The sequence below is a fragment of the Telmatherina bonti genome (assembly GCF_933228915.1).
Source record: "Telmatherina bonti genome assembly, chromosome: 6".
In the NCBI taxonomy this organism is placed as follows: domain Eukaryota; kingdom Metazoa; phylum Chordata; class Actinopteri; order Atheriniformes; family Telmatherinidae; genus Telmatherina; species Telmatherina bonti.
Genome location: NC_136624.1, coordinates 30,959,629 through 31,081,524, shown reverse-complemented (window position 1 = coordinate 31,081,524; position 121,896 = coordinate 30,959,629). Strand labels below are relative to the sequence as shown.

General features: G+C 39.8%; 5 protein-coding genes across 6 annotated transcripts; 3 read left to right on the top strand and 2 right to left on the bottom strand.

Moving 5' to 3' along the window:
- Positions 1 to 624: 624 nt before the first annotated feature.
- Positions 625 to 64,245, bottom strand: celsr2 (cadherin, EGF LAG seven-pass G-type receptor 2; the record flags this gene model as incomplete). Its single annotated transcript, XM_079242110.1, has 34 exons — positions 625 to 735; positions 1,957 to 2,179; positions 2,785 to 2,848; positions 3,118 to 3,335; positions 3,426 to 3,511; positions 3,790 to 3,920; positions 4,144 to 4,254; positions 4,331 to 4,457; positions 5,057 to 5,139; positions 5,700 to 5,812; positions 6,254 to 6,428; positions 6,511 to 6,711; positions 6,797 to 6,920; positions 7,221 to 7,388; positions 7,586 to 7,904; positions 8,457 to 8,640; positions 8,915 to 9,124; positions 9,278 to 9,372; positions 9,503 to 9,604; positions 10,143 to 10,326; positions 12,100 to 12,220; positions 12,318 to 12,459; positions 12,573 to 12,729; positions 12,937 to 13,050; positions 13,145 to 13,324; positions 13,634 to 13,803; positions 15,570 to 15,695; positions 15,975 to 16,138; positions 16,501 to 16,658; positions 23,482 to 23,570; positions 23,683 to 23,798; positions 29,848 to 30,070; positions 40,471 to 41,166; positions 60,711 to 64,245. 34 exons carry the CDS (start codon positions 64,243 to 64,245, stop codon positions 714 to 716), a joined length of 8,931 nt encoding a protein of 2,976 aa, XP_079098236.1. The 3' UTR covers positions 625 to 713.
- A 5,926-nt stretch (positions 64,246 to 70,171) lies between these two features.
- On the bottom strand, positions 70,172 to 86,559 carry capzb (capping actin protein of muscle Z-line subunit beta). 2 transcript variants are annotated; one of them, XM_079241800.1, is made up of 10 exons: positions 86,318 to 86,559; positions 80,233 to 80,322; positions 78,709 to 78,830; positions 75,285 to 75,398; positions 75,068 to 75,209; positions 74,271 to 74,387; positions 74,107 to 74,172; positions 73,377 to 73,453; positions 72,928 to 73,029; positions 70,172 to 71,213 (listed from the first exon to the last, which is right to left on the bottom strand). In XM_079241800.1, the coding sequence occupies exons 1-9, from the start codon at positions 86,318 to 86,320 to the stop codon at positions 72,936 to 72,938; spliced, it is 825 nt and encodes a 274-aa protein (XP_079097926.1). In that variant the 5' UTR covers positions 86,321 to 86,559; the 3' UTR covers positions 70,172 to 71,213; positions 72,928 to 72,935. The 2 variants fall into 2 exon arrangements, with proteins under 2 accessions (XP_079097926.1, XP_079097927.1); XM_079241801.1 differs by having other exon boundaries at positions 72,935 to 73,029.
- A 1,709-nt stretch (positions 86,560 to 88,268) lies between these two features.
- Positions 88,269 to 92,707, top strand: LOC306756893 (MICOS complex subunit Mic10-like). The gene is made up of 4 exons (XM_079241805.1): positions 88,269 to 88,342; positions 92,210 to 92,257; positions 92,349 to 92,458; positions 92,548 to 92,707. The coding sequence occupies exons 1-4, from the start codon at positions 88,282 to 88,284 to the stop codon at positions 92,554 to 92,556; spliced, it is 228 nt and encodes a 75-aa protein (XP_079097931.1). The 5' UTR covers positions 88,269 to 88,281; the 3' UTR covers positions 92,557 to 92,707.
- Positions 92,708 to 95,777: 3,070 nt separating this feature from the next.
- On the top strand, positions 95,778 to 103,350 carry nbl1 (NBL1, DAN family BMP antagonist). The gene is made up of 4 exons (XM_079241802.1): positions 95,778 to 96,109; positions 98,233 to 98,413; positions 101,506 to 101,617; positions 102,636 to 103,350. The coding sequence occupies exons 1-4, from the start codon at positions 96,097 to 96,099 to the stop codon at positions 102,918 to 102,920; spliced, it is 591 nt and encodes a 196-aa protein (XP_079097928.1). The 5' UTR covers positions 95,778 to 96,096; the 3' UTR covers positions 102,921 to 103,350.
- A 5,230-nt stretch (positions 103,351 to 108,580) lies between these two features.
- On the top strand, positions 108,581 to 114,604 carry tmem88bl (transmembrane protein 88b-like; the record flags this gene model as incomplete). Its single annotated transcript, XM_079241804.1, has 2 exons — positions 108,581 to 108,874; positions 114,377 to 114,604. 2 exons carry the CDS (start codon positions 108,581 to 108,583, stop codon positions 114,602 to 114,604), a joined length of 522 nt encoding a protein of 173 aa, XP_079097930.1.
- Between the last annotated feature and the right edge of the window lie 7,292 nt (positions 114,605 to 121,896).

The window sequence follows — 121,896 nt, the reverse complement described above, 5'->3', positions numbered from 1 at the left end:
TTTTTTTTATTATCATTTCTGCTGTTTTCAAGTTCAGTTCAGCGGCCATGAATACACAAAGATCCCCGGCGTCTGTTGACGGCCTGCAGTCAACCATCCTGTGCCTCTTTGACATTTCAGCCATGTGACATAACTCAATAACCTGAGCGTGACCTCCTCCAACTGGCACAGGCGGCAGCAGCTCACACAGCAACCAGACGTCATAAAAAAAAGGTACGTATGAAAAAAAGGATATTTCCCTGAATGTTCGCAAGTCTACATCTAAATGACCCACCCCAAATACATGACATCTTTATTGTCCATTAATATAATTATAATGGAGTCAAGGCAAACAAAAAAGATTTAAAAAAAAAAAAAAACTGACACAAAAAGCTGACCACCAAAAAATCTGGGCAGTAAATTAAAAAAAAAAAAGTGCATTGCTTCAAGTATGTAAACAAAACAATTTTGTTAAAGGGAAACTTTTTCTGATCATGTGGCGTCTGAAGTTTGGCACACACGTGTAAATTCACACACCCATTCATTCAGTAGACAGCAATGTGCACACACTCCTTCAGAGGATTGCAATGGTCAGGGAGGGAGGGCGTTCCTCCTTTATCCAATTTTTTTTTTTTTTTTTTTTCCCACGGGGAAGTCTGCCGCTCCTGGTTTGCAGTCACTGTTGAGGAAGGAGGCTCTATGACCTGCAAAGACACACCCCTCCATCAGCGAGGTCACATGGAGGTGTTGCAGTGGCTGCTGGGAAAACGGGATGGTGCGAGGAGATGGTGGAGGCGAGTGAAGTCAAGATGGATGGAGCACGTTGGAGATGAATGCAGCACGACAGAAGGAAAAATACAAAAATAAATCAAAATAAATAAGCGACATGATGAAACGCTTACACACACATGCAGACAAACACACACGCAGACACAGACGGAGGCTGGTGATTGGTGCTAAATGATGCACTAATTTGAAGTCAGTGATCCTGATTTTTTTTTTCCCCAAATGAGGATCAGAGCTTCATGGGATAAAATTAAAAAATAAAAATCTATGATTTTTTTTGGGAAGAGAAAAGGGGCAAAAAAGGTTCATTAGTAACTATGATTTATATGTTTACTGTTAGTATAACCTACCACATCGCAGGGACTTTACATTCTGACACATGTAATTAGGAGACATAAATATATGAGTATGTGTCCATGACAACAAACGGGCTCATTTTCAACAATAAAAACTGCAGCTGAAATTTTTTTATATTGAGCAATTATTTATAGTTTCTGTGTGTGATTCAACAGCTTTCCACCAAAATATCAAGAGCAGGAAAATTACGAGGAACCAGGGAACTCTGAAGAAGAAAACTCCTCATGGCTAGATTTAAATATGTAAAATAGAGATACATAGAAAACCTGCAGGATTGTGGCCCTCGAGGACCAGAGCTGGGCACCCCTGCTGTATAATATCTGGACTTTGCTTAATAAAGCTCTTTTTGGCGACTGTATTTTCAAGCTGCATGTGGATAACTGATTTGTTTCAAGTTGGCTCTCGAAGTGCTACAAAGCCAAGGCAGCCGAGGCTGCCTGACTGTAAAACTAGAATAACTGTATTCTACATCAACATTAAAGACAAAGCAGACAAATTGTGAACTGTTCCTATAAGGATTGAAGGCGCTCGGCAGATGATACAGTAATAAGTCTAACATATTTAGACTGTTCATGGATGGGGGTGTCCTCATGTGGCTTCACATTAAGATTATCATGTGAAAATGAGACAGACTACGAGCAATGCTAACAACAATCACAGAGGACACACAAACTGTTATTTGAGAGACAGCTGGACGACACACTGAATGAGACAACAGCATTACAACAGTGGAGACACTGAGGCAGCAACCAACATTTAAGTTTTAGCTGGGTTTTTTGGTGATGTTCTTGTCTGAATCTTGTGGTTTGGGTCAAAGCTTGTGCTGATACTCACTCTGATCCTGATGAGTCACCATCCACTGTACCCGCCTTGATGCTCAGGGCGACGCCGTTCAGCTGCTCAGGCAGGCTGGGTTTAGCTGGGCCAGCCCGATTATCGCTGGAAGAGGATCCCTGTGGAGATGCTGACCCCGGAGTGCTTTCACACAGTTCACTGTGGAGGCGATGTGGACCGTTCCTCTCCACGATAGGAGAAAGCTGCTTCTTCTTAAGAATGCCTGGAAAGGACAAAATCAAGATTTCTCTGTGCAAACCCCAATGCAAGGCCTCATTTACTTTGGTTGAACATATTTGTTCTTAGCATTCACTAATAATTAAACCCTGCTTACTGTTCAGTTGCTGACTTTGAGCTGAGCTTTACCTTTATGAGGGTGGATGCTGAGAATCGGCAGGTTAGAGAGCAGCATGGAGTCCTGCGACCTGTCGTCTGATAACGTCCGTAAACTACGGCCGAGGATTGGCTCTGAAACATCCATCTTCATTCTGTCTCCGCCTGCAAGCTCGCCATCACCCACTACTGCTGCGTAGTCTTCAGGCCAGTACATCTTACTCAAACTGGTGTCTGTAAAATACAAAGTGGAATAAATATGCTTGTCTTTGCTGTAAATATTCTTCTTTTTCAGAACAGAAACTGAATCAAGGCGTCTAAGTGGGATCTTCTTCCTCTCAGTTGTCCTTTTTCGCTGATGTTTGCAATTTCTCCCAGATTCAACTTGTTCTTGATCAGCTCTATCCGCTCAAGTCCAGTATACACGTTTTTCTTCAGCCATTTGAGCGATCATCTCTATCATCTTTCCTTCAATTGACTTCTCGTAAAACCTACCTGCTTCCATCTGCACCTCCCTCTGAAGCCAGAGGTTGATCCAGTGAGTCTGCCTTTCTATCAGCTATAATGATGGTGTTACACCACATCAGAAAAAACTGAAAAATAATTCTGTTTCAATGCTATATGACTAAAATATCGACATATGCTGGCACATACAGAGAAGAAAAGCTCTGTGGGAGTTCTGTGATTCCAAGCGGTCATGAAAACTGTAGCTTTGCATATAGTTTAAATTTGAGAGAAGCGTGAAATAAAACCCATTTATTGCAGAAAAGGCAAAGCGGAGTCTCAAAGTCCCTTGATGACCAGCATTCACGCTGCGGCTGAGCCCACGTACTTCACATACATGACTGTAGTGCAGTGAAACAAGGGATGATCGTCTTTACCGTGAGGCTGGGGTCTCTTGGCACCATTGGACGCAAGGTTTTCCCAGCATTCGTCTGGGGGGAGAGGACCCTCCTCGTCTTCGCTGTCAGAGGAGTGTGTGGAAGCGTAGGAGCCGCTCTGGTCGTCCTCCAGAGACAGGTCACTGTCGGAGTCACTGTCATGTTCTATGGATCGGATAGAAGGAGGAAAAGGTGAGTCCAGCGACATCATTTAGTCATGTGATGTGAAGCATATCTAATACAAAACAGCCCTACCATCCAAGTGCTTCTTCTTTTCATGGAAGAGCGACGTGTGGTCATTTAGAGCGATGTGCGCCTGGCTGTTACTTAACCCATCGTCCCTGAATGGGAGGGATGAATTATTTTATATGTTTCTCCTGTTGCTCAGTCTGAACTCACATCACATTCATCTTATTCTATAAACCAGGGATTATCAATCCTGGTCCTTGAGGACCGGTGTCCTGCAGGTTTTCCAGGTGTCCCAGCTGAAACACACACGATTCAAATCTATGTGGATTCATCAGTCAGGTGTGTTCCAGTAGGAACACTTGGAAAACCTGCAGGACACCGGTCCTTGAGGACCAGGGTTGGGGATCCCTGCTATAAATGACTTCCTTACCGGAGGACAAATGGCACATAGCTCTGCTGGCTCTTGCCGCTCTGCATGGTGCCATTCAGAGACACACTGGAGTCGCCAAAAGGGAGGTGGTACAACTTGCCGTCCATGTAGTTTGTGTTGGATTTATAGCTCTGGAGGCACAAAGGAGAGTATGAGCAGTGTTAGGCTGCTGCAAACAGCAGCAGGTTAGCGTCTCTGTCTCTCTGACATCCATCCTGACTGTGACCCTTACATAAAGAATTAAATGAAATGTAAAACATTTAACGAATGTGCATAAGGAATAACATCAATCAGAGGTTTTAGTGGCAATCAAAACACAGTGGAGCTCTACATGAACTGAAAGTATGTCCTCACAGAAGCCTTGGATTTGATCATGTGATCTGGGCGTTTGCGGCTGCAGCAGTACTTCATCGCATCCCTTGCCTCCTTGTTGAAGACGATGCGGAAGAAAAACACAAAAGGACCCTGAGAGACAAAAATGAGGAAGGTCAATAGATCAATCAGCCTTGCAAGGTGTACCGGTGTGAAGTAGATGGCTCACCTGTACGCAGTTGAAGCCTGCGAACAGATAGTGGAAGATGATCATGTCGCTGTTGACTGAGAGGAGAGCCAGAAAACATGTGGCTGAAACCAAGAAGAGGACGCCGCCAGCAGTTTTCAGGCCTGAGCTGAAGGAAGGGAATCATGTAAAGGTAAGAAACAAAAGCTTTATAAACATCCAGAGATATAAATATGGATTGTACTAGATTTAATCTATTTCATCCCAGAAGAGCGCATGCAGCATGCAAAGCTAAAATCATTACAAACATTTACTGAAAATAACATTTAGACCAAACCTGTTATTCTTTTGTTATAATAAATTTTCTCAGTGAAGATGAAGATAGAATGTATTTTTTCTAAATAATTATATGTATTTATTTAATATTAATCACGTTTCTTATAAAGGACATCAATGCTGTGATGTTTCAGGAGAGGATGCAACACACAAATGTAGCTGTCCTCGTAAATTCACCTCTTTTTGTTGTTGTCAAGCAGGGACACAACATTGAGCTATTTTTAGAGCATAAAAGGCAATTCCTTCAGTTATTATTTACAGACAGAAATCCCATCTATCCGCCATTTCTTTATGGATTGAATTGTCTACTCTGAACACATGTTTAGAAGAGAAAACCTTTTACATGACAGTGAATTAATGTTCGTGCCAACAATGCTAATCAGGCAGGCAGCGTGTAAACATTGTTGACTGCAGGGGGGGTGTGACACTCACACACGAGGCTCCTTCTTCTCAATGCTGTGATGTCTCAGAGAGCAGGAGGCTCTGGATGACAGGATGTACAGGAAGATGTTCATCTGTGGATGCAACGTCAGACTACATCACTACTTACAACATGGTGGGAGTTTGTGACAGAATAAAACACTAAATAATGTATTAAAACAGTGAAACAGCAATCCTAAGATCATGTTTTGTATCAAGTATTTTTTTTAACTGTCACAGAAACATATATGAAAGCTTAAAGGTGGAGTATGTAAGATTTTCAATATTTTCAAAATAAACTAACTAAAAAAAATAACTACAATCATAATTAGATAGTTTCTTTTAACATGTAGGTTCCAGTCTGTCCATATTTGATGCGTTATTAAATTACAAGTTCAATTAATGACAAAGACCCTTCTTAAATGTTTGCCTACCAGTAAAAAAAAAAAAGTGATTTTTGTCAATTGTCATTAATTAAACTTGTAATTTGATAACGCATCAAATATGGAGAGACTGGAACCTACATGTTAAAAAACTATCTAATTATGATTGTAGTTATTTTATTAGTTAATTTATTTTGAAAATATTGAAAATCTTACATACTCCATCTTTAAAAACCAAAATAACTGAGCAGTTGTACATGGCTGTTACTCACCGATACCACCATGGCGATTGGTCCGGCAAAGCTCCAGATCAGGGTGTCGTACATCGACAGCCAGCAGAAGTCGGGGTTCCCGTAGCCTTCTGGGTCCAGTCCCACTGCTAAACCTGAGCACAAAGACACAAAAACCAGACAGTGTAACCAGACTTGCTCTCCATTTTGTCAGCTTTAATCTTGATTTACTGTTAACGTCTGCTCCACCCACCCTTCATCCAGATGAAGCACCAGCATCATGTAGAAAACAGCTGCTTCAGATGTTGAACTATTATTTAAACGTTTTCTTTTCCACATTTCCCACACTTTCATATGTTTCTTTATGTCAGAGCAGGAAAGTCTGTTTACAGTATTATTTGCTAAATTGTGACAACTGGAGATGTTTTTGTTGCAGTGACAATAAAAATTTTACATGAGAAAAATTATCATTGCTGTAATAAAAACTGCATTTAACTGACTTTTTAAAAACAAACCAAAAGGATGAGAGCTTGTTTGAGTACAGGTATGATGGCAGACACACATTTTAGTTTTTAGTGATATAATAGGGGTCCAACCTGTGATGAAGGCAGGAACTCCCCAGCCAATCAGGTAGTAGAATCTCATGGGTCCGTAGTTAATGTCTCGGACTTCGCAGATCATGCGGTACACATGCAGTCCCTCCAGGAAAAGCCAGGAGAAAGAGCAAAGGTAGAAGAAGTGCAGCAAGATGGCGATGACTGTGCAGAGAAACTGTCGGAGAGAGGAAAGGTCACAACGTTTAGCGCCATTAAGTCCTCTGGAGAAACAACAGCAAAGCACACTGAGGGGTTACCGGGTTGTCGGCCTGGTTGATGCCCAAGATGAAGATGAGCTCGGAGAAGAAGAGTGCCATGGCTCCGTTGTTGATTATACTTGTTTTGTTGCACTGCATTGCTCTCAGGCACAGAAGGAAGATTGTGGTGAGGAAGAGGAAGCCCAGCGTCACACCAGCTGTGCTCCATGTCAGGATTTTGATGGGCAGGATCTCTCCATTCTGATACAAACATCATATTCAGCTGATCAGTCACATGACAGAGTGGTTACATCTGCACTTGTAGTGAAGTCCTGCAGCGGCTCACCTCCCTCCGGGAGATATCCATCAGCACAGCAAAGCTGGTCATGTGATAACACTGACAGCTGATGTGGGTGCTGTTTCTGAAAACCACCTCGCAGCCTTTCGCCGACCAGCCACCACTTCCAGCTCTGAGGTAAGACAGTGATTACCAAACAATGTTTGATTGATTGATATTTCTTTATTTCGGACAAAAAACTAATAATAATAATAATAATAATAATAACAACACAATTTAATCAACAGGTTAGACAACTGTAACAATTTTTTTCTTTTTTTTTTGTCTGAAAAGGAGCAGAATGAAGCAATGCTTATTTATTCATGACCCCTTTTGCAATCATATTTTCTTCCCTGCAGTTCCTAAATGTGAGGTCAGCTCAACTTCATATAACTCCTAGTGTGTGTGTTTGTGTGTGTGGCCTTGGACTCACAGTATGGTGTGATTCCAGAAGACACAGATGGGTTTGGAGCGCTCCTCGGTGGTGATCAAGCGGAACTGCACATTGATCGGTTTGTCCAGTGTGTGCTGCAGCAGCTCGTCATTGTCGTGCACCGTGATGCTGACCACCGGCGTGTTGATGACCGGACGCTTCGGTACTCTGCGTGAAAACAAAACAAAAGAGGCATCAGAAATGACAGTTAATGTTTTTTTTCATTACTGAAGGAGAAAGAAGCTTTTAACTTTCGACCAAACCGAAGCGCACCTCAGTGTACAAAATCTGGATTCACCATGAGCGTTGACTGATTTCACATTGTGTGTCACATGAAAATGCTTAATTTGAATGAGTCTTCTCACCGCAGACTTCTCTTGTCTGGATCGTAGCTCTCTGGTAACAGCAAGGCGAGGCTGTGGAAGATGATCACGCTGGCGATGGCGTCCTGCTGCTCTTCATCCGGGTGCCGTTTCTTCCTGGTGGCCGAGCGGTTTTTCAGCGAGGTCTCAGGGAAGACATCCATGTGTCTGTGGCCCTTGTTGTCCACCGGTGGTTGGAAGACTGAATCAGGGAGGGTGACGGCTGTCTCCTGGTCTGCAGGACGCGGGCCCCTCAGGGACTGGTACCGTGGGAGTTTGGCTCCAGCAAAATTCATCTTTTTCAGACGGTCCACAGAGATGACTGCAGAAAACAAACACACAGGTCAGAGAGTCAGCCGGGAAGCTCCTTTGCAGCTGAGACTAAAAATACTCCAGATTTTTTAAAAAATTATTGTTGAAACTTTTTTATTATTACATTTTTATAAAATAAGATCATTAAGAAAAAATAAAATTTCTGCTTCAGGAAGAGTTTTTTATAGTTAAAACTGACATACAAGTACTATAAGTGCAAGATTTTGTTAGGATTTTCTAGTATTAATTAGTTCTGTGATTAATATTACAGTAACTCCCTGTTAAAAGGGAGTTCTTTCCTTCCCACTGTCGCCTCGTGCATGCTCAGGATGGGAGATTGGATTGAAGTCACGATTCGATGCAATCAGTTGGTTTCTACTATAGACTTTGAATGAATTGGCTTGAAATGATGCGTATGTAAAGTGCCCTGTGACGACATTGATGTTAAGTGGCACTATACAAATAAAGCTGAATTGAATTGAATTAAATTATTGGCAGCTGCTGACCTGTGCGATATAATCCATGTCTGATTTAGAAAACTTGATTGTGATCAAACTCTCACCTATGTTTGGGGTGACAATGGTGAAGGGACTCAGGTACGTCTTCCTCATGTTCTGTGCCAGCGCGTTCGCGTATTCTTCGAAGTGGCGCAGGAGCGCCGCCGTGCCACCCTCCGAGCGTTGGATGAGCTCCCAGTGTGGCTGTGTGTCTGCAGACAGGATGGCGCTGCCCACGCGGACCAGATTCTGTCAGGGAGCAGTGAGAGTTCACGGTGACAGGATGTCACAGAAGCAAGAGAAACTAAGTGTGATGTATTCCCTGCAGATACTACATGAAAGGCTGTGACGTCCAACCAGGCAGAAATTCTGTTTACTGCAAGCAGCACAATGATGCCCTGTTCCTGCTTTGTTTCATGCTCTAGTTTACAGAATGTGTGTCTGTGTGTGTGTGTGTGTGTGTGTGTGTGTGTGTGTGTGTGTGTGTGTGTGTGTGTGTGTGAGCTGTCATGTGGTTATTCACCTCAGTGAAGTGGACGTCCTGTGTAGCTGTGAGGTTGAAGCCCTGCTGGCTGCCCTCGTGCAGCAGCAGACTCTGTGTGAGCCGGTACGCCACTTTCACGTCACTGCCGTAGAACTGCTCAGTGTGCAAGGTGGCATTGGCCAACAAGGCGGCTGTCTGCTGCACATTTCCAGAGTGCAGGAGCGATACGTTGCGGTGAAAGCTTTCAGACTGGAGAAGGAAAATTCAAACACAACAATTTAAGAACTTATTGACGTTTGTTTCTTTGGGAATATTTGTAAGCAGCAGAAATCATTTTATTTCTCCACACCGTAAGGAATTAATATAAGTTTATTCTCAAACTGACAGAGAGAAGTTACACACCAGGGCTTTCAGCTTGATGAAAGTAGAAGAGGTACAGTTGAAGAGATTGGGAGGCAGCCAGCCCTTGTGCTCGTCACAGTGTCGGATGGCCGTGCCTAGAAAGGAGAAGACAGTGTGTACATTAGAGGTGAGAAGCAGCATGCAGCCAAGAGCCGGCTTGAGGCAAGTTTCATATACTGAGGTTATTTTATGGTAATTTGATATGCTGCCAAAAAACCATCATACCAAGAGTCCCTTTGGGACAGGAAACAGCAGCAGGGAGACCAAACTTAGTCCTGGGCCACCATATTCCAGCCTCAATGGCCTGAGGGCAGCTGTCATAGATTACTGAAAGAGAAGGCCAGCAATGATGAGGAGAAGAAAATTGAAGATTCTCTAATATTCTTTATATTTAAAAAAAAGTATATGTATGTATATATATATATATATATATATATATATATATATATATACATATATATATATATATATATATATATATATATATATATATATATATATATATATATATATATATATATACACACAAATATATATGTATATGTATATATATACATATATATATATATATATGTATATGTATATATACATATACATATATATATATATATGTATATGTATATATACATATACATATATATATATATATATATATATATATATATATATATATATATATATATATATATATACATATATATATATATATATATATATATATATATATATATATATATATATATATATATATATATATATATATATATATATATATATATATATGTGTGTGTGTGTGTGTATATATTAAAAAAACCAGGAATATAATATGAGGCCATTTTAGTGACTGTAAGTTATGCATTCTGACCTTCGCAGCCGTTAAGCGACACCTCAGCAAACGGGTTGTCACAGCGATCGCACTGCCTTCCGATGACGCCGGGTTTACACTGACACTGGCCCGTTTCTCTGTCACAAGCTCTGGAAAAAGAGCCGACTGGGTAGCAGTCACACAGCAGACACGTGTCGCTGCCATCAAGACGATAGTGGTTGTCCTGGAAACAAGACGTGACAGACAGGTTTACAGGGTCAGCCTTCCTCATTTTTACACATCTGCCAAATTCTCCACCTGACAAACATCTCATGCTCCAACTGTGTGTTAATAAAAAAAAAAGCCTAGATTTTTTTCTTTAAGCAAGAGCTGCGCTTGGGTGCCAGATTACGTGTAGGATGAAGCACCAGAACAATTTCTATGTATGTTATATTGTTCTTCTGCATATCAATGCAACACAAAGCATATTCATGGTATTCTGACTTAAAGTGATTAAAATCAGAAATATGAAAGCCAAATAAAATCTATGAAAATAATTAATTTAACTTATTTTTCTGTTAATATGAACTGTTGCAGGTAATGTAAAATTGAGCAAAATCAATGGGAATTTAGCAAATGACTCATAAGTTTATTTGGAAGATGGTTAATCATAATATCTAATCTGTTAGATGAAATATGTTTTCCTTATGACACTAAATTTCTTTGATTCTATCTTGGGGTTTTGGTTCATATATTCTGTTAAATTATGTTCAGGAATAAGTCAAATTAGATATTTTCTCAGGGCTGAAGTTAAGATTAACTAAGTAAGTAAATGTTTATTTATAGAGCCACTCCTAAGATAAAAATCACAAAGTGCTTCACAATGAAACACAAAACAAAACAACAGAGACCATGAAGGCAAATAAAACTAAGTAAAAGCAAGTTTGAAAAGATGCCACAGATCTCAGGCTGAGAGGAAGGGAGCTCCAGGGGAAAGGAGCAACTGCTGCAAAGGCTCTGTCTCCATTAGTTTTCAGTCGTGTTTGCTTCACAACCAGTAGACCCTGATCATGTGATCCCAGGGACCTGCTGGGAACGCAGGACTGAAGAAGGTCTCTGACATAGTCAGGTGCTTGGTTATGTAGGGCTCTAAAACTTGAATTTTTAGTGCCAGAGCAGTTGGATTGGCATTGAAGTGAAGTGAAATAATAAAGATAAAGCAAAAATAATAACAAAATGATAACAATAATAATAAATCATAATAAAAAAATAATAAAGATAAAGTTCAGAAGTGAAGAGTGACTTTGGAGGATTTGGTTAATCAGCCTTGCAGCATCGTTCTGGACAACCTGGAGACGATCAGCAGGTTTTTTGCATGAGCATGTCAAAGTGGAACGACAATAATCAAGTCTAGGTGAGATGAAGGTATTGGACAATAATATCCATCTCACTTGTTGAAACAACTGTACTCAGCTTAGCAACGATGTTCAGACGATAAAAACATGGAAGGAACAAACGATTTAACATGAGCATCTAAAGACAGCGCGGGTCAAGAATTACCCAAAGGTTCCTGAGCGAGGGCTTAATGAATGAGGCAAGTGGACCAAATCTGTCAGGTTAGAGTCTACACTGTTATTATCAAACCACATTTTTGCAAAGCTGTCTTTTTGGGTTGCTGTGGCAACCATATAAGTGCCAGAAGCAATGTAGAAATGCTGGTGCGACAATGTTAAAATGTCAAGATGCTCTCTTTAACACCAGCTGTGTGTGCTGTGCTGTGAAGCAGAAGAAACTACATTTTTAACATCTGAAAAATCAGATTTCATATTTATATTTTTGGTATTTACATTCTATTTCATCATATATATATATATATATATATATATATATATATATATATATATATATATACACATATATATATATTTGGGAAAGAATAATTTAAAGTGTGCAGAAACTTTATTTAATTTCCAAAAATTGGATTTCATGTGTCCTGGCTTTCTAGAACCAGTCTCACCTTGCAGCGGCACTCTCCACTTGTCTTGTTGCAGTCAGAGTCAAAGCCTTTGTCTGTTGGGCAGTTACAGGGGCCACAGGTTTTGTGACCCCACCAACCTCTTGGACATGGCAAGTCAGTCCTGTAGAAAGACCCAGAATCAGTTTAGTTTGTCTGCACGGAGAGGAAACACGCATTACGGCACATGTACTGTTTGACAAGAATGTGGATAACTGTACTTTTTCTCGCAGTATTTTCCGAAGTAGTTTCTGCGGCAGTCGCAGGTATATCCGCGAGAGGAGCTCGGCTTCCTGGTGCATGTCGACTCGTGCTCACACGGGTTCAGTGAGCACACATCAGTGCAGTTGGCGCCATAGTAACCTGAAGGGTAACAAAGCAATGAAAAAAAGCTCTCAAATTAGCCTGACACGATGATTCTGCAAGTGCTGGGATTGGAACATTTTATTAGTATGTGAATATTTTTGCAGACTAACCGCTGAGGCAGGTGCAGGAGTAGCTGTCCCAGTCGTCGCTGCAGTAACTGTTGGCAGGACAAGGGCTGGAGCTGCAGGGATCTGGCATGCTACAACCCTGCTCCAAATTCACTTTCCTCGCCTGAGACAGACTCAGAGCCCCACCGACACGCAGACCCTGCAGGGATACGATTGCACATAAAGCATCCTGATGTGAACTAAGTGCACAAAAGATGCTTGGAAAAAGCAGACAAACGCGTAAAAGGTTATATTTTACTGCGTTTACCCTGTTTTTCTTGACAAACATAAACATAAAAATCTTTATAACGACCAGATATTTGTTTACATATCTCTGGCATGCAAGAGGTTTATAAATGGAACAAACCTGAATGCAGCCGCGGAAGCCGTGCTGAACTTTCCCATCAGGCCTTGCTAAACCACCAATGCAAACCATCTTCAGCTTGGAGTCCCGCAGCTTTCCATCCACCTCCATAGTGGCCTAAAGAGAAACATGAGAGTGAATTTAAAGTGGAACACCTAAAAAAAAAAATCCATTTGAGGTCATTTGCAGTCACAAGAATTCAAAATCTCACCAGGTAAAGGCCGTGGTCTAAAGACAACACCGCCTTGTAGTGGCTCGCCGCTCCTCCCAGACTGCTGATATCCAGTTGCAGGTGATGCCAGTCTCCATCGTTCACTAGCACTTCCTCTACACGGGAGAGAGTGGAGTCCTCCCCCCTGTGAAGCCCCATCAACACGCTTCCCCCTCGCAGCTGGATGGAGGAGATGGAGGAGACAGCAGGAGGGAGATGGACAGAGGTGGATAAAAAAAAATAAAGTTCAGATTCATACAGTTTACAGAAACAGACGGTTCTTTTGGTTCCAGTTTAAAAGTTCAAACCTTGAACTCTGCAAGTTGTGCAGAGAACTGGCTGTTTAAGAGCAATGCAACATCAAACAAGTTTCACTTTAGATAAGCTCAGCGTTGCAGAACACAGATGATGCAATTTTCTCTTTTACAGAGAGAAAATTTAAAACTTTTTTTTTAATTCTGTGTGCATTTAACCCAACGACAGTCTTACCTGTAGCGTGAGATTATGCTTCAGGCCGGAGGAGATGTGAAGCAGCGTCGCTGTGGATTGACGGGTGCGGAACATGAGCTCTATGTGCCAGAGGACTGAGGCTGCCACTGCCTCCAGGTTGTTCCACTGCAACAGGCTGTTACCCTGGAAACGCAGCGGGTTGGCCATGACTACGGAAAATGGACAGAATTAAAAGGATTATTAAAAAACACATAAAATACTTTGAATGAAAAAGTAAAAGTAGGAAGAAGCAATGAAGAAAAATGAGGACAGAGAGTTTCTCAGGAGCTGACATGAGATGATGAGTCAGTTCTGGCAACCAGCAAGTCCACCATGTTCTCACATCTCATCCAAGTTGTCAAAGCTAAAACTCTCACTTTCTGAAGGCACAGAAAGACACCTCCATATGAAGAAAATGATTGAAGCACTGGTACTTTGAGGGTGATTGCGATAAAGAAACACTATGAATGGGGTTATTTTCCACCGCTTTCCCTGCATTTTTGTGGCGTCCATCTCTTAACAAAATGTCTTCAGAATATCTAAAATCAGGAAAAACATTTCTATTTGTCTGCACTTTGCATTCTGAAAGAAAAGCTTTCTGTCTATCTCTCATGTTAAGAAAGCAACACAAAGGACACTCCTCCAGCATGATGTGCAGCAGTTTCCTCCTCATTAAGCTGTCTCTGTGTGGAGATCAAAATCAATGACTAGTGATGACAAATCAACTCGATGCCCCGCAGATCTGGGCTGCAGACAGATGCAAATGAGGAACAGCAATTAACTGTAGTTTCTCTTTCTAATTTCCACAAAAAGACTCAATTGAAAAATCAGTTGTTACACTCTTAACCCTTCGTAAACATCTATAAATTGTTCTTTGTGAGAAGGTTAACACACAACTCCTGTATATTTTATGATAAGTCAGACACAGGTTGAGAGGTATTACAGTATAGTGACAGTAACAAGCGATTTTTATTATTGATGACTTTGTTTTTTAAATGGCAGTAAAAAAAAAAGGAAAGTAAAAGAAGAAAATCTAACACTCTTTTATACTTCACACCCACAGCATGTCTGTTTTGTCTCCCCCTACTGGACATAAAAGTAATTACACAAACACAGTTTATGCATATTGTGTCCTCCTAAAAGACTCTTTCCTTCTGTTTATTTTTACGTCCAACTTTTTTAACTGAATGTTTTAATACTGTGGTTAATTGTGGGTGCGAGATGTAAAACACAAAAAAATCATACGAGTAAAAACAAAAAAAAAGAAAAAAAAGTGTTTCTAATTTAAAAGTTGAGTAGACTAAACATTGTTAAAACAGTTTCCTCAGTGGTTTCATTTCAACGCTCTTCTTTTGCTTCATATTTAGATTCTTAGAAATTTTTCTGTGTTTTTTACCCCAGTATTTGGACTTCTTCTTGCCCCGTCACACTCGTGTATTTTCTGTAACCGACCTGACATCATTTGAACACAAGACTCAGGAAGTTGTTACTTGACTTGATCTACAGTAAAAATAGCCGTCGATAAATCATTTTCTGTATACTTCACACTGAAAAGAGAGCTGCTCCTTTTTTGCTACAGTCTCTTCCATGTCTCATTTCTCTTCCTTTGTCACATCTCAAGTTTCTTAACATCATAAATCAGGTGTAACAGCAGCTGCAGCGGTTCAGGTGGAACAAAAGCAGACGTAGGAGGAGAACAGAACACATACAAGAGCTGCGTCTTCAAAAGTTTGAAAGCATTTAGTCCTAGACTAACTCAACATCCTATAAACAAGCGAGACACAACTTCAGCACAGATTTGACATATACTAGTCACAGAACTGCACACATCCCCCAGTCTGATAGTTTCCAGCTCCTTACTCAATGACATGTTGAGTCTCCAGTTAAAGAGGGTCATGTCTATGTACACAACATTATGCTGCACATTTTAGCTCACCTCTTTCACAGTTCTGTCCTCCAAATCCAAGCGGGCAGTCGCAGCTGAAGGATCCCCACAGGTTCACACAGGTGCCTCCGTTCAGACATGGATTATTGTTGCAGAAATGTCTCTTGGCTGAGCATCCTGGGAGGGTAGGAAAGTAAAAAGACTCACCTGTTTGATCTATCCAGCCTCATTATTTCAGCACAAAAGCAAAGAGTTAGAAGGTAATCAACTATTCATAGCAGGTAGAGCAATCATTTCCCACTGACTCTTCCTTCCAGCTGTGCTCATTTAAAGTCAGTGTTGTTTCCTCTGCTGCCTTTTTCTCACTTGGCTGCTCTAACGGTAAACACTGCTTCGCCGCAAAGAGATGAAGCGAAGCACAATACAGAAATAACCGATCTGCAAAACGCAGCGTACCAGGCAGGGTGCCGTTGTTCGCGATGAAGCTGGCCATGTCTATGTGCTGGTTGTCTATGCGCAGGTTCTTCATACATCCTACAAACTGATGGTTGCGAACAGGAAAATCTTCGGGGAGTTTGGGGACTCCTCCGAGAAGCAAGGGGCCGGTCAAGTCCAGAGATCTGACAACACAGAGGAATCCGTTTACTAGCCCAGAGTCATGCTCTGCCCCAATCAAAGTACATTATCAACACAGACAGAGAAGAAACATGCATGAAAAATGCATCACGGTCTTTTCAGTGTTATATTTCTCCCATGAGACAAATGGATAAACATGGCATTAAGGAATAAAACTTTCCTGGAGATGAAAAACTTTTTAAAACAAGTTTATTTCTTTTATTAATGAGGTAGCTGCAAAAAAAAAAACTCTAAGATAATTTCAGTAGTCAACATTAAAGTGAAGATTGAAATAAAACAAAGGAATTTTGGAAACTTTTGTTGCTATAATTAGACATGAATCTTAATTCTGTTGATATGGACTTACTTTTTGGATCCTGACTGGCTTCCCTGAGCAGAGCAGGTGTATTTTCCAATCATGTGACCAAACCTCAGCGCCACAGAGGTGTCGCAGTTATCCACCGTCACTACGACGACTTTCTGATCCGAGGGGCCTTGTGGCAGACCGGCCTGGTTTAAGATCGGCTGGCGAAGAGACAGAGTCATGAATATCTAGATAAATAATAGAGCATGTTTCTTGCGTTTCAGCCAGAAGAGTGATAAATCGAGGAGAACTCGAATGTTTCCAGCGTCTTGTGAAGTTCAGCACAGTACAAAATTGAGATGATCAATAAAAAAAAAAAAAAAAAGATGTATAAGCATAAAGATCATAAAAAACAGAGAGAAGACAAAAACAGCAATGCCATGCTGCTGTTTTTAGGAGTCGGAGGTATTTTTGGCCTCCTATAAATAAGACCCAGAAATGAGCGACTTAAAGATTCTCGTTATTCTGCTGTTTAAAAACAGATTAATAAAACTTTCTGTAGATCTCAGCTTGTCCCAAATTGTGTTCAGATTGAACATTCAAACTTTCAGAGTGCAAAACAGCAGCTAAATAAATGATCCTTCGCATTAAACTCAGTTCAAATCACACACATACACACACACAGCAGAGGGTGTGCTCTCTGTAGGACTCCACCCCTGTCGACAAAGCATCTTCTTCATTGTCTGAGAAATCAATAGTGGGGAGTCACTAAAGGAGGAGGGAGCTGTGGGGGAGAGAATGATGATCCTGTCAATAAAAGGTTGTGACCTTTCTACACGCAGGCCAGCTTCTCAGGGGTCACACAGGACTCATATTAACCCAGAGTGTGGGTTCAAGCTGGTGTCACGAGCTGGGCACTCGCACATACAGCTGACCGACTCAGGCCGAGCCAGGCCACTGAGCTGCTCAGACGGGACTTAGACAGAATTAACTCCTCTTATACGCAGAGATAACAATAAGTGACATTACAGCGTTTTAAGGCCAAGATATTTAGCATCCTATGAAGTTAAATTAAAATAGATCCCTTTCAATCCAACTGAACGAGACAGAGGAATTATAAATTTCCTGATTGCTCTGCGGTTGTGATTCCCATTGTTTTTGCTGACTGATCTCTTAATTTAAGCGACACCCAGCTTAAGATAAACCGTTGAGATACCGTTGGCTGATGCAACGTATTTAGCAGCTCTGTCAAAGCAGGTTTATTAAAACTAAACACTCGCTATCAGCGACGGATGTAATTTTAGCTTGAGGCACCGCTGCAATTGAACTTCTATCACATGATTTTCACATTGAGCAGATTAGATTAATGCTCCATGAGCCTCCAGTAATGCATGTCTGTAACTGAGAGGCTCCAGTTGGTTAAATTCCTGCAGTCTTGTGATCGTAATGTGCCCAGTGTTAGTGATACGGACGCGACAGGGCCAATAATAGAAACCTAAACCTCGCGGCAGAATAATGTCATCTCACCTTAAACACTTCAAAACAAGAAGCAGGGAAACATGTTTTGGTTTCACGTTGAGCTGTAGAAAACACTAAAAATGGCATCTTGGCCTTTCAACGGGGGGGAAGCATCACATGAACATGTGACATACAGAAGTAAAAGAGATGCAGTAGAGAAGTACTTCAGTGCTCGTCCTCTACACACATGTTCCAGCGTTTAGCTAACTGCTGGGTATTTAGCAGATAATGATTTTAAATTGGGCAAAAACAATGCATTGATCTAATTAAATGCTAAATTAGATTTGCTGGAAGAAATTCAATGTAATATTTATGAATATGTTTTCACTGGTTAAAAAATTATGTCAGGAAAATGAGCCGTTGTGCTTCTCATTACTGTCAAAAGAGCTTTTTATATCCAGGAGCTGGTGCGTGAATTTAATTTCTGCTGGGTTTCAAAGAAGTGATCTTTCATAATCTGTCTCTGATTGGCTGACGCTCATCCTGAACATCACCAAGCTATTCCTCAACCAATCATTGAAGTTTCCTGCCCACCCTGCATACATTTTTATTCTCAAACTTCTAGGATAACGACAGCCTGCAATGATATAACTTCTTCTGGTGCTGCAGTTATTTTTCCTGTGCACTGCATATAAGAGGTAAAAGCAGGAGCTGCAAGTCAGCTGGCAGTGGTCTGCAATTTTGTCACTGAATGTCACTTAATTCAACAAACTTCTTCTTTCACAGTGAGGTTTCCCAGAGAAATGCCCTGAGCAAACGAAGGAAGTCATTTCAATATGTTTTGTTTTTTGAGTGTGTGTATGTGTGTGTCTTTGTGTGTGTGTGTGTGTGTGTCTGTGAGAGAGAAAACATATAGGAATACGTAAAATCACCACCAACACATAAATTCTGACAAAAACACAATTTCAAAGCACATTTGATAAAAAAAGAGCCTTTATGCAATGTAGTTGATCAACATGTTACCTCAGCCACCTTTCTAACCCGTTATATTTAAGATGTGTCGGATTACCCACATTTTTAAAAATGATTTTAGCTGTTTTGGAAAATGATAAAGATCACACAATACTACAGACAACAATAACAACAAATAACACCTCACTGAGAGTTTAAACGTTATATTACTTCTGTAAAATAATGTGGGTCACATCCCGTTTTCCTCAGAACCAACACGTTTTAAACAAAACATGTCCTGAAACCATCAAAACTGCTGTGGAAATAAGAAAGAACATTCACTGAAGAGGCAAAGGGAAACTGGCATCATTTAATGGATGGTAGTGACTCAGTAAGAACTAATTAGGCAGACATGCAAATGTTTCTGGGAAATGTAGTATAGTCAGAGCCAAAAGGACTCAGATATGCAGGGATAATAATAATAATAATAATAATAATAATAATAATAATAATAATAATAATAATAATAACAATAATAATAATAATAATAACAATAATAATAATAATGATAATGATGATGGTAATAATAATAATAATAATTATAATATTAATAATAATGATAATGATTATGATATTATTATTATTATTATTAATATTAATAATAATAATAATAATAATAATAATAATAATAATAATAATAATAATAATAATAATAATAATAATAATAATAATAAAGTTGTAGGGACTGCGCAACATATAAGAATAAGATACGATAACATAAGTTTAAGGTTTCACACACTTATTTGACTTTTACTTTTCATAAATGTCGGACAATCTTTGCTGCTTTTGTATTTGCACATTTATTTATTTATCTTTTTTTTGTCCAGCATTTAAGCAAGCAGACTGATGTTCTGGATGCTGTGTTCTGCTGAGCAAATTTATTTTGCCAAGGGGAACTTTTATAGATGTAATGATCCCCTTGTATTTCTTGATTCTTATTTTATTTTTCTATTTGTTTTGGATAATTGTTTGCATTACAGAGTTTATGCTGCTGGACCGGACCAGAAAGGATAGAAAAGGGACAGAAAGAGAACAGAAAAGAAAACAGAAAACAAGAGAAAGTCACATTTACTAAAGTCAATAATCTCAGCAGCTCTTCCACAGCAGAGGCGGCCACCTCCGGTCCTCGGGATCCGAAATCCTGCAAGTGTTTGGAGCGTTCAGAGTTTCCCTGCTGCAACACACCTGACACACACATCAGACTGAATTAGCAGACTGGTGCAGAGCTTGACATCAAACTGCACCAGTCTGCTATTGATTTGATTTGAGTCAGGTCTGTTGCAGCAGGGAAACTCTTGACATGTGTGGGACGATGGATCTTGATGATCCAAGTTGGCCACCTCTGTTCTACTTATAAGTAGAAAAGTATCAAGTAGAGCACAGTGGTAAACAACTCACACAGAATACGTAGTATGATGGATAAACCAGTTAAACCAAACATAAAATGGAGTAGAGTTGGATCTAAAGGAAAAATCTGGCTTCATAAAGAAGTACGGATGAAGCAGTATAAATGCTGAGAACTGTCAGTGAGGAAACTCAGAGTAGATGTCTGGTCCTGAAGGTAAACAGCCCACTCACTGGGAGCTTCCCAACTATTCTGCTGGCCAATGCGCAGCCAGCTTTTTCCAGATAGACAGACTGATTTACTTTAAAAAGGTGCATGGTAAAATATGTGGATCCAGCCATTGTATGTGCTTCTGGAGAATATAGTTAATATATTTATAGGAGCTTAATTGATGGAAGAGAACAGCGCAGGTCGTGTTACAAAGCACCTTTCCCACAGGAAGCCACAATGTGCTGTGAAACTCTTCATCACTCAGTGCTGAAACGTTACTAAAGCAGATTCAGAGGCTTTTGCTTTGCGGCTTATACTCTTCAAGGCCAATTTGTTACAAATTTGTTGATGATGAAACAAGCAAACATGTTGTGTGAACTGCCAAAGGTGAAATCATCTGACATGCTCTTTTCCACGGTTTTTCTCTTCGCTGTGAAAGCTCTGAAGCAGGCAGTGATCCAGCTTGGACGCGCCTTTCACTGACCTCTGCTGTCATCAGTCACGGCTATTGACTCTCCAATAATGACTGTCTGTCAGGACGTCTCTCCGCCGCACAAAACATCGTCCCATCAGAGCCCATTGGAAAGCACATATTTGCTCTTCAGCACATTAAACACTGCTCTCACTCGCTGCTACAGGGGATTATGGGAATATGAGTTCCCTGTCACGCGGGGTGACAGGAGTGTCGGCGCAGGAGGAGCATGGCAGCCAGCAGTATAAATATGGGATCTAAGATTGACTAGAAAAACCATAGCAACAAGAGGGGTCGGCCCTGAAGCGCGGCGTCCCTGCTCAAAGCTGGAGTCAATACTTCTCTCGGCTTTTCTTTACCCTTCTTTCGCTCCTCTCCTGCTTGGCTTTTCTGTCCTCACTGAAGAAGAGAGAGAGGCAGCGAGAGGGGCACCTTCCCTGGGGCCGCATCATTCACTGCCCATGGTCCCAAAGGAAGCAGAGACAAACACAAAGGCAGCGGTCATTGCCATTCTCCACAGTCCCCCACCATCCTGAAAGCCACATTTCAATCTAAAATCCCGCCCCCCCCTTCCCCGACTCACCCTGCCCCACCCCCTGCGGACAGGGACGGGTCAGAGTGGGCCACCATGGGACACCTCCAGAGGGAGGAGCCATGTTTCTACCTCAGCAGCTCGCAGGATGTGGAACACGAGAGGATTAGTTCAGCTAGAGATGGAGGAAACTCCGGACATTTCTGGGACGTCTTGAGTTGAAAACATGCTGCATCTCTACAACATTTAACACACATCAGAGAGCTTTAACTGTGCCGTATCTTAATTAATACTTATTTACACAGGTTAGGAAGGGTAAATCACAAAAACACCAAAATGCAAAGCCGTTAGCGGGAAACTCACACAGCATCCTCCGAAGGAAGCTGAAGGGAAATCTCATAACATGATCAAACGTTTGGATACATTTAATGGAAAATATATCATTAAATTATGTTTTTAACCATGAATAACTTACTGACTTGAATACTTTAAAACCTCAACTGATGTGCCACCAAGACAGCTGGAAACAGGTTTCATAAAGAGGAGCATCCGAACTCCGAGCAGTACCTGTTCTCATGAATATCTGAAACTATTTTTATCACGCTGGCAGCCTGATGTGGCACGCTTGCAGTAAAACTGGCAGGTTAAGGAAGCCACAAAAGCATCAGCAAACCATTAGACCGGGGGCTTTTTGTACCAACGTAATTAATGAGACTTTAATGTCTGCAGGCAAAGAGTCAACAAATTTTAATCCAACACTGAACAAGATTCTCCCCTTCATCACTTCTGCTGGCTCAAATCTGACATGGTCATGTCATCATACACACTGCATAGAAAATGTGCACTGCAGGAGGGTTGCCTGGCAACATCTTTATGATGCAAAGTGACTTCCTCAATAGACAAAAATGTGACATCCTGCGTGTGTGTGTGTGTGTGTGTGTGTGTGTGTGTGTGTGTGTGTGGGTCCTGGGTGGGAAAGTAGCAAGAGGGCACAACAACAGCCCCAAACATTCCTGCACTGATTGAGCTGTTGAGATTATTCTTTTAGAGAAATGTACCAGTTAAACATATTTAGACCAATCAGAGCATGTCTGGAAAAACAATGTCTTCCCATTCTGACCCCCCTGCTTCTGTCTTGTCTGAGTCTCTTCCTCTGTCAGAGTCTATTTGGCACGTTGGCTGTCTTCCAGATCATCAGCCTGTCAGCAGTGATTTTTTTTAGTCTTATAGAGCTGCAGCACTAAAGAGTCAGAACAACTAAGTTCCCTGTCTGCACTCGGGTGTACACACACTAAAGTCACTTCTCTAAATATGCTTAAGACCACAGTGAATGATCGGCAGCTGCCAGTTATCTCTGCAAACAAAACCAGTTACAGTCCTTCATCTGCAGAGGATGAAAACTGCCACAACACGTCAACATAAGCTTGTTCTAACTCTTAATTATATCTGTATAATATTTTTACAAAAAAAAAAGTCAAACAAAATATTTATTTTTCACTGTTTCTGTTTATCTAATAAATTATTTGTACTTAAGTGGCAGTTTTATATCTTGGAAACACACTAAACCCAATTAAAACAGCGTATTATTGCATTATTATTAGACCTGAATGAATAAAGGTGTATGAACTATTGCATAATGATAAAAAAGAATTTGAGAAATTTCAAAGACAAGGCTCCTCTCCATCACACAGACATGTGAGGATAAAAAAAAGGACTTGTGAGTCATTCAACTTTTAGGTCAATATAGTAAACTGCATCTAGCGTCAGTCTTCAGCCAAAACCACAACTTAATCTGTTTATTCCATCCAAGCTGGTTATCATTTCTGGATGTCCTGATTTTAGACGTTTTTCTGGACTCGCATTGTCAGTTTTAGCCAAAGAAAAGCTTTCTTATCGTCATGACAACCGTACGGTGACACTGATTTTATTGGCCAACCTTTGAAAATGTGATTTTTCTCAGATGAGGAATTATTCATTCAACACATCATGAATAGAAATGTTTTAGCTTCCACTCACCTTGTTGTAGTAGTGAACCTCCACAACATGCCACTGGCCATCACTTACACCTCCCAGGATGAACGGGGAAACTGTGGTCTTGGTTTCTCCTGGGAAACCATTAATAAAATAAATCACAGAATGCAGAATTTAAAGGATGCATGTAGTAAAATTAAACCAAGAAGGGAAAATAAAGACAAATGAAAAAGAAAAATGATCAACCTGCAGAGAAAGTGAGCTGTATCTGCTCATTGATGATTTCCATGGCGATGAAGTCGTGCTTCTCGTTGAAGCGGCCATTGTAGAGCAACAAACCATTAGACTCTTTGGTGGCAAATCTGGAAAAAGATAAGTTTAAAGTAAATTTTTGTTCGCCGCCTTAGAAAAGATCCCAACATGTGGCTTCCCTCTCTGAGCATGAACACATTTAACTCGTGAAATAGATGTTAGGTCTGATTTATCTATATCTACAATTATTGTTGAAAATCACAGATGTTGCATTCTTGAGGCTAAAGAGGAGCCATCTGACTTGTTGTCAGCACACATTTGTGCACATGCTATAGGCAAGATGAAGATGCTTGAAGACACAAGTAATGCCAACATTAATCCTGACAAACATATATGTTGAAATGTTTAGGTCTCGAAGCAACATATGCTGCCATCCAGGTGTCTTGTCCCCAAAATATCTTAATTATCTTGACAAAACAAATCACATTCTACATCTGAAATAACAGAATGGGTTCATACACGGAGCACAGGTGCTAAACTGGCCTGCATGCAGTCTAAATCAGTCACTCATTAAAAATGGACCCAAAAAAAAATGTCTTTATATGTTAAGCAACTGAAATCCTATCAAGCATGAACAATTAGATCTTTTTAGTTTGGAACACTTCATGGTCTTTATAATGGTAAACATGAAATTTTTAGTGCGATCTCACTCACAGTCCTGCTGCTGGTAAAAAAAAAAACAAAAAAAAACTGTCGGCATTATTAATATGCAATGAAAAAAGTTTTTACTGCATTTCTCATGAACCTCCTCTCAAGACTGCTACTATTATTTTACAGAAATATGCGTTCAGTCTGCATGAATCAAGGCTCGCTTGGGATTTGTTGACAGTCATAAAAATAGAATAAAGCCAAGCTTTAATGATAACAAATAGCATGACAACCAAGAGAAAGTGTTAAATAAGCGTATGATAGCAGCCATGCGAGAAAAGAAAAAACAGTGGCCTGATTTGACCTATTTAACAACATCTGTACTTTTCCCTCACTTTTACCTTGCAGGAGCAAACCTATGACACACATGAGTTAATATCACAGAGATGAGCTGAAGATTGAACGGATTTGGGGTTGATGAAAAATCACCAAGGACATAATGAGGTTTATCAGCAGCACAAGCTTTGGGGGGTAAAAAAGGAATTTCCAGCACAGACAAGCAGGGGATATGTGTGCCATGAAAAGATGCAGAGCCACATTAAATGACACACTACTTACGAGAACAAAAACTAGGCCAAAGTCAAAGCGGCAGGGTGGGGGACGCAGTACTAGAAGCAAGGAAGGAGCGATCAGTGCGATAGTTCAGAGTAATGACGACGACAGCGGCTTCAAAATATGTTTTCCACATGGAAGCCAGTGCAGGCAGCTGCCGGTGCTCTAACCACAGCCTTAGTGTCAGATTTCTGCTTGAGTCTTGATGGTGCAACCGGAGTGCCTGGAGCTGTTGTGATGAATGTTCCTCGCATATTAATGCACATTTCAGCACATCTGAACACACTTTAAAATGTTGGAGCAGAGAGTCGACAGTGCTTCGCTCCTTCTGTGTGCAATCAAAGTGAACGGTGAACACGTGGGGTAAAAATATCATGCCATACCTGTCAGGTGTGGTCTGCATCTGATCCTGTGGAAATGGGTCACTGGGTTGTTATAGTAAAAAAGAATTTGTACTAACTACCACATTTATTCCCCTGACGGGGGACCAACAATCAGTGTCTTGTGCACATCTGCCAACTGAGAGGCATGTGTGATTTCTGGCCCCTGAATTTTCTGGCCAGTTACTCCACTAAAATGCTGCTTCCTCAGAAGAGCTAATTAATTTCTCTTTCACAAAGGTCACTCTCTGACTGGCTCCATAATTATTATGACTCTTTTTTTCTCTGGTCTAATGGAGCTGCAGCCTTCCTCTAAGCCATTTTGTCCAAAGAAAGAAGCCACTCATACATCCAACTATCTATACATGCTATAAGACAATGTGAGCAACTGCATCTTGGCCATCTCTTCCAGTAGTCATGGTTTGAGGGGATATTGCACATGATGCTGTTAGTGCTATATTCTTGGGAGGAAGAGCAGCCAGAGGGCATGGCAACACTGACCTGCTTACCGAGAAAAACGATAATCATGACCTCAGAGAAAAATAGGAAGCCAGTGCTCCAGCGGATAATAATGATGGAGACAAACAGGGCAGTCAGACTACGTCAACAAATGCAGCGAAAGGCACAGAACGCCAAGGAGACTAATCTACAGTCTCCTCGGCTGCCCTGCAGTCTTTGATGTATCGATTTAAAAGGATGCTCCACATTGCCCCCCTCGAGCCCTCTGAACTATGAGGGTAATCAGCCAGAACTAAATGGTGACTTTACTGGCATCAATGCGTGTCACATTAGGCACCCATCAGTAAAAATAACAACCAGTCTGGCCTTATGTAGGGGACCATGTCACGCTATGCTAACATGCTGAAATGCTTAGGATGTGTGCAGTGAAGTGGAAAGACAATCCTTCATAAGTGAGAAATGACACAAATTTACCGCTGGACAGGTGAAATACCTTCAACTGACTCCATGAAAAACAAAGATGGCCTTCTTCATACGTTTCACAGATGTGACATGTTTAAGTTTGTCTGTCTTTAAAGTTAAACATTTATGGTTAGACTGAATTATTGCTAAAACTGTTGGACAGGTTTCAGTGAAAATGAGCATTAATCCTACTGATTCATCCTAAAGCATCACCAGCAGGATGAATGACTTCAGCTGTCAGTGTGGCTCTGTTATCTGGTGTCCTTATTAATAAAATTACAGCCGCAAAAAAACAACCCCTAAATTATTATAAATCAATATGCTCATTACTTTTTCTGCTTAATGTCTACTATATGGTTTTAAAAAGAAAAATGAAAGAAAAGAGTGAGTTGTTTCTGGTGTTTTATTTAATTTAAATGTTTTTACATAAAAAGACAAACAAAAATATCATAACTAAGAACAGAATGACCAATCTGAGTTTTATGTGACTGATTTTGCCAAGGAGGTTGAAATAAAAAAGAGACAGGTGCGGAAAAGTTATTACTTGTAAAGGAGCCATAATGATCCTGTCGGGTAATGCTTTTTTGTTTATTAAAGAGAACCTGTAACAATGTAGGAGGGGGGGAAAAAAAGAGTATTTTTAACATCAAGAAAAAAAGAAAAGAACATAAAGAGTAAACAAGATCCACACTCTGAGCCGTTTGTCATAACAGATGCTGTTTCTAGAAGAAACCAGATCAGTGTGAGCTCAGGTAACGCAAGCTGACCTCACCTGCCTCAAGCCGTCAGTATCTGCACCTTTTACAGAGCAGCTACTTCACAGCTTCTCTGACCTGCCGGTGAAACGTAGGTGCCTTTCAAAACTGGTCGGAGCAGTTCCTCATCAAAAAAGACTGTCATCCGAGCCCAGTTTAAAGAGGCCTGAGTCCACCAAGCTCGCAGGGGGATTTTATTTCAACCGGCAGCCACTGCAGAGCGCGCGTTCTAAGGTGACAGGAATCACAATAAGTTACGCAAAATGTCGCGGCACATTCCCAGAGAGGTAATACTTGTTGATGCTTGTTGTGACAGGTATCAAACAGAACAGACAGCTTTTATGTCTGATTTAATTTCATCCCACACATGGAAGTTACTGCTGTCTTTGCATGTGTTCAGTGTCCAAAGCTCCTCTCCCCCTGTCTTTCAGCAACTCCCTCTCCTTCTCTTCAAAAGCCACCCAAAATGAGCAGGCACACATATTCAAAGCTTCACTTCTTAATTCTTACTTGGCAATTATCGTGTAGATAATTAACTGCTCCCTGGGCACCATGATACGGCAACTTGCTGCTCTCCAGTGTAACTAAAGATGGGTAAAAAGTGCAGGCCAGTTTCCAAACTGGGATCAGTAAAGTAGTGCCACAGATATCACCTCCTGCCTTCAGAGAAAGAGTTTGGACTTTCTTAAAAAATGTTGTTTAAAAGTATAAATTAATTTTACTTTAATGATAGTTCATTGTGAAGCTACAGCTAACAGCTAGTTAGCTTAGCATAAAAGCAAGAACCAAGAGGAAACATGTAGCCTAGCTGTAAATGATTTATGGGTTTGTGATGCTTGCCTCTGTTTTAGTTTGACTTTGTCCATTTTAATATTTAAATTTTCATTTTCGATTTTCTTTCTGTTTTATGTTGCATTAGTTTTATTTTTTGTCCATTTTTTTGTTTGTTGTCCTTGTTTTTCACCAGGATTCATCAACTCATTTTCCTCAGCATATCCATGTTTTCTTTGATTAGGGCCAGACATCCATCTTTGTTTTCAGTTTCAGCCTGTCTGTCTCTACTCTAAGGTTTGTACATCCATTTTTAGACTGCCACTGCCACTGCAGCACTCTTGTGTGTGTTTTTAAAAAAGTGTTTAGTATTTATTTATTTGTTTTCTTCACTTGCCAGCCTCCCTTCAGTTTGTCTGCATTAGCATCTTAAGCAGAACACACCACTGACACAACTTTTTCTAAACAAAATCTGGACATGTCACCAGGATCGCCAAGAACCATTCATAACTTTCATTCATTCATTATCCTGACCACTTAATCCAATGAAGGGTCGCGGGGAAGCTGGAGCCTATCCCAGCAGTCTATGGACGAAAGGCAGGGTACACCCTGGACAGCTCGCCTGTCCATCGCAGGGCCTCACAGAGACAAACAACCACTCACGCTCACAATCATTCCTAAGGGAAATTTAGTTTAACTAATTAACCTAACATGCCTGTCTTTGAACGGTGGGAGAAAGCCGGAATACCCGGAGAGAACCCACGCAAACACAGGGAGAACTACATAGCCGAGCCTCACCCCAGCCAAGGATCGAACCAGCAACCTTCTACTATCTAAATCTGATGCATTTAGAGGTTCTTAGTATGCACCTCTGTGCTAAACTAAGCTAAGCTAAACTAAGCTAAGATAAGATAAGATAAGATAAGCTAAGCTAAGCTAAGCTAAAGTGTTGAACTTGAAAGTCCTCTGAAGAACCCAACCCAACAATAAGACATCATCTAAAATTATAAGGGAAAAGCTGTTTTTCTAGCACTTTCTGTGTTTAACACACTAACATGATTCAAGGAAGACCTGTTATGTAAGAAATAACCAGAACACACAAAACATACACTGCTATTTTCTCTTGTTTAAAACTTATGTCCCCACTGATGGTTGGAAGTCATGTAGTGTGTTTAAGTGCCTTTGCGTTTGCCCAAAAACAGACAAGACAAAGAGACATGGAGTGGGCTTATCTGTCACTGACTCTCCATGTAAGTGTATAAGAGCCCTAAGGACAATTAAACCACTTGTAAACATTTGTGTAATACTGATACAGCGCTGTTATATTAACTCACTGGCTGCCAAAGACATCTGCTATAACAATGGCTGGCAGCCAATGAGTTGCTGTGACTGGACCACATCTACATCATTGCCAAGAATTGCTTCTTTATGAAATACAAGACTTCTGCTCTTCAGGTGTCAACAGAGACAAAAGAAGGATTACAAAAAAAACAAAACTTGGGACAAATGTTGGGACAAAAACTCTACTTTCACAACACTAAAAATAAACCTAAAACTGTAATGATGAAGAAAAGTTCAAACTCTAAAAATAACCACTGTCATGCTGTTGCATACAGAGATAAAAGAGCTTTTCTTCATCTCAGGGAGGAAGACTGTGCAAAATAGACCGAGCAAAGTACCTACTGACACTGAGACTGTAATGAGATCCGACTCTATGAGATTAACATCCTCATGTTGTGCAATCCTGTCCTCAAATGCATCTCCTTCAGCTCGCCTCCTGTCTAACACTCGCTTCAGACTCTGCACCTTCCTAAGAAGATCTAACATCTGTCCCTCAGTAATTCTTTATCCACACTCCCAGTCCTTTCACTCTGATTCTGAAGTGGTTCTGCTATTGGTTGTGGTTGAGTGATTCCATTATCACTACATGTATCAAGCACCAATATCGTTACATAAATGTGAGAAACCCACAGTGAAGGTGAGAGCGAAACGAGGTTTGGCGTGTGGGTAGATGAAGACTGACTCACTGAAGGGAGCAGCACAGGTTATCCATGTTACAGGGGGGCACTTACGTGAGTGAGAGGGTGAAGTGAAAGCGCTGACGGAGACCCTTGAAGGTCAAGAAGGAGTTTGGAGGGAAGTTGCGCGTGGTCATCTCACAGTAGGGCCTCTCAAAGCCGCCTGCAGGACACTCGCACTTAAATCCACCAACAAGCAGGTTGATGCAGGTTCCTCCGTTTTTGCAAACTCCAGCAGCACAACGGCCCGAGCGGGACGACAGCTCGCAGCGCTCCCCTGGAAGATGGGTGGAGAGAAATGAGGATTAATACTGTTCATGACAAGTAGTATCACCGCATTCAAACCATCTGGGACACTGAGAAATGTTTTCTTCCCCTGATTGTGGCTCTGCGGTTGAGCCATTTGAGCCGTTACAGAAGCCTAACATCCTCCTTCTCATATGAAGAAAAAGAAACTGCTTCAAACATTTAGCACTGTGATAAATAAGTCAAGAACTTGTTGACAGAGTAGGAAGTCCAATTTTAAATTATGAACAGCATTTTCTCTTGTTTGCAGTTTGGAAATGCTTCTTTGTGTCACATCCAGCATGACTCTCTCCCATCCCTCTGGGAAAAAAGGTTGCAGTTTGTGCTCAATTCATATTCAGTGGAACAACTTGATGGCTTAAAAGCAGTGAGCTGGAAGCGTTTATGTATTCAGACAGTGAAGACCAAATGATTGCAGTTTCTGTAGACGGCGGCAGCTCACAGTGATTACGCTTGGCTTATATACATTTTATCGCAACTTGATGAATTCACCATGTCGTCGTGAGAAATAAAAAGAAATAAGTGCCTTTTAATGTGAAACACAGAAAGCGTCAGAGGTTCATAAAAAGAAAGAAAGATGTTATGTAGATCAAATGCTCAGTAAACATTTCTTAGATCACAAGGTGTATTTAAATCAATCCCGAACTGGTTTGCTTAATAAATAAATGTTAAATCACATGTTTTGTCAGCAAAGGATAAAAATATAAACTGACACTGACTTATTTTTGGCATCGTTTTCTCACCAAAGTCAAATGCAACACTGCTCATTTCAGAAAGGTTTTTCGGTATAAGGATTTTTTTCTGAACACAATAAAACACTTGCCAGAGAATCACACTGAGATGATAAAATAAGGTGAGATTCACCCTCATAATGCAAATTAACACACACTATCAGACCAACTCGTCAAGCTGGGAAACAAAATTTATCAGCAGTGACACTGATGCTTAAATAATGCAAAAATAACACTCACTTCTAATAGCATGTGTCAAAAATAAGATAAGATTTTTGTGTTTCTTTTTATATTGTTAATCAACAATCAGCCTGATTATTTGCCGGTCTGAAAAAAGCCGACGGTGTGTCTGTATGGTCAGGTGGCAAGTGGAAAAAACCATGCACAGTAAACAGTCTGGTCGTTGAGGCGTTTGAAAAATGATGTTTTTTTATTTACTTTTAGACATTAAGTTGAGACATGAAGAATAATTTTACTTTAGCAAAAAGTGGTTAACACAGATGCAGAGGTTTTTCTGTAATTTGGTTCCATTTTATAACGTTTTAGTTCATCGATGCAGAAGGAGGAAAAAAGCTTTGTGAATAACTGTCGAAACCCCATACAGGTCGACTTTTTGTTTTCTTTGCTGACAAACATAGCAAACAAAAAACCTCTAAGGAGCCTTTAGAGTCAAATGATTAATTGATTCTGAATAATCATGAACTAATGAATGATTATGCTGTTGCTGCCGGCCCGAACCGGAACTGAGAAGCTGATTGGGACGGACAACTACGGGTCACGTCTGGCTAGCAAAGCTAGAATCAAAGTGATCAATAAGAAGTTCATGACAGCCGTATATAATAACCCCTGTAAATGACCCCTCATCCTCCTCCTCGCCCCTCTGTCTCACATGTGTCAGTCGCCGGGACGGGAAGTTGCAGCAGTTGCTGAGGCAAGGCTGCTCACTCTCCCCATGCGTGAGCAGACATTTGTGTCAAAGCCACTCAGTCAGCAATGTGGAAGACTTCCGTAGCACTACTGTAACACACACACACACCCACACACACACCCCCACACACACACACACACAACCTACATCTTCATCCAGCAGTGATACACAGGCCTTTTATTTACTCTGACTATTAATCACTGCATTCAGTCTGCAGAGAAAAAGCTTCTTTGTTGCATGGCTGTTGTTGGGGAGCATCTATTCAGTCAAAGTCAACTGAAGAGCTGCTTGTGGAAATGTTGTGATGATGCCTCCAAATGTGCCATGAGGGATCTTGTTTAATTAAAGGATGAGCGTTTTTTTTTTTTACTTTGCAGTTTGATGAACCTGTTGCAGACTCTAGACTAGCTGGTTCGCAGTCAATCCCCATGTTCTTTTGTTGTTGTTCTTGTTTTTTTCCATTTTATAAATCTTAATTTGGGAGTTTCCTTACTTATTACTTATTACTGACTCTACTAAAAATAATTTACTTATGAAGAGTGCTTTTGCTTTATTGTTTATTTTAAATGCTTTCCAAAAACACAATATTTGCGCTGCCTTATAGTTATAATTCATATATTAAACAAATATGTTAAAATACTTTACAACCTATAATAGGTTCTGCATTTCAAGTTCAGCTTATAACACTGATTTTGTACTACAGAAGCTTTCCACTGATATTTCTGATATCAATACATCAATCTAATATTAATATTGGTGGATTTAATCGTGCAATAAATAGTGTAGTCAGGTGGTTTCTAAACTGGAGCTGGACTCATCATAAGAAATGATTAGTGGAGGAAAGAAAAGAAAGGAAACTAATTGCTGATACAACCAGTTTGATGATGATGGAAGATGCTAAAGTGACAAATTAATTAGCTGCACAATTCATTGTGTCATTTCTGCCACTGAGAGGTAAAGGATTATAAATAATATGAAACTGGCTTCATCCAGTGTGTTGCCTCACATCTTAAAAAAAACTCAGTTTTTTGTTGCTGAATGATGCCTTCAAATGCACATATTACAGTGCTCGCAACTGTTTTGCTTTGCATCCCACCATCAACAGTGTTTGCAGCACTTAACACTACATTAAAGGTTAAAATCGCCAAAAAATACATTCAGCATCTGCAGGAAATGCTGCTGAGAAGTGAAAGCTTAATATGAATAAGTAAAAAGCAGTTAGAATAAATATAATGGCGTAAAAGATGCAATATCTGCCTCTGAAACACGGTAAGGCAGAACTGCTGTTAACTTGACAACTTGAAGGACGCCCACCTCCATCAAGGTGTGTAGTTGATGTGTTCAAACTTTTGACCTGAAGAAGATTAAAGCTGGTTAAAAACACTGTCAATAAATAATCACCAAGGAAAGAGGGTGTACGCTCGCAGGGATTTCTTTCATTTTTCCTTTGCTTTGCTGTGACCCTGCACTTATGCACTTTTTTTTTTTTTTGTGATACAACTTCCTCATGTTTCTACATAATACATCAGTGTGCCATTTTCAGCCGCTCCCCTTCGAAAGTCTGTAACTATTAGCTGTTCTTACCAATGCTTCCTGATAACAAACCGTTTCAGCTGCGAGGCCAGCAGTAAAATAAAAGCCCTTCTGTTGCAGCCAGCCTGGTTATTAATTCAACAACTTGCTGGAGGCAATAACGCGCTTGTTCTTCTTTAAGTAGCTGAGGTGGACCGCAGCGGTAGGCGGAGGAGCTCCACGTCAACTCACAGCGACTGAGAAATGATTCACAAAGGAAAGCGATAACTAGCAGGATGTGTTTATTGATTTTCCTTGCTGATATCTGGTAAATGCCTCTCTGTGGTCAGTGGTTTACTGAGTGACACCACCCACCACAGGTGCACCTAATGGCAGCCAGGTGAGCAGCACATCAAGAAGGGGATTGGCTTTTGCTCACAATTCCAGAATGAATCGATCAATAATTCAAACACGTCTCGTCTGTTCTATTTACGCTCCTCTATAGGTCTGGCTGAGTACACACTCTGTTTGCTGCCAGCATGAATCATTAAGCAGCAAATTGCACAGACACCTCCTGGTTCTATTTAGTCATGAGGAAACAGAAATTTTAAAAATTCTGGGATTAGTAACTTGATTATACACGAACTTTATATAGTCTGCACTTTTAAAAGAACATTTTTTATTAATAATAAAACAGAAAAGATGGAAAAATCTGAATGAGTAACAAGTAAATATCACTTAGACGTTAAACTGCAGAGCGTGACAACAGTAAAAGCACCTGAGGGCATTAAAGCGAATGACATCACGGAATATAAATGGAGATATTTACACCTCTGCTTATTCATTTAACAAAATTAAAGTTGTTTATCTGTGTAATTTATCTGCAAAATGCATTTATGGAATGTTATTTATCTACCAAATGATCGTAAACTGATTTCTGAGGATCTTTAAACTGAGACACACAAACAAAACAAAATGCAACCACTTAAATTAAACATGACAAATAACTGTGATAATTACTGGCTGTCTAAATAAACAACATCCTGAGATTTAAGCCTCCCACTGCGGCAGATATTTATTTAAAAAAAAAGGGTGTAAAACCATTTAAAGCCGTACATCAAAAACAGCTCTCATCTAACTGAGCCAAAAACAAAAAGGATAATGCCTCAAACCAAATGTCATCTTGAGTTCAAATAAAACGCTGTAAATACATTAAAGAAGCTTCGCACTGCTTCCTAAACAGGAGCTGATCCCAGAAACAGAGTGGGCAGTTACCTGAGGCCGGTGGGCAGGGAGGCATACAGCTTCAGCTGAAGGTGAACGACGAGATAAAATAATCAATAACGCAGCAGATACATAACCTCCAGCTGTATCTAACATTCAGTCACTGCCTTACAGGTCATCTGGAGCCCCAGGACCAAACACAATCACACCTCTCCCACACAGTCCCATCGGTGAAGAAATTGTCACAGCAAAAACTGTTGCCTCACATCTTGATTGGACAAAGTCAAAATGAATTTTTTTTTTTTGTAATATCAATTTTTCTGATGAAGAAAAAACAGCTTTAGACGCCAACATGAAAGAAATTTGGTTCACAAAAAAAAAAAAAGAAACTAAAAGAAAACTAGAAAAGCATTTGGAGAGAGGGATCTGGATCACCACCAAGATGAAGTCAGTTCTTCCTTCTCACGTTTCCAAAAACTCCTGAAAATTTCATGAAAATCCATCCATAACTTTTTGAACATAAAAAAAAAACACAAACAGATAAACGCTGGTAAAAACATAACGTCCTTGGCAGAGATAAACAGCTGTCATAGCACAAATGTCAACTATGACGTACTAAAATTTAGCATATACCTTCATAAATGATCATACAAAAAAGGTTTTGTACATAAATTATCTATATTAATCGGCCAAATCTCTGTAGATTATTTAGTTTTGTTTCATTTGATCTAGCTTCAGCCAGTTTTCATTTGGCTACAGTCCCTTTCCCAACAGATATGGCTCAAACAGCGTATTAATATGAGATTCAGTGTCGGTCGATGCTCTGAGACGTCCACTGCCAGGAGAGAAAAACGGGACTTCGTTGAATTTCCACAGAACAACAACATTCAAATGCTTTGGTTTTAAAAACACTGGCAGACTTGCAGCCATCTCTCAGCAGCAAATTATAAGAGCTTCCTGTGTTTGGCAGCTGTTCATGTCACACTGTGAGGGGGCTTAAAAACAAGAATGTGATCATTCTTTATCTTTTGTTCCAAACTGTGCATCTATATTAAAGTCTTACAAATGTGCTCTCAACGCAAAAGAAAAAGACAAGTTCTCCTCACAGGAACATGGAGCTAAGCTGTTAGCTAATGAGTAATCATCACACACATCAATACATGAAGAAGTCACCTTCAGACAGACAGTGTTCAAAAAGATGAGCAGCTCTCCTGCTCTGAGTATGAAGAGAAATATGTTGGAGAATTAAAGCAAGACATCTTGTTGTGACTCAGTCGAACCAAACCATTTACTCCCTTCCTTTTGCATTTTCCCTCCTGCTACCATCTGGCAACGCCCACAGTTTGTCAGCACACACACACACACACACACACACACACACGCATGCAACATTAACACACAGGCTTTCTGCAATTTATCCATCCACCTTCCTCACACACATAATTGCAGCTATTCTGCACTTAGCCACCCACCTGAAAATGCATGGAGTGAGCATTTTATCCATCGCACACTGACCTCCGCACACAGCAGACACCGACAAACTCAATGCTTATGGAAAACAAACAGTGGGACTTGTGGATCACAGGAACACACATCAGAAAAAAACCTGCCTGAAAGACCTCATTTGATCAGAAAGTCTCACAGCTTGAATTCAACATCTTAAATCACCAAGCATGTTCATCTAACTCTGCAAGACCTCCACACCGGATCCCACAGCCTAAACCTCACCTTCTCATTGAAATTCATTTTGCAAACTGCAGATGAAAGTACGCCCACTGCACCCACTCACATGTTCCCTCTCCCTTGCTGCTGATTCACGTTAAAAGCACCTGCAGTCCGGCTCCATCACCCACAACCGTGCAGGAATATGTAAGTGCCACTCCACCTGGACTCTGAGCTAGTGAGCCCACACATTCAAAAGCTGACACCATTTGAAGCTTTATAAATAGCTGCAAACACTTGTAGAGGAAAAAAAAGTGTTTGATGAGGGATAATGGAAACAATCTCAGCAGCACAAAGAGAAAAGTGATTTTCAGCGGTTTTGACACTTAAACTTGAAGCATTTTTCAGCAGCACATCTGATGAGTAGTTTAAGTCATCATATGTTATGATGAGAAAATCTGTTTTAACAGCTGTTTCTCTTAACTTGGTTGTTTCTGTCATGTTATGTGAGCAAGTTACTGAGTGTGAAGCTGTAGAACACATGAATTTTTTTCAGTTTCTTTTGTGAGAGAGATAAACCCTGGTGTCTATCGGTTTTAAAACATCTTGATACGACTCCTTTGCTCTGAAAAATCCTCATTTAATTTAAAAAAAAAAAAAAAAAAAAGGGTCTCTGGACAAAATAACAATCCAAAAAAGTGAAAGTGGATGTTCGTGCAGTGGTTTTGGCTATATGTACACTGCATGTGAACAACAATCTGCCAGGAAGACAGTCAGAAGCCACACAATGCCTTGTGTTTTCTCAGACAGTCCACAGTCTCCTTCAGATGCTCAATAAGGATGACACTTTACAAAGCTGTAGAGACGGGGAGAGAGGTTTTTCTGCTGCAGGGCAGAGACCTCACTTATGCCGAGTTAGCAGCACTGGCAAGTTGCAGTCTTCTCATTATAAGGTGTGTGTGTGTGTGTTTTGGTTTTTTTTGGCTTTTTTTTACCTCATGACAAAAGAGTGTGAGAGCATGTAAAAAATATTAATTTAAAATTGGGATCATCAATGACAAACATTTATCAAATGTTGTACTTATCTATATCATCATTATCTGGATCAAAAACAAAGCATTGGACACAAATACTAGTCATCTTGAGTTCATTTACTTTATATGACTTAGAAAAAATGTGGGTTTCAGACAAGCCTTATAAATATAAATAAACCTAATTATAAAATGAAAGCTCCCAAAACCAGACTAAAACACGCAGCTGATGTGGTTGGATCAAATCAGTCCTGCACGTTGTTTTAACCCGTCCTGTCCAGAATGATGACCTGGCTGCCCAACAAACAGGCGCTGAACAAATTTACATTCTCAAGAAGAGTTTTTTTTTATGTGTCTTTGCTTGGTACTTCATCCATCCATTTTCTTAACAGCTTACTCTAATTCAGGGTGACGGGAAACTGGGGCCTATCCCAGCGATCACTGGAAAAGAGGCAGGTACACCTGGACAGTTTGCCAGTTCATCACAGCCCTTGATACTTAAATGTTATTTATTTATTTTTATTATTATATTATTTATATAATTTCAAACATATAATTCTACTCATAACGGCAGAATCAGACAGGCCAAACAGCAGAAGGAACGCAGAAGGATGCAGCTATGTACCATAAAAAACCTTAAATTACACTTTAAAAACTTGCTCTTTTTTTAAGGAAACAATAATAGAAAAGTTAAAAAGTAAAATAATATCGCCAAATTCCCAACAAAGCTGCTCTCTTTCACATATTTGTCCAAAGCATTTTGTCCGCTGTATAAAAGTGTCAGAAAGGTGACAGAAAAGTAGCCCATTAAGAAAACGTGTCAACTCGTGGCCAAATTTGCAAACTGCTGCTTTGCTTCAATAAAATTATGATTTTATAACCACAGTGTCATCCGACAAAAATCACCCCATGCAAGTAACTTGAAGAATAGGGAGATATAATGAGAAACATGCAGCTGACGGACATCAGATAAACTTCAGTCAATAATTTCCATAACTCTGCAGTGCATGTGTGCCGGAACGGGTGCAGGGATCTAAGTAAGTTTCCATGTGTGCATGTAGTTCCACTAATATAGCAAACAGACAAATGTCAAAGTTGTTGAATATCAGCATGGCCATCCTAAATATTACTTATAGACATTTTTCAGTATTTTAGAGTCAGTTAATTTTATTTTTTATAAAAATGGCCCCTAATGAAACATATAGCAAATGTGGCTAAAAGTAGATCAGCAGTGTTTAGAAACTGTTATATGGAAAAGATTCGTAGACTTTGGTAAAATCTTGTGATTGATTTGCAAGCGTTAGGACTGAGTGTGTGTTGCTGTGTTACTTTTGCTTCAATGCAACTTGAACAAACCCACAATGGCTCTGAAATTTTGAATTTTTGTATGGCGCACAAAGTGGCCTTCTTGCTCTCACGCTATAAGTTTTCATTGTGTTACTACTTTAAAAGTGTAACTATGGTTAAGCTCTTGTTTTTTTTTGTTACGAGCCACATTTTTTATCCCTTCCTTTCACCATGGTGCTCATGGTAACTGCAGGAGAGGCAAAGCATGCAGGCAGCAGCAGTTCAGGCGCATTTAATGCAATATGCGTGCTGAGAGTGTCTGTTTTGGATAAACATAAAGCCAGGGAATTTTATGAGACTCTAGCTGGGGACATCACATTCTTAAAAATGATCCAGTTTACTGAAGTCACGGTTATTTATTGTTCACATAGTGCTCATGCACAACTACAGATATGAAATTAAATATTTTGGCAAGATATAACACAAAGACTGTTAACAAAAAAGTTTTACCCTGCAATTATGAAATCATTGGTCAAAAGTTTAATCTTGTTAAAAGTAGAGATGAAACTCTAAATCCCATTAAAAGTAAGGGTTTGACCCACTTAACCTCTCAACAAAACTATGTGTGTAATTAGCCTAATATCCATATGGTATAAATTTGCATAATTTAGCTCTCTTATCCTTTTATAGCTCCTTCCTCTTTCCTTCACCTACAAACTCAATGCTGATGGTCTTTAACCCTTTGAAGATGTGAATAATTTCCAGAGCAATGAATAAATAAAAGCTTCTGCAACTGGTTTGCAACTATGCTGCAAACAGTAAAACATAATTAATTTCTATTGCTAAAAACAGAAGCAGCTCTCTAATGCTAACCTGATGTGCTGTTTGCTTTGCAGTTTTCTTCTTCTTTGTTTTTGTTTTTTTTTGTATTCATGTTAGGTATTTTTACCGAGAGGTATTTCACATCCAGGGCACACACTCTGTGGCCATCTATTATTAATAATTTCCTCCCTGTGTTTTGTTCAGTGATACTACCCGGGACAGAAGTGTCTTTTTTCTGATGCAAAACACTTAAGAGAAAGAAGATTTTTCTCAGAGTTCCTGACCTTAGACATAGACGTGAGCGTGGAAGCAGAGCTTCAATCACCACGCTTCCTGTGAAACAACAATCCACTCCTGCAGCCTGACAAAGAATTGAGTCTGGGTGTGAATATTTATGAAGCTCTAGTGGTTTTTGAACTGAGATGCACAAAAAAAAAAAAAATAAATAAAAAAATATATATATATATATATATTTATTTTTTTTTTTTAATTTTTTTATATGTACATATATGTACATATATATGTGTATATATGTATGTGTATATATATATATTTTTTTATATGTACATATATATGTGTGTGTATATATATATATATATATATATATATATATATACACACATATATATATATATATATATATATATGGGCTTTATGCAGAAAAAGTACAGTTTATAAATACCTTTTAGTCAAGCAAAATGATTTTATCTTGATCAGATATACAAAGCAAAAAAAAAAAAAAAAGATGCATCCACCTCCAGTTGAGACAATAAATAAAACCCACGGATGAGTACAGCTGTGTTTACCTGGTCATACTTTTCTGCTTAGGATTACTGCAACAGGGATGAATCAAATCAATAACTCATCACTCAGCTTTTCTCTCCAGAAACGCTTATAAGCATCACGAGCAGTCTGTGTCTATAAAGAGCCAGTCTCGATAAATAGCTGAGGAAGAAAAGGCCGACTGGGACAGATGCAGACATTAAAGCCCTCATGGGATGCTTGTGAAGGAGGAGAAATTAAATGGCAGCTTGTGAGCAGTTTGACAGAAAATAAGCTCTTTTACCTTCGAGCAGTGTTAAACACTTGACGTCAGACGTTTTACTCAACAACAAAAAAAAAAACACGCAGTGATATAGCTCGTTTAAAAAATATAAAATATTGGAGCTCCTACCTGTATAATCCTCAAAGCACTCGCACGTGAAGCCCCCCTCCTTGCTGCAGCACACACCATGGGCTCCACATGGTTTGGAATAGCAGAGGTCAATTTCAGTCTCACAGTAGTCTCCCGTGAAGCCGGTGGGACAGCGGCAACGCAGCCCAGCGATGGGGTGGATGGGCCTGAACAGAATGGTGTCGGACGCCACAAACGGCGCCAAGCTATCAAACTTCAGCACAGACACACACTTCATGTAGTTCTCGCAGGGCTCACGCAGGCAGATGTTGTCATCAAAGGGGAGAACTTCCTGGGAGGAGATCTGAGCCAGAAGGCTGCGGTTCAAATACAGCCTCTCCTGGAGCTCCTCTGAGCCAAAGAAGTCTCCAGCTTCAAGTCCTCTCCCGAGCCTTTCGCCTCCGAGCCCACCGGGACGCTGGTGCCCCTCTCCAAACACGGGTACAGCCACAGATAAGCTAACATTGAGGATGCGAGCGCTGACATCAGTGTCGTCCTGGATGTTGAAGATGACGACATCCTCGGGAGCGGCAGACAGGACCCGAGCCACACCGTCCAGAAACTGTGAGAGTAGCAGAGACAGGAAGTGCTCCTGGGAGGTGTTGGCGAGACGCAGCGTGATGCTGTTGGACAGCATCTCATCAGTTATGATGGTGACTTGGAGAAGGCACTGAGCGGACACAGAGTGGACGCCATCTGAAACAGACAGGAGGAATAGTAGAATGAAATAAAAGCAAACTGTGAAAGTGCTCATAGCTACGTCTTTCATATGGCTGGATGGGAGACACTGGTGACTGGATTGGAAAAGGAATAAAGAAATACTAAAAGGTATGTATGTGATTATAGATCCTGACAATATGTCCCTCTCTGATTAATGAGCGTTTAAATAATTTGAAGACATGAAAAACAATGCCAACGGACAACCTTGGCTGTCTGCAAAGAGACATTTCTGATGTAAGATGGTGACAATGATGAAAAAGATCTAATACTTCTAAGCCTAAACTTGTTGGGACCTTTTCATGCTTAAAACATATTATAAACCACAAAAATCCATGGTTGTGCCTTCCAAAAGCCAAAGCCTCTTGCCCAGCTGTGACAGCAGGGCTGATGCAGGTACATGCTGGTATATGGTGGATGATTTATGCAGCTGCTGCTTGACACTGAGCTCACAGGGCCAAACTTAAACAGAGTAATGACACCTGACACTTACAGGAATACAATCATAACACACCCTTCCTTGTTTTCTTTCCTCTAATGGGGGCTTTTTAAGACTTTCCAGATAATAGATGAGCGCCAGGAGAGAACAAGTGTACAGTTTTCTTTCAGTAAAGTCCAACTTTGTAATCAGCAATTTTATGCTTGTATTCACAGCTCATCTTTGCTTTCATTGTCCTGAAGCGAAGATGCTGCTTCATTATACATGCCATCGTGAACGCCTTAAGTCTGATTTCCCAGCTCGCCAAATCCCTTGTTTCTATAGCAGATCATGCTTTATCTTCCACACCTTCCATTCTTTGGCCGTGAATGCAAACATCAAGCGTTTTAAGTCTGCTATTGTACAGTAAGTACAACACATTAACTCACATGTAGGGCTTCTATTCACCAAATCTGATTTTAAATCTGAGCTAGCTGCCAGCAGATAAGATCTAAATGATTATCTTTCATCATGTAAAGGCTTGCATGGCAATCACGCTAAAGCCTGCATTAACAATGACTTCCTCCTCCCCTGCAACCAAATTTAAAATAAAATACAACTGCTTATCAGCAAGTATAATCAGCTGAACATCTCCGTAGCCTGATGTTCAGCTGATTATACTTCAGGAGCAGTCAGAGTAATGCTCACTGAGGAGTAAAATTATGATGGTGATTGTAGAAATGCCCTCATTTGGAGAGCAGAGAGCAAAGTTCAGGATGTTGCAAACAAGCACAAAAAGCCACAGAAAGATGGAATATGGTTGTTCCACGTGGACAAATGCACAATTTCACCTGGATCACTTGGCTATCTGGCCATTCACCCCAAACTTACACGACAGACACTGAAACCATCTCAGCTTGGTTCAGATCAAGCTGTTCAATAATATAGACTTTAAGTAATCATATGCATTAGCTGTGCTTTAAAGGTGGAGTATGTGAGATTTTCAATATTTTCAAAATAAATTAACTAATAAAATAACAACAATCATAATTAGAACATGTAGGTTCCAGTCTGTCCATATTTGATGCGTTATTAAATTACAAGTTTAATTAATGACAAATGACAAAAAGCACTTTTTTTTTTTTTTACTGGTAGGCAAACATTTAAGAAGGGTCTTTGTCATTAATTAAACTTGTAATTTAATAACACATTTTGAAAATATTGAAAATCTTACATACTCCACCTTTAAGAGCTTCAAGAATTCACTCATTTTAGCAAAGTTTTATAATTTTGTTTCTTTTTAAAGATTTAACTAGTAAGACTTTTTGAAACTCTGTTGATTTTTTTGTTAAAAAATAACATAAAATAAGAAAAGAAGGAAACTACAACTGGGCTTCTTGTGGGTACTTAACTGGGAGCTGCAGAAAGAAGTCAGTAAAAACAGTTATTACAGGATAATGGCATCATGTGAATTTCACTCTCGAGTCTGTTCCTTCATTTACTAGAGCAATTATTTTTGTCAGCAGAAAGCATTCATATCATTTTGTGTTTGAGTTACATGCGTTCACTCAAAGGTCACGGCTAGGGGCCGCGGTCATTTTGTCTACATAGCTGGCCTGCACGTTACTGTAGCCTCAAGAGCAAACACAAAACAGGCCTTAATCAAATCAAATGTGTCACATAAACAAGCCTCGGCATCTCCCTCCAAAGTAATCAATGAGACGCTTTGTTTGGGGAATCTGGACGGTGGCCAGAGAGCAGAAACCTGTGAGCAGAAATTCACACAAACAGCACTTCCCAAAGTTACCAGATCCCCCGTTTTGGCAGCAGACAAGTTTTAACACAGAGTGCCAAGGGAGGGGGCAGAGAAGGAGGGGGGTCGTAGAGGAAGTGAGACAGAGAAGCATGTTTGACACGGCTTTAATCCCTCAGCTTTCAGTCAAGCGATTCCAGCACAGTAATAATACAGGGCCTTAGCAGAGGAAATGGGAGGGTGGGGGGGAAATCAAAGCAGGGTCGCTCTCTAATTCACACGTTACTGTAAACACATACACACAAAACATACACCTGTGTACACAAGGAAACACATGCATATAACAGGGGAAGAGCTTAACAGTGAGAATGCAAAGACAATTCAGCCTCCAGACTTCATTTCCCTTCATTTTTAACCAGAAGCCAATCAGAAACACTACAATGGTGATGGGTAGAACCAATAATGAACATGAGAAAATTACTTAGAAAAAAAGGAAAATAATGATTTTAAAATAATCTGATTTGTTTTTCTTGTTTTTTTTTTTGTGGTTATTTTTGTCTTAAACAACGGGAGAGTATAGATGGAAAACAAACAGGTTTTTAGAAGAGCGTTGCAGGAGAGATTTTGACAGTATTAGTGAGACACTCGCCGCATGTGTAGCTGTGTTGGCCATTCCACAGAAGCTCAATCTTGACAAGTTATACCCCGTTGTAAAGGTGAATAATCAGGCTTTGCAACAATGTAAAATGCAATCCAATTGGTATCATTACAGCTGAGAGATTATCTATATTTCCATGCTTGTTGTACTAAGACTTTAGGTCAAACAAACCTAAAGGTAGACTAACAGAGCTTGTATAAGGCAAAGCATCTGTGCTCTAACTCCCCTTTTAAAACCAGTACACTGTAGGTACTGGGCAAACATTTTCCAACCCAACACCAACACAAAAACAGTAAACTTCAGATTCTTTATAGCAGGGATCACCAACTCCAGTCCTCTTTGGCTGCAGTCCTGCAGGTCATACATGTTACCCTGCTGCAACACATCTGATTTTAATAAGATGGTTCCAACAGCTTGATGAACCATTGAGTCAGGTGTGTTGCAGCAGGAAAACATCTAAAACCTGCAAAACACTGGCCCAAGAGGTCTGGAGTTGGTAATCCCTACTATTAAAGTAACCACATCCAGAAAAAAACACTGTGCTCAATGAACTGCGGCTCTTAAAGCTGAAGCCAAGTATAAGGGCAGACATTGCCTTAATTACATCCTCGGCCAATTCACATTCTTGGATGGGGACTCAGGCAGAGCTCCAGAGGTAAATGCAGTGCTGGGAAACTGAGCGCGAGGAGAATCTCCTCTCAAAGAAACCAGACCATCCTGCAAAGGGGTCATTCTCCACGGAAGTATCCTGCGCTCAAGGAAGGGAGGCTAAGCGGTGCCTCTCCGGGCCAAGGAGGAGGAAAAGAGGGATGCTTATTTGGTAACGAGACGAGGTGCCAGCTCTGAAGTGTGACGCTGCTTTCAGCTCACAGCTCGACCTCTTTGGGCCTCTGGGTGCCAGGAATGCTCTCAGCTAGGTAGTGGCGCCAGGGAAAAGATTAAACACACACATTGGAAACAAGACTGCCAAGGACTGTGTGCAGCATTGTGTGTGTTTATAAGTGGAAGGTGGTCACCCATACGTTAATATAAGCACAGAGGATACTGAAACGGCTGAGGTTTAGTCATCACAGAAATAGTAAATGTAAGGAAAAAGGTGAAGATTGGTGACTTAGAACACCATGTGCTCCTCAGAGAGAGGATATATGTCTAAAACACTCACGAATTTGAAAATATATTTAAAAAATGAATAAATAAATAAAAGGAAAAGCTGTTTTGATATATTTTAACTTGCTGATGAGTCATTTTTCACCTGACAGCACCTACTCTTTCAACCAATAAATTCTCAAGGTTAGCTTATATTTCTCCAATAATGGTCAGCTATACCATCAAGGCAAAAATATCCCCCAGTTACAAACTGAGGCATGTAAACAAGGAGGCTCATTACGATCCTCTGACTGCAGGGAAGATGTAAAGCTTATTATTCTCTGAAATATTAACAAAGCCCAGTTTGAGAATTCAGCATAAACATAAAAAACGAATGATGCACCGACATCAAACTAAATAAACATTAAAGGCCTTTTACCATGAAGAGAAAAATCAAATCGACATGCATGGATTTCTGTTGAGGCCTACCCCGGGTCCTACAGGCTAAGATAGTAAAACTGCTGAGAGAAAGAAGGGTCGAGACAAAGCCAGAGAACAAATCGGTGAGACTGGCCTAATTAAACCACAAGGTCGACATCAAACCTCCAAGCTGAATCCCAGAAAATGTCAACAAAGTCATGGTGGATAAAGATCAGAAAGACTTAGTGACCAAATCACTGCGGACAGAGACATCACCCAGCAGCACGACGGAAACCCCGGCCCTCACTCCCTGAGCGTGCGACAGCGATCAGTTATTTACCCTCTTCTCATGATTTTTAAACTGTTTCTGTGCAGAAGAAAGTGAAGTTTCAGGTGAAATGACAAGAAAAGTGAGATCATTGCCCGACAGATGCTGCGAGTTTGAACTGAAACCATAGTAATGTGGACACGTGGCTCATAAGCTGCATTTCCTAAATAAACAGACGCAGCAGAGACAGCATCACCTGCAGAGGACAGAAGGTCAGCAAGCTGAGCCTGAATTCCCTCCACAGACATCCACAGAGCATCAATGTGAACTCCTGCTGCCAGTCAGAGAAATGGAAACTAATGGCATTTTTACTATAACTCATTTTACCCATGTAACATATCCAGTTTCTGGATATGTTACCCATGTAACATATCCAGTGAAACACAATCGGATTTTTGTCTTCTGCCCGTTCGTGGACACCAAAGAAAAGATTTTGACACAACACATGCTAATGAATTTTAAATATCCCAAAAAAATGTTGGTACTTTTTTTTATTTTACATTTTGTTAAAAGGATGAATAAAGACTTCATATTAAAAAAAAAAAAAATGGACTAAACAGTTTTTTAAGGGTTGGGTCTTTAATGGTTTATAACCCGGAAGTGGCAAATGTAAAGGAGTTCAGAAGAGCAGCAATATTTTTTACTTGTTACAAAAAACAGCTAATTTTGTGTCAAATTTCTTCACACCAACGTCCAGTTCACCTTCTCCTGATACCAAAATATGCATTTTGTGTTTGCACCGCCTTAATATCATTTGTTTTCATGACCTCACACTTAGAGACATTTAAGGAAACTCAAGTTTTAACAGGCAGATCAAACCTTTCTGCTCCGCTTTCCAAAGCAAACACCTTCTGGTTACAGTAAAGAGAGGAGACACACAGTGAGCACTGAAAATACCATTTGTCATCGTGACCTAAAGGGAAAATAAATAATCACACTCAAACAGCTCTCGCTAACAGCCATTCATCACACGTCTAACTCTGGCTCATAAAGAGCAGCTCACTCAGCCACGACCGTGTTCCATCCGCGATCCACCTCAGCAGCAGTTCAGCGTTTTGCAGCAGAAGTGTGTCATGTTGGGGGGGGGGGGGGCCTCCGGGTAAGAAGGTAATGAGGTTGAGCAGAGCCTGCCTTTGCTGTTCAACATCATTGCCCTACAGTATGTGCAGCATGCACTGAGTGTTCAGAACATCAAAGAGCCCAAAGCCGTGGTCCCGTTTCCAAGATCAGTTAGGAGATCATGAATTAAAAATCACTTTGGAGGGATAAAGCTGTGCGTGTCTTTATAGCCCCGAACAGCAAGTCACTCAGTAACATGAAAACTTCACAATGAGTTTATGATTTTAAAAAACGAGCATACGGAGTGAGATCTGGGCTCGGATGTACTAAATTACTGAAAACTGAACTTAAACTTCCCAGAAGAGTCAACTCAAAAGTAAAAAAGAGAAAAAAAACCATTTCACTATGTGAAAAAAACACACACTTCACTATGTGTGAAGAAAAGACACGCTCAAGATCAATCGAGAAGTGACGTGCCGCCAAGAAAGATGTGTGGCAGAAGATCATGTGACACGCATTGTTCATGCGAGATTTCTCACATTTTTACATCATGACTTTTGCTCGTCAATCAACAAAACTGAAGATCCATCACCTGAGTGCAGGCCTTGTGGGACCAATAACAGAACATGGCTTCATCAGTGTGGATTAAATGCCCATGAGGCTGCTCATAATCATGTTTGTTAATTAGGGGACTCTGCTGCTATGTGTGCAACCTCCACAAATGACTTGCGCTTCGCTCGTTCCTTCGTCAGGCGTTTGACATGTTTATGGCTGTTTGTGACTGAATGTCGCAGGTGTGGAGACCTGTCAATGTGGAACTCAGTGAGTCAAAAGTAAATCAGAAGGGGGTGTAACTCTTGTTTAGAACGACAAAAGACCACTGAAGCCACAAACTTCATTCACTCGTTCATATGTTTGGTCCAATTGAGTTTAATTGGATTTTTCAGTGCTAATTTTGTCCTGATATGAAAGACAACAGTTTGTGCTGCCTTGTGAAAGAAGTTACAACTTCTCACATCAGGAGGAAAATGTAAATATTAGGGGTGGGAAAATCGAATAAAAAAATCAGAAATCAGGATTTTTTTCTTCACAATTTTAAAATCGATTTTTTTGTTAAAAAAAATCTTTTTTTTTTTCTTCAAATAAATAAAATTAATCCACTATAAAATTTTTGTCATTTTCATTGGTTTTATTTATCTTTTTACTTGTCTTCTTGGGCAATATAGCACCAGAATGATGGTCTAGCTACAGTGTTGTTTTTTCCTTACTGAAATCAAGAAAAATTACTAGCAAAAAGAAGTTTTATAAAAAAAAAAAATTTTGTTTTTAATTACAAAAATCATCAATATTGAAGAATTTTTTTAGAATCGCAATTTAAATCGAATCGGCACCCAAAAAAATCGGAATCGAATCGGGACAAAAGCATATCGTCACAGCCCGAGTAAATATAGTGTTTCATTCAGGATTTAACTGGCTGAGACATTTTTTTTTCTGAAACCCATCCTGAGAAAAGTCACAAACCAACTCGTATCATAAGTCATTTTAAAGAAATGCTGCTTTTTTTTTCCACAGTGGATTTCATGACCTTGAGCATTTTGTTCCACCTGAGTGAAGGCAGACAGGACCTCAGCACACACAGCAGGAAAACAGATTTAATCCCTTCTTCATACTAGTCAGCAAGTTCAGATAATTCTCCAGGAAAGGTGACAGAGAAAGCGTCGGTTCTGGCCAGACCCCAGTGACTGCTGATGTGGGTGAGAAATGAGAGAAAAGAACTTTATCATGGTGGTGAAGCTGTGCTGATCAATGCCCTGCCACAGTTGAAAATAACATTTTATCTATTAGATCAAGCTTCTCTGGCGTCTCCTTCATTAAGGCTGAGTGCTCTCCGTTTGGTTTCTATTTCATTTAAAAGTAGAGTCTCGGGTTCTGGTGATCAAAAGGGATGCAGTAAAATGTGGCCGGGGAGCGGCCCGTTTGAATTAAGCGGAGCTGAAAGGTGAAGCACACTCGACTGCTGCCTGAATGGAGGCCAATGGCTTGTGGAGCTGGCTGGGGGGGGGGGGGGGGGGGGGGGGGTGTTGAGGCACATTATAAAGGGGTGGAGGGTAGGTTTTCATTCAATTTCCTTTGTAACCCCCGCCTCCGCCAACCCCACTGCATAAAATACTCTAACGACTCCTGCCGGGCTCCCACCCAACACCATGGCTCGCATCACCATCACAAATCTACGATCCTACTGCCTTGCTGCAGTGATGGCCACAGCCAGGATTTTACAGCAACTGGGGTCAAAAGTTCTCCCACTAAAGCATAATGACTAAATGCATCACGAGTTTCATCCATTTTATGCTTTTCCACGTTTTCTGATTCAGTTATATTTATTTTGTCACAATTTCTGCCTCTGGTTTTTGTTCAGAAGGTTAAAATAAGTTTTATTCAGCTGAGATTTAGTTATTTATATCCGCGTAGCAGATTTACGTGTTCAGATCGACACGCCCAGAGTTCATTTGCCTGCTTCTTTTGTAAAGTAACTTTACTTTCTTTACTTACTTCCTTGACTTAGTTTTTCATTGATGGCCAGACTAAGCCTTTCCCATTGTTTTTTCTCGCTGTTTTTGTGTTTCAGACTGATTTTAATTTTTAAAGAAAGTTTGTCCCAAAATAGATTTTAATATTCAAGTTTTTCTATTTGTTGAAGTCTGGTCAGGTTTTAATGTTCCAGAGGCTGATAAACTATTCCATCTTGATTTGCTGGAAAGGTTTTTTATGTAATCATCATCCAGAACCGCCTGCCATGAAGGCCAGAGTCTTCTGTGTGCAGAATTTAAAGTTAAAAAAGAGAAATGTCAAAACACCACCAGTCTGCTGCATCATGAGTATCGTCAGTGTGGCACGATGGGGAAAACAACCCATTAATGATGCTAATTTTCTAAAATCTATTTTTTTTTCTTTATCCTTTTCATGTCTTAATGTTGCCACAACACAACTTTTTTTCTGTCATGTTTAACCCTTTAGGACCCGACCCATGAAAAATGGTAAAAAGTTTTAAATGTTAAAAAACTTTTAAAAATTCACCAAAATTTTTAAGGAAATTTTCCATTAATTACTACATTAAATAAAATATAATCGCCTGCTTTCTGGTGTCTATTAAGAAGACAAGATTTATAATGTTTTCAACAGGATTTTGAACAAAGTTTTTACTATGAAGTGATGCTAAATGGGGCTACATGGTGGTGTAGTGGTTAGCACTGTGGTCTCACAGCAAGAAGGATGCTGGGGGGAGGTCCAAACTGTGCTCTTTCTGTGTGGAGTTTGCATGTTCTCCCCGTGTGTGCGTGGGTTTTACTCCGGCTTCCTCCCACCGTGCAAAGACATGCATGTTAGGTTAAATGACTACCGGTACTCTAAATTCTCCCGAGGAGTGTGTGTGTGTGTGTGTGTGTGTGGTTGTCTATCTCTGTACTGGCCCTGTGATGTACTGGCAACCTGTCTAGAATGTACCCTGCCTCTCGCCCAGTGATTGCTGGGATAGTTTCCAGCTTCCCACCACACTGAACTGAACTAAGCCGTTGAGAAAATGGACGGATGAAGCTAAATGTCTCATATATGTCCAGCTGGGCTCTTAAAGGTTAACGTTAAGACTGACAACTGAGGCACCTTGAACCCTTGACACTTCATATTTAATTTTAAAAAACATAATCAAGTTAAACCTTAATCAAATCTGTATACATGAATTCTACCACAAGCTATTTGCTGGTGATAAAGTGTTTGAGAGAAAGCAGGAAATACAAAAGTTTCTTTCAAGCGTTGGTTTGGAGAAATGCCTTCAGACTAACACCTTGTTTGTCAGCAGCGTCACTGCACATCTCTAAAAAAATGTCTGTAAATACTAGAGAAAGCTGAATTAAGATTGAATAAAACTCAGTCAAGATACATTTTAGATTTGACAAAGCAACACTTTGCCATTATTTAACCTAATTTAAACACTTATTAAATTGTAAACATCCCAGTGTGCTGCATAGGACTGTGTCAGGTAGGGCACCAGAGCCACATAGAATTAGCTCAATGGAGATAAAGGAGTTTTGGCAGATTATTCAGAGCAGAAAACATCCGAAAGGAAAAGAGGAAGACACATTGATTAATAATTACGCTGCCAGATTTGTAAGTCCAAACAGGTGAGAAGCTGATTTGTTAGTTTGTATATCAGAACATGAGCAGATTTGTGTTCGATGCGGGATCAAACTCCTCACCTCCTCCAGACTGAAAAATCCATTGTTGAGAAAAAGCTAAAAACAACTTAGCACCAACAGCTCGTGTTTAACAGAAAACCAGTTTGCAACCCTTAAGCTGCACGTTCAGAGGAGGGACCGGGCAGCATGCTCCAACTCCTACACAACAGATTTACTGCTATCTGAGTCTGAACAGCATTAAGACTTTCTTTGAAATCTGCTGTGAGCAAGTGTGTTCAGGTTTTCCTTTGTTTCGGGAAAAAAGGGGGTTAAATGAATATTCATAAGTTTGACCTTATTTTTGAAATAATGGTGCGAAAAGTGTTTCCTGGTCTTCTGCAGAGCAATTAGGCTTAAAAGAAAGAAAAGAACCGAGATCAGCTGTAAAAATAAGCACAATGCTTCATTCCAGCACCACCTGCGGCGTTAATAATGAAAACTGCTAGTGTAGCTCAATGTCAACCTTAGGATTTCCCTCCAGAGGAGTCCGAGCAGACCCACAATCCCCCTCCTGATTTCTGCATTCAGCAGGACAGCTGACGAGGCTCGACAGAGTCCATTCGTACTCATTTGCAGACTGAGCCGCAGCATCCCCTGATAACACTTTTCTGCTGCATCCGAAAACCTCAGCGGGGGCATACCAAAGATTCTTCCTCTATAGCGAAGCAGCTTAGAGCCACAGAGTCGGACCAACACGTTTCCAATCAGTTCATTTGCATATCAAAGGAAAACCGCTGTCAGCGCAACAGCAAAGGGACATTAGCATGCAGAGAGTTAGGACATTACCCAAACATTCCCATAACCATCTGAAAGATATAAAACATCTAGTTGCATGATAACCGTTCCCTCATTCAACAACGTATTTTCTATAGAGAAAACCACTTTTTGAACTTGAAGTAGCGAGTGTATTAATAATAAGGGAATATAATGAATGAGAATTTATCTCATCCAATTAGTGCAACAGTACAATCACATCACTGCTGTGGCTCACAAGGAAATCATCTGAATTACCTACACACTGGTAAAACATACTACATTCCTGAACTTGAAAGTTTGCCACCTCCACTAGTTGCACTTCCCACCCCCCTTATGTCTGACAGTCTAAAGCTGACGGACTGAACCGAAGAGCTGATGCATGTGAAACCAGGTCGCTATGAAGTCTCCGTCTAACTGGACACTAATGAGGGCAAGGAAGCGTAAACGCAGCAGCCTGAAAGAAAAACATAATCTGTCATGTTCACAGCGTGAAACACATTTTTATGTAATAACATCTGTACTCAAGTGGAGCTCTTTTTATTCTTTTGGGGGGGTAGTTTAAAAATATGGTATTTAGTCAAAGAGCAGGAATTCTTCTTCTTTCCATGATGTACATCACCAGCTAATCAGCCCTGTAACACAGACTGAAGCCATCCTGCTGCACCATCTGTCATCTCACAACTATTTTTTTTTGTTGTACTGAATTTAAAATGGAAGCTTTTCTATCAGAGAAATCAGAGAAAATAGATTTTTTTAATGCTTAACATACAATTACTATCTAATTACTTTATAAACACACAAACACAATCCCTGTGCCACATTCCTTACAAACATTATCCACAGGACCAAAAGGGAACGTTCCTTTAAGTTCCTGATTTATGTCCCATTCAGAACATCCAACCATAGTGGATATCATCTGTGGGTGTGTGCAGGACATCCCCTGTTTGGTGTGAAACCAAACAATGGCTGAAAGCAAACTACCGTCAAAGATTAACCGGGGCATATCACCTTGTTTTAGCCGTAGCTCCTCTTGCTACACAAACATTTAGTGAACTGGACGCCGGGTTCCTGCTGCTAACAAGGTTCTACACAACAGATCCTCACACAGCCTGACTGCTGGACTGCAGCAGGGTCTAACCCACAGCATTTTCTCTAGTAAAAATAAGACATAGATTTGACAGAAAGCCATCAAACCCAGAGAAAACCAGTTTAGATCCAGTCAGAACCATCAAAGGCACTAAACCTTTTCTTTTCTTTTTAAACAAAATGCACCTCTCTCGCTCCATATGACGTTTCCTTCTTTTTGACATGTCATGATCGTAATGACAACTGACTCGTCATCTTTTAAGCTACTCATAATTTCCAGTTTATTGATGTTCAAATTTGTTGTGATACTCCTCAGTTGTGTGTTTTTTTTTTATACCTTCTACAATATTTACCTTTAATTATGAACCACTGTGTTTGAGTTTCAGCATCTGTCCAAGTATTACAGAAAGAGTTACAGACAGTAGGACAGTAAATGGAGTAATTCAGGGATGAATATCAGCCATGCTGAAAGTGTCTTAAAGACAGCAGCACCAGGGGGAAACAAGTGGACACAAAGACACAGGGGGGCAGCTCCAGACAGACCCCGCTCCCATTGTCTGCTGGGATAGTGAGGACAAAGCAGGACAACGCTGAGATATATGCAAGCACCACAAGGCCTCACCCCAGCGATGCACCGACCCTAATCCCAAACATGATTTCCACTCCTAACGCACAGATGATGTCATCCTTCCCCCACCTCACCCGCACCTCCATCAGCTCCTCCGGACGGGCAGCGAGGGCAGAGCAGCGAGATGTTCTGCTGAGAAACAGGCCGGCAGCAAGAAACCGGATACCCTCTGAGTGCATCTGTGTCTATAATCAAAGGGCTTAGCGGCGACACTATCATGTCACCGAAAGCCTTAAACTCACTTGTGCCTTCAAAATGGAGGGCTTCTAAACTCTGTTGCATGCAAGAGTGGACTTTGGAAACTTTATATCTGCAGCGGTCTGGCGGCTGACTTGATGCATGTCTTGTAAAAATGTCTGCATGGTGAAAAAAAAGCCCTGCGCGGGACAGGTCAGCGTGTCCCAGGGCATTGCAGGTCTACAGAGGGCCTTACATGCTTCACTGGAAAAGGGGGAGAGGGGGACAGTTGCTCTTTAGAACTTTATGTGCTTCCCTTCCCCTCCCTCCCCCACCTTCGCTCCACAAAAGAGGCTGTACCGCTTGTCCCCACCCACAAGGAATTTCTCAGGCATTGCTGGGTTCACCATGACAACTGGGTGTTTAATAAAGCATTTCTCTTAGGCATTCTTCCTTTCACAAGGGAGGTGGAGGGAGGGGGACAACAGTCAAAGGAGGGAGAGACAGAGAGGGAGGGAAGAGGGGGTGGGGGGGGGGGGGGGTTGTTAGGGATAAAGAGGGAGGGAGCCTGAAATGATGGGAGGGAATCAGTAAAAAGGGTTGCAGGGGTGAGAGCAATCGTCCCGGGCAGATAGGTGAAAAATGGCAAACGGTGACAGGCAAACAAAAGGAGGGGAAAGAGAAACAGGATCAAGGTGATGGGTGATGTTACGGAGAAACGGCGCTACAAACATTCCACACAAGCCTGCAAAGTGTGACTAACGCCATCCAATGAGGGCAAGCGAGGCCCAAAGACTGAAAGGATGACTCCTAGCTGGGTGAGCATTGCAAGCTGTGACTTTGAGTCATCTGAATCAAGCGTGAGGGAAAACAGATGCTTATCAGCCATAAAGAACACTCAAATCCAAGGTGCACTCCGCTTGACTGAAATAATTACATGACAGCGTGGAGAGAGGTAATCAGAGCGCTCCAGCTGTTGGAGGCCACGCACACATGGCTGATTCGTGCAGCTTGATGGGTTAGTGTTACAGAAGACAACCCCTCCGAGAAAGCCCGTCCACAGAAAGCTTAATGGTTTAATAAAAATCCAAATGAAATTACACTGGCTGGGAATGCCTTACTTGTATTACATGTGATGGAGCCGGTTAAACGCACATCCTGTAGTTTTGTATGACACCCTAAACTCATACTCACCAATACAAAATTCTGGCTTTTTGTTATCTGAATGAAAAACTAAAAACAACTTCACGTTCTGACCCTAAAGTGAACCAAAAACACATTTAAAGTTACAAAAGTAACAAATGAAAATCATGCGAGAAAACAGTAAACATGATTCATATGAACATTTTTGCCATCAGCCCCGGGTCACTGGGCTGAACGCCAGCTGGGTAGGTTCACACAAGTTTGACAGCAAAGTGGTTTGAGCATCTGCAGCTACTTCAGACACACACCAGCCTCCTGATGTGACCTGCAACACAAAATAACTGCTGTCTACTAACCTGCAGTGTGATGTGAGCTGAATCCGACTCCTGTTATCAGTCACAGAAGCATGTTTGTCTAGTAAATCTTTTTTTTTTTTTTTGCACTAGCATTTTCAGAAGGCATGACATTAGTTTGAACCCTGAGTTTAATTAAAAAAGACAAGGTGTCCTGATGGCGCCTTGAGTCAAGCTTTCCAGCATGTTTTGTGCCACATAGGGACGTCAAAATGTACCAGTCCTGCAACAGTTTCTTTATTTTCCCAGGAATGTGCAAAGATTGACATATAAACAAAACTACTAACTGCACAACAAACAGAACACATATTCCACATACCAGGCATGATGAGGCATTCAGAAGTGGGAGCTAATGATCAGCTTTAATCTCCATATGAAAATGATCAAGGCTACGCGGATGAAAGAAAAGCAGGGGGGGGGGGGAAATCTCCGCCATCAAATGCAAACACCTATTTATGCAGGCTCACGCTTGTCTGGGAACAGTAGATGAGTCCCTGAGTGTGTCAACACTGGTCTGACAGAACCCAGGATACAGATGCAGTACATGTAATCCCACAGATGAAAACCTTCCTCTCTGCCTGCGGTGTGACCAGCACTCTTCTAATAACACAGACCCAACATGGGATGGAAATAGCATAAGTCAGTTTTGTCAGCTACACGGCAGAAATACTGAGCTTGAGTTGAAAATATCCTTCAAAACTGAAATTAACATATTTCTGTAAAGTGTTTTTTTATTTGTTGCTATGAAGAGGGGTTCAGCACCTACATACCAGCTCTTGAAATCTTTTTCTTTAGCTGCCAAATATAATGAATGTGCTATTCCATATTAATGCATGTGCGAATAAACCGTACTTAACAGGCAGAAATCTGCAGGCTGTGTGATGGTGAGATGTATTTTGAAGTGTCTGTTTGTGGCTCTACATAATTTCAGCACTTTATACTTTCTGCTGAACAAAATCCGTAACACGTTTTTATGACAGGTGGGGGAGTCTGAATTTTTTTATTATTGTTTTTTTTATGTGTTTTATTTTGTTAAATGATTCCCAGGTTGTTTTTTTAAGACTTAAACTTCTCTTTTTTCCACTTTTTATGCATGTATATGTAGTGCGAGGAGCTGAACAATCATGGCATTGTGGTTGATTTGGATCTGCTGCCTCACAGCTTGAAAGTTCCTGGTTCAAATCTTGCCCGCTCCTGCACATGCACATCCAGTGCACACAGCAGCCACAATATAAAAACATGCATATCACGTCAACCAGTAACTGAGTGAGTTGCAGTGTGCATAGTTGTTTATCTCTGTGGGTCCTGCTGGAATAGACTGTGGGAATAGATTGTGTTCACATTGACAGAGAAAATCAGTATTGTTCATGATGTATTATTGGACATGTAATTGGTGTGTACAGCATATTTTACATACACAATTAGTTTAAATACAAACCGACATTTTTTCCTTATCTTGATCCTTTAACACTTAATGATATATATTTAATAGATAAAGCTCCAGAGACCGACTGCATCACCACCTAGTAAAAATTTTGCTTAAAAAAATAGTGTATTGTTGTCCCTAGTGGATACATATTTTGCACTGTAATTATTCATTCATTCATTCATAGATTTTTTTTAAAAACCACTTAGTCCAAGAAAGGGCTTATCCCAGCAATTATCAGGTGAGAGGCAGGGTACACCCTGGACACGTCGCCAGTCCACAGGTGATTCTGACATATTAGTTGACATTGGACATATATGCAAACTATTTTTGTTTTTTGGGGATTTATTTAAAGTGGAACTATTATGTGCGTTTCAGGCTAATTTATTTTTCTTTCTGAGACCAGAAGAGCTGGGATTGATCGAGTTATTGTCACAAATCGCTTTATTTACTTCAGACCGACCCTCTCCGTAGGCTGTCAGATCAGCCTGCGGTCAAAACGAGTGGATTGAGACTCTTCCGCATTAAGCCCCGCCTCCCGCCACTGCACTACATCGGGAGCGTGCACCGCAACTACTTTCACCGTCATTGTAACATCTCATAAACAGAAGGATTAGGCTAATATGAACTCAATAAAAAAAACAAAATACAATATCAACACACAGCATACAGCCCTACATGTTGGAACCTGAATCAGAGCCTGAAAACAAAGTGGAAAACAGCAACCCACAGCAACGAATGCAGCAGGATGTCTCTCGTTGGAAATAACTTTATCCAACGTTTTCCACCCGCCTGATGTATTTGTACATGCCCTTGTTAACCAGTAGAAGGTAACCAATCACCGAACCTTATCCCCCGGGACGTCACAAGGATTTCCAAGTAGAAAAAACTCTCTAAAACGACACGTTTTTCGTCACCATGGAAACCGAACGGAGAGAGTGCTGGAACTCAAACTCAAACTCAAACATGCGTTTAAGTGATAAAAAACAGTGCCGTTCACATGTCTGATGAGGATTCAACACTGTAACACTGTAGAAAGCTCAGAAAACTCTAAATACCATAATAGCACCCCTTTAAGCATTTTTGTTAAAATCTTACAGCATTTTCAGCTTCCGATAATGGACTTTAATGGGACACAACAATCAAATTCAGATTATTTCAAAGACTGATGTGTCACTGTGTTTCTCTGTGGAGTTCATTTTTGGGATCAATAGCATGAAAAAAGGCAATAATTATCAATGTGGACGTGAATTAAGTATGTTTTCAACTCAGCTTGAGACTGAGCTGAGGAATTTCAACTGTTGTTGGTGTTTTACAAATATAATTTAGTAAAACTGGAATAATGATGTGGGAAACACTTCTGTTATTTCCTCTCTGCTCTGCTACACACACTGCGAAGGTTGTCCTGTGTTACATCCAGAGACTGGAGTTGCATAATGTGAAGAATGTCTTCCTATAATCCCCATTGTCACCTGTTACATTTTGCTTTCTTTGGCTACAAATAGTCAAATCAAGCATAGAGGAATTACCAGTAATAATTGAATCACACCACTGAAAACAATATATGCTAATTATCACAGCAAGCAAGACCACAGTTTAGCATCTAAAAAACTAAGATATGTTAATCCCTTACTTATCTTTGTCTTTTTGTCCTGATTAAATGTATTTGGTTATTTCTGTTTCTGACTTATTCTACTAATAATTTATTGATTATCACCGCAGCTTTTGACTGATATAGACATGGAGAGGAAATTTAAACTAATTCATTTAGAAATAGGATACTGTCACCACTTTATATTCAGCAAAACGTTCTTGCTTTCATTGCGAACTAGAGCTGCACAATATACCGTTTGAGCATCGTCATTACAATGTGCCTGTGTGCAATAAACATGTTCATTTGTCCATCTGTCCATCTACAACTGCTCCAACGTGGGCAGTCTTGTGAATGAAACATGATAGAATAAAAAAAATGCACTCAGGACTTACCAAAATACAAACAAGCAATAAAAGATAACAATAAGAAAACTCTCAAATACAGACAAAGACTATATTTATAACAGGCACAAAAAGAGGTGAGACCAGAGCAGGTTAATTCTAAACAAGATGGCAGGAGTGCACCATAAATTAAAGACCTATTTAAGTCATCAATTGAAAATATATATTGCAGATTAACAAAAAATCCCAATGTAAGTTTTTCCAATGTCATGCAGCTCTATTGTGAACTAATATAATAATCATCCAATTAGGAATAATTTCTAAGTTGTGTATTCATGACAAAAAGAGATCCAGCTTTATGAGTTCAGCAAAGCAATAGCTTTATAAATACCCCATTCAACTTTCAGATGACAACAAGCAAAAGTCACGTTTTAATCGTTGCATCCATGTCAGTAAGATGAAGAGCAGTAAGCAGAAAAGATGTTAATCACAGTCCAACGATGTACAAAAGAACCCATCAAAACTCGTCCGTCATAAGGGGCCTCTTAAACAGCTGCATAAAGAGAAAAATAAAGGGAAGACTTGGGAGGTCCCTGGAGGGAAGGCCCTTGCAAAATTGGGGTCAGCAGCATCTATAGAGGGAGCTCATCGTCCAACCCCCTTCACCTCCTCCAACAGCTCCGGCCTAATGACTTTTCTGCTCTCTTACAGTACTACTGTATTTCCATCATGTTTACGCAACTTAAACTAACTACCCCCCTCCCGTCTGTCCTCCTGTCTCCTTCTGTCTCCAGCAGGGGTGCTGATACATAAACCCCAGCAGGTGCTGGACGCGCTGCCGAGACCCGGCCTCTAATTGGTCCTCAGTGGAGTCACAGCTGTTGCCCCCAACCACAGCCTGGTATGAGCTCAAGCGTCTGCCCCTCAATCGACAGCTCACTATTGTTCTCCAGAGGCTAAGCTGAGCTCCAATGTATCATAACGACTGCCCACGCTAACTGCACAGTATCTCCACCTCGGTGTCAACTCGCCATCAAGCAGGAAAGCACTTTTAACACCGTCAGCCGCTGAATTTTCACTTTCACTGCCTTCAAAGGGACTTGGCAAGGTTTCCAACGCTCCTAATCCTCCCTGTTCTTGTCTGATTTTAACTCTATTCTTTTCAATCTCTTAATACTGCTCCCAGTTCTCTCTCTCTCTCTCTGTCTCTCTGTCTTAGATTGTGGCAAGGTCAAAGAGAAGGCAGATTTACAGCAGATCACACTGCATCAAATACATGACAACTACAACAATACACACACACACCCTATGAGCACAGTTCAAGTTCAGACACATTTCAGGAGAAAAACTCAATTTTTCCCATTTGTAACAGTATGCAACATAAAAAAAAAGAGCTAGATAAACATAACTTTAAAAGAACCAATAAGCCAGCAACAAAACAGATTTAGTAAAAGTAAGTAAACTGTATTGTTAAGTGAAAGAACAGAAAAAACAAACTTGGAGAACAAATAAATCTTCAATCTGGCTCTAAACCAGTTACAGGAATTGATCATGGCGATCTCTCTCTTTGTGTGTGGGAGTCAGGCTATAATGAGTAATTATGGGGTCTGATCAGTCTGCCCACTGGAGTGTGGATCCCACAGGATGCAGACAAGCTCAGACAAACAGCCGCTTACAGTTAGACAACAGGCTGCATTAGATCGAACCGGTGAGGAAGCACCTTGACGAGGAGGTGTCCAAAACAAATTAATTAACCAAGAATAACAAGACTCCAATGAGTGATTTAGAGGTGATTTACAAGGTGGAGTAGCTCGCAAATCATCTGCAGTGAATATTAACACTTTCAACATGAATTTCTGTTCTGGGTAAATGGCTGTGGAATAATGAAGCCATGGCGTACATGCTTCAGGCATCATCGCCGTTATTATTCTGTGAAGTGAAGTGAAAATGTAAATGAAGAGACATGTCAAATTAAAGGAAATGGAGTACATCTCACTAAGCCTGAGCTCTTATTACTGTACTGTGTTTCACTCGCTGGGTGTAGCCTGTAATTATCCAACAGTCTCACCTGACACTGAGATCCTCATGGAGGCCTCCAGGGGCCGGTTGTTATCCAGGGCCTGGCTGAGTTGGATCTCCCCCGTGCTTTGGTTCAGGAGGACTAGGTTCAGCTCGTTTCCAACCTCGAAGCTGTAGTGGAGCTGATCGGAGACATCGGGGTCAAAGGCAGGGATGCGTCCTATCACTCCGGTGGGGAAGCTGCTCGACTTGTCCGTCACATAGTTGTTGAAGATGATCTGGAAGTTTTTGAGGACGGGCACGTTGTCATTCTTGTCCACAAGTTTGACGTGGACGGTAGCCCGGCTGACCAAAGGGGCGGAGGTGGCCTGGACCACAATGATGTACTCAGACCTCACCTCATAGTCCAGGTCTATTAAAGCCGTCAATTCTCCAGAGAAGATATCCAGCTGAAACACCTCCGGGATGTTTCCCTCCACTATCTGATACATTATCTGTGCATTACTGCCTTCGTCTGGGTCTGTGGCTGATATGTGAGCAACCACAAGCCCTATGGGGCTATTTTCTTCGACCATGATGTCAAACTCATCTTTCTCAAACACAGGGGGGTTGTCATTCACATCTTGTATGGTTACCTGAATGTTTACTGGTGTTTTGAGAGCTGGAACGCCTTTATCTACAGCAAAGGCTCGCAGGCTGTAAATGGGAACATTTTCTCTGTCCAGTCTGCGCAGCGTGCGAACAATACCAGAGGTAGATTCAATTATGAAGTCCCCGTCGCCATCTTCCCCACCCTGGAACGTGTAGAAAACCCGGCCGTTGAGCCCAGAGTCTCTATCGATGGCAGAAACCTGCACCACGCTGGTGAACACCGGCACATCTTCCATCACAGAGCCCATGTAGTTGTCTCTGAGGAAGCGAGGGGAGTTGTCATTGACGTCGTTCACCAGTATCTCCAGATAAGTGGTGTCCGACTTCTGTGGGATGCCGTTGTCCCGAGCAGTGATGGCTAGCGTGTAAGAAACCTGGTCCTCGTAGTCCAGCTCCATCTGTGTGGTAACAGCTCCCGTGTCTGGGTCGATGTCAAACTGAGGGATGTTGTCATCCATATAGTAGGTGATGCGCGCATTCTCACCTGTATCTTCATCTGTGGCGCTTATTACAACCACAGTGGTGCCCACAGGTCTGTCCTCATTAATGTTAACGGTGTAATGGGAGCTCTGAAAGACGGGCCGGTGCGTGTTGGCGTCCGTGACGTTGACAAACACCTTAGCTGTGTCAAAGAGAGTCCCGTCACTGGCGGTGACGGTGAGGACGTATTGCCGTTCTAGTTTGTAGTCTAAAGGCAGTGCCAGTGTGATGAGCCCCCCTCCGCTCTGACTCGTGATGGAGAATCGGTTGCGGGTGTTTCCACTGGATATCTGATACGTCACCACACTGTTGATGTCCTGATCCACAGCTGACACGGTCACCACACTGGTCCCCACAGCTGCGTCTTCATTTAGCCGCATGTAATACGCCTTCTGAGTGAACTCTGGGTTGTTGTCATTAACGTCTAGAATTGTCATGCTGATGCTGGCTGAGGAGGACATGATAGGATAGCCGTGATCGCGGGCCTCCACGCCAAAGTTGTAAAAATCCACACTCTCCCTGTCCAGCTCGGCCGCCACAACAATCCATCCTGTGCTGTTATTAATGGAGAAGGGGAAGTGTGACGTTGTTTCGGTGAGGCGATACTCCAGTCTGGAGTTCTCTCCAGAGTCTGCATCTACAGCTTGGATGTGGATGATGGAGTAACCGAGAGGCACGTTTTCCAGCACGGTGGCCTGAAATGGAGTGCTGACAAAAATGGGGGCGTTGTCATTAACATCCAGCACCTGTACTGTGACCAGACCACTGATGTTGGACAAAGGAGGGCGTCCTCCATCCTGAGCTCTGATTCTTAGTGTGTACTCTTTGTTAGCCTCATAATCCAGGTGGCTCACCAGGTCCATTTTCCCCGTCTGAGCATCAATGTAAAACTGCCCGCGGGTGTTTCCACTCATGATGCTGAAATGAACGACTGCGTTGCTTCCTCTGTCCTGATCTGTGGCGGTGACCTGCAGGATCTCGGTGTTAGGGTTCATGTCCTCCGGTACCTGGACCACATAGCGCTTCTCACTGAATTGAGGAGCGTTATCGTTGTCGTCCTCAACCACAATGTGAACGGTAGCCGTGGCACTGCGGGGTCCAGGGTCACGACCCTGATCGTTAGCCTCTACTAACAACATATAGGCCTCCACCACCTCTCTGTCCACCAAGCCTTTAGTTCTGATGACGCCAGACCTGGAATCTATCTCAAACACATCATTGGAGCCGTTACTGTTAAGGATGTGATACAGGATGTTACCATTGACAGGCGCATCTCCATCTGTAGCTCTCACTGTTAACACCTCATAGCCGATTTCTAAGTTTTCCCTGATGTTTTCCTTATAATCTTGCTGCTCAAACACAGGGTTGTGGTCATTGGTGTCGCTGACTGTGATAGTGAGTGTGGCCATTGCTGTCCGTCGTGGTGTGCCATGATCGACTGCTGTCACACGAAACACATGGGTGTCTTTTGTTTCCCGGTCCAGAACCTCTACTGTTGACACAGCACCACTGGAAGGGTCCACAGCAAACAGGTTGTTGGAACGACTGTCAAAGAGCGCCTCTATGAAATATTCCAGCCTGCCCGCCTCTCCCTCATCCACATCCACTGCTTTCAGGACCACGACCGAAGTCCCGGCTGGCCTATTCTCTGCCACAGACACTTGGTACATTGGGGGCTGAAACTGGGGGCTGCTGTTGATGCTTCTCCTCCTCCGGCTCACAATACCTGATTCAGATTGAGCTGCCTTTTCTAAGAGCTTCTGTATGTGGCCTTGCCTGAAAGGACCCTGCCCCACGCGCCAGTGGATGGAGACAGGGCTGACATTCAGCCCATTCCCTGTGAGAACATCACAGAGCATGTCCAGCTCCAGGAGGGTGTCATGCCTCCAGCAAAGAGTCTCAGACACAAACAAATCCCCCTGTGAGAAGTAAAACTCACGACTGTTGGCGACCTTGCAGCGGAGTGGGGGGCCAGGCAGCAGCCCTCCCACTGGAAACAAAACGGAGTATGCTTGGTGGCACTCGGTGCTGTTGCGACTGTGGGTGCTAAACAAACTGAGGACCTCCATGTCCCACTGCGCTTTTCTTTTACGCTTGTGTGAACAGTTCCTACCGTGAACATGCACGTCGTACTGACTGGTGAGGAGGTGCCTGTGTCCGGAGTCCGTGCAGTCCTCCACAGTGTACAAAGTGAAGGGGTTGGAAGGCAGCGTGGAGCACTTTATCAAGTCCGAAACAAACACAAAGCCTGCGGCCGCGTCAATCTCCAAAAAGCGCTCCGTGGATCTGGGAGCCAGGACCTGATCCAAAGCACACCGCGCGCCCCGCTCCACGCCGGCCACCACCGTCCTCGCACCCGCATCCTCACTGATGTGAACTGTAAAACCATACGCCAGCGGAACCAGTTTCCACCACCACAATATGAGCAACAAATCCCATTTAACGAAGTGCATCTCTCCTGGGTTTGTGTTCAGCCGCACGTGAGAGACCCAAATCCTGCCGCTGCGCGTTTCTTTAAACTTTCCGCCGGCGAGTTTCTCTTTGTTGCGGAGTAGCCATGCTCTCACTTCTCCCCGGTCACTCCGGCTGCTTGGAGGACGTAATCCCGCAGTAACCTTGGCCTGAGCAGGGTTGCTCTCACATGGACACACTGGTTCACACACAACCCGGAACAAGAGCCGCGACAGCAGCACCTCCGCTCAGTCCCCTCAACTTCGCCTGAATGATGGAAAAAAATGGCTCCAGCTCCCCCTGCGCCTTAAGGCTTCTCATTATCATAAACCTGTATGTGTGCGTGCGCGCGCGCGCACTGGATTGAGTGTGCAAGTGGAAAGAGCATTGAGAGAGAGGGAGAGAGAAAGAGAAAGAGGTCTGGGGACTACACAGAAATCCTGCCACTGAAGATAAATGATAACTTCCTAAAAGCTTCATTAATACTGAACAGCCTGACTCCAGAACGGATTCATCTGACATCATTGTTGGCTTCATAATTATTTTAATCATTTTTCTTCTACATTTTATTCCAGTTTTGGAAAAGGCTTTCTTAAGAGAGAACTTCAGAAAAGACCAAAACACTTGAAAATCCAAGACAACGAGGTTTTGTGAAAAGCTGCTCACAGCCTGCTCTGAAGTTTGGTCCATTCAGGAAACCTCCACCCACCCCGAGCTTGGCTTTACCTTCTCATTATCCTCAGATTGTATGTTTTCAGTGACCCTGTTTAAGACAAGTTGCTCTTTTATTGGCTGCCCATAGCAGAAATTAGCCAGAAAGGACAGTCTTAGTCTAAAATCCCTTTACTTGATCCCAGTGCTGTAGTGGTGCCTGGAGAAACCACTTTTTTTTCTCCGAATGCCTTCTCCTTTTTAATTATATATTTATCTTAAGCAGCTTATCCAGCAAAATACCCTGTTAATAACAGTTCCATGCAATAACTCTCTCGTGTTTTGCTGACCCAAAAATGAATCTACAGTGGCTGCGCCTTAGGTTTTGTCTTCTGACGGCTGACAGTAGGGAGTTCATGTCACTATGAAAGCTTGTGCATACATTTAACATGACCTTTTAATGTTTGTACTAAGAACACAATGCTAAATCTTTTGGTTTGCATTTTTTCAATTTCTTTGGGGCAACAATAATGGCAATCTTTTTAAACAAATGGTGGCAATAACTGTTTATAATAATGACAGCTATAGTCAAAAACTTGAAACACTAATGTGATGACAAGCACTTAGTTTGGGTTTTACATATAAAGAAAGAAATGACCCAGGTGGGTTTACTTTCACCAATTTTTTAATGAGATTTCCAGCAGATACTAAAAAAATCTGCTCTATTACAAAGTTAGAATAAAAGATAAGGTCTTGTTGGGAAAAAATGAACATCAGACAGAATTTACAAAGTGGATGTACTCTAATGATTACTAACAACTAGTGTATACTCATGTGTTTCTTTGGCCCCTTTCAGGTGTGTATCACCTTACTTTTTCAGATAAGATGCACATTCAGTGTTGCGTTTCTTTGAGCATCCTGGTGCTTCTCTGTATTATATCACTCTGACTGGGTCAGACCCCAGTGGCATACAGTCTCTCTTCAGAGCAGCAGACAAAGAAAGCTTCATAACCAGAAGATTTACCAGCACATTTCTTGTTAAATTTTCAGAACTTTGACAGATGATACATCTATCTTCCTCTTGACATGTTTTTTTTTTCTACAGCTTTTAGGTTGGCTTTATGTTACTCCCCAACAATATCTCAAATCATGGTTTCTCCATTACTGAGCTTAACAGTTGTCATTTCCCTTAAAGCAACAGTACATCATTTTCCAACTAAAACTTTTAACTGTCCATTTGTATCAAAATTGACAGTGACTTTATTTGCTTTTATTTTAAACCTGCCTGAGCCAAAGCTTGTTTTGGTATTTAAATGCCCAAAAGTAGTGTTTATATCATTACTGTGTTAGATTTAACTAATGTTACTAATGATTAACTGTTATGTAAACCAGTTGTTAACCACTAATTTGTAATATGGTTGTCCTGATAAAATGAAAAACACAGAAGAAATAATTTTCCATTGTCTTTCTCTCAGTGTGAACTTTTAAGGGTTAAAGATATACCTCTGGCTCAGTTTGGTGCCACACTGAAATTCATAACACATTTCCAGAGCTGTTTTGCAGCATCCTGCAGTTGAGAAACTGCACTTCACAACTTATTTTTCCTGCCCAGGACATCATGTGACAAATTTGCTTTTACTGGATTTTTTGTAAATGTGCATAATGTGCAATGCAAGAAGATGTTATTGGAAGAACTGAAGAAATGAAAAAAGTTTTTTAAAAAAAAGTTTGTAGGGGTAGCAGCAAAAAAGTGTCACTTGTAGAGTCTTATTGTCAAAACCTTGTACAGTCAGCGATGGAATGGGAACAGCCTTTTATGACATTTCTTCTCTCAAATAAGTTTTTCTTATTGGCCATTTCTCACTCAAAGCAAAGAAAAAAAAGCTTCCTGCAAAAAGTTTGCTCTTTCCTCTGCCCTTCTGTGTTGTAGTATGAATTATTGAAATATTCAGGGTGCCTTGCATGGTTGAGCCTGTGATTGCAGAGCAGAATTGAAGGGTCCAGTGTTTATAAGGCGCAAAGATTCCCACCATCCAGCAGTGACAGTGATCATCCAACAGCCCTAACAAGCTATTTAAAGTCAGGATTTTTCCTATATTTGTATTTTTTTCCCCCAAGTCTGTATAAGCACAATAATAAACTGACCTCTATTAAAATGTTTTTTTTAAATGCTTTGCTTAACAAATTTGGAGAAAAGTCCTATATCACCCACTTAATTGTTCACAGAAATGGAAATACACACCATTGCTAATGTAGGTCTTTTTTTAATATTTAAAATGTTGAATGATATTTGATTCAGTATCAGGAGTCCACATACAATGAACTATTATGTCTGATGAAATTTCCGTCTGATTTTGCTCTCTAGGACTCAACATAACTAAGAACTATGAACCCTTTTCACACCATTCACAACAGGCATCTTAGCTCATACCAGCCAGGAGTCAAGATGTCTATAAATAAACAAAACATGAGAGAGTAATGCAGCTAATCCCTTCAGACAAACTCATTGTTGCTAAAAAGCTGCTGATAATCTGTAAGTCACTGACATCTGGTGGACAAACTGCAGCCATGCAGGGAAGAAACTGTAACTTCTGTTCAGGCTGCTTGATGTCCAACCACACGACTCCCAGGATGATGCATTCATGTATCATTATATTACATCATATATATTATAATCTTATACTGAACATTAGGATCTAAATCTAAAAAAGAAAGAGCTGCATGAGAAGAGTTGTTAGTTGTGTCTTCTTGTCTAAATGTTGTTTTTCAGGTGACCTTAAAGGTGGAGTATGTAATATTTTCAATATTTTCAAAATAGATTAACTAAAAAAATAACTACAATCATAATTAGATAGTTTTTTAAACATGTAGGTTCCAGTCTGTCCATATTTGATGTGTTGTTAAATTACAAGTTTCATTAATGACAAAGACCCTTCTTAAATATTTGCCTACCAGTAAAAAAAAAAAAAGTGCTTTTTGTCATTTGTCATTAATTAACAGCATGATTTTTTAAATAGTATTTATTCAACTTTAATTTAACTGGAAAAAAGATCCCATAAGGGAGTTTTGGACCAGAGCCGGGAGCCGCAAATGCAAAAAAATACAGTTACATAAGTTATCTGGTTAAAACACAAACGTGTGAACCCCAAACATAATGTGTTACATGTGTAAAGATGAACAGAACATAAGCAAAACATTAGAGAGTGTGTGCAGGGGTTGTGGCAGCTCGATGAACTGGATCGTTCAGGTATGTTGGCAAAATTTCCGTTATGTTTGAGTTTGTAACAGTACACAGAAAAATACTGCATAATAATGGTCTAATTGGAGAAATCTTCTCCAAATGTAACAGCAGCAGAATATAAATTTGAAAAGTTTAATCTGAACGAACCACAAGTGGTGCCAGGAAGTCGGGACAACCGTGTTTGTTGTGGTTGTGCTGCCTTCTTGGCCAGGTCACTCTGGGAAGAGAGAGTTTTTTTTTATAAAAAACAAAACAAAAAAAACCAAAAACCTGAAAATGGAATTGTCAATATAATAGAACAATATTCTTTGGACTGACAAGGACAAAGTATTTGGTCATGATGCACATCAGCAATTTTGGTGAAAAGCCAAATAAACTACTTAAAAATGCCACAAACAGCTCAGCTGTCAAACACAGCAGTGGTTGGAGGATAATTTGGGTTTAGTTTTGCAAATACACAACATGGCTCAATTGACCTTTTTGCTGAGGAAGTTGTGATTACAAATTCCAACAAGGTACACTAAATACAGGACCATCTGAAGATTAGGTTGACGAGAAGAAGGCGGATAAGGGTGGAGAATAACTTCACCCTGAAATAATGGACAGCTCACTGAATGTCTTACTGTCACACATACAAAACTTAAAACAAAAACCAAAGGTTATGTTTTGATCAGAGTTTTTGGATTGCTTACTTCAGATATCCAAATATATGCTTTCAAATCCAGAACAGTGATATTTCCACAGTATGTCTCTTTTAAATACGTTGTTAGGGGAGGCACATAGCTTAGCAGTCACGATTATGTTGCCTCTGGAGAGTCCATCGGTGTGGAAATGTGTATATAGTAGATAAAAAAGAAGCCTACAGACTAAGTGAATATTGAAAAAAGGCGTTCTGTTTGTTTGGGGAGCCTAAATGTTCCTCTTCAGGATATACTGGACCTGTCTTTGTAAATGGAAAAAAAAAAAAAGTCAATTGTTGTGAATACAGCATCAAGGGAACTAATTTTCACTCAGTTGTATCAAATGGGATTCATTTAAATAATTATTAAATGTGCCTGTGAGATTATTCGCTTTGGTGCTTTTCTGCCCTTCTGTAATGACTCGGGGTGGGGAAGCAAATCTAAAACAAATATTGGGATTTTTTGCATCACAATTTTAAAATATAGTTTTTCTTAAAAAATCCATTTAATAAAAAACAAAAAAAAACAAAAAGCCAAACAATCTATTATAAAATTTGTGTCATTTTTATTGATCTTTTACTTGTCTTCCTGGGACTTATAGCAGCAGAATGATGGTCTGGCTACTATGTTGTTTTTTCCTTATTAAAATTAAGAAAAGTATTTTTAGTCTACAAAAAAAAAAAAAAAATCGTGAGAATTCCAATTTAAATCAAATCGGCACCTAAAAGAATCGAAATCGAATCAGGTTGAAATATAGTCACAGCACTAATATTTACCCCCACTGGCAATGAATGAGCTTGTAATACAAATATAAAACCTTATTATAAAATGAGAAGCAATAGACAGAGATGATATTTAAAACATTTTTTAAGGTTTTCTTTTAAAACTTGGTGATGGTCGTGGCAACATGAAACAGTCGTGTGCAAGATGTGGGCCAGTGTGGCGGTTTTTAGTGTTTCTTACGACTTAAGTACTCTGTCACTGCTGCCTTTGATTTGCTGAACAAGTACCTCCTGTTTGTGTGGTTTTTTTTGGTCATTGTCCTTTTTATATTTATTGATGTTAGCTTTGCTCTGATAGTTTTACTGCTTGCTCCACAGCAGAAATTCTTCTTCTGGTGTGTTGAAACAGAGAAACACCTCAAATTTGTAGGACTGCAACTATAAAGACCCAAACTTTCCTAGTTCTGGTTTTGTTTCTTGAAGATGTTTCATCTGCATCAAGAATAGCCTCTTCAGTTCTGATGAATATTTCTTATCCATGACATTAAAAAATGTTCCAGTTTGTGCATTCAGGTATTTTTGTCCACCTCCTGCTCAGCTTCACACTAGCATGAAAAGACAAATAGAGGGAATATAGTTTTTTACAGTTTTTATTGTTGCTGGAGGCTCTAATACAATATGAATCATAAGCTTTACAAAATAAAAACAAACAATAAAGAAAGAAAAAAAACAACAAAAGAATCCCCTCCAAAATGGAAACGTTTCAAGGTTTCCACTGAGACAAAGACAAACTGTGACCCCCAACAAAGAGAACTGGTGAAGAGAGAGAAGAGCTTAATGATTTAAACCAAAGGGGGAAGCAACTGTGGTGACATACACAGTGTGTATGTGGATGGGGTGGGGGGGCGTTGTGATGAGGGTGATAACAGTCCATCCTCAAAATTTCCCTCTTCCCCGTGTTTTCACACAGGCTCACATGCATGCAGACAGGGTGGAAATGTGTAAAACCTGCTTGTGCACACAGAAAGGCCATCCTCATGTTTACATCGCCCAGAAGGCTGACAGGTATATGTGAACAGTTATAATTCTATACAAATATATCTCAGGGGGTGTCATAGTCATTACAGGTGCAAAAGATACATGAACATAATGACACCACTGTCAGGTCTACACCACCAAACAGTCTGTCTCCATTTTCTCCACAGAGAGGAAGGGCAGTGCCAGAGTAGCTTGTTTCAAACTGAGGACGCATCAGGGATTGTTATTACAGCCACCCTCACTCTGTAAGATTATCATTAACCGTGGTAATACTATCATTATATGCGTAACATGGGAGACAAAGAGAAAAGAGGGGAGAAGAGCAAGAGGTTGAGTGAATGGCTTCATGGTAGATGAGATGTGTGGAGACAGAAAAAAAAACCCAAAAACATAAAAAGCTAAGCATTTTCTCCTTTTTTTCGTTTTCCCACAAATAAACAAGAGTACAGCACTGTAAGAGGCATGAAGGGGAGAGACGTAAAGAAACAGAAAAGATGGCAGAGATGAGGCGGAGAGAGTGTGAGACAGAATAAAAACAACAGTAGCAACTCTAGCTGTTTTGTTTGCGTTTGAGTGCCTCCATTAGGTCGACCTTCAGAGCATCCTTCTGCATCTTGTCAGCCTGAGTCTGAACACTCCTGCGCAGAAATGGAGAGAGGAACGTTAGAGTGAGCAAAAAGTACAACATGAAAAGAGCAGGAGAGAAAGTGAAACTTTCTTCAGTCAGAAAAACACTCGTGTTGTAAGTTCAAGAGAACAATAAACATATTAATGTGTCATTATAGTCCAAATCTCCCTCTGAGGAGAGACAGTGGTGACAAACTTTATTAATCATCATCACATATTGACAGCATACACACTGCACACATTGGAACATCACTGTCAAGACCATTACAGTTTGAGTTATTTGTTACCATGCAGCTGAATAAACAAAAAAAAAAAACCTACAAAACCGATAAAATCAGATGTTCAAAGATAAAATCTACGTAAAACGACTTGTCTGCAACTTCAAACAAGACATTAGCAATCCTGAAACTGTTTTTATTTCAACTTCATTCTGAGCAGCTTCACTTTTGTAATGAAACATTTCCTGCTTTTTTATTCATGAATCCACGTCACTGAATTTCGAGAGAAGTGTTCCCTTCACGCAAAACAAACACGCATACTCACAACACCTTATTAGGACAAACTGGCAACACAACATGGCGTGTGACTCATTTAAATACACCTACTCTGTTAGTGTGTTACCATCTCAGCGACCATCTGTTAGACTAAAGCTAAACAAAAACCACACAACATGCCTCACACAGCTGCAGCTTTCACTGCTGCATTACAGACATGCAATTGGCTTTTTATGGCAAATCTAAAACCCAGCAGAAAAGGACAATGCGGCTGTTTATTTAGTGAAGATCAGGACCTTTTTTTTTGGTTCCTCTTCCTCATTGAGCTCATGCAGTGTTTCCCAAACTTAGGGTCCAAGTTATGACAAGAAGGGAGGGGGTGGGTAAATGGTGTAAATGGGTAATCCTTCAGCCATCTTCTAAATAAAATGTTTAATAAAGTTCAAAAACTTCCTAAATAAGAAGAAGGATGAAGTGGTTTCGCGTTCACAACCTTGACGGGGCACCTATATGTTTAAAACCAGCTTTTCTAGCTTAGATATGGCCAAATTAGGATTTTTGAGATAGCTTTGTTTATGTTGGGTCCAAACTTAAAAATGTGAACTGTAAAGCTTAGAAACTTATTCAGGCTGATAAAGTATTTTTTGGTGGATTCGGTTCCCCGCTGTGTCAAAGCACCTACATGCTAAAAATAAGCTCCACTCACCAAAGTAACGCCAAATTCAGATTTTTAAAATGGAATCACTCATAATGAGAAGAAATGAATGCATTACTTCTGAACACCAGTCCCTTTTTATTGATGAACAAAGTTTGACAGTCCTAATTTTTCCACAATAGAATTGGGTTTTGCGGTATTAGACCACTTTGATGAATACCCGGTACTGGTATCGGTAATTTGGTTTATTTTCACTGGCAGTGGCATCCAATAAACTGGGGACTGTTTCCCTTCCCAACAAACACCACTCTAATTTCTACTACGTTTCATTGAAGTGTTGTGGCCCACGTTGCAGTGGGATGGGGGTCTTGACATTATTACTATGGATGAAAAAAGAAAATCCCACTTGCGTCCCTCTGACCTCTGCAGCAGGCCATTTTCATTGCTCTAACATATCACTACTAGTGTTGTTATATCTTCTCCTTCAAATATGCCGTCCCTTTTTAAATCAAAAACAGCCGCACATGTGCATACACACACCCACACACATCAACATATGTTCATGCTAGGGTGTACCTCTGACCCTAGTCAATGAAGATCTGGCGCTGGGTGAGCACCTGCGACAGCTCCCTCTGGAGCTGCCGGTACTTTTGATTATCAGGCAAAGACTCAATAGATCTGGAGGACAGGAGACAGGCAGTGGGGAAGGACGGATAGTGGAGGGATTAACAAAAGGAGAACCATGGAGAAGAATGGCAGCAGAAATGTGATAAACAAAAAAACTACAGGAGGAGCAGAAAGTAGGCATGAGGAAGGAATGAAAACAGGATATGTTGAATAAAAGAAATAAAAGCATTACATAAATGGAATATATGTGGTAGAAACAAAGATAAGAGAAGCAAGAAAACTTCAACAGATGGGAGAAGGTCAGCTGATGGGAACCATGAAAAGAACAAAGTTGTTGACCGTAAGTGCTGTAAAGGAAAACGGCGACGGTGTCATCAGCATGGCTCATGCAGCAGTACCTTAGGCCATTGACGATGTCCTTGGTCTTTCCAAAGTAGATTTCATTCAACGTGGAGCGAATCTTATTCTCCATATCCTACAACGAGATTTTATCCATCAGCATGATTCCTCTTAATTTCTACTCCTCAAGATTAACAACAGAAATACTAAATTTTCTGAGTGACAAGCTTCCCATCGATGACAAGCATCCATCTTGCATACCACCTCGACTGTGAGTTCTCTTCAGTCAGTCTTTTCTTGTGCTCTGACCCTCTCTCTCTTTCTTTCTTTACTATCCTCGTCCAGTAATGTCCTCTTGTAATTCTTTGCTTAATCAGCCACAGTGCAAAATGTAATGCAGTCAATTTTGTATTAAACATTTAGCCAAAACATAAATCATATAACTACTTGAATGTAATGTGTGTGGATAGACAACAGTGGAATTGCTTCCCATAATCCATTTCATAAATAGTTTCACGCCGCTTTAAGATTTTGTGGCTATTCTGGTTCCATTACCTCCATCTAAACCTTATATGACTTGAAAGTGCGTTCAGGCTTGCTGCCCATATAGGGAAGGCACTATCTGAGAAAAAAAAAAGAGCTGCTAGACTGACTTCAGTCTAATTTGACTTAAAAACCCTTTAAACACAAGTAGCTTCCTCACGTGGGAGCCCTGTTCATGAGAAAACAGCAGTAGTTTCCCTCCAGCCTATGTTATTTTACAGGACAGAAAATCAAAGTTATACTGACTTCAACAAGACGGCCGATGTTGGCGATGTGGGGTGAAGATTCTCCGACTGTCTCATCTTTTTCCATCTGCAGAAATGGAAAAAAAAAATAAATAAATAAAATTGACCAATGACAGTATGACCTGGCAGATCAGCGGTCTCCCTCCATTTATAGCAGCACCCTACCTGTCTTGTAAGGCTGCCGCCGAGGTTCATGGTACCAGAGCCAGTCTTGGTTGTCTGGAGCCACAGCATGACGGTGGAGGTGAGTTTGTAATGAGCAGTACGACCACTGGATTTCTCCTGTTGGCAAAGCAGACAACAACTAATTATATATGCACAATTACCCCTTATTTCACAGAGACCTTTTTTGAGTATATTGAGCAGTGTGCAACACAGTTTACAGTTTAAATTGACGGCATGTTCTACATTTGTATTTTCCACTCTTGGCATTCAAAAACACACTTTTTAAAACACAGTAAATGCTTAGTGAAGAGGTTACTAATGTGCTTTCAGTGGGAAATATTCATTCACAATAAAATGCACAGCAGCAAAAACAATTTGATGATAAATATGGGTTTTGTTTTTTATAATAGAGTGAAAATCTGATAATATTCTTAGTTGATAAAAAGCATCAAACATTTAGTTTTGTATTTAATGACAAGAGTGAAATATTAGAAAGACTGGTGTGTATGACAGTAAAAATACAGCACAGAACAGACGCAACAAGCGTTGTTCTCATTTTCATTAGAAACAAACAGAATAAATCCCAGGATAACCAGTTGATTTCTTTAGAAATGTGTTTTTAGTAACATGTTAAATAAAGTGGACTAGTTCCAGTTCATCTGTTAAACCTGCAGCTTTTCATTCTCTAGCTATCAAATTAGTTTTAATGGATTTGTGTGTTTGTATTTAAAAAAAAAAAAAAAGGAAAAAAAAAAACAAGACCAAAACAAGTTCAAAGGTGAGTTTCATTCACACACCTGCACCTCCACCACGTGAATCGAGTCCCAGCATCCTTTGATCTTCTTGGATCCATCTCCTGCCTTTTTAATGAGAATAACTCCAGCAAAGCCATGATCCAAGTCCCAAAGGTACACAGAGGACACACCACCCTCAAAGTACCTAAATAAAACAGATATTACAGGTCACAAGCAGCTCATTACAAATCCCCCTTTAGATCACCTTGCTGGTACTCACAGGTCTCTGTACTGATCGAAGGCATTATTTGCTTCAACTTCGAGTTTCCTCAGGCGAGCAGAAGGCATTGCACCATCTTCAATGGGAGGTTCATACTTATTACTCCATGGGGATCTGATGATGGATGAGAAAAATTAAGACTATCTAAATAAGGGCTGCACAATATTGGGAAACATTGCCAAAAAAACCCAAAAACAAACAAACTGCAATTTTCAACAGATGACTTGAATACCACCAAGTTATGTTGTTAACATTTAACCTGCACTGATCTTACTACTTATTGTGAATGTTACAAGTATTTTTGAGTCAGTCTCATCATTTGCTTGGATTTTCTGTGCTAGGACCTGAGTAAATGTTTCGTTCCAACATGTTTCATTTACAAAGCCTGTACTGGAGTCGGCGTAAACAAAATGGATGAGCCGCCTATCCCCATGTGCAGGTTGCAGGTGGACAGATGGAACAAATAAACATGAGTTAATTTCCTTCCTACATTGCAGGATTTGTGATGTGACTTTTGCACATTCATACAATGACAATGTTCAAACAACATTAAGCTCTAGTTGAAATAAATACACAACATTTTATATTACAGAAAGTAGGTATCACAGACTAGGAAGAATAAAAAAATATCTGTAGAACTATGTCATTAAAGGGAGACTTATGTAGAGAAAACCAGGTCTTAAAAGACGAGAGATTTCCATGAACAGCAGAGAAACAGATTCCTGTCCATTAGAGAGCTGACACTTGACGGCAGTATGAAGAAGAAAAAAAAGGTCAAACATATAAGACATCACTGTGATGTTAAAGTCCTTTTTAGTGAAGCAAAAATTGGTTTAAATGAATGAATCAGTGCTTACCAGCCTCCCTGCAGACAAGCCTGTTTTACTACCAGTAACAAACCATGCTTGCATCATACGTTTCTTTTATGGTTCCAGTTCAAGTTAATATTTCATCCAATCACTTATTTTACTACTAGCACTGCTGTAAAAGGGAGTAGTTTCAATCGCTGTGTTGAATGAATTTCCGCTTCATGGCGTTACACAAACAGCCATTTAAGAGAAGAAAAAAAAAAAAAGGAAAGACCAAAAGCAAAAAAGTATTCAGATCAAGTCGCGTCTGGCAGTGTATTAGATCTTATCAAGAGTTTAGCTTTGAACATTGAGAGGATGCTTTGTTTACACAACCAGATTTTGCGCTGCTCCGCGCATGCAAATATATTCTGGTCCACAATAAAACTTGTTGACTCTCCCTCTTGGAGTATGGTGCAATAATCATGTCAAAATCTCCAAAGTAATCAAAGAAACGGTAACTTCATCCATGTGGGTGTGCTCATCTTACTTCACAGCATACCTACAGAAGGATTAATAGTGAACCTGCTGTTTGGATGGGAAAAATGTCGCAGTGGACAGGCTGCAGCCAGAATTAAGTAATCAGCATAACCTCTATCCTACACGAATGGTAAATTTTATTACTTTTAAATTAAATCAAAACTGAATTCAATAATGAAAGGGCAATTGTATCTATTTTTTCTATCCAAAGATAGGTTCAGTAAGTTAATTATGACACACTGATGATCATAAAGTTCTCTGGTGTTTTACCAGCTTTGGCCAGTCAGCATCTGACCACTGAAATGACAACTCTATATTAAAGCTACAAGTGGAAATTTGGTCTATAAGTCAGTATTGTTTACTAAATATGTTCAACAAAATGCTGAGTTAAAGACAAATCTAAGATGCATCTAGATGGACTTAAGTAGAAAAAAAAGACTAAATGTTAATGGATGAGGTCATGTTTACCAAGGAAAAGGAGGAGTTGCGTAAGAGAAACAGCTGAAGAGTCTACAGCAGCATAAGATGGCTGACTGGCACCGTTTGCATTAAGAGCTAGCAGAATGGAAATATTTCTCGCTGGGGGGATGACGTATAGACACACCTGGTTGCAGTTGCTGCCATCATCAAACAAGTTATCATCCAAGCTGAGAAAATTCAGCAAACCTCAAAACTGAGCAAATTCCAAACTACTCCTTTTTATTTTTAATTTGCAAAAGACTTAAAGGTACATTCCCTTTAGGAACCGTGCCTTTTACGCCATGTTGCGAACTCCAATACAACATTCTACCTCAAACATATTTTACCAACGTAGCCATTCTCATGTGCTACAATATAACAAAACAAAATCATAGAACTGATAAAGAACTTGGCCAAGACTGCTTTAACACAGTAGCTGCCATACATTTTCTGCAGAGCCCCATTTTCATTCAACAGGAATAACGTCAAGCTGCCTGCTTGGTTTTATTCAGTCCACTTCAAATACTGTGACATACGTCAAAGGGTGTCTTACGTCATTACATAACAAGACCAGAGCTAGATATGCCTTTTCACATTTTCTTTTTGTGTTTAAAAGTTGCACTGTATATGTGTATAAATAAGCGTGTGTGTACGTGTAGATGTGTTTGTATATGCGTATTTATGTGTATGTAGGTTTTTCTTTCTCTCTGAGGTGTTTTGTTTTTTTTCTTTTTTGGTTTCTTTCTGCCCCCCCCCCTATCCTCCTATCCTCTCCGGTCCAGCAATACAAGCTCTGTAATACCAACAATTATGCAAAATAAATAGAAAAATACACCAAGAACCCAGAATATCAAGGGGATTATTATATCTATAAAGCTCCCCATGGCAAATTAAATTTGCTCAGCAGAATGCAGCATCCAGTCCATCATTCTGCTGGCTTAAATGCTGGACAAGACAAAAAAAAAATTGCACTGTCTGATGTTGATTAATCATCATCATCCTAGCTTGCCCCCCCCTCCCCTCCCTCTTCAAAGGTCACGTGTTTTAAGCCACAGCGCTACCGTGCCCATCTTATGTCTAAACAAACAATGACTGTGATTATTTTGCTTGTTGGATATAGCAGGAGGAGAATTTTGGTTATCTTTATTGGCAATTTAGAGCATGTTGACATTTATTTATGACAAATCTGGTGATACAAAGACTTCCTATTTTTTTCCCCCAGTACTGGAAGAAGTTCTGACAAATGTGATATTCTAGTTAACTACACACACTTTTGTTGTTTTCACAGTAAACTCAATACAGAGCATGAAAAACACTCAGGTTTGAAAGTACTAAACAGGTCCACAGGAAATCTCACATATACAAAAAGATGCATAATTTATCTATTGTTTCATATTTGTGTTGCTTCATTGAGAAATGCAACTCAATTGTGAGATGACTCAAGATTTTCACCCCAAAAGCTGACAGCAGTAACAAAGTGATTTAAAAAGTGTAGGAGTTTCATTAAAAGTGGACATAACGGTGATAAAATTAAAGTTTAAAAACTGGATTTTGTTGACTGACTGAGGTAATTTTTATTCGTGTGACAGAATGATTAGACTCTTTCTCCAGAATTTAAGATGAATTGTGAAATCCACCTGTAGGAGTCGCCGTCCCGGTTGTAATCACAGAGCAGGTAGTCTTTCCCCACCACCTTGTCCCGGGCAATCTTCAAGGGCTGGTCCACAGAAGAGAGGAGGTCCTCACACAGACTGGGCACCTGGATGCAAACATGAGGGGGGGAAGCCCAGCTCATGAACTGCTGCTACACAGATAATTAGCTTCTACTGAACATCTATTGTATCTCTGTTTGACCTGAGTGCAACCACTGAATATGAGAGCAAGATATGAAGACTTTCTGTACTGATAGTGACTTAAAAAAACCCAAAACAGACTAGAAAGCAAAAACATGAGAGCTCGGGTATTTGATATGTTAACGTTCTAGTTTCTCTCTCACATTCCTGTTTTATCCAATAACCAGGGGAGTTAGAATGAAATATCACTTGGAAACATAATATCTGCAGGATAAGGGGGTACAAATTAGTTCTCATAGACTGACATGGAGCCCCCCACTCTACGTGCTCCTGCATCAGAGCACAGACACAAAAGAGGCCCTGTTATCCTGGAGAAAAGAAAAAAAAAAAGCCCCTATACCTATAAATACACACACACCTGGAAACCAAGGCTGGTTGAGACTAGGAAAAAGGGTCTGGGACAAATGTAGGGAATAAAACTGCTCAGAGAGGAGGAGATGAGAGCTGTGTTATAAACAGGAAATAAAGAGGTGATTTTAAATTGCCAGGGCAAGTTTCAGCAGAGAAGGAGCCAAAAAGCTCTTGGCAGTGGAGGTGATTGACAGCTGTGATAATAATCACTAACAACCGGACACAGTGGTCGCAGGAAAAGAAAAGAGCAGATGTCCAGGGGGAGAGGGGTTAAAGGTGAGAGGAGAGGAAGGTGAGCAGGTGGGGGTCTGGCTGAAAAGGAACGGATAAAACCACAAAACAAGGTGCAATTCAAACAGGGGTACAAGTGTGATTTGATTTATGTCCGATTCATCTTAATTTAGCGAATTAAGATGGACCTGCACTGTAGAAATGCACAAAATATATGAGAGCAGCAAACTGGGACAACGGAGACAAATGACTCATTTACAGGTACAATATTATACACAGTACTGACTAAAGTAAATATTTTACATTATACAGCAAACTTAGTGTAAATGTGAAATGTCATGCAGTAATTCAGATTGTGTCTGTTCATTAAGTCGGCACATTTGCTTTTATTATGCTGCAGTATGAAAACTGAAATCCAAAGAAAACGTCTTTTTAATTGTACCATTACCGCAATTCGTGTTTGTAACAATCTGTCTTTTGTCTATGCAAGCTTAATAATTAAAAAACTAAACCAGACATTTTCTATTTCTATTTCTAGATATGCTTTAAAACTGAAGGAATGGTAAAGTCTGAGATGTGAATCAGGTGGTTCCAAGTAGCTGCAGGACATCTTATCAAACTACCTTACAGTTCCTGACTGAACAAACACAATATCAAAATAAAATTGCACATTTAATACAACTATACACTCTAGTGTGACTTTTATTTGCTTTTATTGAAGCTCACCAGGTCAATGAGGTCACTGAGGTTCTTCTCGATCTGCTGAGGAGGCAGACGCCTCATCAGGTCCAGAGCACAGTCCAGCTGCTGGTCATTCTGAAACACACAATAGCGGTACAATACTCAACATTTTATACTATCAGATTGTACATTACAAATGTCAGCAATAAGCTTCTGGAATTAGCAGCTATTTTCAAGTTTACATGGTCACATTTATTATACTGTTTTACTCAAGCAGAGGTGGGCAAGTTCAGTCTTCTAGAAGTTCTTAAGTATTTTGAGCCACAAACCCCCTAAGTTATCATACACTGGTGTTCAGCTCCTTTAACCAAGATAAAGCTGAATTCAGAGTTTTGTGTGTGTGTGTGTGTGTTTTGGTGTTAATGTGTTCAACAATTCAGCTCCTAATTTAAGAGATTTATGTCTGCATTAACGGTTTCATTTTGACAGCCTTGAATAAAATCCCAAATTCATTTTAATAAATACAGGCTTTATGTTGTTTTTTTTAATAGTTATCTGGACACCCTTAAAATTATCTAATGAACTCATTTTACATTTAAAGGCAGACCGTAATAAACAATTCTTGCATAATAATATAACAAAATGCATAATGTAACTCCAATTGAATTTCAATAATCTGATTCAGCCACAAATCTATAGGAGTAATAGATATAAAAAAGAGCCCATAAATAGTTCTATAAATGACATTGTCCATCAGGTTATTCAGTGTGGACTCATAAAAAGTGGAGGACATTTCCTCCAACAGTAAAAGGAACAACAGAGCAACTTTCTCTGTTGGTATAATAAAAAACATGAATTCATCATCATACCTGCTTAAAGCAGTCCTAAGTGATACCACAATATTCAATATCCCCCATAATACTCCACCGAGTGCTTGTGTTTTTGTTACTACTTGTCATGTTTCTAACTATAAGCCCTGCTATTATTAAATTACTAAACAGATTAACTCGAGTGGATAATTATTCATATAGAAATGCTCTTAAGGTGCACTGAGAAGGATGAAGTGTTTAATTTAATTTCAGCATACATATCAACATGGGTATATATCGCATACTAAAGTTACCCTCATACATTTTATAGGTTAACATTGCACAGCTGGCATGTGAGACCGATTAAACATAGTTAAACTTTGTAAACAAAGTAACTAGCTGTCGTTAAAAAAACCCAAAAAATCCAGATATCCATTGTTTTGTGGCGTAAGGTCTGATAAGTTATCCAAGACAGAAGCTCATCAGGTCAATGAAGTCACTTCAGAGACAGATATGTCCATCATACAATTAAATAAAGTGAACCATTATACACAGACTATTAATTTATTCCAATAGTTACATTAAAAACAAGAAAGGGGCTGTAAGGCCAGTTTAAAGCGGGCTCATGTAACTTTGAGCAGCTCTGTTATGTAAAGAATAAGTGATAAATTACTGGAATAGGACTCTGTTTTGGCCTCACCAAAAGAATCAAACATCGCTCCTGTTCACGTCTTCAAAACAGCCCAGTGTTAAAGTCCTGCTACATTCTGTATTAGGGTTTGAGAGATGTTGCCTGGCAAGGAAATATGCATGCCTTTCCTGCTGAAACGCTTTCTGGCTGATTACAGACACGGCATTTGCAGTTTAGTAGCCTGAGGAGCACTTATGATTTGTCATGTGAGTATTCTGCAAATCAGGGTGAAAGAAAAGCAAAAAGTGAATAAAATCAACATCAATATGTGCCTCTTCAAGCAACAGCTAAATAAGCTGCAACAGTGTGGATAAAGTCCAGCTGTTGAAGTACATGCGGGGCTGTGTGATGAGTTCTGTTGGGACAAAGTCAGGGAAATGCTGAAAAATCCCACCAACATCTGTTTGTTGGGGTTATGTGATTCTAAAGGTCTACAATGCCATAACTGTCATCAAAACCAAACTTCTGAAAAATATATGTTTGAAAACTAATGATAGTTTTCTCATTTGTTAGCAAGATAACACAAAAACTTTCCACCCAAAACTTTAAGTTGATGGTGAGAGAGTCCATAAGCAAATGAATAATTAGTGAATTTGGTGCTAATCTGGTGCTCTTGTTAAATGGGCAAAGCAACGGCAGAGAACTTTATTTTACACGATAGCAGAGGCAGTGACCTAACAGAAGATTTACATGTCATAGGTTTGTGAGAAAACTGTTTTCCAAGTACAGTGAATATGTTTTCAGCTAGTTAGGTCAGAAAAAGCAGCACAGGTTGTTGTACTGTTATGGAAACTTTAGCCTCTCTGCTGCCAGGCCAAGAAGTTAACTAGCTACTGGGACTTCTCCAAGTAGGTGTGGTTATAGCATGTGGCACTTTCAGCTGCACATTCAGTTATATGCTTACAGCTAGGAACCTGAGAAATCTCCGATCCAGTCTGCTGCACACACGCAGTACACATCAAAACAGCTGTAAGATCACAATCAGCGTTATTGTAGTCCATATTCCTAGTCTGATTAATGACTAAGGCTAATAAAATGAGAACAGACTGATGTCAAAGGTATGGAAACCATTACTTCTTCTACACTAACATTGCAAGTGTATGCAAACCATCTACTGTCCGGTTCTAAGATTAAATTAAGCTCACCTCAGAGGCTTTTTGAGCTTGTAAAAACTCAAAATATCATCTAGTTTATTCAACACTGCAGATTAAAGCTTCAATTAATTACAGCAAAGTGGAAGATCAATGCAAACAATCTGTTCAGACAGAATAATAAAACACTGTGTGTTCACCACTTTTTCCAAAACCAGTTCACACAAAATCACCTCTGAGCCCAATGCAACCTATTGTTTGAAATGTCCGCTCAAACTTGTTTTGTGAAAACTTTGCCCTCTTCAGATAACAGTGTTGTAATAAAGGAGACTTCATAAGGCATCAGTTCCAAACCAATACCTCCTGCACACCAACGATCCTTCACAAAGTCTCTCCGTCTACTGTGACAGCATTTCTCTTATCCAACAGCTATGGGGCATGACATGAAAGAAGCAAACAAATAACTTACTACTGCATAAAGACATTAATATTGACAGCTAGTGAAAACAGGCTGCACTGCAGGATCCTGCCTCAAGGGTTTTCTCTCCCTTAAGTATATAAGGAGCAAAAGGACAGCAGGAGATAGAAGACCTGTCACAACATGCAACTGTGAGGAATGTAATTTAAAATGTATGTAAGGGGTGAGACATTACGTTACTACTGTGTGCTACAAACTTTTATTCATTCATTCATTTTCTGAACTGCTTAATCCAATTCAGGGTCGCGGGGAAGCTGGAGCCTATCCCAGCTGACTTTGGGCAACAGGCAGGGTACACCCTGGACAGCTCGCCAGTCCATCGCAGGGCCATACAGAGACGAACAACCACTCATGCACACACACATTCACTCACTGGGCAATTTAGAGTACCCAATTAACCTAACATGCATGTGTTTGGATGGTGGGAGGAAGCTGGAGTACCCAGAGAGAACCCACACATGCATGGGGAGAACATGTAAACTCCACACAAAAAGGCCACTGACTGAAACCCTCGCCAGCCAAGGATTGAACCAGTGATCTTCTTGCTGTGAGGCCACAGTGCTAACCACTGTGCCACCATGCAGCCACTTTTATATCGCAGCATTAATCAGACGAAAGTTTGACTTTATATAGATGAAAATCTAAAATGATTAATTGCTTCAGCATTTAATTACCTGAATTCAATTTATCCAAAAATATTTTGAGCCCAAAATATTAGGAGGATGTTTCTTACATTACAAAGAAATAGGCGCTCATATAGAACGTGAACCAAAGACATCAAGTACAATGAAGTTTCCCATGTTTGTTTAAAGTAAATTGGTTTGAAGACATCTTGACTGAAACTTGTGTTCCCATCATAAGATGAATGTAAGCAAAGCCATCTGTTGTAGTACATTAGTATTTCAAGCGTGCAAACCCAGCCAAGTTCCCTAATGGATCTACTATCTGATGCAAAAACAATGGCAGGTTTGAGAGTAGTTATCCCTCAGTTCATAAATATTTTCGTAAGGGGAAACCCTGAACATAATAGAAGCTTCAAGTCAGTGTCTCCAAAGTCACTTTTATCCATCTTAAAATCCCTTTCAGCTGATGAATTAGCCCGCTTCATCAGACACCTACAATACTTGACGCTGCGTTTACCAGCACTCCCATCTCAGTGTAAACACTAGCTCGGACCAACAACCTCTGAGGTCAGGGGAAAAGCAGCAAAGCTCAGCCAGCTGGATGGTGGAGGTGAAACCAAAGAAAGAGGGTGACTCTAGAGAAATACCATCTGCTTGTTCTGTTGAAAGCACAGTATGGTTTATATCATGTAGAAGTACTATGCAAATCTATTTTTTCTTTTAATGTATAAGACCTTAAGACAGTGCTCATCTTGTAAGGTATGTCTGCCTTACTGTTCAGCTTCACCACATGGCAGAATTTGGATAGATAAGGGGAAAAGACTTATCAAGATGTTTATAATAATTCCCAAACACTAGCTGCAACTGTTTTGCTGTGGTAGCACAACAGCACACAATACTGTGGTCACTGCCTTGCAGTAGTACTATGTTTGATAAAAAAAAAACAAAACAAAACAAAACAAAACAAAACAAAAAAAAAACATCCTATTTTTTTCAAAAATGCATATTCAGAATTTTGCATTTCCTGATTCTTAGACCAATTCAATTCTGCAGATATTGGAAAATATTCTTTAATTAATACAGAAAGCAATATTTTGTCTCAATCTCATGTAAAAGGTGAAACAATAATATTGATTAAAACACAGCAATGTGGACATGGTGATTTAAATTCCTGGTCACTTTGTCAGATCTTTGAAATTAATTTATTGTTGAGAATACATCCATCTTCAGTACAGAATGGTAATGATAACACCAGCTAAAAAGAAAATAAATGTATTAATAGCTATGTATATACAGTTGTGCTCATATTATTCATACCCTTTCATTAAAGAAGGAAAACAACAGCTGCCTGTAAAATAAGCAATTGACTTAAGTAATAATAAATAAAAATTTTATGAAACTCATTACATTATTTTCCAATTTTGGTTCAATAGAAATACATTTTTTTAAAAGCAAACAAATAAGATAATTTCTTACACATTACATCACTCATAAATTAATATTTTGTTGAACAATCCTTTAGTGTTTCTGCTACAGTCAGGTGTTTTCTGCTTCCTCTCAGTCAGACTTCTGCACCTGTTGACAGGTATTTTGTCCCACTGTTCAGCACATAAGTACTCTAATTTGTCCAGGACCAATTTGTTTGTTTGTTTTTTCTTTCTTTCTTCAACTCAATTAAATTAAAGAACAATGTCTTATATTACTAAATTTTTATTTTAGCAAATTTTTAGATATTGTTCCTTTTTTAAGTCTCCATTTATTTGAGCGACTGTTGTAAATTCAGCCTTTTCCATAACAAAAAAGGGTATGAATACATATGAGCATAACTGTACAAGGATTTCTACTTGCATTGGCTTTCATGTTACATTTCCCATGAAAATGGGAATTCCCACAGACAAAGTCAAGCCCAAGCTTTCACAGCAGGCAAATCTAGCAAAGTGTTGGACAGCTTGTCATGGTTTGGAATAGAAGGAGCAAGCAGTCTTTATTTAGCTACATGCAACCCGGCACTTGACTACTTCAGCCTGAGGTTAAAGTGTGTGTGTGTGTGTGTGTGTGTGTGTACGATGGTAGGAACTGTGTGTGCGCTACACTGGGAATCTTCACCAGTGCTATTATCAAACTTGTGTCAAATCCAAAACATCCTGTGCTAACTTTATGGCAACCAGAGCTTGACAAGCAGCTAGCATGTAGCTAGCAGGAAGAAACAGAAGCTAGCTTAGCCACAAAGCTAATTCATTCTCATCGCATCGCAGAAGTTTTGCTAACAGTACAAGTTATGTGGACTAGTGATTTATGTTCGCTGGTCATCTCAGGTTACCAACTAGTCAGCGATAGTCTATCTAAGCACTTCTAGCTGTTAAGTTAGCAGCAGCCCCACCAAAACCCTCTTGTCCCCCCCCCCGTTTCTCCCAGCACCAGCTCCGCTGCGGCCCTACCATGTCTGCGGCGATCTCAGTGGGACAGGGGAGCTTCACTTCAGCGACGACAGTACACCTTAGCTTTTCTGTGACTTAACAACACACTCCTCTGGTCTCTTCCGGTTTAGGTGTATTTTAATCCCCCCCCGCGGAAGATGTTTTGTTCGCCTCTCCCTCACTGTGAACCCAGCCCTGTCAGCGAAATTTACTTCCTCAAGCGGGCAACAGGAAGGAGGCTGCGGCGAGAAAACAGGCCCCGGTTGTACATCCGGGTCACTCCAGGCTGTCTCTGCAGCAGCCAATAGCGACGGAGCAAGAAAGGCATTGCCAAGTATGGAAAGAGAGGAGTGGTGCAGGAAACACAGTCAGAGAGGACGGTAGATGGACGGTGATGATGATAATAATTATTAATAATATAAATTTCCCTGTTGTATATACAACCCCTGACATCAGCTAAATGTTTCCATTGTCTCATAATACTGTTTATTTGTTATACCACTGCATTGACAAGAATAAAGATGTGTTTATAAAAGAAAAGATGATAATATTTATAACAAAAGAGTGTAACTTGAGGCAAATGGCAAATGGAAACAGTTGTGTACGATAAAGTTTATAGAAAATGCCAAATTGTTTTTGGCTTATGCCCTGTGCGTTTTATTAACAGTTTTGCAAAATATTATGGGGCTCTCGGTAACTTAATTTAAAAAATTAAAAAATAAATAAAATAGGAAACATGATGAATATAGTTTTAAATAAATAACTTTTTTAAAAAAATGTTCAGATTAGGCACATAGGAAACATGATGAATATAGTTTTAAATGATAACTATGTGCCTAATCTAAACATTTAATTTGAATGTAATTTAAATTTTATTTTTGATGTTGGCATCTAAAATGGCATTAAAATGTCTTAGGCTTATATCCCTCCAAAAAAAATCATAACCTTCTGTGTCTCTGAAAAGTAAACACAGAATTTATATCCTTGCATGTAAGTTAAATTAATAATTATTTCATTATGGTATCTTGATATATTGTTTAAAGCTACTGAACACAAGACAAAAACTGAAACACGTCAAAGATAAAACTGAATCTGGTGAATTACATAATAGAAAGGAAGAGCATTGTGCTATCAAATGATGAAACAAAAATCAACTATAAAGGTTCAAGGAGTCTTTAAAGCTCTTTAAAGCTTGTAAAGTATCTATTTCAGCAATCTATGAGGCTGTCAAGATATTTTATTCTCTTAAACAGTGAAAATACCTCTAGATCATGGTGCTATGAAAAAATTGATGGACAAATATTGTGTAGAACATTGCCAAAACCCCACGAGACATTTAATGAACCAAATCAGCGCTCTGAAAAAAAAAGATATCGCACACCGAAGACATTGTTGAGGTACGACAATATTGGGATTCTTTTTCTTGATCCAGAAGTAATGTATAAACTATTAAATAAAAGTAATGTTGAGGTAATTTATTAACAAATGTGTTGCTTTGCATCTGAAAACTAGATCTGAAGTTTTAGCTTTTTCTCTCACTAAATACATGTTCAACATTACATGGAGTAAAAAAATAACAGGGAGGGATTTTTTAGTATAGGGAGTATATTTTAGTAACATATACTATATTTTAGTATACGTAATCTGAGACTCAATTGCTTTCCTAACAAATATTTTATCTTACAAATCTTTTGGGGGGAATACAACCCCCCAAAATTCTGTTAACTGCAGAGTTATTAGAGAGGTTTCACAGAAAATCTCACACACAGACGCTATATATGGTTCAATAATGAAGTATTAAAAGACCTATAAACAAATATTAATTGGAGGTTATCAAAAGAGAGGAGAAACGTACAGCACTTTGTATTAAATAATAAATAACTTGAGAACAACTATCAGAAAAGTGATCATATGAGATCACGAGGGTTGAGGGTTTTTTTCTCTCGCGATATTTGACGCTGCGAGACTTCATGACAGCAGGAAAGATGGCTGACGATTACGGACGGAAATGGGACCGATGCCTTGCTGATACGGCGCTAAAAACAGGTTTATATAATTACTTCTGTGAGATATAATTGATTATTCATGCATTAAAACATAACGTTTATTGTACTTGTGGAGTAAAGTGGGTTTCAAGCGAAGGCTTGAGTCTGTAGTCCCTTTTTAAAGTGGGTTTTTAGTCAAACCATGCTGGACAGGTTGATGTGACCGAGGTCAAAGTCGGAAAAATGAATGGATAAAACTTAACATTTGTTGATTATAAAGGAACTTTTTATTACTAATAATGAAAAAAATTCACACAGTTTTGGTAAATTAATATCTGTAGCTTTTTTTTTTTATTCCTGGAAAAAATGTGACAGTGTTTAATGTGTAGTTTGAGATGCGCCACAGTCTTTATTTGGATTCCTACCTACGACTCATATCTTAAACAAATACATTACAAGGACCCGGAGTTTCGAGAATTACTAACTTATTTAGCTTTTAAAACTTCATCAAATGGGGCAAATGGCAGGGAGAAGTTAAAACCGGTATGCAAAGTGAAACTCCCTTTATGGGGACAGATGGATATGACTTGAAGTAGCCATGCTAAATTTGCCCCTTTATTCATCTGTAATGTGATTCATCTGTTTTTATAGTCAAATAATGAAAAAATGAAAAATACTGAAAGGAACTAAACAATTTTAGTAATTGAAAAGGTTCACATTTACAAAAGGCAACCCTACGTTCCCATGCCTCTATAAATCAGCCAAAAAGACTGTGCATGCACATTTTTATCTTTGTACAGTTCTAGTAATGAAACTACACAGAGTTTTCTGCATCTGGCCAGTAGTCTCACAATGCGCTCTTATGATCTTAATTATCCACACATGGACGTTCCTTTTAATGGGAAGCATTCCCTCTGAATAGGTTGTAAGTTTTTGTTTGTGTTTTTTTTCCTTTTTGCTGAGCTAACTATACTTCTACTACCTGTAGCTGGTATAAGATTAATTTTAATCAGGTGTCTTGTCAGTCTGTGGTATGAATGTTTTTCTTCATACTTGTGTCTATTTTGTGCAGAATACACTTCCCAACTTTTATGAACTTATGTTTTCCCTCACCTAGATTAGTTGATACTAGGGATGCACTGATACCGATATCCGTATCAATACCGCGTGTGTGTACTCGTAATTGGTATTAATAAAAGTGTTCCGATACCACGCCCGATACACGATACCACACTAGTCAAATCAGCGCAAATGTGTTTGATGACATGCTTCAGATGTGTTTTAAAAGCAATAAATGCCTTAAATGTTAAAATGTGACATTTTTTGTTACACTAAAAGTTAGATATTTGTTTCAAAATTGCTCATGTATAGTTTAGGCCTGTCGCAATAAGTCAATTAATCGCACAGTAAGAAAAAAATGCACGCAAGTTTGCCGGACGCAATAATTTTCATTTGTCTTTCTTTTCTGTCTCACACAATCATCAACTGCAGTTTTCCCAGCTGGGAAAAAAGACCTTAACAAACAGGCTAGCTCCATCTTCTCGACAGTCAATGATCACTGGGGTGTTTAACAGACAGATAAACACAACAAGACAGGGCAACATGGTGTGCACTCAGTGTGGTTCGTAAAGTGATGCTGCCCTTTAATGTTTGAAAAAGTGACATTTTGAAAAATGTTGCAAACATTTCACAGCCAGCGTGAATTTCCTCGATGAACATACATGTTACAAATGGCAACTTCACAACTTTACAATGACATGAAAAATGACATACTGAAGGCAATCAAAGACATTGAATTTTAAAATGTAAACAAACTCTAGCATCCTCATCCATCACGGGAAACAGCTGCATAAATGGTACATTTATTTTAGGAATTGGTGAAGAATGACATGTATAGCCTGTCGGTAGCAGTCAATACTCACGTCTGCACTACAGAAGCAACTTCATGTTGACGTAACAGACTGAAAATGATTCTTCTTCAGCCAAACTGTCTTTTTACTTGTTGCAAGAAGCCCAAATATCATAATAGTTTCACCCAATATCTGCAATATCCACTCCAGTTTACATTCACTCTTATTGTGAGCCCTTAATGTGAGCAGTGATGAAGACTGCTGAGGATGATTGAGGCAGACTGTTGCTCTGGCTTTGCTGTGTGGTTAAGGTCATGGCTGTTGTTTAAGATTGGGTGTAACATGGAGAATGTGTAGCAATTGACAGTTTCACTTGAGTGACTAACTAAACGTCTGCTGTGTGTGGAAATGCATCTGTCATGGAGATGTAAAGTATTGTAAGGTCATGCAAAAGAAATGTAGAATATGACTTTCCAGGATATTTATAATAGATTCACATTGAAATGTTCGTTTTTCCTTATTTTCTCCATAAAACATTTATTTTAGCTTTACCCTTGTGAGTGTAATAGTGGGAGACGGAAAATGGTCATCTGATGACTGGAACACTTTATAGCAAACGACGTTTGTTCCCCAGTTTGCGTCCTTCTGCGTCCCTTAATTTGATGTTAAACTGGTTTTGGATAGTCATTTCCAATCTTCAAAAAGTCTCTTTAGAATCTAAGACCTAAAGCTTTTAGTTTAAGTTTTCTGGGAAGTCCTTGGGTTTTTAGAAGTATTTTAATAAAAGAAGCCTTAGATCAAAATGAGCAAAGAGTTTGGCCTCAGAAACTAAAACACAAAAGAAATGCAGTTACAACCACTTTAAAGTGGCGATGTGGGAAAGAAAATTGTATTATATGACTTGGGTGGAACAGTATTCAGTCACACTGATTGAAAATGACTGTCTTATTGATGCCATTTGCTGAAAATGCATCAGATGAGGGATAAATGAATAACAGGACAATTAACCAGTTCTGGATTTTATCTGCTGGAAAAACTTTTCTGGTCTGCGGGTTATTCATTTCACTCTACTCAAGCTCAAATATTTTTGTTATAATTCAAGCTCCTTGGAGATGTCCAGACAAAAGAAAGGATGCCAAAATGCGATATTGATCTGGCCTCAGATTTTGCCAGAGCTTTTGCTGCGTTACTGTCAGTGGAAAGTTAGTGGTTCACAAACGATCTGGCTGAAGAGCAAAGGAAGACTGGGTCTGGAAGAAATGAAGGACCTTGCATTTAACTGAGTCATTGCTTGAAATGGAAGCAGAACTACATAATTCTGTAGATGTGCGGCGATAATAAAGATGAGCTGAGGTTTATGTGGTCTTGTTTGACATTTGTAAGTTGTGTAATAAACAACAGTCTGAGGGTGCTGGTTCAGGCACATTGGTCATGCTGCATATTTCTCTGAATCCAATTAGGAGTCGGAGGGGCCCAAATGGTTGTTTTTATGTGTTTTCTGTGCTGGCTGGCCTGCTGTTGGGTGTGGTGTGGCCTGCAGCGAGGTGAAGCTAAGCGCACAAACACATTCCTCCTCAAAATCCCACTCTGGTTTCAGGGCTTCCAGCAGATTTTTGCCCCTGACTGACAATCTGCCGGATTGACTTGGTCTAGCACTCTTGTGTACACCTACTGACTTAAAACCTCTCCTGTTGCTCACGTTGCATATGCTGTCATCACCCTTTCATTGCTCTTTCTCATCTCCAGCCGTCGTTTATAGTTTACATTATGTTGGATGCTTTGCCTTTGTTTTCTTATGCCCTTGTTGTTCTCAAGGCAAAGGCTTGCTACTGAAGCAATGTCACATTTAACTGCTTCCTGAAGTAGCAGCGTCCTGTTCATTTACAACAGACTTCCATCTTTTCCATCCAGTTTTTGAACTGTTTCAGTCGTCTTTATCATTTCTGTGGTCTAAATGGTCTCCATGTGTGTAATTTGTTCTAAGTGTTTATTTCTTTTGTGTTCTGTTTCTGTGACCGTGTCTTCTGATGTTCGTGGCTCGGAGCCACTAATACTTTCTCTTTTGTCTCTCTTTGCAGTAACAGGCCTCGGTGTTGGCATTGTGTTCTCTGTCCTTCTATTTAAACGTAAGTGTTATTAAGAAAACATGTTTGCGGTGCTCGCTTTTTTTTTTTTTTTTCCTTAAACTGTGTGATGATGAATGTTTCTCTCCACTAGGCCGCACATGGCCTGTGTCACTTGGTTCAGGCTTAGGGTTGGGAATGGGATACAGCAACTGCCAGCATGATTTCAGATCACCGTATCTGATTCATGGTCGCGTGGTTAAGGTGAGTACATGTTGCAAAATGAATTGTTTTCAAGAGGTTTTATGACACACGGACATGTCACTAAGAGATTCCTCTGTGTAACTTTTCAGGACCAGTAATAAAGAGACTGAAGATGATGAGGAGTTTCTCATCTGTTTTTGTGTTTGCTGTTCTTTTGCTGCTCATCTCTCTGCCGGCACTACCACCCAACGATGCATGCGTTGTGTAAATCGAAGGGCAATAAATGTATATTTAATAAAGTCATTGTGGAAACTATTTTTTCTCCTTTTGTTTTTCTGTGAAAGTTTGAGAAGAATGAAATGTGGTTTGGGGGTGGGAGGTAATTCTGTGTGTTAATGAGCTGGGAGACTCGAACTCCTGCTGTTTTGGAATGAGGGCCAGGTTCAGCATCTGCAGCCCCTCCAGAGTGGGAGTATAAAAATTTTTACTGAATGATGGAATAAAGACATGCAGTCGGAAGAGGAACAAAGCGAGTGTTGAGAGAGCTTTGAAAGAAAGAGTTTAGTTGTATGACACGAACTTGTGTAGTTTGTATCGTCCCCTTAAATTCTTCTCAATAGATGTTGGCGTCTTGGTATGCTGTGGATATGGATGGGAGATTTCTTAAAAGATATCAGTACAAGACATGAACTCACCCTGATTTTTATTTAGAATAGACCAAACATAGCAAAGCATGCATTGTAGTCTTGTTTTAGGTTGTGAGAGCCAAACAAGCATTTGCTGTGACCGTAACCGTAGTCATCACAGGGAGTTGAAAAGCACACATCTACATACCTGCAGAACTCTCTTGCATCCCATATTTGTCAAGACAAGATGGTGTGGAGTGTGATTGATCACTTTCATGCAGTTGCATGGGCCTGCTAGGTGGGTTGTGTGAGATTGTGCACACGTTTATCCAGCCCCCTGGTGGAGCAGAATCCGTGGAATGCAGAGAAATGCCTTTTCTGGACAAGAGCTTGGTCTTATTACTAACAGGTGAGTTCTGCACTTTGCACGTCTGAGAATAACACATGTTGAACACTTTCACATCAAAGACAGCGCTGCCGCATGCGCCTTCTCAATTACACAGACACTCACATTTTCCCTTTTCATCAGTCACAGTTTTCTCAGTAATGTAAGCACATACATTCCTTCGCACAACAGCATCCAACTTGTTCCAATGTGTTCAAAGGCCTGTTTCTTCAGCGCTGTGCTGCGATGTATCAAGCATAGAGTAACCCTGTCAAAAAATTAAGCCGTGTCACTCGTCCCCAGTCCATTAAAATATTTGTTTGCAAGTGAAGCGTGAAACCGATAGGGGTGCTCATGGACATTAGCCAGGCTGAACACCTGTGAGCAAAGGTGTGCTGATCCATGGGAGTGCAAGAATGAGATGTTGCTTTATGTGCCTTCTGCACTGCAACAAGCAGCCAAAGCCAAGTCTGGCAGAGATTTCCCAAAGATGAAAAAAGAGCAGGATCTGAGAAGAAGAGCAATGTTTGCCAAGATTTTTACAAAACAGATTTGTATTTATTTCATTTCTAAAAATCTAAAATCAAAACCTAGAACATTTGTTGAACATTTTACATATATACACCCAGCACACAGGGATCATACAAGGAGCCCAGCGCTCCAACTATGAATGGAGATTGAGAAGTTCCCACCACATGAGAAAAAAAAATCACATTTTGCTGTGAATTGGTTTGAGAGGTGCTCTGAAGAATAGGAGCAGACATGATGTGTGTGTGTGTGTGTGTGTGCAGCTGCACGACTCCAACTCAGTGATGCTGTTCAGTGTGCTGCTTAATGCCAGTCAGCCTGAAGCTACCAGGGGTGATTAAGTTAAATAAACTGATTTAATGAGGTGCTCTACGGAGCAATTATGTAGCATGTACTTTACATTTCAGTTTTTGCAGCTGCATAGTTTCCTCCTAAAAACTACATAGGTTTGAGGAGGAAATATTTGTGATCTGTGATCTACCATTATAACTAATTTTGACATATTTTACATCACACTTGAAACTTAAGTGAGTGAATAAGCTGCACTATTACAATTCAGTTTAGTGCATATTGAACTGTTGGCCTTGGCAAGACATTTTACAACTTGTGAAGGAAACATTCTGATTTTTTGCCTGTTGAACAATTATGATAGCAGGGGAATCTTCATTAGAAGTGAAATGCAGAAGTTATGCAGAAAAATTTTCCTAGTGATTATAATAGCTTGTTCCTACTAAATCTAATCAAGTCAAATTAAACTTTATTTACTAAACACTTTATTATACATAAAATGCAACTCAAAGTGCTTTGCACTAAAAACGTAATGAATATGCCTCACCCCCTTCTCTTCCCAACGTTTCCCATCTAATCTACAAGACTATAATATTATCATTATAGCATATGCATAAACATAATTATATAGACACATATGGACATAAACATACCTGCACAAATGCAACAGAGACATACACACATATACACCGAATACTAATGCATTAATGTCTTATTAAAACAAAATTATTGAAAATGTGGTTTCATGAAGTATTGAATATCAGTGTGTGTAGCTCATGCAGAGACTCGTAATGCTATCATGCTGGTGTGTTGCTCATTTGTCTTGAAAATCCATGTACTTTATTTCCCAGTGAAAACTGCTGCATGCTGCTATGAGGCTTTCTGACTCATATTTATTGTTATAGTAAACTTGGGAATCATATTTAAAAACTAAAAAGGTAGGGTTATTATTTCCTGCACTCTCATTTAAATCAAATTTGAAGGAAGCTGACAAAGGTCAGCCAAACAAGCAAAATGCCTCTCAGCAGCACACATGCTCATGGGGCTTTCAGTGGTTTTACTCCAGACCTCACATAAATCAATTTGTCATGAGCTTCTGTTTATTAACCAGCTATTCAAGTCATTTCAACATCCCAAAGTTGCTTTAATGTTTCTGTTGAGTAGAAGGGGTTTAAGAAATAGGGGAACATTACACAGATTCACATCTGTTTTCCAGTTGTGCATCATCATTATACTGTGTTGTTAATGTTTCAATTGTAAAAACTAAAAGCACATGTTTATCAAAGCCCTGCCAGATGTGTGTGGATGACTGCAAACATCCCTCTCTGCTTTTAATCTTGTTATATTTGCATATTTGTACAGTAAATATGAGCGCTCCTCTTTAGGGAAACATTTGAAAGCTTTCCAGCAGTCCCCCCTCCCTCCCTCCCCGTTTTGGTTCGCACAGAAACGGCGCAGCAGGACGCCTGTCTGAGGGCTCAACCGCGCCTAACCCTCGCATGAGAGTTTTACAACAAAAGACAACAACTTGGAAAGTGTTTTTCAGCGGAGTTGCAGGGGAATTTAACACTGGACGGGAAGAGAACAAAGGGGAGGGACGGAGCTGATGGACTCGGAGATGAGCTAGTGTTCTGCTCTATCTCTCCATCCTTCCCCCCGCCGTCGGACGGACGCTTCTGTCTCTTTTCCGGATGATGTAACTGGTTTATGACAGGTTTAGTTCGGATAGTCTTTGCACTTTTTGCTCTCTTTTTCAAGATAACCAGCTCACGTGTGATACCCCACGACATCCTCTGTGTTTTCTGGAGCCTCGTCCAGGTTTCGGCTCGGCTCAGCGGGACGTTGCGCAGAGTTCAGGCTGTCCGCCAGCGATGATGAGCAGCGGTAAGTGCCTCGACCTCTGCTGGGTTTACTTACTCAGATAAAGTACTTCATTACTTTGAAAAGTAGCGTCAATGCCGCACTCCTTCCAACGTGTTGCGGCTTATTGCCTCTCCAGAGTTGGTTGGTAAATGTTACACTTGTTAGAAGACGGTTCCAGCTTCTCCCTGCTGCCAAACTCGGTTTAACTCATCAGTCTGTTACTTACGGCGGAAATTATAATGGGCCACATTTGTCCAGGTAAAACAACAGTGGTTATTAGGGGACATGAAGAAAGGATAATAGGATTTTGGAATTTTTTATTTTTTTTTAAATTTTTTTATTTATTTATTTTTTTTAGCCTCTTTGAACGTTCAAACTAAATGTAAGGTAATGTTTTCCCTTTCTAAATTGTGACCCATCAGGGGTGATAATGGCTACATATGCTCCTACAATAACTAGGATTTAAGGACGTGTTTATTTATTTAGTTATAAGGGTGTTTCTAGGGGTAGACCTGTCTGTACCCCTACAACTGGCCAGAAATTAAGTCGCTCAGCAGACAGATCATTAAACTCGCCCACAGGAGCATAAATCTAGGGGCCACCAAGTGGCCCCCTGGTATACTTATCTAATCTGTCTATACTGTAGAAACAGCCAATAATAACCAGATATAAAGGCTTATATAAATAACCAACTATATGAGATGAAAAGAGGTAACACAAATACAAAAAAATAAAATTACAACAACAAAACAAAGATAGACACAAAAATTGAATTGCAGAGATATAAGATACGAAGACTGGATAAAAATAAGCCCGGTGGGACACCCCTCATAAAAAAAAAAAAAGACTACACAAAGCAAAATAAAACAAATAAACAAAACATAGACATACACTAAGGAATTCTATAATCAGACACTAAAAATAAGACACAGAATGTCATTTAGCGAATGTGCACAGTGAAAACAAAGTTCAAAGGGGTGAAATTTAGTTAAAAAAAAAAAAAAAAAAGGACCACAAAGACAAATTTTATGGGAAAACATCTGCAGGATACATTCTTGAAGACACAAAACAACTACAGTCTTTATTGGCATAGTAAGATTTTATTCTGGGATTTACTTTAGAAAATTCAGATCTGTTGTTTAAGAACACTGTACAGAAACTATAAGTGAAGGTTATTCAGATGTTTGTCCCGGCAACTGCACAAAAGTATCAGCAGTGAAGGTTTCCATTAGACTAATTACAATTATATATTAATATTTTAATCACCACAATGAAGCTGGTGATTTTCCAGATTTTATTTCATACAAGTATCTGCTGATCAGCTAATTCTCTTTAGGAGCAACACATTTTTTCCTCTTGTGCATCGTTTATTTGATTACTTTTACATTATTAAACCAACCCTTTAAAATAAATAAAATTTGAGTCAAAAGTTTAGACTCGCCCGTCTGTTCATTTTGAACAAGCTGACATGTCCAAATATTTGACTGGCATTATGTAGCTTTTCACAATATTTGCCTCTTAACTGAGAGAGAGTTAAAGTAAAAAGTAGTGTAGGAAGTAACTAGTTAACTTAAAACGTACTTGAATAAATGAACTCGGTTACTTATCACTGCTTGTTTTGTGTCAGTTTCAGTCAATCATGATGTCTTGGTTAGAACTAAACTGAGTGGTGAGACTTTTAAATGACCACCAGACACTTTTTATAAGCAGCAGGAGAAAAGGCTTTTGTTGGCTGTAAATGACATTGTTAATTGAGGCATTTTTGAAGAAGAAAGTGGAATGGAGCAGAGGACAGACAAAATGCTGGAGAATGCAGGCCTGGAGCAGAGATTTCCTTCCCTCACTCATAGTATTATCAGTTCTGGGTCATGTGAACCACTTGCAATGTTGTTCTCACTGAAAATATTTTTAAAAAGTCTCTATCATTCAAATGAGATAACTATACCAGCTTGATAAAATCTGATGTGCAGGGACTGGTTTCAAGCTCACGTCGACTGGGTCAGTTGTCGACAGCAGGAATATGCAAACTTCAAGTTTCACATTCCCGGAAAAGCAGACATGACCTGGCCAGAGGAAATCAGGTGACATTTCTCTCAAACAAAGTTAACCGAGCAGTAATATGCTGTGGATTTCTGCTCCTTTAGGTGCAGTCATGTGGCAGAGGATTCAAATTTGCTGCGCACTGTTTGCACTGTATTCAGCGGCACCACCTGCACACATCAACCGCCTGGCGCTGTTCCCCGACAAGAGCGCTTGGTGCGAAGCCAAGAACATCACACAGATAGTTGGGCACACAGGATGTCAGCCTCGCTCTATTCAAAACAGGTCAGGATGAAGGCTCTCTCTGTCTCTCCCTCTGTCTGACAACCCCTCTGTGCAGCTGGAAAAAAATGAATGATGTGGACACATCTTGTTATCAAGATGTTACTTTCTCAGAGTTATGTCTTATTCACTTTTAAGGGGTTGGTACTGATTGTATGTCAAGCAAAATAATTTATTCATTCCAGTAATTTTGCATGTTACACAGTAATTAATCAGAATCAGAAGCTTTTCTTGTTATTGAATTGGTGTCCCAGCACAATGAAATCACTTCCAGTACAACCCGTCCGATCAGGCAGACTGAGGCAGCAGCCGTGTGAGCAGCACACCTTGTAATCAGTTACAGATGCAAATTGGTTCAATTACTGTTGAATCATTTTTACCTTACAAAACTGATTTTATCCCCGCTTTAGGATAGGATTTTGGATAAACTAAAAGCCGATCCATGTGAATAACTCATGAATATTCAGTATGCAGTGCAACTGTCCCCTCTGAATCTTGATTTCCATCAGGGCTTTCACTCTGTTTCAACTTCAAACATCTGTTGAAATCTGAAGAAATTTTGAGCAACAGGAACCCTTTTGAATGAAAAATAATAAAATCTTAAGTTGCACCAGACAACTAGAAGTAGTGATCCAGCAGAGGGTGCTCTGTTATCAACTTGACTTTATCCATGTCCTGGTGACCCCTCAGTAGGAGAGGCTAATGTTACATTTGCTATGTTGCTATAAATATGGAAGAAACTAATTAATAGACATTCATTACATTACATTCATTAAGGCAGTGGAAAACTGTGTGAAAAATATTTTAAAAAGTTATTTCTGGATGTATTTTAGATAATACACCATTAATATGATTGTAATCACTAAAACACACGACAGACTACAAATAAAAAAAACAAACTGTGTCTTTAGTTCATGCCAGGATGCACGCCAAAACACACATATACTCATATACATATACACATATACAATGGCAGCACTTGGACATGCAACGTGTTAGGACCTGCTGGCCCATGTTACTTTTAAGTACGGTTAGAATATCAAGCATGGTCACTTCTGGACTAAAATAATTTTTTTCAGCTATATCTGCTCAACAAAAGTGCATCCTGGCTCCCGTCCCATAGCAAGTCAACAAATATGGCAGCCTACCAACTATATCAGTTGTTGCTCTTTGCAAGAAACGTTATCACTGATCAAAACAAACCTTTTTTTTAATCTAATATTTAAAATCTGACTTCTACAACTGTGTAAATTCACCACATCCCATGATCTGTGTGGTCAGACGTGGGCTCACAACGCTTCTAATCGGTGCTGATGGTGGCATTTGATGTGAGTCGTACGACATCCCACACCAGTGCGACGCTGGTGTGGTCTTGCTTTTAACGCGATAAAAATGTAATCTGCATATTCAACTGTTTTCTTGCCATCCAAGTGTGGCAACACTGGCAGCAAGTCACACAACTTGCTGTTTGGGTTGGTTAGCTTCACCACGCTTGTTGCTTGAAGTAAGTCTGTTTTCTGACTTTTTGACACTTGCGAGGTCACGAGTTCCTTTTTAAATCAAAGGTCAGAGACTGAAATATTTTTTTATACAAATAATTAAAAACTATTTTCTGTTGGCATTGTATCACTTAAGTAAAGTAACTGCAATGTTTTTATAGTCTTAGAATGATTTATTTGGCGTGGGTCCATATACATGGAGGCTGTCATATTTATACGACCATGTTTACTATGGTATCTCTAAATGGACAAAAAACTCTGTGTGACATGCCCTCTGAGCTTTACAGCTTCACCACTGCAGAACCAGCTTTGTTAGATTTGTGCAAGAGCATTATTTGGGATAAGGAAAGCCTTAAAGGACCATAGAAGAAGACAACAAACACAAACACAATATTGAAGTAGCTACCTGTAGTGCAGTGATTGTTACACCTGAGGCCACTGATGAAAACACGTTTATGTCTGGAAGAATTTTGGCCAGTGATGCCTACCATCCATTTACATGGACTTGGCATTTGAACTAATATCTATGACTGCCTTTTTCCCACTAGATGTCAGTAACTTTTACATGCTGTACCTTTAAAGATAAAATAAAGTGGTTCCACGGCCTCAGGACGTTCCTGAGACATGGCTCCAGGAACAAACATAATAAATGTCACTGTGGTATCAAAACAAGTCAGAAAGACACATTTTAAAGATCAGAAAGTTTCGTGGAACTACTTTAAGATTTTTCAATCAAGAATATTTGCAAATCGGTGATTATTTAGAAAAAACAAAGGACTTTTATGGCTTCTAGTTGAATAATTATATATTTTTATTCATTTCCTAGTTTGTGTTACAGGTTATATTAAAACGATTACAAACCTACATACTTTTTCATATGTCCCAAATTTTTCTTTGTATTTTTTTTCTTTCCTGAAGCAATAGATGTCAGTTCCTTCTTGGTTCAGTTACCTGCAACCAAGATGCAGGACGCTTCCTTTAGAAGTTAGTTGTACAGCAGGAGCTCAAATGTTACAAAACTTCTTCAATACTTATTGAGCAGCATGTGTTTGTAATTTTCAAGTGCAAGTTTCTGACAAAAAAAAAACACCAAAACCCTGCAGACCAAGTTCATCTGTCCCTATAGACAACATGATAAGTACACAGCATTCCTAAGAGGTCTCTTTCAACCGCTACATCTGCTCACTCAGGTTAGAAAGAAATCGTAGATCGGACCCTTTAACGGCTGTAATCTGACAAATAATTAGTTATAACTATATTTAGGATTTCACAGAGAACATGAACAAAATGAAAAAAATGAAGTGTTGAAGTTTAAAAGTGGAAATAGTCAGAAGCTTTTTGGGGGGAAAATGCACAATTTTTAATTATTAATCACAAATTTGCTGATAATTCCCAAACATTTAAGAATTTCCAGTCTCCATTTTGTGACATTTTGCTTGAGACCTGTGGGCGACCTCAGACATAATAAATCAGTTCAGATTTCAGGCTGCGTTTTTCCCTGCAGCGCTTGCTTACACAGACTGAAACGCTCTGGTCATGCAGTGGAATCAAGTGCAGGCCCACGTGAAATCACGCACTCTCTCCTCCTCGTTGCAGAGCTTGTCTGGGCCAGTGTTTCAGCTACAGCGTTCCCAACACATTTCCACAGTCAACTGAATCTCTGGTGCACTGTGACTCCTGCATGCCTGCCCAGACACAGTGGGAAGTGGTAAGAGTTATAGCGCATTAGCTCATGTAGCAAACACACACCAACTCTGACTTGTCAAACTAACACACAAACCACAAGTTCCACACATGAAAGACGGTGAGGATTTACAGTTCACTACCCAAACAGAAAACAGAAGAAAGTAAAAACACAAAATAGATTCCAGAAGGTGGAATAGAAGCTTTTTTTAAATTTTTTTTTATTCTTTTAAACTCCATCGTGTCTTTTAGACAGAAAGGAATTCACTCTTGCGAAAACAAAGGCTTTGTGGTGAGGCTATGTAGTTTGGAGAGCTGCCAGGTAGACAAGGCGGGCTGGACCACAGGTGAGGTCACCTCATGTTTCAGTGGAAAATATTGTATCTCTCGGAGCTGATTGCTGTTACCAGATAGTTTGATTAATATTCTTTCTAGGTCTGTTGCACAAGAAAAGCAGGAGAAAGTGCATTTACTCCCTGAATTTGCTCCTAATTATCTGGAAATGGTTGTTTCTGCCTTCAGATATGATTGTTGTTTCAGGACTTTGAACTAATTCAGTTAGAAGAGAAACAAAGTCCGCTCTCACGAAAGATGATACGTCTCCCTGCTGCTTTGACTTTTGGTAAAATTGCTGAATGACCATTTTCGATGGATAATAGAAGGAGGGAACTGGGAATTTGTGTGTGGTCTGGAGAGCTGGCTGAGCTTTTGTAACACCTACAGGGGGTTGTGTATTTTTCTCTTTACTTTGTATTGACAGTTTTGCCAGTATTTCTTTGTACCAATGTGTCACATATTCATTCCACAAATCTTTCAGTATGAAAAGTATACTATAAACAAATAAAAAGACAACTTTTAGGTGTGAAATGTACTGGTGATTGAAATATGTCAACACACTATGAAAATGTAGGAATTAAAAAAGTCAGTGAATGAGAACAGATTTTTAAAAAAATAACACACAAAAGTAGAAATAATGAGCAAGTCTTATTAACTGTACGTTGGCACAATTATACTTACATACATGTGTTGATGTGTCTGCCCAGGTGACTCTGGATTGCCCAGGCAGTGAAGAGTCCCCCCGGGTGGATAAGCTGGTGGAAAAGATCTTCCACTGCAGCTGCCAGTCGTGCAGTAAGGAAGGTGGCCAGGAGGGGGCGGTGATGCAGCTGTATCCAGCAGACAACACCCTGGATTCAGCTCCGTCCTTATCCGACACCCTCAGCGGAGTTCAGTCTCACCCTGTGCCCCATTCAGATACACACTCTAATAAGCATGTCCAGCTGCACACAGACCATCACACACTACCCCATACATCAGACGGAGGGTAGGACTGACAGCTTTTTTGTCCAAATTTTTTTACTTTTCCCATCTCTGCTGCCCTCTCTGCTCTCCTCCACGCTGCATCCGCTGTACCTGTTCATAGTACTTTATACTGTAAAGGCACTTTGAAGATATGACGTCACTTCATGTTAAAATCTTTCTCTGAAGGTACACACACACACACACACACACACACACACACACACATTTACAGTCATGCTCATATACAGTGATAAACATACACAAGCACCAGTCTATGCACCCCTGTTTGCTAATTAACACATAATTATGTGTGCTTTTGTTGCATCCACACGCGACTGTAGTTTGTGAATAAACTGTAGGCTTTTAATCAGCTTCAAAGCAATAAATTCTGTGGTTGTGATCACTGTCTCTGGTGTCATGGACATACACACAAAAGTCAAATGAAAGACTTTCCCATTTTTGTCTCAAGAATAAAGCTTTGGCTGTATTATTTGGCACATGGTCTGGATCTCTTTTGTTGACCAAACTCAACCGTGAACAGAGATTTATTAGGTGCTGCTGGATTATGAAAAAATTTCCTGCTGCATGCTGCTTCATTGGTGGTAATCTGAGCTTTTTCCTCTACAGAGTTGAATGACATGTTGTGAAGTAACAAAAAGTTGTTACCCTGATGATATCATTGGTTAATCTAGTTTATATAGGGCTGTTTAAAAAACTACAATCAAATTTGTAGCAAATGTTTGAAACGTTTCCGTCCACTTTAAAGCAGTCCACGCATGGCAACTTTACATTAAAGCCTTTTCTTTTGGCTCATCAGGTTACATCATTCTTTAAAACCTTTGCTTGTTACAGAAGCAATGAAATAACCAGATGCATGTAACAGAGAATGGTCCCACATCGTGAACATCTTTAATGTCTTTTTCAGTTTTCAATATAGGAAGGTCCATCTAGCCCATTTTTCATGGCATTTCATACCAATACCCCTCCTCCACTTAGCAGGGCTCTATTTTAATGTGGTGCAGAATATTGATCCAACCACAGGTCCATCCACCTGCATCACCAAGTCACTCTCAGTTCATCTGTTCATATTAACCCCAAAAACGATCTTACTATGTTTTGTTTCCCATTACGTAATTCTTCTACACATAAATGTGATTCAGTTGTGGCGTTTTAGTCTGCTTGATCATGTGGACTCTCCAGGTACAGTAGGTTACAAGTCTGGATAGATAGATAGATAGATAGATAGATAGATAGATAGATAGATAGATAGATAGATAGATAGATAGATAGATAGATAGATAGATAGATAGATAGATAGATAGATAGATAGATAGATAGATAGATAGATAGATAGATAGATAGATAGATAGATAGATAGATAGATAGATAATTGCTTTTTGTATATCATACTTGTCTGGAGGACTATGTATCACCATGGTAACTGGGATATTGTTCAATTAAAGGATGGTAAGTGCCCTGCTGCATAGCTGGAGGCAGAGTGACAGAGTCAGAGGCAAACACGCAATGCTTTAAAGTTTGAAAGGAGCTCAAAATGAACATGTTCTTTTTGTGTCTATTGCAGTAAACTGTATTCAACCCAAAACAAGGAAGATTGTTTGAACAAAGACATCATTGTTTAATAAAACAAACATGTTTGAGGATTGTTAAAGAATTAATCTGAAAAGATCTCTTTGTTATTGAAAAGTTTCCACCTCGCCCAGCAGATGTCAGCAGATACCACAGGTGACGTCTAAACAGGCAGTATCTGCTGCATTTACAATGTCTTCCGAAAGATGATCTGAAGCTTCTCCCTCATCTAAGTACCTCGGTCCCGTCTCCACCTCCGGGCAATGTCTCTTCTTTTTAGCTCCATCTTCATATCCTCCCATCTTTTTCTCTTGTTCTTTGTGATCAAATTGGATCAGCAAAAAGGTTGACTGTCTGTCTGTGCTGGAAAACAAATCGATCATCCTCTTATCACACAGCCACACAGCTGACAGTGTTTTCAGCTTTGTGAAGACTAGAAGAAACTAACGAGGACGCTTCTGAACCCATCACAGCTTTTTATGATGCATGAACTTGGTCATAAAATGTTGATTTCTCTTTTCCCATTTAAACTTTCATTGTGTTGTCAGACTTCATGGTTTATTATCTACCACGTTTTACCATATAGTATTGAATTTCTCCTTATTCTACACATTTTCTGTTTTTATTGTTATTTTTATTCACTAGATAGCTGTTTCGCGTTATTAAGGTATTTTTTTTAAATCATTGGGTGAATACAGGCATGTCTTTCTTTGAAGTTCTGGATTCTCAGCTTTATCAGTTTTACAACTCAACATGATGTGTGTCATCTATGAACTGAGGTACATCATGGTTTCATTTTTGAAGATACCATCTGATTATGACAAACTAAGACTAAGTTAACATATTTAAATGAATACATTTCAGAAAAGATAAATGGGTGTAAGGAAAGAAACACAAGTCCAGGCTGTAAGCATCTTTTGAAATGATTTACAACAATTTGTTAATTTATCATTTGTTTATTACCAATTACAAGCTAATGACATACTATGGCCTCCTTCATTTACATTTCCCAAATCTCAGTCACATTTTAAGACCTATTTAGGTTCTCAGAAATAGTACAACTCACTACAATGTGAGAGAAAACAAAAGAAAAAGGTGAACAAACATAGTGGAACAACTACGTGTATTGTAGTCCAGCGTATATGCGGGTATACAGAGTATACCCACTTCTTTTTCAGTCTGCATTCAGTATACTCACTTCTAATCCCCCTGTGATGCTGGTTTTCAAATTACAAACATCTTACACATGTACCTACATCAACCAGCAGCTCAGCTATGGTTACCTATGCTACACTGGTGCAGTTAGCCATCTTCTGCGTTAACTTCCACCTGAACATAGACATGATTAAGATATATGTATATATTTATATGAGCCAGCCTGTCACAAGTCTGTGTGCCTATTGGTTTCGTCATTTCACAACTCTTCCTCCCTGAAACCAAAAAGCAGAAATTTTGTGACAACTAACAAAAACACTGATGGACTTTTGGGTAGACTAAATAGACTTGTCTTACATGTCACTTCTTGAGGGACCACTATGCACCTGCTTGTAGTTGTAATAAGGCTGTTCATTCATGTGATGAGAGGGCGGGACCAGAGGGGTGACCTCAGGGGACATGGGGCCCCTCCTAAAATATGACTGGCCCCACAGGAACAACCACAATAGTATTCAATCACATTTGAACAAATATTTAGTGTAAACTGACCTCTACAGGCCCTGCGATGGACTGGCGAGCTGTCCAGGGTGTACCCCGCCTTTCGCCCAAAGACTGCTGGGATAGGCTTCAGCTTCCCCTGCAACCCTTAGTCGGACTAAGCGGTTTAGATAATAAATGAATGTATGAATGACCTTTATGGAGGTAAATCTCAGATGCCTGTGTAAGTGAATGCAGCATGTAATATTATATCATTCATTCATTCATTCATTCATTTTCTGAACTGCTTAATCCAATTCAGGGTCGCGGGGAAGCTGGAGCCTATCCCAGCTGGCTTTGGGCGACAGGCAGGGTACACCCTGGACAGCTCGCCAGTCCATCGCAGAATATTATATCATGTTGCTCTAAATCAACAAAATCATACTCTTAATCACAATGGTTATTTGTATTTTCAAACTGTTAACATTTTATGAAAAGGATATAAAAGTAATAAAAACACCAAATGTGAATGCGCAAAGCTACACACCCAGTAATGCTGAAGAAACTGCTAAACTTTGTGAAGTGGATCAATATAAGTTGTTCTCATTATCAATGAAGCACAAGTGTTTGTTTAATTGTATTTAAAGCTAAATAATTCAGAAGCCTGCGATGGACTGGCGAGCTGTCCAGGGTGTACCCTGCCTTTCGCTCAAAGACTGCTGGGATAGGCTCCAGCTTCCCCTGCAACCCTTAGTCGGACTACACGGTTTGGATCATGAATACATGAATGAAAATTCAGAAGCATCCTCAATGAACAACTGATGATAAAGAAAAATAAAACTGAAATTTGGCTTTCACTAATTATTGCTTCACTTTTTGCATTACATGACCGCTTTATTTGTAATAATCGGTTAAATATTTCTTTAAATATGGAGTCTTTTATAAGATTTTTTTATTCATCAAATAATTTTTACAGGTGTCCTTTACATGTGCTACCTCTTAGTGATTTTCAGCCACTGTGCCCGTGGCACACCACTGTAACGTGAGAAATTGTCAGGGTGCCATGGGAAATGATTTAATTTCAACTAATCGACCAGATTTCACAATGAGGGAATAGAAATGTGAAAGATGATTTAAAAAAAAAACACCTTTTTTTTGTTTAATTGATTCAAGACATATTGTTAACATAGAAAGAGTTATAATTTTTATATTTTCGGTTTCTGGTGTGCATTATGATTTTTCCAATTAAAAAAAACCTTGGCCCATGAAAAGGTTGAAACACTGTCTAACCTCTTACCTAACCTCCTTTACTCACCCCCCCCCCCCCCCCCCCCCCCCCCCCCCCCCCCCCAGTGTCGAGTCCAATTTCATCATCTGCAGCTGTATTGATTGAACAGATGTAGAATAAAATCAAGAGTCAATAGATGATCAGTTGAAAAATAAAGCAGGAAATATAAATCCGTTATGAATTTATAACAACTGTGTTGTTGGTTACCACGTGCAGCAGTGATATGGATTTTTTTCGGCTCTGTGGTCTAAATTATAATTGTGAAGATGAGAGGAGATGTGAGCTGGTCTGTTTTTCTTTCAGGTTGTAAAACTGTTCGGTGAGCGCGTGTGCTCGCTCTGACGCGCGCGCTCTCGGGTCGCTCGCTCCCTCTCCGGCAGGCGCGCAGAGGATCCTCGTAGACAGCAGCATCACTTCAGCAGCTTGCTGCAAGTCAAAGGTGCCTGTTTTCATAAAGAAACTCCGGCTGCGGGTCAGCAGTGGGAAGGAAATCCAAGCAGCGCAGAGATCAACACGAGTTACTGTCCTTGGAGGTAAGCGACAACAATTCTTTACATGCATGTGTTTTATCCTATCCTAACAGTTTTCATCTGAAAGTAAAAAAACACGTTTCTTAAATTGAAATAGATTGATTATATTTGATATGCATTTGTTAATTTATCCAAGAAAACAACGAAGCTTGAAACACATTAAAGCGAGAGATGTGGAACTTATTTAGCCCAGATTTGGTTCCTGTCTGCAGTTCAGCAGCAGGTTTCTGACTCCCTCAGTTTGAAACACAATGCAGTCCATCCTTTAGTGACAAGTCCTGATCACAGAGATTTACCAGACAAGAGAGATAGACAGCCATTAAGAGTGGTTTGGCAAGTGTGTGTGTGTGTGTTTAGGAGTGATATCCACTATACTGGCTATAGCTGCTTCATTTACATTATATGATAAGTTTGTCTCCCTGAACTGCAAGAAGAGCTCTGTCTGCTGCACCAAGCAGCTGAAACTGCAGTCTGTAGAGGAAACTACTGGGTTTGGGGTGTTTTATGTGACAGCAGAGTGAAAACACACACATTTCCTGTTACAACTGTCTAACCTCTTATTTTCAGTAGTGTGTTATTTAAAAGATAAACACCAAGTAGCGACTTTACAATGAATGAAAACAGAGACAGCTTCCCATCCTTTCTCAGAATGTGTGGTGTGGACGTGGACCTGGATGATGGTGGTTCAGCAGAGGAGGAGAAAGAAGAGGAGTTCTGGATCGGGGATGGAGTGAAAATGCTGCCCCCTCCTGTGGCCCAGAGCGAGGACAGTGCTTGGGGAAGCCGCAGGGGCAGATGTGGCTGCGTGGCCTGTGGGGCAGTTCTCATCCTCTGGAACCTTTGCGTGGTCTCAGCCAGCGTTCTGCTGCTGGCTGTGGTCTTCTCTGTGGTCCTGCTGCCTTCAGTGTTGCTGCTGTATGCTGGTTTCCTCTGCCACTCCAGGGTAAGTCGCAGCTTAACATGTCTGCTGCTATGTTGTGCAGTTGCAAATAAAGAGGAAAATCATGCTCAGCTCATGAAATGATCTGATTTTGTTCCAGAATTCAGATTGTAGTTTCAAAGGAACTAATCCCATCCCTCCATGATCATTCAGAGTTCATTTCTCAGCCTTTTATGTGGCAGCGACAAAACACTCAGAAAGAAATCTGTGATCCTGAAATTCAAATGCAGTAAACACACCAGACTGTCTGCATTTTTTTGTATAAATGTCTACATCATCCTATTTGAATGTTAACCTTTGTATGATATAAAGTCTGTCCTCTGTAGATGGTTTTCAGGAAATGTGATTTATTTTAAATAATAATCTTGAAAAAAAATCCATGTAGTCATCCAGTAGTGTCCCTAGTTCCCTATGCACTAGCTGGTGCACATAGCTGAGCATTTATTGGCTATGAGGAGAAATGTTTCCTGTGGGATGTGGTGGTGACCAATAACAGATGCAGATATAATATAGAAGAGTGAGTATTGATCTTAACCTAATAAAAAATGACCACTGATTCAGGTTTAATACTTTTACAAGGAATGGATGTGCAACCACTCACAATTTGATACTGGTGTGGTTCCAGTTTTTTTTTTACCCTGCTTCATGCAGATTTGAGACAATAACGCTAATGCTAATAAAAGCTTAATAATTGCACAGCAAATTGATGTTTTCTTAATTTCTGATGGGAGAATCAAATACAAATGCAAACAGACTAAAGCGAGCCAGGTGTGAAGCTTTGCAGCTCTGTATTTCTAAACTCCTACTCTATCAGAGTAGTACATGATTCACTTTCATAAATTAACTGAACAAACTTTATTAATCTCAAACTTCTTTTACTACTTTGCTCATCCACTTTAAGAGTGGCTGTTATTTGCTTCACAGTTCCCACACCAGCATCTTCATCTCTGTGCTCTTGCCTTTGTTCGGTTGTCCTCACTTAGGAGAAAGAGAGCATAAGCTCCAAGCAGTTCCTGTTAAAAATCTCTGATATTCTGAGAAAAAAGCAGGCATCACTTATGTCGCTAGTTCTCAGGTAACCTACAATGTGAGGAGAGACTGTCACCCTGGCAACAAAGAAAATGGACAAGTAGTAGTTCTGGCTGTGTTGTACACACCAAATAGCTTTAACATTATGATCCCTCACCCATTAGTTAGGGCTTCTCATGCCGCCAAAAGAACTTTGACCAATCAGGGTGTGACGTGTGATGTCCAGAAGTTTTCTTTGATGGGGTCTGCTTCCCACAGATTTCGGATTTCATTAGACTGGCAACTGTGGGGGTTTCAAGCCTGAATAAACACCTTAAACATCATTGTATTCTTCTGGCCCTTCCTGTATAATTTAGGTAGGTTATAAGTATCATAGTACCATCCATGTAAATGTCAGGATGCATGTTTTCCCAGCAGACTATAACAAGATAATCTGTGTTACTCATTTTATCTGTCAATGGTTTTAATGTTGTGGTTGATTGTTGAAACTCAGAAATGATCACTATAAAGACAAAAAAGCCCACAAGCAGAAACTGAGTGTCGCCAGTGGGTGTTTTCATAACAAATGTACTTCAAACTTACTGTGAGCCATGTTTGATGAGGCACTCAAATGAAATACTCCTCTTATCCCGTCAAAGAGAAAAAACTATGATTACATGTGACTCTTGTTTCTTTAACCCTTGTGCCCCCTCAAAACCATGCAGTGACATTTGTCACATAAAATCATGACACATTTTTTTTCTGCTTTTTATTTACCACTTAAACTACATCCACCCTGCTCAAAAACACCAAGCATTCAATATATATATTTTTTAAAGATTTTAACCCCTTTAAATGCAAGTTTGAATATTTGAATAGATGCCTTAGTCAACCAGAAACTCCCTGCAATGAATCACATGGCAAACATGTAGACACGCTAAAAACTGCTATAAAATCATTTGTATTTTAATCGCAGCCTTTTTTTCATGAATCACTTGACCTACTTAAAAGTACAAAACATTCAATCAGTTAATATTAATCAGTATATATACACTGCTCAAAAAAATAAAGGGAACCCTTAAACGACACAATGTAACTCCAAGTCAACCACACTTCTGTGAAATCAAACTGTCCACTTAGGAAGCAACACTGATTGAAAATCAATTTCACATGCTTTTGTGCAAATGGAATAGACAAAAGGTGGAAATTATAGGCAATTGGCAAGACACACCCAATAAAGGAGTGGTTCTGCAGGTGGTGACCACAGACCACTTCTCAGTTCCGATGCTTTCTGGCTGATGTTTTGGTCACTTTTGAATGCTGGCGGTGCTTTCACTCTAGTGGTAGCATGAGACAGAGTCTACAACCCATACAAGTGGTTCAGGTAGTGCAGCTCATCCAGGATGGCACATCAATTCAAGCTGTGGCAAGAAGGTCTGCTGTGTCTGTCAGCGTAATGTCCAGAGCATATATAAATATTAAAAAAAAAAAGATGAGAAAAATAGGCAAAAAATATCCTAAGGATGCCATGAGGGTACCCTGCAAGATTTAAACCACACTTTTTCTTGACAGTGTGGGAATTCTGACAACAAAGTCACTAATAAAGATAATAAAGATAATGTCTTACTCTTGCTTTGAGGAGTTAGTTTCTCAGTTCCATTTGTGCACATTTTAGTCTAAATCTGACATCAAATTTGAGAGAGAACCTTTCAAACCCCCACATCAATGAAGATCACAGCTGGATGTCATCACTAATTGCTTTCTTAGTCAACCGATTCAGATCCCTGACAGGAGCAGATTTCCATGTAAGGAAATTAACATTAAGTTGGTTTCACCTCACCATAAAAATACAGAGAAGACTTTGGAAATATCTGGCTCAGAGCATTCTGAAGCTGAGCTTGTTGTCCTTTAAGAATATTATTACATATGTGAACAAAGGGTTCTTTTTCTTTATGTTTGATATCATCATTCAGTAATTTAAAGTTGTATATGACCAAAAATAATAACAAATATGTCTCCTTTGATGAAATTTCTTCTAAAGTCACTGCTAACTTGTTTACACCTCTGAATATAGAAACAAAACTTAAACCTGTTAAGATGAAAATGCTTCACATCCATTGGTATGGCTGTTAGGCAATGTTCAGTGACAGTCCTGACTGACATAAACACTTCCTCTTGTTCACTCATAACAAGGACAAGTTTCTAACCATCGATTGTAACACCTTTGCACATTTGCTGGTCAGATAGGGTTGTTCATAAACAAGGTTGGCAAGACAGAATCATCAGAGGGAAAACAAGTGGTTACTTTATCACAGCTGTTAACACCTGAAGTATCAACATACTGTAAATAGCTAAAGCTGAGCTTGTTGTCTACTGAAATATTCAGCTTTGGAAGTGTGTGGCAGTCAGTGGCACAATTTGATGCTGACATTTTGCAGTCAGTCAACACAGACCACAAAGAACCCATGCAGATCTTTCTTTTGGAGTTAAATATTTGGTTCCCAGAGAGTCTGAAGATTTATCTATAACATGCAGATGGAAGTTTGGAGTTGGATGTCTTCTGAACGCTGATGTAGCCATATAAAGAAGAAAGTGTAAATCAGGACATAGTACCATTTTTTATTGTTACCAGGTCCTAATATTGATAAAATACGACAACAGAAAACAACAGATGTTACACTGTGACATTTTGTTTGAACAAAAACTAAGTTAAAAATACACACACAGTGACTCAGAAACAAAGAACACCCTCAATGCTCCCAGAGGAAATAAGAGGACTATCTAATAAGAGAAAGACTGATTTATTTGGAAAGGTTACCAGGAGAAGACATCTTCCTCTAAACAAGAACTGGGCAGCATAGTTTAGGTTTATAAAACTTTCATCTGATCACACAAGACTTGGAAATTTAGACAAAAATATTGATGTTTGACCACAAATATCCTTATCACTACAACCACTGTTGGGCTGATCGGCGACAACAAAGAGCCACCACACAGAGAGGAGGTCCAAGCACTGGCAGCTTGGTGCAGAAACAACTTCCTCAACCTCAGCACAACTCAGGAAAGTAAAAGAAATCAACACTGACTTCTGGAAGTCAAGGACCACATTGCACTCATCTGAGCATCAGAGTGGAAGAAGTGGAGCGCGGTCACAGACTTCAAGTTTCTTGGACTGAACATGTCGGAGAACCTGGTCTGGACTGTGAACATCCACATTATTAAAAGGCCAGAGGATCAAACTCCCTCCACCTCTGCTGAAACATTTATACCACTGCACAATAGAGAGTGTCTTGACCTATGGATGTACAGTGTATATACAGAGAGTTAATTTTGTTTGTTTGTCAAAGGTAAATGTTTAAGTCTTCTTTGGTTCTTCTTTGCTTTTGTTCAGCCATGGAACCAACATCATATTTGCTCTGGAGCTATCCAAACATTTCCATACAGCAGTAAAAGCATGTTCACAAATCATTAACAGGGAGGAATCTGCTTCTCTCTTGTCTGCTCCTGTATTGTTGAACTTTAGGCAAGTAAGTTCATGTTATTTGTATGATATTGGAGAATTATCTGTCAATTATGTTGGCAGGAGATTGTGGAAGCGCTTCTGCTGAGAGAGGCAAACAATCAGCCTTCAGGGAAAGTCTTTTCAGCAGAATATGCAATACAAGTGTATGTAACAACCTCCTGGCATGGGTGCGTACATTTGTTATTTGCGGTTTGCACTTTTTTTTTTTTTAACTTTTGACAAGCCTAATCAAGAAATACCATGTCTAAAGTTGAATGTTGGTGCATGTTTTTTGAGTTGAGATGGTAAAAGGGGTGTGCCTCAGACCTTTGATGGAATTCTCTTGTTTGACAGGATAAAATATGCAAAGCATGTCCAAGTTAAAAAAAAAAAAAAAAGACAGATAAGGGCAGACAAAATGTCAGTTCAGAGCAAACAGTCATACTGTCACTCAAAGATCTTCCTATGGTGGCTACAGAATACACATGAAGACAGACTCGGTGAGATGACAAGCATGTCAAGGAGGAAAAGGCACTGAGGGGAAGCACAGCGAAGAGTGTGTTACCACTGTTGTTAAGGTGCGTTTGTAGGAGTCAAAGTTGCATTTAGAAAAGCTTACAATTGGAAATTTTTAGCAAGAGGTGTTGTGATGTCGCCAAACCACTCTGAAAGTGTCTGTGTGGAGAGTTTGAAAAACTATTTTTGTCCCCTTCTTCCTTCATTCTTTGTTTTCTTATTTACTGTCTTTCTATCATTTCTGTCGTTCCTCCCTCCTCCACTCAGCTCTCCTTCACCTCCCTGTGATTGACAGCACAGAGGGTTACTAACACACCCAACCTCTGCAGCCGGAGCCCACCTTGAATCACACTCTGAATGACAAACTCTTCTGCTGCTTCACTGAAGAAAAGCAGCACCTGCTGAAGCCAAGCTGTTCTTCACATCCTCTGGAAGACTTTCCTCTAATTTTCCTCTTTCCCTCTGTATTCCCCTTGCAGGTCCTTGGTGCTCCATCCGCCATCTGCCGTTACCTTGACGACAACAGCTGCTCTGCTCTCATCATCCTAGGCTTTGTGATGATGTCGCCGCTTGTGGTAGTGGCGGCTGCAGTGTTTTGCGGGCTGCTCAGAAGGTTTCGGTTCCTGCTTTGCATTCAGCCGATCACACGTGCCTGGTACCGAGGGAGGCTGCTGGACTGGATGGGCAGTGTCCATGCCTGGGTCTGATCCACACAGAGGAGGTGCTGAAAGTTCACACCAGGTGTGAAGGATGGGCATGTTTCAGAGTTGTGTATCTGTGTAGAATCAATCAGAGTGATGCAGATGGTGGACAAATTAAAATAATCTCTTTCTAAATAACTTTTGAAAAGCAGTCAAAGCATTCAGCATCTGTGTTTGTTACCTTGAAAGCAGCTGTGAAAAACAAACTTCCAGAGATGATTGTTTACACTATTAAATAAAAGAACAGAGTTAAATATGTTTTCAGCTTGTTAGAATTACTTTAATTTTTCTGCTCCTGATCTCCCCGACATTCACTTCAGTTTAAATGGATTCTTTCCCAAAAGATCAATTTTTTCCCTGTAATTTGATAATTCTTTTTTTCAAATATAATTATACAATTAAAAAAGGAAAAAAGATGCTACCATGTCACTTTTTATCTGTAGTGGATAGAGCCAGTTTAGAGTCAGGACTTCATACTAAGCTAAGCTAAGCTAAGCTAAGCTAAGCTTCTGTACTCTGTTTTGGACTTCATTGTGTTGCTGTCTTGCCTCAATAAATGTGAAACTATACATTAAAATCAACATTTGTTGTTATATAATTACATATTTAAGACGTTTTGTATAATTTTGTCAAACTTTGTGCCATTTTGGGATATGTGTAGGGGGAATGAACTTTTGTGACTTTGGTTCTTATTGTGAATTTGCTCATATTTGTGAAACTGTGTGAGGTTTTATTGGAAGCCTTAAAAAATGTCATGATAAACATCAGATCGGTGGACTGACGCTTGTAAATTTTGTTTGTAATGTGAACGTTTTAGTTTCAGCCCAAATATAGTTTTGACAACTGCTCTAAATAATTGTGAATAAAGTATATATAATGAAGAGCAGCATACAAAGTTTTTGTTGTTGTCTCTAAGACATGTTAAAGAAAGATTGTAAATTCTCAGATATCGCAGTTGTTCTATCAACAGTATTTCCTGGTTTAACACAAATCAGTCATTTAAATTCGCCAACGGTAAAAATAAGTGCATAGGAGTTTGAAAAAGCTATTTGTCAAAATCCAAGAGTATGGCAGATCCAAAGAGTAGACACACACAACAATTGTGGCACTGAATAAGAATTTATTGAACCCTGCTGGTAGGTACGGCGGAGCAGAGGATGGAGAAGTTCACTGGTTCAGGTCTGCCAGGAAGGACAGTCACAGTTAGATGAGTCCAAAACATGAGTGATAACAGTCAGAAAACTAGAATAACTTGGATACTTGGGAACCAAAAGAAGGCAGAGGTCTATACTGGCAACCAGTATGTGAAAACACACTCAGGTGAGAGGCAGGTGACGGAAGGTGATGGTGGGTGAAGGTAGATCTAACAAGAATTTTCCAGGCAACAACTCCAACTTCCCTGGAGCAGACCCCCGACAGCGAGAAAGAAGTGGCGATCTGGCAGTGAACTGCTGCAGCCTTCAACAAGATAAACCTGAGACAGAGCAGATACACAGTTTACGGTTAGAATATTTATAGATCAAGCAAATGGATTATTTTTATTATATTTCATAGCATCACATGACTCCTAATGGGCATCCCTGTGCCCAGTAACAAGCACAACTGTTTACACTGTGACAGAGACCTCTGTGGTCAGACATTAATGAAATTTAAAAAAAAAACAAAAACATGACCACAGCAATTTTTTCTGCAAAGAAAGAACAATTTAGAGTTAATCAATTACTTTAAGTGAGGGAGACTTCAAATCATTACATGTGTTGAAAACAAAAACAAGATTTTGAGAAGTATTTCTTGTAGTTTACATCAGGTTTATTCAGCATCCTCGTGCACTTACAGAAAACTAAAATGTATTTTTATAAAAGCTCTAAAAGCTTAAATGATCCCAGTTGATAATAGTTACTCAAGTTAACAAAAACTTGATTTCTTTTAAAGAGATGAGTTTACTTTTTTTTAAAGCAAAGCTGACTTTTTACACCAGCTTGCTGCCAAGTTGTGCACTCGCCTTTTAATTACCTATTGATTCAAGTCGAGTGTGTTGAAGCATGAAAACATCAAACCTGCAGGACTTTGACAGCTGCTGTCAGTGATCCCTGCTCTACAAAACAGAACTACCATCCTGGGATCCAGTTTGCTGTGTGACATGCAGTACCTTTGCACTCTAAGAAATCCTTAAAAGTTGTCTGAGAAGATGCTAAAATTATTCTATTTGAACTGATTATATCCAACCTCACTGTAAATGTACAACATTTTACTGAAACCTGAGGTAAGGTTGTCAGGAATGAGATCTTGGAGGGAAATATCCGTCTTTAAGTGGAACATTTAAGCTACATTTAAAAAATGCATCATGAAAGCAACAGCAGCTGATAACATTGCAGAATAGTGGCTGTTTTTGTGGGAGCCTAGTGTTAAAAAGGCAATTAAAAAAAAAAAAAAAAATCAGCCGTTCATTATGCTTTGTAAACATTTCAATTAATTAGTGACACACACACACCACATTATTTTATCAGTGTTCTTCTTCAACAGTGAAGTGTTCATACTTGAGGTTTCAGCTTTCAGGAAGACTTTAAAGAGAAATCCTTTTCATGTACTGCTGTTTTCATGTTGAAACATTTGTTTCTTAATTTATATTCACATTATTTGTGTTTTATTATTTTTTTTTATGTCAGTCTAATTATCTTTTTATCTAATTATAACAAATCTGTTAATTTATTCAAATTGATCGTAATGGTTATGGGAGCTAAATGAGTTTCAGTCTTTTCCTCATCAGTTTGGTTTGGTTAATAAAACTGTGTGATCTGGCTTCCCCAAAAAGCCCAATTTTTCAGCCTCAGTCTCTTTTGTGTTGTGACCTCTTTCTCAAAAGCTCTGATGATGACATAACATTGATGTCTGACTTTTTCTTTCAAGCATACATACAAGGCCCACAGTTTAACACAGTAAAAGCCTGTCGTGACCTCAAGGAAGAAGAGAAAATGTCACAATTGACTTTTGTCACACAGCTCTCAGCTTTCACTGAGTAAATCAGCCCATGCCTGGAAAATTGGGGCTCTCATTAAGTAGTGGTCCTATCTGTCTTTATAATGCATATAATATACAGTTCAGCAGAGTTCATGTTAAGAGATGAATTATCGCTGTGGTGCAGACAGCTGTGTTGACACGTGGCTGCTTTCAGTGTCAGACAGCAACTACATATTGTGTTAATCTTGCCTGGAAGATGACTGCTCTCCTGAAAAGGCATCACAACAGAAAATCATGACAGAGTAAAGATTCCCAGTGTCTTCTCAACCCCTTTAATGATACAAGGTGATGGGCCAGCCAGCTGAAAACTCCAAATGATCTGGCTCACTCCCACATGGATTGCCATGATTTGATGGAATATCTGGATTACTTCCAGAAACGTGAAATATCTCAGCGTGCTGCATAACTTGAAGCTGGTACAAACAGAAAACACATAATGATGTTCACACAGCTCCAGCTCCATTCGGTGTCTTGTGCTTATCAAATGTCACAAAGAAAAGGGCTGATAACAAAGAGATGAGCATAATTAATTTTAATGGGACGATGACTGTTGGAAATCACTATTGATCAGTTAGTCTGACTTTGTGCATTTTTAGTATGCAGTATTTATGGAACTGGGTTGCAGAAGTGTGTACCATAAAATTGATGTTTGATGTCACAAATTTCATAAGAAAACTGGGTCACAGTCTGAATGTTGTGTATTGTCTGTTATTCTGTTGTGTATTGCAGGAAGCAGGGAAAATAGGTGAAAACTTAGAAAAGTTATTACTCTTATGCTGCCAAATAAAAAGACTGTGTGGTGTACTACAAACCACATAATGAACCAGACTGCTGCATTGCTGCAACACAGCAATTAATCCTCATGTTTTCTCTGCACTGGGCACTCATAGAGTTACTGTGGGTGAAGTGTTTGTATTGTTAGGCTCTGTACAATGAATTTAGAAAGAGACAATGGTTTCCAGTTTTAAGGGTCATTGGTCTTATTTTTATTTGAAAAGTCGGGGACTGAAAGCCCTTTCATACACAGGATAATAAAAAAAAAATCACAACCAAAAATTAAATCCAGGCTCCAAGTTTTAGGGACACAAAGAGAAACATTACATATCTATCTATTTATAAGAACATGATTACATATTTTCATAATACTGCTTTACTGTTACAGTAATTACACATGGATGCCCTCCTCTAAAAAAACAACACAGATACTGCATGTTGCTTTCTTCTTTATTTCTAATCTTGATCTGTGTCAGTGGTGTGTTTCAGACATGTGGATAAGTTATATATATATATATATATATATATATATATATATATATAGCTACCAGGAAAGGACAATACCACCCACGAACTCCTAGATCACACTGCTTGCAGCCTTCAGGGGTGTGACTTTACAGCGACTGGTTAGTTGGTTAGTTACAGGTTTCTCAGCCTTTCAAAACAACAGAAATTAATTGTTAAAAAGTGATATAGTGAACAATGAACAAGAACTTTTCATTTTAAACTGAATCAGCTGAACTTTGAACTTGTTCCTGAGAAGCATGACTTTGCACACACTGATGGTAATCCAAGCAGAACTGAGGGATGTCATTCAAGCTACAAAAAGCATGTGCAAGCTACTCGATACAAATGGTTCCTGAACATAAGAAAATACAGACAGTGCTACAACAAATACAGAAAAAAGACATTATATGACCATATAAGAGGAAGTGGAGTCCATCTGTTTAAATGTATCTGTAAATGCATTAACTGACAGAGCCAGGTCACATGTCCTCCTCATATCAAACACATCCTTTATTTATTAATTAAGAATGGCAAAAGCTGATTCTTTTCTAATACAATGACATAAGTATCTGAAAACATCTTGATTCCCCTAATAGTATTATCTACCTGCAGAAAAGTAAATAGGCTGTGGTAGATTATTAAGAGATCCTTGTCATTCTTTATCACCTTTTCCTGCAATTCATTTCTCAATTATCTTTCAGCTTAAACACTTTGTGCAAATCATCTCTATGAAAAGAAAGCTGAAAGAGAAGCGTGTGTTTTAGCTCAGCGGCTTGGCAACACAAGGGTAAGATTTTATTCAGAATGGACACTGTGCACCTCATCGGTCTCTGTGGGAGCAGGTGTTTTTTAAATGTGTGTTTTGTGAGTTAATAAGGCATCCTTGTTCAGCACACTGAGTCTGTCACTGTGACATGCTTAAATGAGGTATTCAGTAAGTCAGGATTGTGTGTTAGAAATGTTACCTCTGTGTCTCCTTTGTGACCATTAGTGGGAAAACAAATAAACATGGTGTTAGATGTTCTCTGGCACCAGTAAGCAAACTGATTCTTCCTCTTTATGGCACATCATGCAGTGGACAACTGCTGGTGACAGGACCCGGGAATACAGAAGAGCAATTACCAATGGACAAGGAGGTCCAACGCCCACACCAGGATGTCGGATGAGGTGGGGCGGGAGTGTGTAGAGATGAAAACTTTTGATTAGTGTAATGAGCCTCTTCTCATATAGGTTTCATTTATACACTCTAATCCAATTATCCTCTGCCTCATAAGAGGTATGGAAATCCACCAGGGCTTTAGATTAAAACTAGTAGGAGGTGTAAAGAGCTGGAGTCCTGAATATTAAAACTTAACTGAACAGCTGTGGGCTTTGTACCAAACAGGGACTGATCAAGTGACTTAGGAGCGACTTCATTTTTAAAACCTATATTTTCATTTAAAAAGAAAAAGGACAATAATTTCAGACATTCAACAAATTACCAACCTGCTGAGCCCCGCTAGGCTGCCAGTACAGAACGCAAATTAATATAATACTATATAGTAAAAAAACAATAGTAAAAATAATTCCAGTGTAGCTATGAAAAGGTGGTAGAGCACATAAATTTCACTGAAGGTGTTACTTACACGGACAGAGGAAAAATTTTTTTTTATTTGTTTATTTATTTAAAAAAAAAACAAAAAAACTCCTCTCTCACCCCTCCTTCCCATCTTCCCAGGGTAGGGCGGGTGGCTGTTCATCTCTCAAGCTCGGATTCTCTACCAGAGTCCTGGGAGCTTGGGGGTTCTACGCAGTATCTCAGCTGTTCCTTGGACAGTGCTGGTCTGGACAGAGATGTCTAATATTTCACCAGGTACCTGTTGGAGCCCCTTCTCCTGTGAGCCCCGCCCCCAGGGCTCTGATCACTATGGGTACTACTGTTGCTTTCACCCTCCAGGCCTTCTCCAGTTCCTCCTTGAGGCCTTGGTACTTCTATAGTCTGTCACGCATTTCTGGGATAACACTATTTTTACTTCTTTAACTTAAAGAATAGCATCAGGGCCTTCCATTCAAGATGAGGCTTTGTGCAGATGTGCAGATTTCCACTCCAGCAGGATCCTTCTAATTGAGGAGGGTTGGAAATGCTAACTAGCTTTTCATTTTTATTTGTCATTTGGTCTATCTTCCCATGGAACCCTAAGATTACAAAATAAGACCCATTAATTTTTGATGGTAAATATGGAAAAGATGGACTGATGGCTTTAACAAATTGGTAAATCTAAAGACAGTGGGAAAGGTCAGAGCATTTTAAATTAAATTTGATGGCGAGACAATCAAAAGTTCCATCAATGTAGAGACACTGAATTCATTTCAGTCTGACATTTGCCATTTGGAACCAAGACAGAGTCTAATTTGGCAGTGGGGAAAGGCAGGATTATCAAAAATGGGACCAAAAAGACTAAACTGTAACCAAATTTTTAGGGTGGAGATTACTTTTGGGCCGAGGATTATAGTTTAGGAGAGAGGGGGTGCTTCGGGGCGACCAGTGCAGGAAGGGGTAACAATATACAGGCCACAGCTTCTCGAGGTATCAGTCAGCATTTGGTGTTTCAATCCTCCAAATAACTTTCTGTAGTTTTGCTGCTCAATAATATTAAATCAGATTAAGCAGAGTGAGAGCCAGAGATATAGAGTAATAGATGAGCCACATAGATGCTCAGATCACATTGAACAGTTTAAATCCTATGGGACCCAAAAAAAAGTATATAAATATAACAACAGGTAAAAAGTACTGACACACAAAACAGCTAAACAGAAAAGGTCAATATAAACTAACTTTCAAGAGATTTTCTTCCAAGTTTAGATAAACTAAGAGAAAACAGGTTTTTATTTCATTCATTGTAGAGTTGTGGCAGGAGACTGCATTGTTTCAAGTCCAGCAACCAATTGGACCAATTTTAAGTTGTAGTGACAGCCCATTTAATTTTGTTTAATGTTTTGTACTTAATTATTTGGTTTTT

Excerpts from the sequence above, each read along its gene's own strand:
- capzb (XM_079241800.1), bottom strand. Across the intron at positions 75,399-78,708 it reads CGGGACGGCGACTCCTACAG|ATCCCCATGGAGTAATAAGT; the intron begins GTGGATTTCACA and ends ATCCATCATCAG. Across the intron at positions 73,030-73,376 it reads GACATCGTCAATGGCCTAAG|ATCTATTGAGTCTTTGCCTG; the intron begins GTACTGCTGCAT and ends CCTGTCCTCCAG.
- LOC306756893 (XM_079241805.1), top strand. The coding sequence starts at position 88,282 with ATGGCTGACGATTACGGACGGAAATGGGACCGATGCCTTGCTGATACG. Across the intron at positions 88,343-92,209 it reads TGATACGGCGCTAAAAACAG|TAACAGGCCTCGGTGTTGGC; the intron begins GTTTATATAATT and ends CTCTCTTTGCAG. Across the intron at positions 92,258-92,348 it reads CTCTGTCCTTCTATTTAAAC|GCCGCACATGGCCTGTGTCA; the intron begins GTAAGTGTTATT and ends TCTCTCCACTAG.
- nbl1 (XM_079241802.1), top strand. Across the intron at positions 98,414-101,505 it reads CCTCGCTCTATTCAAAACAG|AGCTTGTCTGGGCCAGTGTT; the intron begins GTCAGGATGAAG and ends TCCTCGTTGCAG. Across the intron at positions 101,618-102,635 it reads CCCAGACACAGTGGGAAGTG|GTGACTCTGGATTGCCCAGG; the intron begins GTAAGAGTTATA and ends GTGTCTGCCCAG.